Raw genomic sequence first — 143,154 nt, 5'->3', positions numbered from 1 at the left:
AATGAGATGCTCAGCTCACATGAGCAGTGCAACTGTCAGCCCCAGCTGGCAGCAGAAAGGGAAGAGAGGAATATATAGGACAATATAGGGATGAATGTGAGGAGAGCTGACGACAGGCAGCAGATGCACACAAAGAAGGAGCCTTAGGAACCGCACAAGGATCTTTGTCAGGCGGGGGCTTGATGGGGGGGTCAGACAGTATGTTACATTAGCAGAGACAGTCTCACTGTAATGCACCTAGATAGGGTGGGCACAATGGAAAGCTGTCAGCATGTTCTGCAACAGATGGTATAAAGCAGAGCTGGGAGCCAGCGCTATATTGGGAAATGAGAGTTTATATTATCAGCACACATTCCCTACATATTTATACTGCACTGCATACCGGTAACAGATACCCCTCTCACACACACATGTATATTATAGAGGGCTACAAACAGAGGCCCCTGCACATGGTATGGCCCTGAAGAACGTAGAATAAGGGAAACCCTATTCACCTCAAATTTGGCTCTTGTGTGAGAGAAGTGAGTGGGTCCCACACCCAAACTGCTGACCATGCAACCCCTTTATCTGCAACATGTCCTGCAGATAATAAACCATTGATACATCACACAAACCCGTAATATCCAGATTTCTATCCCACACCCAATCACTGAATTTTTGGGGGAGTACCCCACAGGTATCCGACGCTTCCCTGGGAATTCCCTGGGGTGGGAAGTGACAGCAGAGCATTCATTGGATGGGTTTACAAAGTCACATGTTCATGTCATGTGTTCATTAACAAGACTTTTGTTTTTGAGAACATAAGGACAATCTGACGAATGAGAGGTACCTGGTCAATTCATGCGAAGGCTTAATAGTCAGATATGGTGCATTTTGGCATTTCAGTAAGGTTTAAGGCCACAGCCATAGCTAACAGATATGGCAATGGAGTAAAATAAAGATATGATAGATTATTAACCCCTTCTCTGCCAGCCACATCCTTGTTTTATATGCTTCTCTCTGTACATGATGTTACTCCATGTTCCAGTATATAGCAACCACCATGAGCCCGGGTCAGTACAGAACATCCCGCAGCAATGCTGTTACTGAAGTGTAATCTCCCATATTATTATTATTATATAAATTCACTCTGCTATTTTATGCCAGGTTTCATATATTCAAGTGTTCTTGTTTGCGCTGCTGTAGGCAAGCTCTCTTGTTATTCCGTTGTTACTCAGCTGAGGAGTCACAGGTTCATTGTGGATGGATGAGATGTGGTATATCTGTATAAAGAATAAAAATCAAGTGCTGTACAAAATATATCTGTATAAAGAATAGAAATCAAGTGCTGTACAAAATATATCTGTATAAAGAATAGAAATCAAGTGTGTACAAAAGAACATTGTTCTCGGATTATTTATGATTTTCTCATGGCTGTCATAGGTTCTACCTGCAAAAGGTAGTAGGCGCCCTCTAGTGGAGATGAGCAGCCATTCACCCAATAAATAGTGAACCAGAAATTATTAAAAAGGGAGTACAATATTAACATATAAGGAAAGTGAGGTTTCATTTATACCGACATGATTTATTTCTATCTCCTTAAAAAGGTATTAGATTAATACTTCAAATATCAAGGCAAGTGCAACTACTGCACATTCAAGCTTCCAGGTGACAGAAGGCATGGGAGCCATTTCTGTATGGAGGGATATTTTTTATAGTCAGTGCACAATTAGTAGGATAGCAGGTATAGTAGGGAGAGATGGTGTCTATAGTAACAGTGGATAATAGTCTCTGGGAAGGGAGTGTGACTGTGGGATAGCAGGTATAGTAGGGAGAGATGGTGCCTATAGTAACAGTGGGATAATAGTCTCTGGGAAGGGAGTGTGACTGTGGGATAGCAGGTATAGTAGGGAGAGATGGTGCCTATAGTAACAGTGGGATAATAGTCTCTGGGAAGGGAGTGTGACTGTGGGATAGCAGGTATAGTAGGGAGAGATGGTGTCTATAGTAACAGTGGGGATAATAGTCTCTGGGAAGGGAGTGTGACTGTGGGATAGCAGGTATAGTAGGGAGAGATGGTGCCTATAGTAACAGTGGATAATAGTCTCTGGGAAGGGAGTGTGACTGTGGGATAGCAGGTATAGTAGGGAGAGATGGTGCCTATAGTAACAGTGGATAATAGTCTCTGGGAAGGGAGTGTGACTGTAGGATAACAGGTATAGTAGGGAGAGATGGTGCCTATAGTAACAGTGGATAATAGTCTCTGGGAAGGGAGTGTGACTGTGGGATAGCAGGTATAGTAGGGAGAGATGGTGCCTATAGTAACAGTGGATAATAGTCTCTGGGAAGGGAGTGTGACTGTGGATAGCAGGTATAGTAGGGAGAGATGGTGTCTATAGTAACAGTGGATAATAGTCTCTGGGAAGGGAGTGTGACTGTGGGATAGCAGGTATAGTAGGGAGAGATGGTGCCTATAGTAACAGTGGATAATAGTCTCTGGGAAGGGAGTGTGACTGTGGGATAGCAGGTATAGTAGGGAGAGATGGTGCCTATAGTAACAGTGGATAATAGTCTCTGGGAAGGGAGTGTGACTGTGGGATAGCAGGTATAGTAGGGAGCAGGGCCGGACTGGGAGTAAAAAGCAGCCCTGGCAAAAAAAATCAAAGCAGCCCACACATAAATGCGTGCTGGTCTTTTACTTACACACACGCACATTTCAAATGTATATATATATATATTATATATTATATAGTGGATAATGTATTCCCTACTGTAAGTTATAAAGATATGTCACCGAGAGTTATGTGACCATATAAAAGAATGAGGATAACTCCGAGGTGACCACTAATATCTTTATAAATTTAAGTAGGGGGTACATTATGAAATATAATCTACAGTTTTTATGTGTCTTAATATGTAAGGAATGGCTTCGCTTATACACTACTAAATGACACTTCAGTGGTGTAACTAGAGTTTGCACCCCCACTGCAAAGGAATTTTCAGGCCCCCCTGTGAACAACTTTGGTGCCTCCCTGCATTTATATTAGTCTATGGCAATACCAATATTAAATATACATTTTTTATTTTTGAAGTATGAATAACATATGTGGAGTATATGGAAAAGTAAATTAGATAAAGAAAAAACAAATTAAACAAGGGCTGAAGAATTTGATCATTCATATTAATCGAAGAAACATGACAATATACATGATCATTATGGAATTAGCCTATTGCCTGTTGGTACTCCATACTAATAGTAGGCTTGCTATGTAGATAGCTAGGACCCAACGTATTCTACCCATGTGCAGTTGACATAATTAAAGGGGATCCCTGCTGGAGGGAAAAGGGAGGGGGCAGAAGGGAAAGGAAAAAACAGAATGGCTAAAACAAAGAAAAGTTATGAGAATACAAAAAAAATGATTTTTAAAAAAAAAACTTTTATGGGGGGGGCCCAGGCGCCAATCTTTTTTTAACTTATAAGGGGGCCCTGACCATCAATAGCTTTTTATAACTTGTGGGGGGGGAGGTTACTTTTTTAGCGCTGATGTCTGTGTGGTCTTTTAACTGTGATGTGGAGTGGGCGGGGTCTGGGCGGGGCTTGAGCACCAGTGTGGGCGGGGCCCAGGGTAGGGTACCTGTTGGAAGGATATCACCTTTGTGGGGAACCAAGTCCTTAGAATGATATTGCGGTGGCCCCTCCACTGTCTCAGCCTCAGTCTGGTATCGGCACAGGAGGCTCTGGGCTCAGGGAAATATAAGAGAAAGGACTGAACTGCAGTATCTGCACCTGCCACTGGGGGACAGTATTTCTGTCAGTCACTGATCAACTCCCTCACAGAAGTCTAACTACTGACTGTGTGACTGGCTCCTCCCTCTGATGTCAGTCCCTCCCATATGGAGGGAGGAGTAACTCTGTCAGTCACTGAGCAACTCCCTCACTGTGTGACTGGCTCCTCCCTCTGATGTCAGAGGAGTAATTCTGTCAGTCACTGCATGTGTAAAATCGTCAGCATTTAGCTTCCCTTCTGGTAGGCTGTTGCCCAATACAAATATGGCCGTGTTGGCGATGACGTTTCTTCTAGAAGGCCAATCACATGATTATGTTTTTACAATCACGCCCTTTTCTCTCTCACCTATTGCGGCTCAACGTGACATCCCGCCTCCTCCCCAGCTTGTCAGGTTCTACCCAATCGCCGCAGGGGAGCTTCTCCGGAAGTGGCGGTGTCAGCTGGGTAGGAAGGCGGAAGTGAGTGTGAGCTGCCTGCGCATAACACAGGATGGAGCGGTGACCGGTGCCCATGGAAGGGGCGGGGCCTGGAGACACCGGGAACGGAAACGGGGAGCCGGAGCCGGTTTGCACCATGGAGAACAAGCCCATAGTCACGTGTAAGGTTCTGCGCCTGTCAGTGCGTTCTGTGCTGAGATTTGCGGCCCACTAAATGACAGAGTAGAGCGGCCCCTCGGGCATTTGCCCGATTGGACAGATTACCAGTCCGGGCCTGGTAGGGAGAGATGGTGCCTATAGTAACAGTGGATAATAGTCTCTGGGAAGGGAGTGTGACTGTGGGATAGCAGGTATAGTAGGGAGAGATGGTGCCTATAGTAACAGTGGATAATAGTCTCTGGGAAGGGAGTGTGACTGTGGGATAGCAGGTATAGTAGGGAGAGATGGTGCCTATAGTAACAGTGGGGATAATAGTCTCTGGGAAGGGAGTGTGACTGTGGGATAGCAGGTATAGTAGGGAGAGATGGTGTCTATAGTAATAGTGGGATAATAGTCTCTGGGAAGGGAGTGTGACTGTGGGATAGCAGGTATAGTAGGGAGAGATGGTGCCTATAGTAACAGTGGGTAATAGTCTCTGGGAAGGGAGTGTGACTGTGGGATAGCAGGTATAGTAGGGAGAGATGGTGTCTATAGTAACAGTGGATAATAGTCTCTGGGAAGGGAGTGTGACTGTGGGATAGCAGGTATAGTAGGGAGAGATGGTGCCTATAGTAACAGTGGATAATATTCTCTGGGAAGGGAGTGAACATGATGCTTGATGATTGTTATGAAGATTGAGAAAAGCTGGGAATTCCATACACTTATATTCAGGTTTCCTAGAGTAGTAGATGTACAACACATCAGCCTGGAGGACTCCCTGCACATGACCTGCAAGAAATTAAGGGATTGGAGTCAGGCAAAATAATCAGTTGGCTACATGTGGGGGTTACACTGTGGGTGAAACTGGGGGCAATGAGAAGCCGCCAGTATGCAGCATTTCTAATATACTGTAGTTGCCAGTAGTATTCTGCAAATTGTAGTACAACAACACCTGAATGTCTGTAGTGGGTATCAAACACATTTTTTGCACTGTATAATCTGTTTTTTGTGCCTTTGTCTACCCCAGTGGGACACAAGGGAGCAGCAGCCAATGGCCACCCCACCCTCTCCCCTTCCCCTGTATAATGACATTATTATCAGTTGCCAGTCTGGATATTCGGCTGCTCTCTGTATTGAGATTTCCTAGGCAGGTAACAGGCAGCGGTTCTGCATTTCACCCACAGGCTGCCATGAATAATGATCCGAAGAGAGAAAAGCTCCGATGGGCAGCAACCTCATTAATGCACAACAACTGATGCAAATACACAGGTAGCTGGTATCTCTCCCGATGGCACGCTGGGGACCTCATCTGGCTACCCCGGATTTAAAGTTTTAATAATCTACCTTGCCAGTGGTATTATTGATGGAAATATGAATAAAAGAAGGGAGAAGGCAGCGCACTGGAACTAAAGCTTTATCAGGAAACACATTATTCATTAGAATTACAGCCTGGCCTCATTTGCCTATTTATCTTGCCGTGGCATTTTATTTTATTAAAACAGGTGCTGGGAATACACAGCCACCAATCACTCGCACTCCGTCAATAGGGAATGGACTCATAATAGTTTAAATAGCCGAAATCTATTGCTCATTACAGATGTTCTGCATGTCTGGGCCTCTGTCTGGGGGTGGTGGCCACAAATATACACCCCAAATTATAGGAGTTCACCCTCGAGTTTATATTATTTGTGTTTTTTGAGTTATTTAGCTTTTTGTTCAGCAGCTCTTCAATTTGCAATTTCAGCAACGTGGTTACTAGGGTCCAAATCGCCCTAGCAACCATGCATTCAATTGACTGAATAGAGACTGGAATATGAATAGGAGAGGGACAGAATAGAAAGATAAATGATAAAAAAAATAATAGATAAAATAATTTAAAAAAAGCAGCAATAACAATTAATAAAATAACAATTTGCGCGATTCGCCGCCGGCAAATAAATTCGCGAAACGGACACGAAAATTCGCCAGCATCAAAAAAAATGGACGCCGGCGCATTTTCAGCAAAATAAATGGTCAAAAAACAGACACTTGTGTCAAAAAACGGACGCTGGCGTCAAAAATGGACGCCGAAGTCAAAAACGAGACGCCGGCGCCGTTTCGTGAATTCGCCCATCACTAATGCTAATTGCACTGGTTTCTATGCTGCCATGTAGTAATTATCTGTACTAATTACTTATCAACCTTATATTATGACATTTCTATTCTATGTGTAATGTATATTGTGAGTGGGTCCCTAAGCTCAGGAAGTGACAGCAGCACAGAGCATGTGCAGTGAATCAGCAGAAAAGAAGATGGGGAGCTACTGGGGCATCTTTGGAGACACAGATCTTTACTGCTAAAGGGCTGTGGTTGCACAAAACATAATATTGCGCTCTCTTACGTTCAGCCGCAGGGGAGCGCAGGAGAAGACGCACTCAATTATTGTGAAGGGGGCTGTACTCACACAGACGCTTGTAAGCGCCAAACGCAAGTTGGGACGCTGCATGTTGCATTTCACCTGCGTTTACATGCATCTGTGTGAGTACAGCCCCCTTCACAATAATTGAATGCGTCTTCTCCTGCGCTCCCCTGCGGCTGAACAGAGGAAAGTGCAACGCAGGGGAGCGCAGGAAAAACCGCCCGTGTGTAAGAGCCCTAATACACAAGTTCCATAAGCTTCTGCGTAAGTTGCATTTTTTTGCAGACGCTATAGTTTTATACATGAACTTTGGAATTGGTGTCATTTTTGAGAAGTGCTCTATGAGAAAAGAAGGGGTCCCTGCCCTGCAGAGCTTACAATCTAAGTGGGTTACCTCCTTTTAAGTCATAAATAAGAGTGTTTCTTGGGCTGCCTTTGCTGATTATATCACTGTGCTGGGCAGTTTGTTTTCAGTAAGAAGAGATTTTCCCATTCCGCAGCCAAGGATACTTTTCATTGTGTCAATCTGTAGTGCTGGGGCAATAGACTGTGTGCATTGCTGCTAACGTCTCCCCAGTGACACTCGCTCAGTGCTGTCATCAAATATTTGCTGCAGAAAACATTAACTTTATGGATCCATCTCTTTTCTGTAACGTGACCAGAGAGACTGAATTCAGCAAACAGACTGACTCTTATAATAATATATATATATATATATATATATATATATATATATATATATATATATATATATATATATATATATATATATATATATATATATATAAGCAAAAAGAAGACCAGCAACACCGAGATCTCTTGTGATATAATCAATTTATATTGTGAAATCACATGCAAGCCTCTGCACTCAACCCATTATCAATATATTTAAGACAGAGACATTTTGTGCTACTGCTACTAAAAAATGCCTTACCCTTTAAACAAAACAGGGATTGTTTGTCCATATATTGCAATATATTTAAGCTGGCCAACTACGTCAAAGTGTTGATAATGGGTTGAGTGCAGAGGAATCTTGTATTTGTCTATATGTATTTTGTGGTCACACCCTCATTGCACCCCCGCCTAATGGTTTTAAAAAATAGTGGTGAGCACAACTTTCCCTTGTTTGTTATATATATATATACACACACACACACATATATACAGTGGTGTGAAAAACTATTTGCCCCCTTCCTGATTTCTTATTCTTTTGCATGTTTGTCACACTTAAATGTTTCTGCTCATCAAAAACCGTTAAATATTAGTCAAAGATAACATAATTGAACACAAAATGCAGTTTTTAAATGAAGGTTTACGTTATTAAGGGAGAAAAAAAACTCCAAATCTACATGGGCCTGTGTTTTTCAGTGATTGCCCCCCTTGTTAAAAAATAACTTAACTGTGGTTATCACACCTGAGTTCAATTTCAAAGGTTATAAAGCCATTTCTAAAGCTTTGGGACTCCAGCGAACCACAGTGAGAGCCATTATCCACAAATGGCAAAAACATGGAACAGTGGTGAACCTTCCCAGGAGTGGCCGGCCGACCAAAATAACCCCAAGAGCGCAGAGACAACTCATCCGAGAGGCTACAAAAGACCCCAGGACAACATCTAAAGAACTGCAGGCCTCACTTGCCTCAATTAAGGTCAGTGTTCACGACTCCACCATAAGAAAGAGACTGGGCAAAAACGGCCTGCATGGCAGATTTCCAAGGCGCAAACCACTTTTAAGCAAAAAGAACATTAAGGCTCGTCTCAATTTTGCTAAAAAACATCTCAATGATTGCCAGGACTTTTGGGAAAATACCTTGTGGACCGACGAGACAAAAGTTGAACTTTTTGGAAGGTGCGCGTCCCGTTACATCTGGCGTAAAAGTTAGAGATGTCGCGAACTGTTCGCCGGCGAACTTGTTCGCGCGAACATCGGGTGTTCGCGCTCGCCGGAAGTTCGCGAACGTCGCGCGACGTTCGCCATTTTGGGTTCGCCATTGTTGGCGCTTTTTTTTGCCCTCTCACCCCCAGACCAGCAGGTACATGGCAGCCAATCAGGAAGCTCTCCCCTGGACCACTCCCCTTCCCTATAAAAACCGAAGCCCTGCAGCGTTTTTTCACTCTGCCTGTGTGTGCTGAAGAGATAGTGTAGGGAGAGAGCTGCTGCCTGTTAGTGATTTCAGGGACAGTTGAAAGTTTGCTGGCTAGTAATCGTTTTGATACTGCTCTGTTATTGGAGGGACAGAAGTCTGCAGGGGTTGAGGGACATTTAAGCTTAGGTAGCTTTGCTGGCTAGTAATCTACCTTCTACTGCAGTGCTCTGTAATGTAGCTGCAGTGGGCAGCTGTCCTGCTTCTGATCTCATCTGCTGACTGCTGCAATAACAGTAGTCCTTGTAAGGACTGCTTTTATTTATTTTTTTGTTGTTTTACTACTACTACTACTACTACTACTATAAGAGCCCAGTGCTATTAGTCTAGCAGTGTTGGGGAGTGGGACTGGTGTGCTAATCTGCTGCTCCTAGTAGTTCAGCAGCACCAACTTTAATTTTTTTTTTTTAATATTCATTTTTTTTTTATTTTACTTTTTTTTTATTTTACTACCGCTGTAGTAGTGTATAAGTTGACCTTTTAGGCATTATTTGCCCTGTAGGCATTATTTGCACACTGTTTTCTTCAACCCGCCATCGAGCTGTGTGACCTTGTTCACATTCTGTCTAAATATCCATAATATTACCGTCTCCAGAAAAAACACCGGAGTCACTTTTTTCAAGCAGCATTCATATATTTTACGTAATCCGTATCCACCGCTGTAGTAGTGTATACGTTGGCCTTGTAGGCATTATTTGCACACTGTTTTCTTCAACCCGCCATCGAGCTGTGTGACCTTGTTCCCATTCTGTCTAAATATCCATAATATTACCGTCTCCAGAAAAACACCGGAGTCACTTTTTTCAAGCAGCATTCATATATTTTACGTAATCCGTATCCACCGCTGTAGTAGTGTATACGTTGGCCTTGTAGGCATTATTTGCACACTGTTTTCTTCAACCCGCCATCGAGCTGTGTGACCTTGTTCCCATTCTGTCTAAATATCCATAATATTACCGTCTCCAGAAAAAACACCGGAGTCACTTTTTTCAAGCAGCATTCATATATTTTACGTAATCCGTATCCACCCGCTGTAGTAGTGTATACGTTGGCCTTGTAGGCATTATTTGCACACTGTTTTCTTCAACCCGCCATCCGAGCTGTGTGACCTTGTTCCCATTCTGTCTAAATATCCATAATATTACCGTCTCCAGAAAAAACACCGGAGTCACTTTTTTCAAGCAGCCATAATATATTTTACGTAATCCGTATCCACCGCTGTAGTAGTGTATACGTTGGCCTTGTAGGCATTATTTGCACACTGTTTTCTTCAACCCGCCATCGAGCTGTGTGACCTTGTTCCCATTCTGTCTAAATATCCATAATATTACCGTCTCCAGAAAAAACACCGGAGTCACTTTTTTCAAGCAGCATTCATATATTTTACGTAATCCGTATCCACCGCTGTAGTAGTGTATACGTTGGCCTTGTAGGCATTATTTGCACACTGTTTTCTTCAACCCGCCATCGAGCTGTGTGACCTTGTTCCCATTCTGTCTAAATATCCATAATATTACCGTCTCCAGAAAAAACACCGGAGTCACTTTTTTCAAGCAGCCATAATATATTTTACGTAATCCGTATCCACCGCTGTAAGTAGTGTATACGTTGGCCTTGTAGGCATTATTTGCACACTGTTTTCTTCAACCCGCCATCGAGCTGTGTGAGCTTGTTCACATTTTGTCTAAATATTGATAATATTATCGTCTCTAGAAAAACCACTTGAGTTACTTTTTTTCAAGCAGCATTCATATATTTTACGTAATCCGTATCCACCGCTGTAGTAGTGTATACGTTGACCTTGTAGGCATTATTTGCACACTGTTTTCTTCAACCCGCCATCGAGCTGTGTGAGCTTGTTCACATTTTGTCTAAATATTGATAATATTATCGTCTCTAGAAAACCACTTGAGTTACTTTTTTTTCAAGCAGCATTCATATATTTTACGTAATCCGTATCCACCGCTGTAGTAGTGTATACGTTGACCTTGTAGGCATTATTTGCACACTGTTTTCTTCAAACCCGCCATCGAGCTGTGTGACCTTGTTCACATTTTGTCTAAATATTGATAATATTATCGTCTCTAGAAAAACCACTTGAGTTACTTTTTTCAAGCAGCATTCATATATTTTACGTAATCCGTATCCACCGCTGTAGTAGTGTATACGTTGACTTTGTAGGCATTATTTGCACAGTGTTTTCTTCAACCCGCCATCTAGCTGTGTGTATTATCGTTTCCAGAAAAACCAACTGAGTTTTTGTTGTTGTTGTTGTTTTTTTAAAAATAATGCCAGGCAAGGCAGGCCGCCACGCAGAGGCCGTGCTAGGGGCCGTGCTGCTATGCAATCCTGTGGCCCTAGCAAATTTCCCAGTTTTAAAAAGCCAATGACCCTGAACTCCCAAAATGCTGAAGAGGTAGTTGACTGGCTTACACAGCACACCCCATCCTCTACCGTTTCTAACTTTACCACAACATCCTCCTCATCCTCCACTGCTATGGCCACCCCACGTAACACTTCCTCCACCACCGGTGCCCCTTCTTCACTGGGGTCAGAGGAGTTATTTTCCAATGAGTTTCTTGAACTGAGTAATGCGCAACCATTATTGCCAGAAGAAGATGAAGGAGATGAGGACCTTACACCAGATTTAATTCTGGCAGAGAACACGATAGAGATGGACATAATGAGTGATGAGGAGGAGGTCCCCGCTGCTGCTTCCTTCTGTGATGTGTCAGAAGAAATTGATGCATCTGAGGAGAATGATGATGAGGAGATTGATGTTTTGTGGGTGCCTAGTAGAAGAGAGCAAGAGGAGGGTAGTTCAGATGGAGAGACGGAGAGTCAGAGAGGCAGTAGGAGAATAAGACTTAGAAGAAGCAGGGAGGACAGCCCGCAGGGATCAGCAGGGCAACAACATGTATCGGCACCTGTGTTCAGCCGGCCAACGCACCCGCCATTGCCGCCAATACCGCCAACTCCGCCAACTTCTACTGTTACCGCCAGATCGCACACTTCCAAAAAGTCAGCAGTGTGGGATTTTTTAATGTGTGTGCCTCTGACAAAAGCATTGTAATTTGCAATGAGTGCAGTCAGAAACTGAGCCTTGGTAAGCCCAACAGCCACATAGGTACAACTTCTATGCGAAGGCACATGAGCGGCAAGCACAAAGCACTTTGGGAGCAACACCTCAAAGGCAACAGGCAAACTAAAAGCCACACTCCTTCTGGTCCAGCATCTTACTGCTCTACCTCTGCTCTCCTTGACCCGTCTGAACCACCCTCCACTCCGCCTTCCACCTTGACCACCTGTTCCCATTCCCAGTCATCTGCCACCAGCCAAGTTTCTGTGAAGGCCATGTTTGAGCGTAAGAAGCCAATGTCTGACTGTCACCCCCTTGCCCGGCGTCTGACAGCTGGCTTGTCTGCACTCTTAGCCCGCCAGCTTTTACCATACCAGCTGGTGGACTCTGAGGCCTTCCGCAAATTTGTAGCAATTGGGACACCGCAGTGGAAGGTACCCAGCCGCAATTTTTTTTCTAAAAAGGGAATACCACACCTGTACCAACATGTGCAGAGCCAAGTTACCGCATCTCTGTCACTTAGTGTTGGGCCAAAGGCAGGGTCGGACTGGGGGGTCCGGGGCCCACCGGGACTGGTGTCCAGGGCCCCCCTCTGGCCCCGCTACCTACTTGTTCGGCGAATCCCTGCTCGGCGCATCGCGCATGCGCAAACGGCGCGCATGCGCAAACGGAAACGGCGCTCGGCGCGCATGCGCAAACGGCGCTACTATGCGCCGAATTTTTTTTTATTATTTTTAAAAAACAGTTTGGGAGAGGGGGACTGGCCCGGCGGGGCCCACTAGGGTCGGGGCCCCACCGGGTATTTTCCCGGTATCCCGCCGGGCCAGTCCGACACTGGCCAAAGGTCCATATGACTACTGACGCATGGTCCTCCAAGCATGGTCAGGGCAGGTATGTCACCTACACTGCCCACTGGGTGAACTTGGTAATGGCTGGGAAGCAGGGAATGGGTAGCTCAACAACAACAGTGGAGTTGGTGTCACCGCCACGGATTGCACGCGGTTCTGCCACCACCTCTACTCCTCCATCGCTCTCTACCTCGTCTTCTTCTTCTTCTTACTCTGCTGCTGGGTCCTCCTTCTCCTCCTCCACACCTGTGCACCCCCAGCTCCCCCTAGGCTATTCGACGTGCCAGGTACGCCGTTGTCACGCTGTCTTGGGATGACGTGCCTGGAAAGCAAAAACCATACCGGATCTGTACTCCTGTCATCTCTGCAGTCACAGGCCGATCGGTGGCTGACCCCACACCAACTGCAGATCGGAAAAGTGGTGTGTGACAATGGAAGCAATCTGTTGGCAGCGTTGAGACTAGGCAATTTAACACATGTGCCCTGCATGGCACATGTGTTAAATTTAATAGTCCAACGTTTTGTCTCCAAGTACCCAGGATTCCAGGACGTTCTCACCCAGTCCAGAAAGGTGTCGGCCCATTTCAGACGTTCCTACACAGCCATGGCACGCCTTGCTGACATTCAGCAGCGCTACAACATGCCAGTCAGGCGTTTGATTTCTGACAGCCAGACTCGCTGGAATTCAACGCTCCTTATGTTGGAACGTCTGCTGCAACAACAAAGGGCCGTCAACGAGTACCTTTTTGAACTGGGTGGTAGGACTGGATCTGCACAGCTGGGGATTTTTTTCCCCCGTTACTGGGTGCTTATGCGCGATGCCTGCAGGCTCATGCGACCTTTTGAAGAGGTGACAAATATGGTCAGTCGCACCGAAGGCACCATCAGCGACCTAATACCCTTCGCTTTCTTCCTGGAGCGTGCCGTGCGACGAGTGACAGATGAGGCTGTAGACCAGCGTGACGAGGAGCTGGAAGCGCACGATTTCTGGTCGGAATCACCAGAACGAACCCAGGCACCTGCTGCAACGCAGGGAGAGGTGCCAGAAGTGGAGTCAGAGGAGGAAGGTGGCTTTGTGGAGGAGGAGGAGGAGGACCAACAGGAGCAGGCTTCCCAGGGGGCTAGTGGTGACCTTTTGGGGACCCCTGGTCTTGTACGTGGCTGGGGGGAGGAGACCGTGGATGATGCAGTCCTTGATAATGAGGAAGCGGAGATGGATAGCTCTGCATCCAACCTTGTGAGAATGGGGTCTTTCATGCTGTCATGCCTGTTGAAGGACCCCCGTATCAAGAGGCTTAAGGAGAAGGACCTGTACTGGGTCGCAACGCTACTAGACCCTCGGTACAAGCATAAAGTGTCAGAAATGTTACCAACATACCACAAGTCCGAAAAGATGCGGCATTTACAAACCAGCCTGCAAAACATGTTGTACAATGCTTTTAAGGGTGATGTCACTTCAGGAACTCATCAACATTCCAGGGGCAGAGGTGCCAGTAATCCTGCCACGAGCACACCTGCAAGGACAAAGCCCTTTGGCCAGTCTGTAACGTCAGACATGCAAATGTTTTTCTGTCCAAGGCAGCGCCACAACCCTTCTGGATCCACCCTCAAAGAACGCCTCGACCGGCAGGTAGCGGACTACCTGGCATTAACTGCAGATATCGACACTCTGAGGAGCGATGAACCCCTGGACTACTGGGTGCGCAGGCTTGATCTGTGGCCAGAGCTGTCACAATTTGCCATGAACCTCTTGTCTTGCCCAGCCTCAAGTGTGCTCTCAGAAAGGACCTTCAGTGCAGCAGGAGGGATTGTAACTGAGAAGAGAACTCGCCTAGGTCACAAAAGTGTCGATTACCTGACCTTTATTAAAATGAATGAGGGGTGGATCTCGGAGGGTTACTGCACGCCGGAAGACTTGTTCTGACTTCTATGCAGCTGTCCTTCTCTTCAAGCCTCATGACTCCACACACAGCTGTCCTTTAGCGTCCTCCTCCTCCCTCCGCCACCGTTACAAACTAGGGTGCAAACCCTACTGGTTTAATTTTTTCTGGCCTCTGTGCTTCAGTGGCTGCAACCAAAAAAACTGGGCAAACAATGTCTACAAGGTCAACGTATGGCAAAAAATGACTATTTTCAGCATTTATATGGCATATTTTTTCTGGCAACTGTGCTTCAGTGGCTGCGTCCAAAAAAAATGCATATTTTCTGCATTTATATGGCATAATTTTTCTGGCAACTGTGCTTCAGTGGCTGCGACCAAAAAAAATGCATATTTTCTGCATTTATATGGCATAATTTTTCTGGCCTCTGTGCTTCAGTGGCTGCAACCAAAAAAATTTATATTTTCAGCATTTATATGGCATAATTTTTCTGGCCTCTGTGCTTCAGTGGCTGCAACCAAAAAAATTTATATTTTCAGCATTTATATGGCATAATTTTTCTGGCAACTGTGCTTCAGTGGCTGCGACCAAAAAAATTACTATTTTCAGCATTTATATGGCATATTTTTTCTGGCCTCTGTGCTTCAGTGGCTGCGGCCAAAAAAACTGGGCAAACAATGCCTACAAGGTCAACGACGTTGACCTTGTAGGCATTGTTTGCCCAGTTTTTTTGGCCGCAGCCACTGAAGCACAGAGGCCAGAAAAAATATGCCATATAAATGCTGAAAATAGTAATTTTTTGCCATACGTTGACTCAACGTATATGGCAAAAAATGACTATTTTCAGCATTTATATGGCATATTTTTTCTGGCAACTGTGCTTCAGTGGCTGCGACCAAAAAAATGCATATTTTCTGCATTTATATGGCATAATTTTTCTGGCCTCTGTGCTTCAGTGGCTGCAACCAAAAAAATTTATATTTTCAGCATTTATATGGCATAATTTTTCTGGCAACTGTGCTTCAGTGGCTGCGACCAAAAAAATGCATATTTTCTGCATTTATATGGCATAATTTTTCTGGCCTCTGTGCTTCAGTGGCTGCAACCAAAAAAATTTATATTTTCAGCATTTATATGGCATAATTTTTCTGGCAACTGTGCTTCAGTGGCTGCGTCCAAAAAAACTGGGCAAACAATGTCTACAAGGTCAACGTATGGCGAAAAATTACTATTTTCAGCATTTATATGGCATATTTTTTCTGGCAACTGTGCTTCAGTGGCTGCGTCCAAAAAAACTGGGCAAACAATGCCTACAAGGTCAACGTATGGCAGTTGTTTAAAGAGAACAGTAGATTACTAGCCAGCAAAGCTACCTAAGCTAAAATGTCCCTCAAATCCCTGCAGACTTCTGTCCCTCCAATACAGAGCAGTATCAAGCAGATTACTAGCCAGCAAGCTTACTATCATCTGTCCCTGAAATCACTAACAGCTCTCCCCCTACACTATCTCTTCCAAGCACACACAGGCAGATTTTTCAGATACATTTTTGCCCTTGATCCCCCTCTGGCATGCCACTGTCCAGGTCGTTGCACCCTTTAAACAACTTTAAAATCATTTTTCTGGCCAGAAATGTCTTTTCTAGATGTTAAAGTTCGCCTTCCCATTGAAGTCTATGGGGTTCGCGAACCGTTCGCGAACCGCTCGCATTTTTGCGCAAGTTCGCGAATATGTTCGCGAACTTTTTTTCCGACGTTCGCTACATCCCTAGTAAAAGTAACACAGCATTTCAGAAAAAGAACATCATACCAACAGTAAAATATGGTGGTGGTAGTGTGATGGTCTGGGGTTGTTTTGCTGCTTCAGGACCTGGAAGACTTGCTGTGATAGATGGAACCAGGAATTCTACTGTCTACCAAAAAATCCTGAAGGAGAATGTCCGGCCATCTGTTCGTCAACTCAAGCTGAAGCGATCTTGGGTGCTGCAGCAGGACAATGACCCAAAACACACCAGCAAATCCACCTCTGAATGGCTGAAGAAAAACAAAATGAAGACTTTGGAGTGGCCTAGTCAAAGTCCTGACCTGAATCCTATTGAGATGTTGTGGCATGACCTTAAAAAGGCGGTTCATGCTAGAAAACCCTCAAATAAAGCTGAATTACAACAATTCTGCAAAGATGAGTGGGCCAAAATTCCTCCAGAGCGCTGTAAAAGACTCGTTGCAAGTTATCGCAAACGCTTGATTGCAGTTATTGCTGCTAAGGGTGGCCCAATCAGTTATTAGGTCCAGGGGGCAATTACTTTTTCACACAGGTTTGGATTTCTTTTCTCCCTAAATAATAAAAACCCTCATTTAAAAACTGCATTTTGTGTTTACTTGTGTTATCTTTGACTAATAGTTAAATGTGTTTGTTGATCAGAAACATTTTGTGTGACAAACATGCAAAAGAATAAGAAATCAGGAAGGGGGCAAATAGTTTTTTCACACCACTGTATATATATATATATATATATATATATATATATATATATATATATATATATATATATATATATATACATACATACATACATACACACAGGACCTGTTAACCAGAATGCTCAGGACCTGGTGGTTTCCAGATAACAGATCTTTCTGTAATTTGGATCATCATCCCTTAAGTCTGCTAGAAAATCATGTAAACATTAAGGGGCAGATTTATCAAAGGTTGAGGTGAATTTTCAAATGAAAAAAAAAAAATAAAATTTCAAGCTATTTTTTGTGTACTTCAACTAGGCAATAGTCTGATTAGAATTTGCGAAAAATTTAAAAATTTGAATATCAAAATTTATCATGTACTGTCTCTTTAAAAATTTGACTTCAACCATTCCCCATCAAAAAACGTGCCGAATTGCTGTTTTAGTCTATGGGGGACCTCCTAGAACCTATTTGGAGTCAATTGGTGGACTTTGAACTTAACTTTATGGATCGATCTCTTTTCTGTAAGATGTGACCGGAGAGACCAGAGGTCTGCAGGACCTGTTATCCAGAATGCTTGGGACCTGGGAGTTTCCAGATAACAGATCTTTCCAAAATTTGGATCTTCATACCATAAGTCTACTAGAAAATCATGTAAACATGAAATCAACCCAATAGGCTGGTTTTGCTTCCCATTAGGATTAATTATATCTTAGTTGGGATCAAGTACAAGCTACTGTTTTATTATTACAGGGAAAAAATAAATCATTTAAAAAAAATTGGATTATTTGGATAGAATTGAGTCTATGGGAGACTGTTTTTTTTATAATTTGGAGTTTTCTGGATACGCACAGACACACACACTCCCCCGCCCCACACACTGGGCTCAGGCAATATCCAATCAAAATAATAAATGGATGCAGACGCAATATGTAACAGCCAATGAGCTACAAAGCACTTAAATTTGCACCTTGTGCCATTGCCTTTACCCAAACTGAAAATAGAACTTATTAGTAAAACAAATAGTGGCCATTTATATGCCCAGGGACAGACCAGCTATGCCCCAAACACAACACATTTTCATCGCTTTAAACTAAGATTTGAGTGACACCTGCTGTCTGTGTGCGGAATAACACGGCTTTTATGGGAATGCTGCAGGGCCAAATATGTCACATTTTTTAGCCGGTAAATTACTATATGTCTATTTCAAATTTCTTTTAGCATTAAATCAGAAAGTGAGTGACAATGAAGAAATGTAGAGTTGGCTCAAGTCTCTCCTTTTATTTGAGTGATACTGAGTGCAGGTTCCCACAGGCTCCTAGTTATAATAAAACTACTTCCAGCTCCATTATTATCTCTCTCAATTTGCAGTGGGAAGGAGCAGAGAGATAAAAAGGTTTAACACAAGAAGTGGCAGTGGGTGGTGGGAAAAGACGGAGGCTCTGAGAGGAGGAGACGACCAGGAACATACAGTGAGACAAGAGAAGAAATGTAGTGAGGAGCAGAGGAATGAAGGGATTTGAATGTTAGCAGAGGGGTTTTATATGTTATCCTTTACTTAACAGGCAGCCAAGCTAAAGACTTTACATGAGGTCCAACAGGTTCCCTCTTAGCAGAGAGCAGTGGGGTTCTAGTAGCAGAGACTAAGACTGCAGGAGAGAGTGTTAGGAGTCAGGGAGACCAGTTAGTAGGAGATTGCAATAGTCTAAACAGGATAGGATAAGGGCATAGACTAGTGTTGTCTCTGTTATTTGTGAAAGAAAGGGGTGTTTCCTGGCTATATTGTGAGGGAAGAAATGGCAGATTTTGGCAGTACTATTACATACCTCCCAACATTTTAGAGATAAAAAGAGGGACAAAAAATTTGGCACGTGTAGCTCATTTTTTTTCCCACGCTCATTTTTGTGGCCACACCCCCTAATTACCATGTTCATTTTACAAAATTTGGCAGGTTATAAAAGTTTGAACATATTTCTGTGTTTTTTTTTTCCAGTTATTAAAGTTTTGCTAATAAAGAATTGCCCTTTAAGCTGTGAGTCTAACTTTTCCCAAGGGACCTGTTATCTGATATTGTTACAATTACTTATTTGCTTATCTAGAAATTGTTACAAAAGTATCTTATCTGCTGCTGTGGCTGTTCAGGGCTCTCTGCCAAAAGCCAATTAAGTTGAAAACATTGTTGCTTTTTCTGGCGGGCTTTTTCTGACGGGACTTTCCAGTACAAACGAGGGACTTGCGGGTTGAGCTGTCAAAAGAGGGACTGTCCCTCTAAAAACCCTAAACCACCCTGCTCCAGCCCGCGCCCGCCCGCAACCGGGCTTCCGGGGTCCTTTTATAGACCCAGGCCGACCCACCCCGATGACGTCACAATGACATCACAAAAGGGGAGGGGCGAGACTATAAAACCGGAACCCGGAAGTCAGAAGCCAGCATTTGAAGGTGGCGGACGGGGAGAGCAGAAGAAGAGCTCAACCCGCCACCCGCGAGGAGCAGTGCGAGGTCGACGTGGGTCCCGCAGGTATCTGGTTGGCCCGCACATCACTAGTATGTATTATATAGGGAATAATGTACCCCCTATTGTAAACGCTAAGGATATTAGAAAGGCATTCCAATATGGAACGCATTTTAGGACATCCTGCAGCGAAATACATCTCCTTCATGCGATGTCTTATGCCTTCGGAATGACGCATCGGTTGCTTTTACCGTCACTCATCGTTCAAATCTGTCACAACGTTCATTAAAATGTGTATCTCAGTAAATTTGCGTAGTGACGTCCCTTTGCCAGAGCAAAAATTCGCCTGGCGTTAGAGTGCGAAGTAGCGCTAGAGTCTATCTCCTTCACTAGTGAATTTACACCTGCGCCCGTTAGTAAACCGGCAAAGTCCCGAAATGACATCACACAAATTTTCGCTAACGTTAGTCACTTCGCCCTTTAGTAATATGTCTAGCCCCATGTCAGATTTCAAAATTGAATATAAAAAAATCTGTTTGCTCTTTTGAGAAATGGATTTCAGTGCAGAATTCTGCTGGAGCAGCACTATTAACTGTTTTCCCATGACAGTATCCCTTTAACTTTGCCTTTAAATTGAACAGTATAGTGATCGTTCTCTGTTTGTTTAAATGGGAGTACAGCCATGTACTGCCTGAAGAGTCCAAAGAAGGGGAAATCCTGAAGGTTCTGCGTGAGCCCAGGGACTGGGTGCATTAACTGTCTAGGTGCCGGGCTAAACTGTTGGTTCCTGGGTGCTGCAAGTTCACCTGACTGTCAGCCATGATGTGCCTTGTCTGCTTTAACCCTGTTGCTGCTGGATACAGTGCAGTGTTATAAATGCTGGCAGTTTTTCTGTCCCATCTTTGCCCTGCACTATATGGGGGCTATTTATTGAAGTCCAAATGCCCAAATCTCAAAAATGTAAAGTTTTTTTTTTTACTATAAAATCTGAATTTTTAGTGAAAAAAAACCAACTTTTTCCGGGATTTATTAAGCCTCGAGGATGGAAAAAATCTGAATCCGAAAATCCGGCATCTCTGACCTGCCGAGGTTGTAGATAAGTCAGTGGGAGAAGTCTCGAAGATATCCTGATCGGCGATGGGTTTCGTGCAAAAATCCAAAGATTTTGTGGTTTTCGGGCAAAAATTTGAAAAAGTTTTTGGGTGGAAAACCTGAAAATGTTGTACGATTCGAAATTGTCGTACAATTTTCATGATTTTTTTTTCGAGTTTTTCTTCCTGGAATTTTTTGGGGAAAATGTATTACTAAATAAGGGGAAATAACCCGTGCAGATTATGGTCGGAGTAGATTTCAGAAAAAAAAATTAGATACATTCGGATTTTGATAAATACCCCCCTAAGATTTCATTTTACAGGTACTTGTTATCCAGAATACTCGGGACCTGATTTCCAGATATGGGATCTTTATGTAATTTGGATCTTCATACCTTAAGTCTACTAGAAAATCATATAAACATTAAATAAACCCAATAGGCTGGTTTTGCTTCCAATAAGGATTCATTTAATCTTAGTTTTAAAAAATGTTTAAAATTATTTGGATAAAATGGAGTCTATGATGGCCTTAATGTCCTTTTGGAGCTTTCTGGATAACGGGTTGATTTTATGTAGTTGCTGTGCTGCAGCCCCGCATGTCATCTGTCTAAATATTCCCTCTCCAGGTTGCACTGCTGGTTCGTAAGAAATTGAATTATATTTCAGATTTTCATGGACCGGGAAAAAAATGTAAATTGGATTGAGTCCCACCTTTTGGGCTCTTACAGACAAGCTTTTTACCTGCGCTCCCTTGCGTTGCACTTTCCTCTGTTCAGCCGCAGGGGAGCGCAGGAGTAGATGCAGTCAATTATTGCGAAGGGGGCTGTACTCACACTATGAGGCTGTACTACAATAATTGAGTGCGTTTACTCCTATGCTCCCCTGCGGCTGAACAAAAAAAACCACAACGCAGGGGAGCGCAGGAAAAACCGCCCGTGTGTAAAGCCCTTATGGCTGAACTACACAGTGCACATTCTTCAGATCCAACATGATGAGACGATGCGCTGAAATCTAATGTAAGTAATACAAATGTCGCATTCATAAACTGCCACACGACTGTCGGATGCGAGAGCTGCACGTTGCGTCTTCATCCGACAGTTGTGTCGTGACGGATGCAATCAGTAGGGATGCACTGAATCCACTATTTTGGATTCAGCCGAACCCCCGAATCCTTCGCAAAAGATTTGGCCGATTTCTGATCCGAATACTAATTTGCATATGGAAATTAAGGGTGGGAAGGGGAAAACATTTTTACAATTACTTCCTTGTTTTGTGACAAAAAGTCATGCGATTTCCCTCACCGCCCCTAATTTGCATATGCAAATTAGGATTTAGATTCGATTCGGCTGGGCAGAAGGATTCGTCTGAATCCTGCTGAAAAAGCCGAATCCTGAGCCAAATCCTGGATTCGGTGCATCCCTAGCAATCAGTTTGTAGATATGACATTTGTATTACTTACATGAGATTCGGCGCATCAGATGTGCCGCCTGAGCTTCCTTTCATTGCGTCAGATCGGAAGGACGCGCACCGTGTAGTTCCAGCCTAATGGGCACTTGCCCCCAGCTACTTTATTGAATTTAAAGGGGTTGTTCACCTTTGAGATTCTGAGTGATATTCTGAGGCAGCTCTGCATTTTACAATTTCAGCAAACATGTTGCTAGGGTCTAAATTCCCCTAGCAACCATAAATTGATTTGAATAAGAGACTGGAACATGAATAGGAGAGGGTGTGAATTGAAAGATGAGGAAGAAAAAGTAGCAATAACAATACATTTGTAGCCTTGCAGAGCATTTGTTTTAGATGTTTTAGATGGGGTCAGTGACCCACATTTGAAAGCTGGAAAGAGTCTGAAGAAGAAGAAGGCACATAATTAGAAAAAAATAAAATAATGAAGACCAATTGGAAAATTGCTTAGAATTGGCTGTTCTATATTATACTAAAAGTTAACATAAAGATGAACCACCCCTTGAAACTGAATTATACACACAGACTCCTTTGGGGAGGTCTTTAGCTGGTCATTAAATGAGCTTAGGTCATTGTTACTCTGTATAATTCATTAAAACAGAAATGAAAGTGATAAGCCCCATATGATCTGCTATTGTTCTCCTTTGAGGGTCTATTAAAATGCCAAAAGTGACCTATACAATTGTATCATCAGGTGAGAAATCCCAAGTGAACGCATTTAATTCAGATCAGTTATATAGTAAGATAGGCTGGGCGGAGCCTCGCTGGAGACGGCCTTGTCCTTTAAAGAGACACTGACACCAGAAATTAAACCTTTATTTGCATCTATCATGACATTGTCTTTGTATGCTATCTATAATTCTGCCCTAAATGTATTTACAGATGCTTTTACATTACACATCTGATCCCCCATGTTCCTCTATGAGGGGGCTGCCATATTTTAGCTTCAGTAGTCTGTTAGCATTAGAAACTCTAACTGACAGGTTGAAAAGGGACAGTCAGGTTGGCAAAACAGTCAGGTTTAGGAACTTCAAGTAACAATTATTTACAAAAGCAGAACTATCTGGTAAAAATGATTAACATGAGCTATAGGCAACTTTTAATGTACATTAATATTTTGAAGAATATTTTTTTTGTGTCAGTATCACTTTAAGTTAACCCTGCGCGGGCCGGGTTTAGTGACAAGACCACAAAGCCCGGGGCCTAGGGCGGCAAATTCCTAGGGGCACCCGCCACTGAAATCCGGCCTTGACCCTGCGGCCACCATTACAGCAGCTGAAAGCCAGTCATTTGTAATATAAGGGTAGAACTACACAAACGTTTTCGACGCGATCCGGCGCGCTGCGACAAAACACACGCGTTAAATTACATGCAACGAAAATAAGGTAAGTGAATGCATTGTCGAATGGTGTCGCAGTGTTGATCCGACACGATGCATTTTGTCACAGCACGTCGGATCGCGCCGAAAACGCTTGTGTAGTTCTACCTTAAAATTCACAAAAACCCCCCAGAAAACAGCACTATGAACTAGAGAGGTACATTTCCTGAAGAAAATGTGAGTGGTGCTTGCCGTGGCAAAACTCAGGCCCAAATCTGATTGGCTGTTGTTGCCCCGCCCCTTTTTTTCCTAATTGTGAACCACAGTCACTCAGTGACTAACATACCAAAGTTTGGGAATGCTGTTCTATTTTTTTCTATTGAAAATCAATGAATGAAATTTGATTGGTTGTTGGTGGCTCCGCCCACTTTTTCTAAACTTGAAGTGGAAACCCCCAGCGACCACATTTGTGATATTCAAGGTCCCTGACATCAATACTGAGAGAATGGCAGCCTTCTTAATTTTTCCCATTAAAACCAATATAAGAAATCTGATTGGTTGGTTTTGGCTCCACCCACTTTTCTTAATTTTAATCCCAGTCCCCCAGTGACCAACTGTGCCAATTTTGAGGAGGCTGCCATTAACCGTCTAAGAGCGGCAGCAGTTTAACATTTTCCTATTTAATTGAATGGCTGAAATTTGATTGGCTGTTGTAGACTCCGCCCACTTTTTGTAAATTTTGGCCGCAGTCACCCAGTGACCCACGGTGCCAAGTTTGGGAGCTCTGGCTTTATTACTGTGAGAATTACAGCTGTTTACATTTTCTCATTGAAGTCAATAGGGAAAATCTGATTGGTTGTTTGCGGCTCCGCTCACTTTTTTGGGTCCCCAAAATAGGACAGAAAAGTCACAACACCCCATTCCCGAATAAGCTGAACGGTTTGACACCTCATTCATGGGTCTGCGACAAACTAATTATTCGATAAATTCCCCATTATAAGTCAATGGGGCAAATTTGGGGACCTCTCCTGCCCCGGGGGTAAAACTTATACCCTCGTGTGGGGTATCATCTGACACAGGTCGCAAACCTCTTCAAATGTGGTAAATTTAACGTTTCTACAAGATTCCCTCTCTGCGCTAGAATCCGTCAAAAGTTGGCCTCAATGTTAATCTATGGGACTTTTCGGGGTGGTTAATTGCCCCCGCAAGGGGCAATTAACCACCCACCCCTTAGAAAAGTCATACCACCCCATTCCCGATTAAGCCGCACGATTTGACACCTCATTCATGGGTCTAGGACAAACGGTGCGGGACTAGTTACGCGCCAAACTTTCATACGGAAGAAGAATAAAAATAAGTTTGCAAGATAACAGTAGTGATGCTTTGCTTCGCAAGCACCACTAACAAGTACAATTATAACGAGGGGGTGCATATATTAAATGACTTACTGCGCTACAGACCCACAAACATGTGTTGCCTATATTTCCCCCCACTCTGTGTTTCCCTTTGAGAATTCACATCTAAATCATATTTTTTTTCTAAGTCTCTTTAAATGAATATCTTTAACTGTGAAGCAGCCAATAAGAATATTTATACTTTTATATTTATTGCAGTCGATCACAGACGCTGAGTAAAAATACATTTGATGAAAGAGAAGTCTGTGTCCCTTCATCTTGTCTTTTCTGTATTCTGTAAGTTACTTTTCTTAGTGTATGCAGCAGCCCTGAACCATACCTCGAAACGGTCCTGTTTTTCCCGGGACAGTCCCTATTTTCACAGCTCAACCTGCAGTCCCGGATTTCTACTGAAATGCCCCAACTTTCTCTTTGATCTCCTGCACTGAACAGCCAGAAAAAGATACAAAGCTTCTAAAACTTAATTGGCTTTTAGCAGAGAGCCCAGAATATGTGGCAGGTGCACTTAGATACTTCGGCAGTTCCGGACTTTGGAAGTTGGCATGGATTTGACACTGTCAAGGGGGGCCTGGCTATTCCAAAAAGTGCAGCACAGCTGGGCCCCCCTTTAGGCCCGGTATAGTTGGGATCAAGTACATGCTACTGTTTTATTATTACAGAGAAAAAGTTTTTTTAAAAAAAAATTGGATTATTTGGATAAAATGGAGTCTAGGGGTTCCCGTAATTCAGAGCTTTCTGGATCACAGGGTTCCCCTACCTGTACACTGTATTTTTGCTATCCATGTTTCTAGCTTGCATTACACAAGTAGAACACTAGGTGGTGGCTTTTAGCAGAGAGCCCAGAATACGAGGCAGGTGCACTTAGATACTTCGGCAGTTCCAGACTTTGGAAGAGTTGGCATGGCTTTGGCACTGTCAAGGGGGGCCCAAATATTCCAAAAAGTTCAGCACAGCTGGGCCCCCCTTTAGGCCTGGTATAGTAGTACCCCCTGTACCCCCCTGATGGTGGCCCTGGCCACCAATAAGGATTAATTATATATTAGTTGGGATCAAGTACAAGCTACTGTTTTATTATTACAGAGAAAAAGGTTTTTTAAGAAAATGTGATTATTTGGAAAAAATGGAGTCTAGGGGTTCCTATAATTCAGAGCTTTCTGGATCACAGGGTTCCCCTACCTGTACATTGTATTTTTGTTATCCATGTTTCTAGCTTGCATTACACAAGTAGAACACTAGGTAGAGCCATATAACCTTAACGCCAAAGCTATAAAAACCCCGAGCTGGAATTAAATGCGCTCTACAAAACAAGACCAGATTTCATTGTGTATTGAAAGTTGTTTTTTTTCCCCCCTGGTGTGTGTGTGTGTTGGATTAAGGAGATTAAGTCGTTGTTTTCTATGCTGGAGTTTCCCTGAGAGAATATATATTTAGAGAGGTGGTAAGCCGTGCGCTGAAATTTTATACATTTAAGGAAGAGAACCCGGGGACAAGGATGAGCACCTGTCTTTTCTTATACAAGTGCTGAAGATTTATTTCCATTGGGTTTCACCTGAGGACATGAGTGGATTGTACTTCATTCTATTAGATTAGAACTCGGCTGCAGTATGTGCGGCTCACAGTTTGCCTGGATCTTGCACAGCCTGACCCAATAACCAGGACTTGGCATGACAGCTGTGGGGCAAAGTATTGTGCAAGATATGGCTGTCATTATTAAACTGCTGATGCTGACCAGTTTGTGGCCAGGAGCTGTGCTCAGTGGGTTCCATTCTCTAAGGCAAAAGCCTTATTCTCCCCAGCACCTTCATCATCCTCACCAAGTCGTCCGGCAGGAAGATGAAGAGCACAACCACCCGGCGCCCATGAGAGACAACCGAAAAAATGCCAGGTGAGGAAAATGAAATAAAATAAGACAAAAATAGCCCTAGAAAGTCATACTGATGGCACCGGAGCATTGGCACCAAACTGGACCTTCATTTGCATATGCAAATTGTATCATCATTGAACAGAAATTTGCTTCTCAAAGGTGTGCAGAGAACTAACTAGGGATGCACCAAATCAACTATTTTGTATTCGGCCGAACCCCTGAATCTTTCAAGAAATCCACAAATCCGAATCCTAATTTGCATATTCAAATTAGAGGTGGGAATGGGAAAAGATTTTTCACCTTGTTTTTTGACAAAAAGTCACGTGATTTCCCTCTCCACCCCTAATTTGCATATGCAAATTAGGATTTGGATTTGGTTCGGCCAGGCAGAAGGATTTGGCCGAATCTGAATCCTGCTGAAAAAGCCCGAATCCTGGCCGAACCGAATCGTGGATTCGGTGCATCCCTAGATCTAACGATGACATCAAGCATTTACTAAAGGTGTTGTTCATCATTAAATGAACCTTTTGTATGATGTAGAGAGGGAGATTCTGAGATTATTTGCAATTGGTTTTTATTATTTGTGGTTTTTGAGTTATTTAGCTTTTTTTTTTATCTTGCAGTTTCCACAATCTGGTTGCCAGAATCCAGAATCTGGTTGCCAGAATCCAGCAACCATGCATTCATTTCAATAAAAGACCAGAATATGAATAGGAGAGGCCCTGAATAGAAAGAGGAGTAATACAAAGTAGCAATGACAATCAATGTGTAGTCTAACAGAGCCTTTGTGTTTAAGATGGGGTCAGTGACCCCCTATTTGAAAGCTGGAACAAGAAGAAGGCTAATAATCCAAAAACTATAAAAAAAGGAAGAAATGGAGACCAATTGAAAAGTTGCTTAGAATTAGCCATTCTATAACATACTAAAAATAGACTTAAAGGTGAACCATCCATTTAAGAACATTGCGATTTCAACCAAATCTGAATCTTCCAAAAATTCTAGCTTTTATTATGAGACAGCCTTTTTTTTGGGGGGGGGTACACCTCTACCCTCAACAGAATTGGAAGCCAGTACCTTTAATGAATAGCGTCAATAAGCATAATTGCAAACTGAGCCCTACTGTGTGTCGTAGCTCTTTGACTCGTTATGTGTTGCAGCCCTAGTGCTGGTTGTTAGGACGAATTCCCCTAGAAACCAGGCAACAGCCTAGATGTGAGAATGAAAGTCGAGTAGAAAAGTGGCTGATTAGGAGACTGCTACGGATAGTATTTGCAGGGTGCAGCTTGAAGCGAGAGACCACTTAGTATCAGAATAATAACACAATTTTGTGTCATAACATGATAATGTGTTAGGGGCTCGGGGAGTTGCAGTCCCTCCACAGTGAAACAACAGTTGCAATGACACAACTAGAGCAGAAGGAAATGGATCTCTATGTTTTGTGCCAATATTCCTATTTCTGGTAGAGCTTTCCTTCCCTGCAGGCCTGGACTGGCAATCTGTGGGTTCTGGCAAATGCCAGAGGGGCTGCTATAAGGTCCCATAGAAAGTCAGTATTTAGTGGGTTGGTGGGGGCTGTTTGGGCCTCTGTTTATCTGAAATGCCAGGGCCTATTTTAATTCTCAGTCCAGGCCTGGCCAGGGGCAACTAAATCTCCCCCCGAATCTCTAGGTGTGACCTTACCTTGTGCCCAAGAAGCATATTATCAGAACATTTGGGAACTGTGGCGTCTCATATATCAGAGCTTTCTGGATGAATGGTTTCCAGATAGCAGATCCCATACCTCTTCTTATCTAATTTACTACCTATTTTAGTAAATGGATATTTGATAGTACAGGTATAGAACCTGTTATCCAGAACGCTCGGGACCTGGGGTTTTCCGGATAACGGATATTTGGGTCTTCATGCCTTAAGTCTACTAGAAATTCATAAACCCAATAGGCTGGTTTTGCCTCCAATAAGGATTAATTATATCTTAGCTGGGATCAAGTACAAGCGACTGTTTTATTATTACACAGAAAAAGGAAATCATTTTTTAACATTCGGATTATTTGGACAAAATGGGAAACGGCCTTTCCGTAATTCGGAGCTTTCTGGATAACAGGTTTCCAGATAACGGATCTTATACCTGTACGTTACACATCCCATTTTGCCCATCTCTGTAGCTGTGCCTGTATGGATTAAAGACAGATGGCACTAAGAAGAGAGGGGGGATGTTAAAAAAGATTCCTTTGTGAAAATGTTATTAACCTACAATTTCCCCTGGACCCAGAGAGGAACTCCCCCCCCCCTCTTCTCCAAACCCATTTGTCAGTGCTCACTGCTAAAGAAGATTTTGAAGCATTAAGCCGAAGTACATGAGAGAGATTATTTTCCTTGTTCCATTTATTCAATAAACAATGAACCATCACTACCCCCTGCCTCCCAGCGCATGGAAGATGGGACAGGCAATGATATATAGTGATGGGCGAATTTCTCCCATTTCCCTTCGTCGAAAAATTTGAAATTTTCTCGCATAATTTGCGAAACAGCTAAAAATTTGCGGAAAAATCGTGAAATCGGAATGTTTAACGAAAAAAATAGTGAAAATCTGACATTCTGAAATCTAACATTATGAAAATCATAAATTGACGCCCGCGTCCAAGCTGACGCTGGAGTTAAAGTTAATGGGCGTCCAAATAGTGTTGACGTGCGCCGATTTTGACATGAGCGACTTTTCAGACGCATGTCCAAAAAAATTTGCCGCTGGCGAATTTTCACAGGAGATTCGTGAATTTATTTGCTGGTGGCGAAACGCATACATTTGCCGCAAATTCATGCCAGGCGAATTTATTCGCCCATTACTAATGATATATCAATGTGATATCTTGGAGGAAGGGAAAATAATTTTCACGAAAAATCTTGAAAATCGTAAATTGACGCCCGTGTCCAAGCTAACGCTGGCATTAAACACAATGGGGTATATTTATCAAAGAGTGAAGTTAATAGTGAATTCCCGCCACTAGAGTGAAATTGATATATCAGTGTAATATCTGGGAGGAAGAGCTGCTGAATCAGTTGGCCTATAAATAAGGAATAATAAGTATTCAGTTGGGAACATAAACTCATTTAGGGTTCCTCCCCCTTCTTCAACTTACTGTATATTGTGCCCCCCAAACAGTCCTGTTAATATGTTCAGTGTGACTGGGACTCATTTTCACATAGGGATCATGCCTTATCTCCAGGTACAGGCTATCCGGAGACCCGTTATTCAGAAACCCGTTTTCCAGAAGGCTCTGAATTACAGGAAGGCCGTCTCCCATAGACTCCATTATAATCAAATAATCCACCTCTACCCTCAACAATTTGGGAAATTTGGAAGCTTTGTTGCTGTACAGTAAAATTGCACAGCACTGTACTGTATATAGTATACTAGTACAGGGGTCCCCAACTGCCGGCCCGCGGCCCAGAAACGGGCCGTGGACAGTCTTGAACTGGGCCACCGAGACAAGCGACCAATTAACGCCAGCAAGCTGAATTGGCCGCTGGCGCAACATAATTGAACACCGACCCCTTCCGACCCCATCCCGACTCCCCCGCCCCCGGTCCTTGCAGAAAAAAATTGGCCCACAGGAGGCTCAGTTTGGCAGAACAGGTATGGGACCTGTTATCCAGAATGCTCAGGACCTGGGGTTTTCCAGATAACGGATCTTTCCATAATTTGGGTCTTCATGCCTTAAGTCTACTAGAAATTCATTTAAACATTAAATAAACCCAATGGGCTGCGTTTGCTTCCAATAAGGATTAATTATATCTTAGTTGGGATCAAGTACAAGTTACTGTTTTATTATTACAGAGAAAAAGGAAATCATTTTAAAAAATTTGGATTATTTGGATAAAATGGAGTCTATGGAAGCCATTCCGTAATTTGGAGCTTTCTGGGTATCGGGTTTCCGGATAAGGGATCCTATACCTGTACTACAAGTTTTTACAACCAAAACTTGCCTCCAAGCCTGCCAGTGCTTCTAGGTCAGGGTATCCACCTGTCCGGGTTTTCAGTTGGACAGCCCAGTTTTTTGAAGGTCTGTCTGGGTGAAGACTGCCTGTATTGATTTCCAAATTAGGACAAATTCCGGACAGGACATTGAAGATAAAGGGATACTGTCATGGGAAAACATGTTTTTTTTTTTTTTTTCAAAACGCATCAGTTAATAGTGCTGCTCCAGCAGAATTCTGCGCTGAAATCCAATTCTCAAAAGAGCAAACAGATTTTTTTATATTCAATTTTGAAATCTGACATGGGGCTAGACATATTGTCAGATTCCCATCTGCCCCCAGTCATGTGACCTGTGCCTGCACTTTAGGATGGAACTACTTTCTGGCAGGCTGTTATTTCTCCTACTTAATGTAACTGAATCAGTCTCCGTGGGACTTGGCTTTTACTATTGAGTGTTGTTCTAAGACCTACCAGGCAGCTGTTATCTTGTGTTAGGGAGCTGCTATCTGGTTACTTTCCCATTGTTCTTTTGTTTGGCTGCTGGGGGGGGGGAGGGAAGGGGCCATATCACTCCAACTTGCAGTACAGCAGTAAAGAGTGACTGAAGTTTATTAGAGCACAAGTCACATGACTGGGGGGCAGCTGGGAAACGGGTAATATGTCTAGCCCCATGTCAGATTTGAAAATTGAAATCTGACAGATTTGAAAATTGAAAAAATCTGTTTGCTCTTGCTGGAGCCTCACTAGTAACTGATGTGTTTTGAAAAAAACATGTTTTCCCATGGCAGTACCCCTTTCATGATATGGGGATCAGCCAATTGCTGATCGCCACGTCATTAGTCCCACCCCAAAATCATCAGCCCTTCCCCTGAAATCACCAGCCCCTCCCCCAATGTCACCAGTCCATCCCCCACCCCACCCCAGTGCCCGGCAACCCAATTCTAGGTTCTTTTTAAATACTGTAGCCCTGTGCTTTGATAGATATTTTGATAACCAAGACACAAGGGTCCCATTTCATTACTACTGTTATTGGCTTTATGAAGACGATGGCACTCGAGATAGAATGTTATACCAGCCAGGGGTTTGGCATGTTTATGATTTAATAGCAGGAAAAATATCTACCCTATGCCTTGAAGCCATAATATACAACTTTCTTTTTGTCTCTATTGATGCATTTATAGGTTTCAATGTTTTTTTCCAGTGTATTAATGATAGTAGGGCTTGTTTAACCCTTTAAGTGCCAGCAGAATTTCACATTTTGGTTACGCGAAATGCCAGCCGTTTTTAAGCATTTTGTGCTCTCTCACTTTAGGGGCATTTTCTGAGGGGAAACCTATAGTTTACCTAGGAAAACTATACATTGTTTTTTTCGGTAGAAACTGAGCTTTCTAAATCTGCCTGAGTTTTCATGTATTTCCACCTGTGCAAAAAAATTTATAGTGCTAAATAACAAAAAAAAATGAAAAATTACCATTTTTCATTGTATATCAATTTATACCAGAAAAATATTTCATTTTACAGATGAAAATCCAACTGATTTGGAAAGCCTTATGTCTCTCGAACGTGCCAATACCAGATATGTATAGTTTTAGGGAGATTTAGGATTTCTGTACAGCAAAAACTCCCGGCAGTATATTACTGAATTTTGAAAGCACTAAGGCAGAAAACGGCATGCTTTAGATTCCAAGGCAAAAAATCCTGAAACCATAGGTTTACCCCAGAAAACCATACATTTTTGAAAAGTACACATTCTGCCGATTACAAAATGGGTAACTATGTCTCTCTACTCCCAACTACCAAACAGAAAAGCTTGTCTGAACATAGCGGTTTTTCAAAATAAAATTCAAAATTTTGAAAAATCATTTCAAAGGTTTTATTTTGCTGCTCCGCATATCCCAAACTATATTACGTACCAAGAAAAAGCACCTGAAATATGATTGCCAGGGGTCCACTGAACAGTTTGATATCCATTATGCATAGGTTTACCAAAGTATCTGGCATTTAGAGACACAAATATGAAGTTAGCGCATCCAAATTGTTCAGGACTTTACTTCAGCTACTGAGAAATCAACACATTGACTGCATTTTTTGTGGGGTAAAAACACAGAAATATATGTTTACCCCCCAAACCCATATATTTTTGGAAAGAACACATTCTACAGAATCTAAAATGGGTACCCATGCCTTTCTGCTCCAAACTACTGAGTCGCAAGGCTTTCCCAAAATTGTCGGTTTTGGTGAAATATCTGAAAATTGCCTCAAAACTTCAACTTCCCAGCACCATATCACCCATGTATCATTACGTACTAAGAAAAAGCACCCTAAATATGATTGCCAGGGTTCCTCTGAACATTTTGGTGGCCATTGTTCATAAGTTTACCAAAGTATCTGGCATTTAGAGGCCCCAAAATGAAGTTAGCGCATACAAACAGTCCCGTGAGTAACTTCATCTAATGAGAAATCAACACATTGACTGCATTTTTGTGGGGTAAAAACACAGAAATATATGTTTACCCCCCAAAACCCATATATTTTTGGAAAGTACACATTCTACAGAATCTAAAATGGGTACCCATGCCTTTCTGCTCCAAACTACTGAGTCGCAAGGCCTTCCCACAATTGTCGGTTTTGGTGAAATATCTGAAAATTGCCTCAAAGCTTCAACTTCTCAGCACCATATCACCCATGTATCATTACGTACTAAGAAAAAGCACCCTAAATATGATTGCCAGGGTTCCTCTGAACATTTTGGTGGCCATTGTTCATAAGTTTACCAAAGTATCTGGCATTTAGAGGCCCCAAAATGAAGTTAGCGCATACAAACAGTCCCGTGGGTAACTTCAGCTAATGAAAAATCAACACATTGACTGCATTTTTGTGGGGTAAAAACACAGAAATATATGTTTACCCCCCAAAACCCATATATTTTTGGAAAGTTCACATTCTACAGAATCTAAAATGGGTACCCATGCCTTTCTGTTCCAAACTACTGAGTCGCAAGGCTTTCCCACAATTGTCGGTTTTGGTGAAATATCTGAAAATTGCCTCAAAGCTTCAACTTCTCAGCACCATATCACCCATGTATCGTTACGCACCAAGAAAAAACACCCTAAATATGATTGCCAGGGTTCCTCCAAACAGTTTGGTGGCCATTGTTCATAGGTTTACCAAAGTATCTGGCAGTTAGAGGCCTCAAAATGAAGTTAGCGCATACAAATAGTCCTGTGGGTAACTTCATCTAATGAAAAATCAACACATTGACTGCATTTTTGTGGGGTAAAAACACAGAAATATATGTTTACCCCCCAAACCCATATATTTTTGGAAAGTACACATTCTACCGAATCTAAAATGGGTACCCATGCCTTTCTGCTCCAAACTACTGAGTCGCAAGGCTTTCCCACAATTGTCGGTTTTGGTGAAATATCTGAAAATTTCCTCAAAGCTTCAACTTCTCAGCACCATATCACCCATGTATCGTTACGCACCAAAAAAAAACACCCTAAATATGATTGCCAGGGGTCCTCCAAACAGTTTGGTGCCCACTGTGCATAGGTTTACCAAAGTATATGGCAGTTAGAGGCCCCAAAATGAAGTTAGCGCATACAAATAGTCCTGTGGGTAACTTCAGCTAATGAAAAATCAACACATTGACTGCATTTTTGTGGGGTAAAAACACAGAAATATATGTTTACCCCCCAAACCCATATATTTTTGGAAAGTACACATTCTACCGAATCTAAAATGGGTACCCATGCCTTTCTGCTCCAAACTACTGAGTCGCAAGGCTTTCCCACAATTGTCGGTTTTGGTGAAATATCTGAAAATTGCCTCAAAGCTTCAACTTCTCAGCACCATATCACCCATGTATCGTTACGCACCAAAAAAAAAACACCCTAAATATGATTGCCAGGGGTCCTCCAAACAGTTTGGTGCCCACTGTGCATAGGTTTACCAAAGTATATGGCAGTTAGAGGCCCCAAAATGAAGTTAGCGCATACAAATAGTCCTGTGGGTAACTTCAGCTAATGAAAAATCAACACATTGACTGCATTTTTGTGGGGTAAAAACACAGAAATATATGTTTACCCCCCAAACCCATATATTTTTGGAAAGTACACATTCTACCGAATCTAAAATGGGTACCCATGCCTTTCTGCTCCAAACTACTGAGTCGCAAGGCTTTCCCACAATTGTCGGTTTTGGTGAAATATCTGAAAATTGCCTCAAAGCTTCAACTTCTCAGCACCATATCACCCATGTATCGTTACGCACCAAAAAAAAACACCCTAAATATGATTGCCAGGGGTCCTCCAAACAGTTTGGTGCCCACTGTGCATAGGTTTACCAAAGTATATGGCAGTTAGAGGCCCCAAAATGAAGTTAGCGCATACAAATAGTCCTGTGGGTAACTTCAGCTAATGAAAAATCAACACATTGACTGCATTTTTGTGGGGTAAAAACACAGAAATATATGTTTACCCCCCAAACCCATATATTTTTGGAAAGTACACATTCTACCGAATCTAAAATGGGTACCCATGCCTTTCTGCTCCAAACTACTGAGTCGCAAGGCTTTCCCACAATTGTCGGTTTTGGTGAAATATCTGAAAATTGCCTCAAAGCTTCAACTTCTCAGCACCATATCACCCACGTATCGTTACGCACCAAAAAAAAACACCCTAAATATGATTGCCAGGGGTCTTCCAAACAGTTTGGTGCCCACTGTGCATAGGTTTACCAAAGTATATGGCAGTTAGAGGCCCCAAAATGAAGTTAGCGCATACAAATAGTCCTGTGGGTAACTTCAGCTAATGAAAAATCAACACATTGACTGCATTTTTGTGGGGTAAAAACACAGAAATATATGTTTACCCCCCAAACCCATATATTTTTGGAAAGTACACATTATACAGAATCTAAAATGGGTACCCATGCCTTTCTGCCCCAAACTACTGAGTCGCAAGGCTTTGCCAAATTTGGCGGTTTTGGTAAAATATTTTGAAAATTGCCTCAAAGCTTCAACTTTCCAGCATCGTATTGTCCATGTATCATTACCAGCATAAAGCATCCTAAATATAAACATAGGGGTCTACTAAACAGTTTGATGCCCAATGTGCATAGATATACCAAACTATGTGGGGCACAGAGACCCCCAAATGACAATATGTATAGACATTTTCACGGCTGACGCGCTGGCTGCTGCAATATAACCACCCGGTGTGTGTATTATGCGACATTAGACCACCTAACAGTACAGAGACCCCAGAAAACCATATATTTTCAGAAAGTACACATTCTGACGAATCCAATATGGGTAAATATGTGTTCCTACTGCAAACTGTCAAACTGCAAAGCAATGCTGAACGTAACGGTTTTTATCAAATTTCTGAAAATCGTCACAAAGCTTGAATTTTACCCCATTATATGCCCCACATTTCGTAACTTATCAGCATAAAACATCCTGAATATGAACGCCAGGGGTCTACTGAACACTTTGATGCCCAATATGCATAGATATACCAAACTATGTGGCGCACAGAGACCCCCAAATGACAATAGTGTATATACATTTTCACGGCTGACGCACGCTGGCTGCTGCAATATAAGCACCCGGTGTGTGTAATATGCGACATTAGACCCCCCTAACAGTACAGAGACCCCAGAAAACCATATATTTTCAGAAAGTACACATTCTGACGAATCCAAAATGGGTAAATATGTGTTCCTACTGCAAACTGTCAAACTGCAAAGCAATGCTGAACGTAACAGTTTTTATCAAATTTCTGAAAATCGTCACAAAGCTTGAAATTTATCCCATTATATGCCCCACATTTCGTAACTTATCAGCATAAAACATCCTAAATATGAGCGCCAGGGGTCTACTGAACACTTTGATGCCCAAAATGCATAGATATACCAAACTATGTGGCGCACAGAGACCCACAAATGACAATATGTATAGACATTTTCACGGCTGACACGCTGGCTGCAGCAATATAACCACCCGGTGTGTGTGTATTATGCGACATTAGACCACCTAACAGTACAGAGACCCCAGAAAACCATATATTTTCAGAAAGTACACATTCTGACGAATCCAATATGGGTAAATAAGTGTTTCTACTGCAAACTGCCAAACTGCAAAGCAATGCTGAACATAACGGTTTTTATCAAATTTCTGAAAATCGTCACAAAGCTTGAATTTTACCCCATTATATGCCCCACATTTCGTAACTTATCAGCATAAAACATCCTGAATATGAACACCAGGGGTCTACTGAACACTTTGATGCCCAATATGCATAGATATACCAAACTATGTGGCGCACAGAGACCCCCAAATGACAATAGTGTATACATTTTCACGGCTGACGCGCGCTGGCTGCTGCAATATAAGCACCCGGTGTGTCTAATATGCGACATTAGACCCCCCTAACAGTACAGAGACCCCAGAAAACCATATATTTTCGGAAAGTACACATTCTGACGAATCCAATATGGGTAAATATGTGTTCCTACTGCATACTGTCAAACTGCAAAGCAATGCTGAACGTAACGGTTTTTATCAAATTTCTGAAAATCGTCACAAAGCTTGAATTTTACCCCATTATATGCCCCACATTTCGTAACTTATCAGCATAAAACATCCTGAATATGAACGCCAGGGGTCTACTAAACACTTTGATGCCCAATATGCATAGATATACCAAACTATGTGGCGCACAGAGACCCCCAAATGACAATAGTGTATACATTTTCACGGCTGATGCGCGCTGGCTGCTGCAATACAAGCACCTGGTGTGTGTAATATGCGACATTAGACCCCCCTAACAGTACAGAGACCCCAGAAAACCATATATTTTCAGAAAGTACACATTTTGACGAATCCAATATGGGTAAATATGTGTTCCTACTGCAAACTGTCAAACTGCAAAGCAATGCTGAACGTAACGGTTTTTATCAAATTTCTGAACATCGTCACAAAGCTTGAATTTTACCCCATTATATGCCCCACATTTCGTAACTTATCAGCATAAAACATCCTAAATATGAGCGCATGGGGTCTACTGAACACTTTGATGCCCAATATGCATAGATATACCAAACTATGTGGCGCACAGAGACCCCCAAATGACAATATGTATAGACATTTTCACGGCTGACGCGCTGGCTGCTGCAATATAACCACCCAGTGTGTGTATTATGCGACATTAGACCACCTAACAGCACAGAGACCCCAGAAAACCATATATTTTCAGAAAGTACACATTTTGACGAATCCAATATGGGTAAATAAGTGTTTCTACTGCAAACTGCCAAACTGCAAAGCAATGCTGAACATAACGGTTTTTATCAAATTTCTGAAAATCGTCACAAAGCTTGAATTCTACCCCATTATATGCCCCACATTTCGTAGCTTATCAGCATAAAACATCCTAAATATGAGCGCCAGGGGTCTACTGAACACTTTGATGCCCAATATGCATAGATATACCAAACTATGTTGCGCACAGAGACCCCCAAATGACAATATGTATAGACATTTTCACAGCTGACGCGCTGGCTGCTGCAATATAAGCACCTGGTGTGTGTATTATGCGACATTAGACCCCCCTAACAGTACAGAGACCCCAGAAAACCATATATTTTCAGAAAGTACACATTCTGACGAATCCAAAATGGGTAAATAAGTGTTTCTACAGCAAACTGCCAAACTGCAAAGCAATGCTGAACATAACGGTTTTTATCAAATTTCTGAAAATCGTCACAAAGCTTGAATTTTACCCCATTATGTGCCCCACATTTCGTAACGTATCAGCATAAAACATCCTAAATATGAATGACAGGGGTCTACTGAACACTTTGATGCCCAATATGCATAGATATACCAAACTATGTGGCGCACAGAGACCCCCAAATGGATATATAGTAGATAAAATTTACATAGGCAAAACAAAATAACACAGAACAGTGTGAAATGCAAATAAATCACCAAAAACTAATAAAACCACAAAAATCAATGCTTTTTTTTTTCACACTAGTGTAATCGGCCACCAGAATTACCGTTTGAATATTTTAGCTGGGCCAAATCGATTATACGGGCAGAAACAAGTGAACAACACAAATGCAGAGCTGAAAATGCAATAAAATGGCTAAAAATTCAATAAAATGGCTAAAATGCACCAAAATACCCAAAATTGCAATATAACCACCAAAATAACATACAAAAGCTATTGCACAGTACGGTTAGCGAATACGCTATTCGGAACGGCAATAAAACATTTTTTTTAGCCCAAAAAGAGACGATGCGATAAGAAAAAAAAAAAAAAAAGCCACAAAGCCATATATGTACATATGCGTGTGCACAACGGGTAAATTGCATGTTATTTGCGCATGTGCGCGTGTGCAAGTGTACATGGGTGCTGTGAGTGTGTGTGACCCCCCCAATCCCCAAAAATCTATGTGTGAGTGTGTGTAAGTGTGAATGTAAGTGTATATTACTGTAATAAGTGTGTGTTGGTGTGTTTGTGTGTTTTTGTGTGTGTAAATGTTACACTTACCTGGGGTAGATGCTGCAGATCGATCAGAAAGGGTCCCACGCAGCAGATCTCCAGCTCCAACGATCATCAGCCATGTGGGGGCGGAGCTGGGCGGAAGTGCGGCGCAGGCAGCAGCAGGACGCATAGGAAACGCGTCCCTGCTGCTGCTTTGGGGCCCCTGGGCGATCGCGCCCCAGGGGCCACACGATCCCCTGCTCTGCTCGTTGTCTAGGGGCAGGGGATCGTGAAGGAGCGGAGCGAGCGGCTCTAACAGCCGCTCCTCCGCTCGCAAACCCGGAAGTGCTGCAGAACGTAGAATCTACGATCTGTGGCACTTTGGTCCTTTGATCCACAGAACGTAGATTCTACGTTCTGTGGCACTTAAAGGGTTAAAGGGCATGTAAAGTCTAAAATAGACTAAGGCTAGAAATGCTGTATTATGTATACTAAACATAAACATGAACTTACTGCACCACAAGCCTAATCAAACAAATGATTTATGCTTTCAAAGTTGGCCAGAGGGGGTCACCATCTTGTAACTTTGTTATACATCTTTGCAAGACCAAGACTGTGCACATGCTCAGTGTAGTCTGGGCTGCTTAGGGATCATCATAAATGATCAAAACAGCACAAGTCAAATAATATCTGCCAGAAGCTGATGCAACAACTGATTAATAATCAGAATATACAGACTGCACTGGGTCCTGTGTTGTCATGTAATCTAATGTGGATTTTATAGTTTTTGTATTGTTTAATACAAACTTTCTCAAACTCTGCAGAACCAGTGGCTGCAGCAAAATAAGCCTCCACATAGAATCCCAGTTTATCTGTTTAAATCTGGCTCCGTGATCTTTGTCCCTGCAGCTGGAGTTGGAAACAGTAAAGGGCATGTAAAGGCAAAAATAAAATCCTATACAAATCTCTACACATTCGCTGACTGCTCTACAGGGAAACAAACAAAGCTGCTTGAGTTCTGCACGGCTGGGAAGTAAGACTGGGGCTCCCCTTGCTGTTCATAATTATGATTGTTTCCCTGCAGAGCAGTTAGGGAATGTCTGACAATGCACAGCAGTAAATGAAGGGAGAATTTCACAGCATTCTTCAGGTTTAATTAAGTATATTGGAGATAGGTTTCTTTTTCTTTAAATAAAATAAAAATGGTATTTTATTTTATTTTTTTTTTACCTTTTTTTAATCTGAAACTGAGTTAAGTGAAAATTAGTTTGGTGAGAAAAGGAAAGTCATGTGATATTAGAAAATGAAGTTATTATGTGCAGAAGAGTCACAGGAATATACAACATCCACCATTTATGACCCATAGGGAAGGTCCTCAACTTGTTTTATTACAGAAGTGCTCCTGGGTGTTAACAATATTTCACAATTCCAATAAAAATGAACTTTGCACGTTTGTTTAGCAAAATGAGAAGAATAGACAGCACCAAAGTTCGTCAGGTGAAATCAGAGCAACTTCTACGCATCGATGACCATGATTTTGCGATGAGACCGGGATTTGGAGGTAAGGCCCAGCCCAACGTTCATTGTTACAACTGGATACACTTGAAATGGACAATGTCTCTTCTAAATGATAATAAGAAAAGAGGTCTGGGAAAAGTTCACATAACTCCCCACATACTGGAGGAGGACCAAGTGCTCCACCCTAAACCTTCAGCCAAGGGAGCGGATCCAACCCTGTAGATGTAGAGAAGGCACTCAATGAGCAATCTCCCAAACAGACTTAAAATCAAGTTGACATTTATTCTTGTACACATGGAGGTAGCCTTGCATGTTTCATCTATATACACTAAACCGCAATATTTTCAGGTGAAGGTTTTTGTCACCAAAAACGTTGTGGAAAAAAGAGCAACTTTTCCGAGATTTAATTTTTGACAAAATTGCAGCAATTCTGAATCCGAACCTGTTCCAGCCAAAACCTGTGGAAATCACGTACAATGTTCCTTTTAGAATCGGAAGATCTTTCTTTGATTCATGGTTTTTGAGGTTTTCGGGTGTCTTTGATGCTGGCTTTTGGGTGACAATGTGATAAAGTCGTAGATATCTCGAGTCGATTGCGCTTTTTCAGTTCGGATCTTTGGATAAATGATTGACATTTGTGGAAATGAGTTTATTCGTGGTTTCTAAAATCTCTAAAACCACTAAAATTTGACCTTTAATAAATAGGTCTCTGTTTGGGATATTGCTCATTAAAGAAGCACTAAAGCTTGACAAAGTAGTAGGCTAGACATGTTGTATATTATGTTTTGTGTTTCTCTACCAGCCCAAGGCAACCACAGCCGTTTAGCAGTAAAGATATGTGTCTCCAAAGATGCCCCAGTAGCTCTCCATCTTCTTTTCTGCTGATTCACTGCACATGCTCTGTGCTGCTGTCACTTACTGAGCTTAGGGACCCACTCACAATATACAGTACACATAGAATAGAAATGTCACAATATAAGGCTGATTAGTAATTAATACAGATAATTACTACATGGCATCACAGAAACCAGTGCAATTAGCATCAGAATTTAATAATCAGCCCTGTAGCATCAGCTTATATTACAGACCAACCTAATTTTCTGCTGGATAATTAGTGACGAGCCCTAAGCTTAGCTTCTCAACAGCTGCTCAGAGCCCATTCTTTTCTGCTTCTTCAGGTTCGGCCATTCCTGTGGGTATTGATGTGCAGATAGAAAGTATAGACAGCATTTCCGAGGTGGATATGGTAAGTCGAGGGAACACTGCCAAAATGTCTGTAACAATCAGCAATACATTATGGGGCAGATTTATTAAGGGTCGAAGTGAAAATTATAATTCAAAATTAGTTTTTTGGTCAAAACTCTCAAATTCCAATTGTGAGTTACCCAAACTCGATTCAAGTTTTATTTTGAATTTTGAGATTTATCATACTCTGGCCCTTTAAGAACTCAGATTTGACTATTCACCACCTTAAACCTGCTGAATTGCTGTATAAGTCAATGGGAGAGGTTCAGGGATCAATTTGGTGATGTTTGCAGCCTTCCTGACATTTGAGTTTTTTTCAGAGAAAAAAACTCGTATCGAGTTTTTTTTTAATTCGATTCAAGTTTTTCTAATTGGAATCAAATTCGATTCGACTTTTCAGGTCGGATCCGAGCTAAGAAAAATTTAGTTTCATCAATAAATTTCGATTGGTTGAATTTCGAGTTTATGGGAGTTTATGGGATTTTTGAAAAACATGAATTTGAAATTCGACCCTTGATAAATGTGCTTCCCCATCTTTATTCACAGTAAGAGGCAGATTTATCAAGGATCGAATTGAAAAATCTAATATTTAAATTTGAATTTAAAGCTAATTTGAGGGGTAGATTTATCAAGGGTCGAAATTCGAATTTGAAAACCTTCGAAATTCAAATTCAAAAAGACCAAGCAAAATGGAATCAAAGGTTTTTTTGGCCGAATAGGTCCTTTTTCGATCAAATAGGTCAGTTTTCATTCAAATTCGAATCCTACGAACCAAAGTAATAGCACATTCGATCGAATTTGATTCAAAGTTTTTTAAAAAAATGTTTTTGATTTTTCAAAGTCCACCAAACGACAAACAAATTGCTGTTTTAGCCTATGGGGGACCTCCTAGATAGGTTCTACGAGGTCCCCCATAGGCTAAAACAGCAATTCGGCAGGTTTTAGATGGCAAATAGTCTACATCAAATTTTTAAAGAGACAGTACATGATACATTTTGAAATTCGAATTTTGAAATTTTTTTCAAATACGAATCGAATTTGGACTATTCCCTAGTCGAAGTCACAATTTTTTTTTTCTAAATTTGAATTTTCACTTTGACCTTTGATAAATCTGCCCCTTAGTGTACTTCGACTAGGGAATCGTCTACTATCTCTTTAAAAATTCAACTTCGACTTTTCGCCATCTAAAACCTGCCGAATTGCTGTTTTAGTCTATGGGGGACCTCCTAGAGCAAACAACTATTCTCTTTGGGTTTTATAAAGACTCATCTTGAGCCTTTTTATTTGTGAGAATAATAGTTGATCTTTTATAATGGTGACTCTTATGTCCTACATGGTTTTTCATCAGAAGCTCTTGACCACTGAGCTCACTTGTTTATATGGTTATAAAGTTAGAGAATTTATCTGATCCCTTACCCCATAGCTGGCTTCTCCAATACAAGGTCTGTTGTTAGTATCTTCTAAACGAGTTAGAGTCTTGCGCAGGTCCATTTTTTGAAACCTGTACCCAACCCCGTACCCAGACCCGCAATTTGAAATGCATGTTACTGCTATCCGACCTTGGAAACCGGAAGTGATGTCACATTTGCCCGGAAGAGATATCACTCCGGTGCCGAATTTTCTCAAAAAATTTAAAAACTGGAAGAACCACAAGGGTGGGTGGGAGGTATGAAGCCCGCACCTTTGTTGGGTACCCAGCCGGGTTTCCTGTGGACTGCCTGCACAACCAATCTGGGACTTTTTGCCCGAAACCTGACCACTTTGCGGGTATTCCGCGGGTACCCGACCCAATGCAGAGCTCTAACATGACTATTTGATTCACCACATTGGACAAAACAAAGAGAACAGTGTTATTTGTATGGCATTGTTGAACTGGGCAGAAGATGGGGGACATCACTAACCTCTAACTAATTTTCCCTCACCTTCATCTCTTTTACCCAAGGATTTCACCATGACGTTGTACCTCAGGCATTACTGGAAAGACGAGCGCCTCTCCTTCCAAAGTACCAATAACAGAAGCATGACATTTGATGGGCGGCTGATTAAAAAGATTTGGGTTCCAGACGTGTTTTTTGTTCATTCCAAGCGTTCCTTTATCCATGATACAACTATGGAGAACATCATGTTGCGGGTTTATCCTGATGGCAACGTCTTGTTCAGTCTAAGGTAAGATGTGTTGTTTACTACGTTAGCTTACAGGGCTGCTCCATCTTTAAGTTAACTTTAAGGGGCAGATTTATCAAAGGTCGAGGTGAATTTTCTATTTTTTGTGCACTTTGACTAGGGAATAGTCCAAATTCGATTTGAATTTGGAAAAAAATTAGAAAAATTTTAATATTGAAATTTATATACTGTCTCTTTATAAATTCGACTTGACCATTGGCCATCTAAAACCTGCCGAATTGTTGTTTTAGCCTATGGGGGACCTCCTAGAACCTATTTGGAGTCAATTGGTGGACTTTGAAAAATCTAAAGTTTTTTTCAGGAAAAACGTTGAATTGAATTCGTTCGAATGCGCTATTCCTTTGATTCGTACAATTCGAATTCGGCTGAATACGGACCTATTTGATTCTAAAACGGACCTATTGGACAAAAAAAACTTCAACTTAATATCAGTTGGTCTTTTTGAATTAGAATTTCAACGTTTTTTCAATTCAAAAATCATTGTCAATTTTCGATCGAATAGGTCCGTATCGCTTGAATCAAATTAATAGCACATTTGATCGAATTCGATTCAAAGTATTTCCCAAAAAAACCCTTTGATTTTTCAAAGTCCACCAATTGACTCCATTTAGATGCTGGATGGTCGAATAGGAATCTGCCCTGTACTGTCTCTTTAAAAATTTGACTTTGGCTATTCGCCATCTTAAACCTGCTGAATTGCTGTTTTAGCCTATGGGGGACCTCCTAGAATCTATTTAGAGGATGCACGCAATTATGCTAAAATCCTGCATTGGAGATAAAAAAGGATAATGAATTTCATTCAAAAATTGCACTTTACACATAATGGAGCAAAGTTACTAAAGTGCGAAGTGACTAACGTGGGCAAAAATTTGTGTGATGTCATTTCGCTATTTTGACGATTTACTAGCGGTCGCTGGCGTAACTTCGCTAGCGAAGGAGATAGACTCTAGAGGTACTTTGCTCCCTAACACCTGGCGAATTTGCGCTCTGTCGAATGGACGTAACTACGCAAATTCACTAAGATGCGTATTTTACTGAACGTTACCTCTTGCGCCAGACTTGCCTTCCCCACCTCAGACCAGGCGAAGTGCAATAGAGTAGATAGGAGTTCCTCAAAAAATAGTTGAAAATTTTTCTAAGTCCCAAAAAACGCTGGTGACTTTTCCTTTTTTCAGGGTGATAGGCTGCAAAAGAGTGTACATTTTTTTTGGGGAAACCCGCTTTCCCCTACATTTCCTAAGGTACGGCAGATAAACTATACACTGGGCTCATGTGTAGAGCATTATAACTTTATTTTCTTTTATTAAGGTTTCCCGGGCTTGTGTAATGTAATGTATTTGCTGCAACATATACGTCCATTGAACTTTAACTTCCCGCCGTATGCAAATTAGCCAACGCTAGCGCAACTTCACCAGCGTTCGACGCCCTGGACGCAACTTCGGATTTTAGTGAATTAGTGTTGTCCTGGTGAATCTACGCCTGGCGAAGTGTTGCGCTGTGGGCGAAGCCGTCTCTGGCGAACTTTCGGAGGTTAGTGAATTTGCCCCAATGAATTCTTAAATAAGCCCTTATTTCCTGCTAATAACCAGCATTTAGCAATGAGAGTACAAACCTGGAAACAATTGCAGCACTACAGTCACATTTATAAACCGATTTAGGTCTCGGCAAGCCCTAAATCTGCCCTAGTGCACTGCTAATGACATCTAGAAGGCATATAAAATGACAAAGGCTTCTATTTATATTCATGCTTTCTCTGCATATTATCCTCAGTTTACCCACAGCGCCCATGAGCCCTGCCATTAAAATCCTAATCTTACGCCGGGTGGGCAGCCCCTGACAAAGGGGAAGTCAGCTTATTATTTTTAAATAGTATAGCCTTACAGAGTAATGGACCAGATGTCCAATCCCCTTTTCTTTTTCCTCTTCATTAGATAATCAAAAGCTTGACATCCCCTGACTAATAAATACTGACCTTTTTTACGGATAACTGTCCTCCCATACACTCCAGCACGGCATAAAGGACAATTATTTCACTGGTGTTCATACTAAGAGCATTATATAGAAATGACAATAGATTAATTGTTGCTGACTGTCGGGTTAATATGCTAATTCCACTAATTCTGTTCCTCTGTGAATGCCTGCAAATGTCTCACACCCATTGGTTTTGCTCCCATACACCTAATTCATCCTCCTCCAAACTGGTGCCTAGGGTTGCCACCTTTTCTGTAAAAAAAAATACCGGCCTTCCTATATATTTATCTTTTTTCCCTATTAATAACATTGGGATCAACCATCATTTTTACCGGCCAGGTGGCAACCCTACTTGTGCCGTAGCTCAACCTTGTGCCCATTCTGTGCCGTTTTTGGTGTCCTCAATTTTAGGTTGTGCCCATCCTGGTATTAGTGACTCACAAATGGACACAGTTGTTGTCACAGGCATCGGAACCAGAGGTGCTGGAGGGCTGTGGCCCCTCAGAGTTTTTCTACATGTGAAAGTCTACAGAAACCCCCAAAATGTTTTCCTAAAAAATTAATCTCAGTGATTTTATTTATTTGGAAATGTCACTGCAATTGTAAGCAGTGTTTTTGTCTAGATTTCTGCACTGCTGGTTCTCTCTCTAGTTGGATATCGACATCTAAATTTGTATCTAGACATTGGGGTAGATTTGTTGGCAGCGACCGCTTCGCCATACCTCACACAACTTCGCCAGACGCAAATGCGCTACAAATACGCTAATTCACTAAAAAGTTTTGCCCTGGGCGCTGAATGCTGGCGACTTTTCGTTATCGTTAATTTGGCTATGCGAGCATTTCATAGCGAAGATGTGCCTAGCGAAAATTCGCTAGTGATCTTGCGCTTAAGTCAATTTGCATATGGCAATCAATTTAAAGTCGTTTGGACGTCTTTATTATAAATGTTGGTGCAAATGCTTGAAGTCACCACGTTTTCAAATACATGTCCAGGTAACTGTAATAAAGACAAGAGAGTTAATATAATGCCCTGCACACAAGCCCACTGTAAAATGAATGTTTCATATGTTATAAAACGTTTGGAAATTATGGTTACCTAAAAAAAGTTTAAGTCAGCTAAAAAAAAAGTTCAAGTCAGGCAATTCCACTTCAAAAAAGGAAAAGTCGCCAGCGTTTTAGGAACTTTAAAGTGGACCTATAACCCAGATTCTAAAATCTGTTTAATAAAAGTCCTTTTCAAATTAAACAGAAATACAGTTTCTATTTTTCATTGAAATGTTCATAGCTGTTGTAAACTCATTTAAAAATTTCAGCTGTCAATCAAATATTGTCTGCCCCTCCTCTATGCCCTGGGCATAGAGGCGGGGCAGACAATTACTTTCACTTTCCATTCAGCACTTCCTAGATGTCACTGCTCTCCACACATTCCCCAGTTCTTTTCACCATTTAATTGTGTAGTCAGTACATGGGGATGGACATCGGGTCCCCCATTCTGCTGCACAAACAAGATTCTGAGATTATGCAAGGCTTGTCTTAATAACAGTATGCACAAAATGGCTCCTCCCTGCTCGCTATAATTTTGAGATCCCAGACTGAAGGAAGCAAGATTCAAATAATTTTTATAGCGTAATTTTTTTACTATTGACATATTTAAAAAATAATTTTGGATTTTTTTTACTGCTTGCTACAATATCCTTTTCTATAGCAATTATAAGGCAAGCTAAAATTGCTATAGAAAAGGATATTGCAGCAAGCAGTAAAAAAAATCCAAAATTATTTTTTAAATATGTCAATAGTAAAAAAATGAAGCAGGAAGGGGTGGGACCCTTACTATCAGAGGGGGGTCAGCTGGTTGATGAAAACAAAATAAAAGCGCAGATTCTGAACTCGTATTTTTCATCTGTGTACACAAATGAAGAACCAGTAAGTGAAGGTTTCCTTCTTAACACTCCCAATTCTAGTAATACAACTAATGATGCATGGTTCACACATGAAGAAATTCAAAAGAGACTTGAACATGTTAAGATTAACAAAGGTCCAGGGCCAGATGGTATTCATCCCAGGGTAATTAGCGAGCTTAGCTCTGTGATTGCCAAACCTCTTTACTTAATTTTTCAGGATTCATTGAGATCTGGCATTGTGCCGAGAGACTGGCGAATTGCTAATGTGGTGCCTCTATTCAAAAAAGGATCCCGTTCTCAGCCTCAAAACTATAGGCCAGTTAGTCTGACGTCAGTATTAGGAAAGCTTTTCGAAGGGTTAATAAAGGATAAGATACTGGACTTCATAGCAAATCATAATACTATGAGTTTGTGCCAGCATGGTTTTATGCGTAATAGATCTTGCCAGACTAACTTAATTTCTTTTTACGAGAATGTAAGTAGAGACCTCGATTCTGGGATGGCAGTGGATGTGATTTACTTAGACTTTGCTAAAGCATTTGATACAGTGCCACACAAAAGGTTACTGGTTAAATTAAGGAATGTTGGCCTGGAACATAGTATTTGTACCTGGATAGAGAACTGGCTAAAAGATAGACTACAAAGAGTGGTGGTAAATGGAACATTTTCTAATTGGACCAGTGTTGTTAGTGGAGTACCGCAGGGCTCTGTACTAGGTCCCTTGCTTTTCAACTTGTTTATTAATGACCTGGAGGTGGGCATTGAAAGTACTGTTTCTATTTTTGCAGATGATACTAAATTGTGCAGAACTATAGGTTCCATGCAGGATGCTGCCACTTTGCAAAGTGATCTGTCTAAACTGGAAAACTGGGCAGCAAACTGGAAAATGAGGTTCAACGTTGATAAATGCAAGGTTATGCACTTTGGCAAAAATAATATAAATGCAAGTTATACACTAAATGGCAGTGTGTTGGGAGTTTCCTTAAATGAAAAGGATCTAGGGGTCTTTGTAGATAACACGTTGTCTAATTCTGGGCAGTGTCATTCTGTGACTACTAAAGCAAATAAAGTTCTGTCTTGCATAAAAAAGGGCATTAACTCAAGGGATGAAAACATAATTATGCCTCTTTATAGGTCCTTGGTGAGGCCTCATCTGGAGTAGGGATGTAGCGAACGTCGGAAAAAAAGTTCGCGAACATATTCGCGAACTTGCGCAAAAATGCGAGCGGTTAGCGAACGGTTCGCGAACCCCATAGACTTCAATGGGAAGGCGAACTTTAACATCTAAAAAAAAAATTTCTGGCCAGAAAAATGATTTTAAAGTTGTTTAAAGGGTGCAACGACCTGGACAGTGGCATGCCAGAGGGGGATCAAGGGCAAAAATGTATCTGAAAAATCTGCCTGTGTGTGCTTGGAAGAGATAGTGTAGGGGGAGAGCTGTTAGTGATTTCAGGGACAGATGATAGTAAGTTTGCTGGCTAGTAATCTGCTTGATACTGCTCTGTATTGGAGGGACAGAAGTCTGCAGGGAATTGAGGGACATTTTAGCTTAGGTAGCTTTGCTGGCTAGTAATCTACTGTTCTCTTTAAACAACTGCCATACGTTGACCTTGTAGGCATTGTTTGCCCAGTTTTTTTGGACGCAGCCACTGAAGCACAGTTGCCAGAAAAAATATGCCATATAAATGCTGAAAATAGTAATTTTTCGCCATACGTTGACCTTGTAGACATTGTTTGCCCAGTTTTTTTGGTTGCAGCCACTGAAGCACAGTTGCCAGAAAAAATATGCCATATAAATGCTGAAAATAGTCATTTTTTGCCATACGTTGACCTTGTAGGCATTGTTTGCCCAGTTTTTTTGGTCGCAGCCACTGAAGCACAGTTGCCAGAAAAAATATGCCATATAAATGCTGAAAATAGTAATTTTTTGCCATATACGTTGAGTCAACGTATGGCAAAAAATGACTATTTTCAGCATTTATATGGCATATTTTTTCTGGCCTCTGTGCTTCAGTGGCTGCGGCCAAAAAAACTGGGCAAACAATGCCTACAAGGTCAACGTATACACTACTACAGCGGTGGATACGGATTACGTAAAATATATTATGGCTGCTTGAAAAAAGTCACTCCGGTGTTTTTTCTGGAGACGGTAATATTATGGATATTTAGACAGAATGTGAACAAGGTCACACAGCTAGATGGCGGGTTGAAGAAAACAGTGTGCAAATAATGCCTACAAGGTCAACGTATACACTACTACAGCGGTGGATACGGATTACGTAAAATATATGAATGCTGCTTGAAAAAAAGTAACTCAAGTGGTTTTTCTAGAGACGATAATATTATCAATATTTAGACAAAATGTGAACAAGCTCACACAGCTAGATGGCGGGTTGAAGAAAACACTGTGCAAATAATGCCTACAAGGTCAACGTATACACTACTACAGCGGTGGATACGGATTACGTAAAATATATTATGGCTGCTTGAAAAAAGTCACTCCGGTGTTTTTTCTGGAGACGGTAATATTATGGATATTTAGACAGAATGTGAACAAGGTCACACAGCTAGATGGCAGTTGGTTGAATAACACACTGGGCAAAAAATGCCTACAGGGCAAATAATGCCTAAAAGGTCAACTTATACACTACTACAGCGGTAGTAAAATAAAAAAAGTAAAATAAAAAAAAATGAATATTAAAAAAAAAAAATTAAAGTTGGTGCTGCTGAACTACTAGGAGCAGCAGATTAGCACACCAGTCCCACTCCCCAACACTGCTAGACTAATAGCACTGGGCTCTTATAGTAGTAGTAGTAGTAGTAGTAGTAAAACAACAAAAAAATAAATAAAAGCAGTCCTTACAAGGACTACTGTTATTGCAGCAGTCAGCAGATGAGATCAGAAGCAGGACAGCTGCCCACAGCAGCTACATACAGAGCACTGCAGTAGAAGGTAGATTACTAGCCAGCAAAGCTACCTAAGCTTAAATGTCCCTCAAACCCCTGCAGACTTCTGTCCCTCCAATAACAGAGCAGTATCAAAACGATTACTAGCCAGCAAACTTTCAACTGTCCCTGAAATCACTAACAGGCAGCAGCTCTCTCCCTACACTATCTCTTCAGCACACACAGGCAGAGTGAAAAAACGCTGCAGGGCTTCGGTTTTTATAGGGAAGGGGAGTGGTCCAGGGGAGAGCTTCCTGATTGGCTGCCATGTACCTGCTGGTCTGGGGTGAGAGGGCAAAAAAAAGCGCCAACAATGGCGAACCCAAAATGGCGAACGTCGCGCGACGTTCGCGAACTTCCGGCGAGCGCGAACACCCGATGTTCGCGCGAACAAGTTCGCCGGCGAACAGTTCGCGACATCTCTAATCTGGAGTATGCAGTTCAGTTTTGGACTCCAGTCCTTAAGAGGGATATAAATGAGCTGGAGAGAGTGCAGAGACGTGCAACTAAATTGGTTAGAGGGACGGAAGACTTAAATTATGAGGGTAGACTGTCAAGGTTGGGGTTGTTTTCTCTGGAAAAAAGGCACTTGCGAGGGGACATGATTACACTTTACAAGTACATTAGAGGACATTATAGACAAATGGCAGGGGACCTTTTTACCCATAAAGTGGATCACCGTACCAGAGGCCACCCCTTTAGACTAGAAGAAAAGAACTTTCATTTGAAGCAACGTAGAGGGTTCTTCACAGTCAGGACAGTGAGGTTGTGGAATGCACTGCCGGGTGATGTTGTGATGGCTGATTCAGTTAATGCCTTTAAGAATGGCTTGGATGATTTTTTGGACAGACATAATATCCAAGGCTATTGTGATACTAAACTCTATAGTTAGTATAGGTATGGGTATATAGAATTTTAATTAAAAGTAGGGAGGGGTGTGTGTATGGATGATGGGTTTTCATATGGAGGGGTTGAACTTGATGGACTTTGTCTTTTTTCAACCCAATTTAACTATGTAACTATGTAACTATGTAATTAAAGTTCATTTTGTTTGACATATAGGATTTTGAATAATTTTTTTGGGTGACGGGTCCCCTTTAATACATTTTGCAGGTAACCTGTTTGTTCTTTTGTCTGGGTCCTAGAAATACCAGAAATTAGTTGTAGGTCACAATGACTTTGGGTAGGCCGGCCATGTCATGCTTGGATGATGAGGTTTATACACATTTGTATGCAGTGTCGGACTGGGACACCAGGGGCCCACCAATTAATCATAGACCAGGGGCCCACTCTTAGTGCTGTTATACTTCATCTCCTCAATTAGTCTCTATTCTCCAAGTCTCTTTTCTTTACATACTATAATCCATTATTCCATCAATTTAGCCTTTGTTCTCATAGAAATAGGAATAGCCACTGACACCTGGGCCCACCGGGAGTTTTCCTGGTATCCCAGTGGGCCAGTCCAACACTGTTTGTATGGGTATTGTGTTACCGGCAATACAGTTGTATAGAACGTTTTTTTTTTTTTTCAATTCATGTTGCAGGATAACCGTGTCAGCCATGTGCTTTATGGATTTCAGCAGGTTTCCTCTGGACACGCAGAATTGTTCCCTTGAACTGGAAAGCTGTAAGTATCACTATGTGTAACCACCAAAGAGGCACTGGTAGAAGCAGGAACAAGTGGCTTTAAATAAAAGTGATACTCTGAGTAGTTAGGGATATTAGTATTTGTGAATGCTCAGGCCAGTGAGCTGTTGGCTTATTCAAGAGAGGCCAAGTTGGCACCAGAACATCACCATAACTGTTGGAAGTCTCATTTGGTCATTTTAAAGCCCCCATGTGTCTTTTTTTGACGGTGTCACTGACATTTCATGTTCTCTCTGTAATAGAAATAGTAAAAAAAAGTATACCCTGTAGGTGAAGTATACAATATATTTACATCAAGGCATTAAATTCACATACAGTAATGCTAATGTCTATGTGAGTACTGCTGCCGTGCTCTAACTCAGCCCGAAGGTGGTACACTTGGCCCTCTGGCTGGTGTTCCCGGCATGTGATCTATGTAGTATGTGGTAGTGATGTTTGGGTTGACGCAAAACCCACAGAGACCCGCAGGTTGACCATTGGTTGGGCCAACCATTGTGGGTTAGGGTTGGGTGCAGGTCAGACTGGGAAAGTATACTCCTACACTGCTCCCGAGGATTCCGTGTGTTGGAACCAGAGGTGCACACAGAAGTAGAGTAAGAGAGAGATGCCACGGGCTGGGGTAGGGTGCGGGTCCTACAATGGCAACATATTGTGGGTTAGGGTTGAGTGCGTGTTGAGTGCGTGTTGAGTTTTTCCTGACCAGAACATTAACAGTATGTGGATCCCTCTTTGTAGTTTTTATAAATGAAAGTCCTATTCATGTTCATAATATCGGCTGCAAGGATCTTGGATCTTCCCCTTTTTTTAAAGACGCTTACAATGAAGAGGATCTCATGCTGTACTGGAAGCGAGGGAACGAGTCGCTGAAAACCGATGAACACATCACACTCTCGCAGTTCTTCATTGAAGAGTTCAGTGCATCCAACGGACTGGCTTTTTACAGCAGCACAGGTAGAAAACCGGTGCCTAACTACCAGTCTATCTGTAGGGAGCCTATTTCAATTACAAAGTGGAGAAGCATCTTTTTACTTTTTGTGTGGTGCAGTAAAGAGAATTTTACAACAGGCACATGCAGCCCAGAATTTTCCAATTACAACAACCCAACTAATGTCCCATTACCCCCTACCTGTTTGGCAAGTGCAGAGTGGAGCAGCAGAGTTGGTGCTGCATGAGAATGGGCACTGGAAGCAGACCAGGTCCTGGCTTTTAGAGTGCATGCTCCTGGTCAGCAATCATTGCCATGTAGTCTATGGCTTCCTTATATAAGGAGTTGGGTTGATGGAGCTGGGGAGAGAAGATGTGGTTTAAAAGAAGGAGGAGGTTTAGTTCTCCATTAACAGATATGTTTATGATATTTAGTTCTTTGCTTTATATTATACAGCGACCAATTCACTGCAACCGATTTTGTCTCTGCAGGTTGGTACAACAGACTATTCATCAATTTCATCCTCAGACGACATATTTTCTTCTTTTTGCTTCAGTCTTACTTTCCCGCCATGCTCATGGTCATGCTGTCCTGGGTTTCTTTTTGGATTGACCGAAGAGCAGTACCAGCGAGGTTATCACTAGGTAAGACTCAACGCTCATGGTCAAATGTTCTTTATGTCTCTCCACACAATTGTGGAACCTAAAAGGGCTCTTGCTACCAAGAAATATATTACACAAAGTGTCTGAAAATAATTTTAAAATATTTCATCTTTTGATGTTAATTGGCCTTATACCCTATCATGCCTCGTCAGGTATTACCACTGTGCTGACCATGTCCACCATCATCACAGGAGTGAGTGCCTCAATGCCTCAGGTGTCTTACGTCAAAGCCGTGGACGTGTACTTGTGGATCAGTTTCCTTTTTGTTTTCCTCTCGGTCATCGAATACGCCGCTGTGAATTATCTAACCACCGTCGAAGAAAGGAAGCAGCTCAAACGCAGAGGGAAGGTAGAATGCCGCCATCGCTGTGGGTTTTGTTTAGCTGGGGAATCTAGAACTGTAGTGTCCATAGTTCTAGAACGAATGTTCTGTAGAACAAAATATAGTGAGCTAGGCCCCCAAAGTAGACTGATATTCCACCAATTCAGTTTAAAGCATTGTAACCTTCTGTGTTTCTTCTTAGTCTTCAGCAACACTGAACCTCGAAGCGGTACAAGCCATGGCGTTCGATGGCTGTTACCATGACATTGACGCAGATTTGAATTTCTCTGTGCACTCGGAAGAGAGTTCCTCACGGGGACGTGCCGCCAGCGTGGCCACCTTAGACGCCATGCGTATCAGGAGGAAGAAGTCCATCAGAGGAAACGTCAGCAGAATAATCCTGGAGAACAATCACGTCATTGACACCTATTCCAGGATCATATTCCCCACGGTGTATATAGTGTTTAACTTTTTCTACTGGGGCATGTACTTATAAAAATAATAGACTGTTGTATAGCAAAATGTATATATGATCTTATTTGTTTTCCTTCAGACTGTAACCAGAAATAAACATTCATGCAGAAGAGTAAATGGAACCACCAAGAAGAAGAGTCAATTTCTTTCACTTCTAACTGGCAATTTGGTAAAGAAGTTCTTTGACAGTTTATCATTTTACATTACATTTACATTATAGAATAGTATAGTGTTTGGTACTCCTTTGCATCATAGTTTAGAAATGTTAGTGACTTATCAACGTCTACGGTCTCCAAGCCCCAACTGGAACTACTGTAAAGTGCTCTAAACTGCTGTATAGTGAGGTTCTCTGGGGTCAAGGCCTAACAATGGGTTCCTGTGCTGTTTAGAGAAGGTCAAGTATATCTCCTGAGTAAAAGAAATGTTCTCCTAGAATAAGATTCACACCTGCTGGCAAATTTCCCAACAAAATTTCGGACCCTCAAGAAAATGATGAAGAAACCTTGATGCAGTAGATAGAAGTCACAGAAGATACAGGCTACTCTTTTGCTTTTTCTATACTGGAACTTCATTTCCATCAAAGGAGCAAGATAAAGGGGTTTTACTTCTTAAACGTTGAGTTTTTTAGCGAAAAAAAAAATACAATTTTTATAGGAAAAAAATTTAATTTTTAGAGCAGTATTATGTCCCAAAGCATCAAAAAAGATCCAAAATATGAAAATACTCCAGCTAAAACCTGTCACAGTAACGTAAAAGTCAATGGCAGAGCTCACTTTAAAGGATTTGTTCAGTGTAACTTTGCATATGTAAACGAGGGTTCAAATTAGGGATGCACCGAATCCAGGATTCGGTTCGGGACTCAGCCTTTTTCAGCCGGATTTAGATTCAGCTGAATCTTTCTGTCCAGCCAACCCAAATCCGTATCCTAATTTGCATATGCAAATTAGGGCAGGGAGGAAAATTGCATCACTTTTTGTCACAAAACTAGAAAGTAAAAAAAGGTTTCCCCTTCCCACCCCTAATTTGCATCCGAATTAGGATTCAGATCCGGTTCGGTATTCTGCTGAATCTTTCACCAAGGATTTGGGATTTGACCGAATCGAAAATAGTGGATTGGGTGCATCCCTAGTTCAAATTCATTTTGGTATTCGCCTAAATCTTTCACATAGGTTTCGGGATTCAGCCAAGTTCCCCAAATAGTGGATTTGGTAGATCCCTACTTTCCAATACAAAAAGTACAAGATCATTTGGTTCTGTTTATATACCCACTGGGTAAACAAACTCCCCCATGGTATTAAATTATTGAATATACAGGGTGCCTTGCTTTCCTAAAGGGTGTGGGACACCATCTCTAGTTTTTGTTTTTTTATTAGTACAATTTGCCCGATGGCATGTGCTTTCATTATCCCCAAAGTGGCAGCAAACGACAGAGAAATAGTTCTTCCTTAGGGCAAATAGCAGTGTGGTATGTGGCAGTGACCAGAAACCAGTTCCCCTAGTTCTGCTTGATCTGATTGTGTGCAGCAGGGCAGTACCAGAATTGACACTTCCATAACTAACCAGCAGGGGGAGCTGTTGCTTTACATATAGAAGAGCAGTATTTTAAATGTTTTGACTAAATATTGACATTTATAGGTACTTGTGTGTCTATATAATCTCTATATACATCCGGTTCTGCGTGGTCATAACGTTACCAGCCTGATTATTACCTCCCATGGCCGTTTTTAGCCTTTAAAATGTTTGATTTGATTTACATGGACATACCACAGTAAAATCATCATTTATTTATATAGCACCAAGTTACGCAGTGCTTCACCTTACTTATAACAAACGGGGAATAAATGGTGAATAACAAACAAGGGTTACAGAGTACAGTAGGATTAGAGGGCCCTACACGTGGGAGTTTACAAACTGAAGGTTAGGGTACAATTGAGACATAAGGATTTTAGAAACAATTTTGTGATTTATGATACAGCAATGATTGATTAATTAAGGTACATTGAATAAGCTTCTTTAAACAGGTGGGTCTTTAAGGAGCGCTTGAAAGTTTGGAAAGAAGATGAAAATCTGACAGCTCAAGGCAGAGAGTTCCAGAGAAAAGCAGAAGCCTGAGAGAAGTCTTGTAGACGAGAATGGGCAGAAGTGATGAGAGGAGAAGTGAGGTGAAGGTCAGAAGCAGAGAGAAGGTTGTGCGATGGAGAGTATTTGGAGATCAGAGAGGGGCTTCATTGTTAGGGCCTTGAATGTGAGTGTTAGTAATTTGAATTTGATTCTAGAGCAGATTGGGAGCCAGTGAAGGGACATACATATGGGAGCAGCTGATGTTGAGCGGCGAGATAGATGAATGAATCTAGCAGCAGCATTTAGAACAGATTGGAGTTGTGAAAGGTGACTTGTTGGAATACCCGCGAGGAGTAGGTTGCAGTAATCAAGGCGGGAGATGATAAGAGACTGAATAAGTGTTTTGCTTGATTCTGAACTGAGATATGGTCTTATTCGGGCAATGTTACACACCTGAATACAACAAGATTTTGCAAGCGTGAAAAAGACAGATACGAGTCTAGGTTATGCCACAACGCAGAGAAAATATTCGCAAAACAGTTTCGCAAGTTAAGAATTTAAGTAACTATCGATGCTATTTTCGAGCACAACAACCTCGCACTCTGGGTGCACTCATGCAAACACCAGTCTCATTTGCGAGCCATTTGCGAAAATGTATTCACAATTCGAATTGGCAAAAACTGGAAAGATAGGCACAGCAGTACAATATTTTAGCCTTCAGGAAAAAGCATGGGCGATAGAACCATTTGCAAATAAATACGCACTGCCCCCATGGCTACACAGCAGCTTGTTTATATTAACTATAGTAGTACATATCTGTTATCTACTGTGTATACTGTGCTTGAATGGCTGCCCCCATAGCTACACAGCAGCTTGTTTATATAAACTATAGTAGTACTTATCTGTTATCTACTGTGTATCCTGTGCTTGAATGGCTGCCCCCATGGCTACACAGCAGCTTGTTTATATAAACTATAGTAGTACTTATCTGTTATCTACTGTGTATCCTGTGCTTGAATGGCTGCCCCCATGGCTACACAGCAGCTTGTTTATATAAACTATAGTAGTACTTATCTGTTATCTACTGTGTATCCTGTGCTTGAATGGCTGCCCCCATGGCTACACAGCAGCTTGTTTATATCAACTATAGTAGTACTTATCTGTTATCTACTGTGTATCCTGTGCTTGAATGGCTGCCCCCATGGCTACACAGCAGCTTGTTTATATCAACTATAGTAGTACTTATCTGTTATCTACTGTGTATCCTGTGCTTGAATGGCTGCCCCCATGGCTACACAGCAGCTTGTTTATATCAACTATAGTAGAGTTTCTGAAGCAAAAACACCAGTTTTACCAGTGCAGCTCAACAGTACATTTGTTTAAGGCGCTTTAATTTTTTGGTGTTACTGTTCCTTTAAATCATACATTTATATCGTTTGTAGCATTGCTTGTGGTGCCCCGTTTCCTGGCATCACTCCAACCAGGGGAGCTTTTCTAAACAAGAAGTATTTTCAACCAGGAAGAAAAATATTATTGTTCCGTATTTCTATTGCAGAGCACCCTCTTGTATTTTCTAATTGCAGCTGTATGTGCTTCCTTCCTGCATAAACAAATATGGGTGCCTCGCTTCACCGCTCTTCCCACTTCCTCTATTGACTTTAGTCTTGTCTCTCTGGTGGGCCTGGCATGTGGTGGCATCAGATGGACGTGTGTCCAGTACAAGAGTGGGCTTGTTGGCGTGGCTTTTGCAGAGCCTTGGAGGCAGCAATACTTTATCAAAACTCCGTCTAGCTGAGGCTGCCTGGAAGCCAAGTACTTAACAAGCTCTGGGGGCAGAACAGGGAGTCGATCAATAGAACTTTCACTGAGAGTATTTGCATAACAGGAAGAAACTGATGTTGTTTCTGTGATTCAGCAACAAAGGCAAAGTAAAGGTCAGCGTGTGTATAAAGGGGAAGTGTGCGCTGTCCAAGAGCCTCCGCTGCTTCAAACAGGAAAGCTCTCAAGATCCACAAAGATTTTCTATGCTAAAAGAAGTTGATGTTTTAAAGTACCATGGTCAGCTTTGTTGTTTTATTCTGCTTGGGTTCCTTAAAGGAAAGAAATATTCAATTTGTGGCTCTATTTGCACTGCAATGCCCATTACCCCCAACAGCTGATGGCTATTTTTTAGTATCAAATAAAATGGACATCTCAGAAATTTCAAGACAAATAGAATTCTGTTGACTGTTTTGGTCATGGGGTCAAATCCCCAGCTTTATGGCCTCCTTATACCTGGGCATGGCCACACGTCATGGAGATCCACTGTGGCCCTTAGCTGATAGGACTTTTCTCCTGTCCTACTGAGATCTGTAGTTCCCTGAAAGAGATATTGATTGGATACAGGACTGTTCTATACACTATCTGTATGGCTTGTTTACACCTAGGCATATCTTTTTTAAAGGGATTTTCCCAACTTCATGGAGACCTTCTAACAAAAAGCCAAGCCTGTGCCTCAACATGGTACTTAGCTGATGGGTTTTTCATCCTGTCCTGTTAAAATCTCAACGACACTGAAACGTATATCGATTCAATACATGTACTCAGGCAGGTACAACTGAGAGCAGAACAATTGTTACCCTCCCACTGGTTGGTGTTGCACATCAAGGATCAGTCGCAATGGCTCATTCAGTATTTGCACCTACAAGGCATGTGGAAACAGGTCCTAGTACTCATAGCAGGCATTCATAGTAACGTTTAGATGAGTAGAGTTCTATCAAAATCTGATATTCTTGTTGGGACATTCTATTGTTAGACTTTCATGGTATGCTATGGAGCAGCTATATTACAAGTTGATGGCCTAAGGCTGTGATCCCAACCACTGACTCACAAGCTCACCAACCAGTTGGATGCTGCTCCCAGTGGCCGTAAAAAAAGGTGCTTATTTTTGAATTTCTGGTTTGAAGAAAAACTGGGACCTTATAACCACTGCCCATCCCTGACCAAGTCAAGCCTAGCTCTGTCCAGAAGGCATCTTGACCCGACTATGATCTCAGCCGGTTCCTATAAGGCCCCTTACTATCCAGATTGTATTGCTGTTGAGGATAAAACCAACAGTTGATACAGGCATGGAATATACTGTGTCGTTTAGGTTACTTGTAAACACAAGGTATGGAAATTCCAAAGAAGAACTACTAAGTGAATAAAAGGTATGGAGGGTCTTGGATATGAAGAAAGGCTGGTCAAGTTCTGTACACTAGATATAAGCCACTTAAGGATAAGGTCACTATATACAGTAAAACAAACTGATGAGGACCATATACTGTTAATATATCTCCCTTGCCTTATTCACCAGTAAATCCTTCCAGAGAAACATGACAGAAGAATGGATGTGTCTTCTTATGTTGAGAGCTGTGGAATTCCATCTCTGACGGGGTTGTACTGGCAGATACATTCGATTTTTTCAAGAAAGGGTTGGGTGGCTTTTTAGCATCTTCTTATATTTCTGATCCATAGTCCTCCGGGAATCAGGAAGAAATTTTCACCCCAACCAAACTGCCATTGGCTTCAGATTTCTTTCTGTTTTTCTGTACCTACTAGAAGTGACTGCCTTGATGGTCACGTTTAACTTGATGGACTAATTTTCTCATTTTATTTCAACCTCTTTACTCTTTGGCAACTGCAACTTTAACTTGACTAGGGTGTGGGGCCCTTTTATCCATTTCATATCTGTATTAGATTACAGAATATTCTCTGTGTGGGAATGAAATGACCAATAAAACGCAGGCTTTCAAGTATAAAGATCATTTTATTTTGTACCATATTTCTTAAAACAATGTCTGCAGATCTGTACATCCCAAAATCTGAAATACACCAACCATAACAGGGTTGGTACATTCTGTAATACAGAGGTAGGTTCTTTATGCATTTTATGAACTGAATCTGTATAAAAATAGAAAACAAAAACAGGAGATTATAAAGTAGCTTAAATATTTCTGGGAAGTCAATATCAGAAAATATATTGATTTGCTATACATACATTAATTCATACATTCAATTATTTTACAGTGCTGCGCAATATGTTGGCGCTCTAAAAATACATGTTTATAATAATAATGAACAAAGGATTGTAACTGTATAATACGACTACTGAGAACTTGTAGTAACTTTTTACTGTACAGTTATATTTACATCAAGAAAATGTCACTTATCTTCTCTACAGTGACACTAATTCTATCTCTACATATAAAAGCAGCCCAGCAACAGAGGGAAGTCATGGAAAACACATCCAACCATGCCAACGTTTGATTGGTCAGTATGGGTTAATGACATCAGCAGATGGTTCTATATTATGGTAGGGTACAAACTGGGCCAGGTGGATGCAGATAAGGCAGAATAGGGCTCATTTATGAAAGCCAACCTAAGTGGCAGCAATCTTGCAGCTGTCGTTTCCTGAGCCAAGATGGCGGCACTGACAATCTCTGCATTTTGGGCTAAGTAACTTTTTTTTACTCAGAAAAAATATAATACTTTTGGGGGGAGGCAAAATAATGGCACTTCATTAAAAAAAAAGAAACACATTGGGGGTAATTTATTAACACCGGGCACATTTGCCCATGGGCAATCTACCATGACAACCAATGCAATTGTTGCATTTATTGTTCTACCTGCAGCTGGCTTGAAAAAGCCATTCACTGATTGGTTGCTATGGGTAACTGCCCATGGGCAAATTTGCCCAGTGTTGATAAATGAGCTGCACAGTGTATACAGTTCGGGGGAGGCATGGTCCATATCAGCATTTCAGCTACCTACTGTCCTTGTGATTGGATTAATATATTAATGACAGTTTGTGTTTAAAGTTCTTTGCAGTGTCACTAGTGTTAATACCACAGTGTCTGAACGGCCGCATAGAACCCCATTAATATTTCATGTAACTTTATTTCAAGAGCCTGCTGGAAGGTAAATCTGTACAAATGTATGTTTATTTCATGGCAAGCCTCTGTGATCCTCAGAAGGCCCCTCGGCTACCCGGGCTCAGCAGTTGCAGCCAATTTTCCAGGCTGGAGAATGTGCTGACAGGGAGCCCAGAATCCATAAAGCTCGGTGCCAATCAGCTGTTTGTGCTCTACAAGAAATACACACGAGCCCAACGCGGCCCTTTCCATTACTCCTTATTCTCCTCTACAGAACACTGACTGACTCACTTCATGAAATGTTATTTTATTTGATAATTGCTGAGCTAACTTGTTGATGCCCCGGTGGCCCAGGCTAATATCCATTTCCATTTCACTGAGTGTGAATATGATGAGACGGATAGAGCTGCTGTGCCGCATTATGCCGGGTCTTGTATCGGAGCCATTTAAAGGGTCTATTTATGACAATTGCAATTATTGTAATAAGGTTTTCTGTGATTACTGTATTCTCTGGTGAGGGTCATCTGAGTCACAGCTTGTCTGCTCCTAACTGTAAATCCAGATACTTATTTTGTCAAACATTATGGGGAAGGTAATGCACTTGTTTGGCACAGAAACTGCTGCAGGGTACTTATTATGACCCTTGAAGCAAGCGCTAGGGACTTAAGGGGTGCAGAGGCATACCCCATAGACCTCGAACCAGGGTCAGACTGGTTAAGTGGGATACCTGACCCACACCAGCTCCCTGCGGATGCTGCCAAAACTCCCATCTGTTTAATGCAACCCATCTGCAGTAGGTAAGGAGCAAGGTAAGGAAGTATAAGGCACTTGACGATGCATGAGTGAGGACCCTGGGGGAAGATTGCAGCCCTGGTGGGCCGAGGAACTAGGCAACTTGTCCGGACACAATCATCAGTAGGATGAACAAGGGTCTGGATCAGGGGTAGGCAAAAGAAGAGGTATGTGCTTGGAGCCCTCAATTTGTTACAGCCTAGACACATGATTCTTCTGCCTACCCCTAATTCTGGCCTTGCCCCGGAAACCCCAGTCCGACATTGGTTTCAACACAGGTGTCTAGTGTGATAGTGCCCCAAGGAACTCATTAAAAAAGCACTTGTGCCCCAGGTCTGGCTGTTCACATCAAGAGCGTAGAACTGGTTTGGGACAAGACAGTCCTGTCCTCACTGCTAGCCATTGGAGGTAAGTACAGAGCTTTCCTGCTGCCTCCCCCTAACAATACTCCCTAAGTAAGCTATGGGATGGGTAGGGAATGGGTGGGATGATGCCATCGGCAGACAGCACTGTATTTTAAAGCACAGCAACCAGTGGCAATTAATATGGCATGGATGGCACCCTGGCATGCACTTGGTAAATGAATAAATATATAAGCCTATGATTAAGTGGCACGAAACACATAAAGGCTATGTATTAATTTACTAAATAAAGTTCTCGGTTCTTTTACAAGCCTGTTTGTGGGATCTGTGAGCACCTGCCGTTTTCTCATTTGGTTGGATATCTCCACCTTGAGCTGTAGATCTGGGGCATGAGCACCCAGACCCCAAGTATCACTGGTGAGATAATAAACTTTTTGGGTTTAACATGGGATTTTTTCTTTAAATACTTAGTAAATTAACCCTTTTGTCCAGGTATAATTTAATATCCACAAAAGCTAAAATAGAGACATTTTGATAAGGTCCTGCTCCACCTGATCACACCCAAATGATACCACGGCCAATCACACATTTTCCAGAAAGCTTCAAATTTGATAACAGAAACTCAATGCTCCTGGTCTTCTCCCCCCATTCCCAAGGAATATACAGTCTGACTGTCACATTGTTTCTAGACTCACCCTAGCAACCAGGAAGCCCAATTGAGCTCTATAATAATAAGAGATACATCAAAGTTGCTAAGAACATACCAAAAGCCTGTTTATAGGTAATAATTACTGTTCTTTGGTGAAAAAATTACTGACATTTTCAGTTACTCAAATAAACACCAAGAGCAGTGTTTGAACTCAAGACATTCTTGTGTTTAGCTGGAGGGAAATCTTTCTTCTGATCTGAGTGCTAGTATTTCTGGGAGGAATTTAGTGGGAATTGCCTGAGGTGCTGTGGCCCTGTCATTATCTCATACTCATTTTTTTTACTGACTTGCAAACACTTGTAAAACAGGCATGGTGTGTATATTGCACACTTTATGAGGAGCGAGGTAGCTGGTGATTGGCAAATAAAAACTATGGAACCTTGGGCCCTCCATGACCCCAATGCAGAATTGCTTAATTAATTTTCTTGAATGACTTTTGCTCTACAGTAAAAAGTTGGGTACCTGCCCCATTCTACTGGTTTACATTGAGGGCTGAGATATCAACCATACTCTTCCATGTTACCTGGAAAGAGCCAAGACTTTTTTGGCTTATAGGTCCCATATTGGGGCTTGTTGGTCTCCAAGAGTTGATGATTGAAGACCAAGTAGAATGCCCTTTATAGGTAAACAGTGTAGAAAAGGGTCAAGGAAATCTGGATCCTAATTTGATACTGGTCTGATGTGATTCCAATGCTCCTACATACACAGTGCCTCTGTGCATATATGTGCCTCTCTAATCATTTTTAATAGGATTATCACTGTTTAATAGGATTGTAAAGCCAATTCTGACCCAGCATGGACTATACCATTCATAGCTAATGAGGCAGTAGAATGTTCCCAATCCAACCAATCCCAGCCAGCAACTACAGTAGCAACAAAAACAAAATATGTACAGATATAGGATCTGTTATCCAGAAAGCTCCAAATTACGGAAAAGCCGTCTCCCATAGACTCCATTGTATCCAAATTTTCAAAAATGATTTCCTTTTTCTCTGTAATAATAAAACAGTAGCTTGTTCTTGATTTCAACAAAGATATAATTAGGGATGCACCGAATCCACTATTTTGGATTCGGCCGAACTCCCGAATCCTTCTTGAAAGATTCGACCGAATACCGAACCGAATCCGAACCCTAAATTGCATATGCAAATTAGGGGTGGGAAGGGGAAAACATTTTTTACTTTCTTGTTTTGTGACAAAAAGTCACACGATTTCCCTCTCCGCCCCTAAATTGCATATGCAAATTAGGACTAGGATTCAGATTCGGCTTGGCAGAAGGATTCGGCCGAATCCGAAAAAGTCCAAATCCTGGCCGAATCCTGGATTCGTTAAATCCCTAGATATAATGAATCCTTATTGGAAGCAAAACCAGCCTATTGGGTTTATTTAATGTTTACATGATTTTCTAGTAGACTTAAGGCATGAAGATCCAAATTATGTATTATCTGTTATCCAGAAAACCACAGGTCCCGAGCATTCTATAAGGACCCGTATAAGGACCACAAGGGAAAACTCATCCTTCCAACCTGTCCAAACGTCAAATGAACCAAATACTATGAGTGACATGAGCTCGCCAGACTGGATTTACATATCTACATGTAAAGTACAAGGCATTTATAAATAGATTTTTTTTATATATCCTGTACAAACAAATATATATATATATGATACAGGTAAAAATATACATTTCCTTTCTATGCTACGTATGTACAATATACCGTAGATATTTCTATTATAAATGAGTGTTTGTACAGTAAGCAGTTTAAGCAGTAATGAAAAAGACCCTTTTTTTGGCCGTATGGTATTTTCCTTTTATGAGCCGCCAGATTAGGAAAAACAGGAGTCATTACTAACAGGAAGAAGCCAGGAAACCAATGAGTGTGTTTTTCCCTATGAAGAGTTTCCATAGCAGTGAGCTGTAGAAGCACAAGGGATACAGCCAAGGTAGAAAGAAAAGACTTCTTCGGGGGATTTCTTTAACCAGTGATCGCTTAAAACAGCAAGTCCTCATCTCCATATATATCCACTTTCTTGGGGCCAGTGGTGATTTATTGTAAGGCATTCCAGTGGGATACGACTTCAGTAGTTTCCTTTTTGTGCTCGAAGTATTTGCAGAGGATGCCAAGGAGATCTTCAGTGGTCCCAGCTCGAGCGCGATTGCCCATCATAATATTTCAATGTCCCATTTCTGGGTGGAAAGACCCGGCTGGAGGTTATTTACGACTATATGATTTTGATCGTAGTAGTTTCCACCTGGGAAAAGAAACATAGAGAAGAACATGAACCTCTTGTGTCAAATGAGGCTTGCTCTTGGTTCTTGATGAAGTTATATACAGTATAAATATAACATATTAAACATAAGTCAAATAAGAACTCAGTAACCAAGCATGCCATGTCATATTTTAATTATGGGTTCACCAAATCCATTATATATGCATATGGCAAAAAAAAATCTGAATCTCAGCAAAAGATTTGGCCAAATCTGAACACAAATTTGTCATATTCATACTGTATATATACATATATAATAACAATTAAATATTGACAGACATTTTTAAAAAATTGTTCACATTTGCTGCATTTCTACATCACTGCCTAACCCTACCGGCCAGAATATTGCTGAAATGTATTCTCCAGATCAAATATATAAAACATATGATAAATATAATACAGGTATGAGACCTGTTATCCAGAATGGGGTTTTCTGGATATGGGATCTTTCTGTAACTTGGATCTTCATACCTTAAGTCCACTAGAAAATCATGTAAACATTAAATAAACCCAATGGGCTGGTTTTGCTTCCAATAAGGACTAATTGAATCTTAGTTGGGATCAAGTACAAGCTACTGTTTTATAATTACAGAGAAAAAGGAAATTCTTTTTTAAAGTTTGGATTATTTGGACAAAATGGGGTCTATGGGAGAGGGCCTTTCCGTTATTCTGAGCTTTCTGGATAACAGGTTTCCTGATAATGGATCCCATACCTGTATTAGAGTGAAAATGAACTTATTTTGGACAAAATGAGAAAAGAAACCATCACTATTCTATACTACCCATTTAACTCCTCGGCAGAAACATTTAATGCTTGATAAATAAATATTTTATACATCTAGGGATCCAGCAAAATGCCACAAAATAGCAAAAATTGAATGTTTTACAGATAAGGCTAAAGAAATGAGCCGCAATGTTTGGTACAACAATTATGGTGTGGAATTGGATCTTCACGGTCCGTTTCTAACAGTGAAATAAAAGCAGATTTATCAAGGGTCGAATTTCGAGTTCAATGGAGTTTATAAAAACTCCCATAACCTTCCATGAACTCGAAATTTGGGGGAAAAAACGACCAATCGAAATTAAAAAAAAAAAATTTTTTTTTTTTTTCAAATCGAACTGCAAACTCGAATCAAATTTGATGAGAGTTTTTTAACCATAAAAGCGCGATTTTCAGGATGTCTCCAAACAACTCCAAATTGATCCCAGGACATCCCCCATAGGCTAAAATAGCAATTCAATTAAATTCAATAGCAGGTTTAAGGTGGCGAATAGTCTAATTCGAATTCTAAAAGGGCCAGTACATGATAAATATCGAAATTCAAATTCAATTTTTTTTTTTAAAACTCAAATGAAATTTTAACTATTCCCTAGTCAAATTACACTTAAAAAAAATTGGAAATTCTAATTCGAAAATTCAAATTTTCACTTTGACCTTTGATAAATCTGCCCCTAAAAGTAAAATATGCAGTTTTTTAAACATGAGCTGATTCAGATTGGGGTTATGTAGAAAAGGTAAATAAACACATACCTAATTCCATTTCACAGATTGAAAGGAAACCATGACAGTCTATACCTGATCTATACAAACAAAATCCCTAACCCCCTTAGGCTCGCAGTGTAACTCCACCCTCATCTTGTTTCATTGTAAAGTAATGGATTATTGGAGTTGAAGTTCCTTGGAACTGGAATCTGTGAACCCCCCACTAAGGAGTCCATGATTTTACAATGGACTAAGGTGAGAAAAGGGTTGTGTGACACTGTGAGCCTAAGGAGTTGGTCCCAACAATGGTTTATGGACCTTTTCTACTAGGGATGCACTGAATTTCAGGATTCAGTTTGGGATTCATCTTTTTAGCAGGATTCTGGGGAATACAAGTGCCTAGCTGAATTGACATTGGCTTTAACTCCTCGGCAGAAACATTTAATGCTTCATAAATAAATACGTTATACATCTAGGGATCCAGCAAAATAAACAAAGATTGAATGTTTTACAGATAAGTAGGGATGTAGCGAACTGCCGATTTGGTGTTCGCGAACGCCGTTCGCGAACACCGGCAAAAAATGCGAACGTTCGCGAACAGTTCGCGAACTTCGAACACCCGCTAAAATCGTTCGATTCGAATGATCGAAGGATTTTAATCATTCGATCGAAGGATTTTCATTCGAATCGAACGATCGAAGCCATTCGATCGAATGCTTTTCATTCGATCGAATGCTTACAATCGTTCGAACGAATGGAAATCGTTCGATTTTTAGCGATCGAAGGAATTCGAATGGTCGAATGGTCGAACGACTTGTATTCGAATCGAACGCGAACTCAAAATGCGAACGTTCCCAAACGTTCGCGAACATTCGGCGGACGCGAACGGTCGAAGTTCGCGCAAACTAGTTCGCAGCAGAACAGTTCGCTACATCCCTACAGATAAGGCTAAAGAAATGAGCTGCACTGTTTGGTACAACAATTATTATTTTTTTTTTTACATTATTAAAATCTCTAACCCCCTTGTACCTGATCTGTACAAACAAAATCTCTAACCCCCCTTAGGCTCGCAGTGTAACTCCTCCCTCACCTTGTTTCATTGTAAAGTAATGGATTATTGGAGTTGAACACCCTCGGAACTGGGAATCTGTGAACCCCCCACTAAGGAGTCCATGATTTTACAATGGAATAAGGTGAGAAAAGGGTTGTGTGGCACTGTGAGCCTAAGGAGGTGGGGAACTGGGCCCAATAATGGTTTCTTGTTCAAAAAACGTTTATGGACCTTATCTACTAGGGATGCACTGAATCCAGGATTCGGTTCGGGGTTCATTTTTTTAGCAGGATTCGGGGGGGATACAAGTGCCTGGATGAACTGAATTTGCATCCTTTAAATCGTCACATGAACACGGAAATTGCATTTTTTAACCACATGCGTAGTGTGTGGTTTATTTAACCCTTCCATGCCATAATATGCATACAAATTAAGGTTTGTACTCGGTTCTTGATTGGGCCGAATCAAGAAACGGGACAATGTGAGGATTCGGTTTCCAGACAGCGCTACTGCCGGTACGTTATACACGGAGCAGCCTGTGTAGCAGATTTCATTAACTCAGCTAAAAACTCCAGTCTGTTTGGTATAATTCCGTGGCCCATAAACACCGGGCCGTTAACTTGCTGTGAAGTCATTTACAACTAACAATGCAATCACAGCCCGTAAAGAACTGAAATCAGAAAAGACAAAGGTAATAAAGACAGCTGAGCATTTTATCGTTTGAGGAAATTACGGCTTATCATTACATTTTTCCCCGTACTACAAAAAGAGATGAATGGAACAAGGATATAAATGTTACAGTTAAGCACTGAGAAAGCACAGGACAATGCAGATGTTCAGATACAGTATAGTAGCACAGCAGCTAGGAAGACTCTAAGGAGTAGATTCACTAGCACCACCGTCATCTTCGGACACCGCGCTTCACTTTGCCTGGCACAAATGCGCAACGACTATGCCAATTCACTAATATGCGATGTCTCGTCCTGGGTGCCGAACACCGGCAACTTTTCGCTAGTGTTACTGCAGCAGTGCCAGCATTTCATAGTGAAGATGCGCTAGCTTTCGTTTTCGCATAGTGAAAATTCGCTAGTGATCTTACGCTTAGGTCAATTTGCATAGGACAGGAAAATTAAAGTTGTATGGACGTCTTTATTATAAATGTTGGTGCAAATGCTTGAAGTTACCACTTTTTATAAAAAAATGTCCAGGGAACCTTAAAGGGATACTGTCATGGGGAAAAAATTTTTTTCCAAAATGAATCAGTTAATAGTGCTGCTCCAGCAGAATTCTGCACTGGAATCCATTTCTCAAAAGAGCAAACAGATTTTTTTATATTCAATTTTGAAATCTGACATGGGGCTAGACATTTTGTCAATTTCCCAGCTGCCCCGTGTCATGTGACTTGTGCCTGCACTTCAGGAGAGAAATGCTTTCTGGCAGGCTGCTATTTTTCCTTCTCAATGTAACTGAATGTGTCTCAGTGGGACATGGGTTTTTACTATTGACTGTTGTTCTTAGATCTACCAGGCAGCTGTTATCTTGTGTTAGGGAGCTGTTATCTGGTTACCTTCCCATTGTTCTTTTATTTGGCTGCTGGGGTGGAAAAGGGAGGGGGTGATATCACTCCAACTTGGAGTACAGCAGTAAAGAGTGATTGAAGTTTATCAGAGCACAAGTCACATGACATGGGGCAGCTGGGAAATTGACAAAATGTCTAGCCCCATGTCAGATTTCAAAATTGAATATAAAAAAAATCTGTTTGCTCTTTTGAGAAATGGATTTCAGTGCAGAATTCTGCTGGAGCAGCACTAATAACTGATTCATTTTGAAAAATTTTTTTTTTCCCCATGACAGTATCCCTTTAATAAAGACAAGAGAGTAAATATAATGCCCTACACATGAGCCCTCTGTAAAATGAATGTTCCGTATGTTATGAAATGTCTCGGGAAACCGGTTACCCATTATCAATATATTAAGGACATTTTGTGCCTTAAGCTACTAAAAATTCCCAAAATATGGTAAATAAGTAAGTTGCAGGTAAAACTAAGTCCCTGTGTAAAATGTATAATATAATTCCTAATGAATCAGATGAAAATTAAGCGTAGGACTGGCCAGATATGAGATGACTTTGATGTAGTTGGCCATCTTAAATATATTGCAATATATGGACAAACAATCCCTGTTTTGTTTAAAGGGTAAGGCATTTTTTAGTAGCGGTATGCACAAAATGTCTCAATGATAATGGGTTGAGTACAGAGGACCTCTAGTACTTGTCATTGTTACATGCATTGATCTGTTTAGCTGGAATCAAGCCATGGTCCCCACCTAAGGATCCCCCTTGATAAACTTAAGGTGGCTTTATATGGGCACATTTAAGCTGCAATTCGTGTCCTTTAGCCTCGGCACCTAACCTGTCTTTGTATGGGGCCCATTGACCGGACTACCTAACCGATATCTGGACAAATGTCGGCACTTTGGATCGATGACCACATTGGCTCATTGATGTAGTCCTTGGCTCGACAGCCCTTATTCCGGTTGTTGTAATCAACTGATCACAATGGATTAGCCCAATATTACCCACCTTTGGTTCCTCCCCTGCTCTAATGTATCATAAGAACTCACCTTTTAGATCCAGAACAAGTTCCTCACTTATATACGATGCAATTGTCCCATCTTTGTGGATCCTCCATTTCTGTCTGAGCTTTCCCAGCTCTGTCCACAGAGAGACTTTTGAACCCGGAATATTTTTGCCTCCTATGATATCTAGACATGTGTCACTGGCCTGCAAGGCATGTGCAAACATAAATTAAGGTACCTTAAATAAACAGAAGTTAAGTCTAATGGAAACTATTGGATGTATTAAATGCATAATTAAAGGGACAGTTAGTCTTGGCTGTTTTATGGTGATTCTCTGTATAAGCTATTACAAAACATACAGGATGTTCCTGCTAATGGCATGCCATAAAATTCTTAAACTGTCCCCAGCTAGTCACATACCTAGTTATGCTATTGCCCTGACCCCAGCTGGCTACTTGCAAGGGAATGTATAGCACAGTGAGAGGACTGTGATAAGGAAGCTTTTAGTCAACCTGTAACTGTGGCAGCTTAAGTAAGACTAAGGGGCAGATTTATCAAGGGTCGAATTGAAAATTTTAATTTTTACATTCGAACTTGGAGTTTATTTTAGTGTAATTCGACTAGGGAATAGTCCAAATTAGTTTCAAATTTAAAATTTTTTTGAATTTTTGAAATTTATTATGTACTGTCCCTTTAGGAATTCGAATTTAACTATTTGTCATCTAAAACCTGCCAAATTGGTGTTTAGCCTATGGGGGACCTCCTACAATCAATTTGGAGTCATTTGGTGGACTTAAAAAAATAAAAAAAACACATTTTTTTTAAAAAAAAATTTTGGCAAATTTGATTTGAATTTGATTTGAATTTTGCAGCTCACTCCTATTCACCTATTTTTAAAAAATTACATTTTTTAAATAAATTTCAAATGGTTGGTTTTTTTTTGAATTTCGAGTTGATTCGAGAAATTCTTCCCTTGAGAAATCTGCCCCAAGGGTGTTTTTTTTTCTCATATTTTACCAGAAGCAAACTCAACCTAACTCCCATCCAAGAATGTGGCTTATGTGGAATTTTTCAAGTTTATTTTTAAAAACTTGACAAAAACCGAGTTTCAATTAGAATCATACAACTTTATGGAATTTGCGCTTGATAAAAACGAGCTAAAACCAGCATTAAACTCCCAATATTAGTGAAAGTTAAAAACATCTTCAAGTTGTTAAAGGCAGTGTTGGATTGGGCGTTCACCAGGAAAAAAACTGGTGGTCCCCGCCGGCTCAGATCCATCCTTGAGCCGAAGGTACTGCCTCCCTCCCTGACCCCGGCGTAACTAAAAGAAAAAGAAGGTAGGCGCTGGGGGCCAGAGAGGGGCCGTGTTGCAGCTCTGGCAGTGGGGGCCGGGTTGTGGCTCGGGTAGGGCACCAAGTTGCTTTTCCAGGGGCGGGCCAGAGGGCCCCCTCATGTCTGGGGTGGGGGGCCCTAAGGCAGCAGCCCTGGTGAGCCCTGGGTCCCCAAGTCCAACGTTGGTTAAAGGGATCACTGCCATTGACTTTTACATTAACTCAACAGGTTTTAGATGGAGTATTTTCAGATTCTGACTTTTAGCAGCTTGGGGGCATTATAAATCTCTCGATTTCTCTAGAAATTTGATTTTTTTTTTTCACTATAAAATTTTGACTAGAAAAAAAAGACCCAACAAAACATCCAAAAATTTGTCCCTGATGGAATTATTCAAATGTTCCATTTTTGCCAATTTTGCCTATTTCTATTATTTACCTTGATTTGACCAATTAGGTAAATTTACACGTTTCGAATTCAGACCTAATTGCAAACTAAAATTATACTAAGGAGCAAATTTATCAAAGGTCCTGGTTGGAGATTCATGTTTTATAAGGTTAATTTGATCTAATCAACTCTCCTCTTAATTTATGATTGATCAAACTCTCAGCTCAAGAGACACCACTGAAATCAACAGCAATAAGATATAATAATTTTGGAATGGAAAACTTGACGAGAGCAAAAACAATATCTTTCTCTATTGATCAATAATTCAAATGCTATAAATACAATAACAGTAAAAGGATTTCAGGAACATTTCTCTGCTTTTCTATCATTACAATATTGACAACAATTTCACCTTATTTTTGACTGAACACATTATAATGTTATATAAATCATCCATTCCCTTTCCATAAAAGGTTTTGAGCAAAAAATCTCAATACAGATTATTTTCAAATTTGAGTTTTAGTTAGAAAAGAATCTAAAAAGTTTGAAAAAAAAAATTACAAGTCCAAGGGAGGTGCATTTACTACATTTATGTAATTTTATAATTAAAACTTTTTTTTTTTTAAAGTAGAATTTTAAAAAGTTTGAATTTAAGATTCAAGTTTTTTTAGTTACGTTTATGAATTTTTTTTCTGCAATCAAGTTCGGGAAAATGTAAAAGTTTAGTGTCGAAAGCAGTTGGTTGGCCTCCAATCGTCAACCAATAGTGATGGGCAAATTTTTCCCGATTTGCTGGAAAATTTGGAAGTTTCCTGTGAAAATCGTGAAAAGGCAAAACATTTGCAGAACCCATATTTTGACGCCGGCGCCAATTTGTTGCCAATTCCAACAATCTAACGTGCGCCTATTTTGAATTTGATTTGAGAAAATCTGAATAAAGATTTTTTCAAATTTGAGTTATCAGTCGATTAGAATCTCAAAAATTAGAAAAAAAATTACAAGTTCATGGGAGGTGCATTTTCTACATTTATGTAATTTTATAATTAAAACTTTTTTTGAAAAGGCAAAAAAACTGAAAAATGCGTATTTTGACGCCGGCGCCAATTTACGGGAATCAAAATTGACGCTGGCAACAATTCCGACAATCTGTCGCGTGCCTATTTTGTCCAATTGCATTAAAGTCAATGGCAGTTCATTAAATTGTCGCCAGCGTCAAAATTGTTGCCGGCGTCAGAATTGTCGCCGGTGACAAAAGAATTTGCAACAAATTTATTCGCCGGCAGCGAAACGCGAAAATTCGTCCATCGCTATCAACCAACCTTTCAGTCTACTTCAATGGTTGCATCATGTGGGGCCCATGGCCCCAGAGTTAGACAGTTCTGTTCTGGCTGATGAATATACCGCAGTGTTTACCTTAGATTTCAAAAGGCCTCTGCAGAAATACCATATCTGAGTGCTCGGCCCGTTCCTGGGAGATACACAAACAGACATGGCTCTGGTATCCGCTAGATTTCCAGTAACAGTCAAGTATTTGTTATTGTGCCGATTCTTAATCCTTAAATACACGGCTGGCTGTGGAAAGACAGTATTATTTATGGGGGATTCATTTCAATATAATGTAATCAGCTGGGAAGCAAATATTCATTGACAATGTAAGATACTTTTAGTAACATTCTAAAAAATGTATTAAATATAATAATACTAAATAAAGCAGCTTTACAATTACTTGATGGGTGCCTCTGACCCCAAAAACCTGACTGCATTATTATATATTAATAAGGGATGCACCAAATACACTATTTTGGATTCGGCCGAACCCCGGATTCCTTCGCGAAAGATTCTTTTTGTGACAAAAAGTCACAAAATTTTTTGCAAATTAGGATTCGGTTCGGCCAGACCGAATCTGAATCCTGCTGAAAAAGGCCGAATCCTGAACCAAATCCTGGATTTGGTGCATCCCTAATATTGATCTTTATTTATACAGTTACAAACTTAGGTCTCTATCAGCTCTAGGACAGTGACTTAAAATGAGCAGAGAAGGCCAGGAGATGCTTCCTGCAAACGTAACTTGAGCTCTCACAATTCTGTCCATCAACTGCCAGGACAGATCGGCAGAGGGAGCTAACTTTTACACCAGGGGTGCCCAAAAGGAAGATTGGGATCTACCAGTAGACCTTTAGCTGGTGATCAGCAGATCTCAAGACACGATCAACAAACAGCTTATCTAAATCAACCTCCTGTTTTATACTTTTCATTCAGATATTTATTATTATTAAGGAATAGTTGTTTGTTAAATATAACATACATTTTCTCAAAAATCAATATTTAAGTAATATTTTCCATGGAACAGAATACTAAAAATGCTTTTATGGATGTAGATCATGATGGGACAACATCACTAAAAGTAGACCTTGCATGAGTAAAGTACGGACACTCCTGTTTTACACAGTCATGATATTAGTAGTAATCAACTGCAAATATCAAGAAAAAATTTAAATGGCAATAGATGTCAGAAGAGCACTGTGAGGTACCTCATCCTTTTCTAGTCTGAGCAATTACTAATTTTCACTTGGAGAGCAACTTCGGAAACCCGAAACAATGTCTTGAGTATAGCCCAGCATCCTAGGCAGCCTTAAACCTCCAATATATCTAATAAAGTCTGAGGCCTTATACAAACAGAAAAATGATAACTGAATTCATTTCAAGCAACTGAAATATCACAGCAGGGATGGCCAGCTGTAGAGACTTCTGAATTCGCATTACCTGCTTTAAAGGTCGGAGGGAGCCGATGGCATTCCAACCACTGAATTCTGCCCAGTTGAGAATTTTCTTAGCTTCCAGTAGTATTTGTCTTCCTAAGAAATGGGCTTCTTCATAGGCAATCCACCTGGAAAGGCACAGACAACACAGCATTTATACCACCGATGAACTCAAGTGCAAACAAAAATGAATAACGTGGTCAGCGGTATCAAGGAGATACATTTATGGGCAAGATCAAATGAGGTCAGATTAGCCAACATAGTTTCATTATAAATTCACAATCATCAGAGGTTTCCTATAATATGAACCTTGGGTCAGAGGTCCAAGTCCAACACTCCAGCCCATTAGTTTTCATTTACCATATTTTTTACACATGTACAAGGTTATTGTAACAGTTTTGGGGTGATCAGGTCACACTACACCTGCAAAGTGACCTGGGGAAACTCTGTGTCCATGGAGCTCCACTACCTTCAGAATAGTAGCACTCCTCTTCGTGGGCTTCAAAGCCACGAGCCTGCTCGCCCCGCCCTTTTGTGACATCATCGGTGGGGCGGGTCTATAAAAGGAACGCAGGTAGCGCAGGCTGAGGGAGGGCAGGTTAGGGTCAGATGCGGGTCGGAAAAAACCCAACCCGCACATCACTACTTCAGAACATAAACCACCATGCAAACTGAGAACAAGCAATCAGACAATTTTGACAATTTATGACCTTTAAGGGGTATTTTATTGGGTTGAATAGCTTTTCACTCTACCGTTGATGAGTTAATATCCTTCAGTGGTTGAAGAACATTCAAACAACCAAGCACATCTGTATCCAACCAAACCATTAGCATCTTCACGATACATCCAGGAAAAGTGCTACATCCAAAAGGCTCCATCTAGAATATGACATACAGTTTTGGTCTCCAGTTCGTAAAGGTTTTTTCAACAGAGTTGTGAAGTTGTGGAATTCTCTCCCTGAATTAGATATACAGGTATGGGAGCCGTTATCCGGAACCCCATTATTCAGATAACTCTTAATTATGGAAAGTCTATCTCCCATAGACTCCATTTTATCCAAATAATACAATTTTTTTTAAATGATTTCCTAAAAAGAAAAAGTTCCGAATCAAGGTTTTTTTTTTTTTCCAAAAGGCCACCAAACGGCTCCAAATTTATTGTAGGAGGTCCCCCCATAGGCTAAAAAATCAATTTGCCAGGTTTTAGATGGCGAAAAGTCAAATTCGAATTCTTAATGGGACAGTACATGATACATTTCAAAATCGAATCTGGACTATTCCCTAGTCAAATTCCACTGAAATAAACTCGAAATTCGAATTTAAAAATTCGAAAGATCGATTCGACCTTTGAAAAATCTGCCCCATAATGTATGAAATGGATATGTGTCTTTTTTTTAAGCTAACTTACTATGTTACTATGTAATATGTGAAGCAGCCCTTTCTATGAATCAGGAGTTCTACCAGCCCCCCTGGATGTAAATACTTATATTTTGCATATGGTTTAGCTCTTACAAGCAACTGCATAGAGTCTAGGAATGCACCGAATCCAAGATCCTTGTGCCTGGCCGAACTGAATTTGCATATGTAAATTAGGGGTGGGTAGACAAATCAGGTGACTTTTCATCCCAAAAGAAGAATTTCCACTTTTTCATTTCCTGACCCTAATTTGCATATGCAAATTAGGTTCGGACAAATCTTTCAGCAAGGATTCGGGGATTCGGCCGAATCCCAAATAGTGAATTCGGTGCATCCCTAATAGAGTCACTCTCCTAACACAATTATAAAACACAGTTTTGGACCAGTGCCAGTCCATGTATTCCTCTAAAAGTGATTTTTTTTTTACCCCAATACCAATATAGCTTGACAGAAGCAATGGGTGCACTTTACAGCAACAGCCGTACACGCATTACCCTCGCATGATATTGGGAGATGAAATAATGACTTAGAAAAGCAAACAGAAATAACAAGTGCTGGATTTGTCCTGCTACAGTATCACGCGTACGAGAGGGCAATGCATTATTAGCACTAACCGGAGAGCCTCAAGTCTTTCCAAGGACATAACTGAACAACAAACTGATATTCTCTTTGGCATATTTTTTTGGATGTTACAAAAAACAAGTGTCGGATTAGAGGAAAGAACTATTTCCAAGTTTAAAATGATGGCAGATGTTGTTTATGTAGAGTTTGCCAGCATTGTGCACTGCTACGATTTCACATTCCATTTGCAGGCCCTGATGTAAGTAGTAAAATATATTATTATAATAGGCCAATGAAGTTAGTATTTGTAAAGAAAATGCCATTTTGCTTCTTAGATATTCCTTAAACTATTCCTAAATGGAGCAACTTGTTCATATATCTGTTACCATGTTATGAGCTGCAGGGGGTCCATATCCCCAGAATTGCATTTCATGGCACCAGTCGGATTCAGACCAGCAGCATACCAGCTAAATGTTCAAAGGAGTCAGGCCTTCCAGTTCACTGCACATTGTTTCTAAAAACATCTGACATGTTCCTTTAATTGAGGGTAATTGAAATCACTTATCCTGGGATTATCTTCTCCAGCAGAGGGGCCCAGCAGGGAGCTGATAAGCAGTGTAAGTGACTGATGTCAATTGACAGCATACAAACAAATGGTACAGCAGAATCACATGTACCAGTTTATTTTAAGGTGGCCATACAGGGGCAGATTAAAGCTGCCGATATCGGTCCTTTAGACCAATTCGGCATCTTATCTGCCCATGTGTGGGGGCTCCAGACGGGTCCTCCCGATTGATATCAGGCCAAAAATGGGCCAGATATCGATCAATTGATTTTTTTTTTTGAAGTATTGTTTTTCATTCGTAGTATTGTAATCCGATCGTTCTGCCCCACGGCCCAACGTTGGAATTCATCCGATATCGCCCAGTCGTTAGTGGGCATATTGGGTTAAGATCCACTTGTTTGGCGACCTTGCCAAATGTGCGGATCTTATAGTGTATGGCCACCTTAAGAGCGAAAAAAATCCCTGTCTATCTGTATAAGGGCAGAGACACACGGGCAGATTTGGGGAAATAATTTGCCCGGCGACAAAACTCTTCTTCAGGCCGACTAATCTCCCCGAACTGCCTTCCCTGCCTTTAGAGACTAGAATGAAAATCGCCGGCAGGATGGCTTGTTTTCCGAAAGTTGCACGAAGGAGGAAACTTCGGAAAATAAATCACTAATCAAAGCTAAAAAACATTTAAATCTATTCACACAATCTGAAATAATGTATAGTAGGGAAGGGCGAATTTGACCCGTTTCGTTTCGCCAAAAATTCACTGCCGGCGAAATGACGCTGACGCCCATTAAAGTCTATGGGTGTCAAAACAATTTTGTTGTGCGATGAATTTTGTTTTGATGCGCATCTTTTTTTTTTTTTTTGCCGCACAACTCCATACAAGTCTATGGGTGTCAAAGGCGAAAAAAATCCCAAATGTATAGTAAATAGCACACTTCTTAATTAGCGATTTGTAGCGGAGTAATGCCTAATTATCTTGTTTCCACTGATAATAATAGCACCACATATAGACTGAGCTCATGTGATGTTCCTCTGCAAGACTCTGCAGTGTTCTTGGAGGAACTCATGGAACTTTCCTTTGCAGGTCTTTATTAACCCAATGATTTTCCATGAGTCAGAATATGCCTGAATCAACCTATTTAACCCATTTCCCTCCATTATTGATCTTTGGCTGGACCTGGGACAAGACCACATTATTTTATCAAAGGCGGACTTTACTTATTGTAAAGCCTAATGTGCAAGCCTAATACAAAGAGTTACAGACACATCTCTCCTTACTACAATTAGCGCCCAGATAAATCTGGGGGGTCAAGTAGAGTTTCTTCACTTGCCCTCTCCAAAAACCACTGTTGGAGGCACTACAGAATGCTGTCACCAGGGAATAAAATCTCTAATTGGCTATGACCATAAAATACCCCTTAGGGGAAAATAAGTAGTGGTCTTTAATGGCTGTTGACTTTACCTTCAGAGTTGTATTTACTATAGGGCAATACAAAGCACAGATTTATGGTACAACATCTTTTATTACATTATGAGAAAACCTAGAGAGCTGTCCCACGATTGACCATGTCTAGGGATGGGCGTATTTTTTCACCTTGTTTTGCCGCGGAAATGACGCCCATAGACTTGTATGTAGAATTTTTTTGCCTCGCATCAACATTTTTTTGATGTCCTTAGACTTTAAAGGACGTCAGCAACATTTCGCCAGCAGCGAATTTTTGACAAAACAAAACGGGCCAAATTCGCCCAACCCTAATCATGTCCCCTTTTTGGCTTTCTGTAAAGGGATTAAAAAAGTCACTAAACTATTGATACTTGGATGGATACTTACAGTCCACTTCTTACCCACACTGACTGGGTATAAAAGTGAAGGTCCCGACTGAGTACAGAATTTACAGCCTCCTCAAAGTGCAGCTCTCTCCCCTCACACGAATCCAGGGAAAACAGACTGAGGGAGGGCTCAGCAAACACCTAACAGGAAGGGGAAACCATTAGGATGGGCGCATGAACTTCAGATGAGCACATGAAAGGGTCGGAAAGAGATAAAGCATGTACATATGCCCTTACATAATCTATTGGCTGGATAAACTTGATCACAGCTGCCGGGCAGCCACAGGATACCATGTCAGGAAAATGCCCCTCTTCAAGCACACACAGGTTGTCAGACGTGTCCCCTTGGTAACACAAGAGCCAGCTGTCAAAGAGATAAGATAAAATTATTTGCTACAGAAAGACTTCATTGGGCCTTAATATGTCAAAAAGTTTTAACAACCACACAAACATGGTTCTGCTAGACTTCAGTTAACTCTGTGATCATCTGTGTGGGCCACCAAAAGGTTTCACTTGGTCACTTGAAAACTGTAACTGTTTTTGACTCATTCATTGGTGTGGAACTCCAAGGCTACAACTTCTGTCTATAGCACTTCAGGGGATAGAGAGACGGACTTCACCGGACAACATGATAATCACGTGGAAACCAGCTTGATAAAATTGTATATACTTTATTGAAACTCCATCTAAAATCACACGCGGGCAGGGGATGTGTGCTTGACGCATTTCGTGACCTCTATGTCACTTCATCAGAAGCATAGGTGCCCTCTACTGGGCTCACACTAAAATAGCAGTTGCCATTAAAATCAAGCAGAAAAACCTGATTCAGAAGATCACAAAAACGTGCACTAGCACAGAGTAAAGGGATATTAAATATCAAATAGTATAAGCTTGTAATAAGGCTATTATAACTGTCAGCACAACTTGGCTGCCCATGTAGGAAACAAAACTCCATTAATATGTGACTGATCATCACAATACACAACTCAAGTAGATATTGTGGAACTGGACCCGTGTAGTAGCCAGCATTAGCTCCATATAATGAACAGCCTGACAATTAAATTGGCTATATGCATTTAAATAACACCCCCCTAATCTATAGTGCGTGAAGCAGAGTTACCATTAGAGTGGGTACAACTGAAGGTCCATGATAACCCCAAAGAGTTTCCATAGGAGACTCAAACTACAGTATCTCCTCCATTTATAAAGATATTGTTTACGGGTGTTCATGGCTCCTGTGTGTCATACTGTATGTTTATATAAAGAAATAAGAATGCGCTTACCATCCTCTTAACACCTTAAATGAGCTGGGTGTAAAGGACTTAAAATCGGACACTTCCTTTGTGAAATCCACGCACTCTCCCCGGAAATTCACGCCACTGTACGATTTTATCTATAAGGCATAAATTGCTATTAAAATATCATATACAGTAAAAGAACTGGCATAGAGTCGGTGAAGGCCCTAGATAGACTAGATACCATAGCCCCCATCAGACATAATAAGTGCCTTGAATACCATTGGTTATTTGTGATGTTGAACACATCCATGATTGAAATATATGCGTGCGGTTACGCGGTTGTACCTTCAATGTTTTCAGATTAGTTATTTGTTGGTAGGCTTTTAATTCTTCCTTTAATTCTTTAAGCTGAAAGATGGGTGCACCAGAGTGTGGTGCCTGTATGTAGGGATGTGTCTAATAAATCTAGATCCCTTGAGAGATACTGGGGGTCATTAATCATCACCTATGCCCATGAACAGTAAACAATGGCAAATTGTTGCATTTATTTTTGTACCTGCAGCTGGCTGGAAAAATCTACTCACTGATTGGTTGCTTTGGATTACTGCCCATTGGTAATTTTGACCAGTGTTGATGAATGAGCCCCAGTTAATTCTGCCCTCAGTACCATGGTAAAGTCAGGTCTGGATTATTATAGATAAGAAGTGCTTCTTAACCTCCTTCTCAGTGGACACAAGTTAAAGGGATATTGTCATGGGAAAAAATTTTTTTTTCAAAATGAATCAGTTAAGAGTGCTGCTCCAGCAGAATTCTGCACTGAAATCCATTTCTCAAAAGAGCAAACGGATTTTTTTATATTCAATTTTGAAATCTGACATGGGGCTAGACATATTGTCAATTTCCCAGCTGCCCCAAGTCATGTGACTTGTGCTATGATAAACTTCAATCACTCTTTACTGCTGTACTGCAAGTTGGAGTGATATCACCCCCCCCTCCCTTTTTCCTCCCAGCAGCCAAACAAAAGAACAATGGGAAGGTAACCAGATAGCAGCTCCCTAACACAAGATAACAGCTGCCTGGCAGATCTAAGAACAGCACTCAATAGTAAAAACCCATGTCCCACTGAGACACATCCAGTTACATTGAGAAGGAAAAACAGCAGCCTTCCAGAAAGCATTTCTCTCCTAAAGTGCAGCACAAGTCACATGACTGGGGGCAGCTGGGAAATTGACAAAATGTCTAGCCCCATGTCAGATTTCAAAACTGAATATAAAAAAATCTGTTTGCTCTTTTGAGAAATGGATTTCAGTGCAGAATTCTGCTGGGGTAGCACTATTAACTGATGTGATTTGAAAAAAACATGTTTTCTGTTGACAGTATCCCTTTAATTAGGAGACATCGGCTTTCTGGCTCCAACTTTCAGCAAGAACCCCATTTGAATCACTATTTTCTCTTGCAGCAATGCATTGCACATTCTATTCTAACCTAGTGCAGGGAGATGTGTGCTAATATTCTAATATTCTATACATTTCACTGCAATCAGAGGGTATTGTTACAGCCCACTGTAAATAGCACGGGGGCACATATCAGGGTCCTGACCCATATGTTAAGAATCTCTGCTTCGGATCAAGGAAGTTGTTTCAGTAATTAACACGCTCATTTATGTAGCAAGGTGTTGCAACCTTTCAAGAAGAGCCAACATTTTTCTAAGGCATTATACATAGTGTTTGATGTAGAGACCCATGCAGGGAGGCCAGGACAAGCTGCAAGCCACATGTTGGATTTCCAGGCCCACCCTGATCATCTTTACAAGATTGTGCCCTGCTGTGGGGCCACTACGGTGCTGTACTTAAGTTTACAAACAGATGGATCTGCTCCAGTACAAAAAGTACATTACAGAGTCACTTACCAAATGTTTAGGCTCATTGCTCCCATGAGGTTCCTGGAATAAAAGGCAACACAAGATTCAGTATGACACTGGGGATTCTTTGTAAAGTCACAAATGTTGTGGCCCAAGTGGACTAATCGTTTGGGGAAGACGTTAGAGGGACAGGCTGATAGCTACTATAGTAACCAACTTTTTACCCCATTTCACCAGTTTACCTTTTAACTAGCGATGGGTGAATTTGACCAGTTTCGCTGAAAAATTCTCGAATTTACTGTGAAATGGTGAAAAATTTGCGAAACGCTTTGAAGTCAATGGGCGTCAAAATAATTTTTGATGTGCATCAATTATGACGCCCGCGACAATTGTTATACGAGCGCCTATCTTGTCCAAATGCAGTAAAGTCAATGGACGTCCAAATAATTTTGACGAGCGAAACTATTCTTCCAAATTTTTTGGACCTGGCAGATTTTTCACCGGCAGAATTTTCGCCGTAGTTTCACAAATTTATTAGCTGGCGGCAAAATGTGGAAATTCGCATCAAATTCACTACTTTTAACTATCAATGATCGAAATTCAGGGATTTTTAAGGAATAAATGATGCAAAAACAAGGCAGTTTAAGTACAAGGAAACATTATAATCAACTATACAGAATTATGTCTGTGAGTGAAGATAAGGACAAAGACCTACTGTAAATGACTCTTCTGCTCCCCCCATACTAATAATGAGATGGAAACCATACTAAAGGTATATTGCACTTATTTATTCACATGGGGGTCATACTCAAACAATGGGGTAGTGGCAGGTTGTCCACATGCCCTACTGACACTGTGTGTAAGAACAAACCAAACTTACCAACAGAACTGGTCTTATTGACATAATTGTGTTATTATTTCCTCCCCAGTCTGCGCAGCTCTTGTATCTGCCTTTCTCCAGGATATACTGCTCCCCGCAGTAATGCTTCTGTTCATAGGCAACCCACCTTGACAACAAGAAATAAGGTGGCAGTGAGAACAGGCCTTGTACAATAAGACTAAAGTCTGAAATAGTGCGTGTGTGTGGGGTTAGTAGCAATAAGTTCAAAAGACTGCTGCATAGTTTCGAGTACAGCCGCCCTATCCAAGAAATAGCGATCCTCTAGCTAATCTTTCAGTTTTTGCATAAAGGTAGGGGCACTAGACATTTTTTTTGTGCTTAAACCCATCAACTTGAAATAGCAGGAACATCATCAGGAAGGTCAACCAGGATTCCATGGGTATTAGAAATACTAACCCATGCACTGAGTGGAACATACTCCACACACATACTCCACACACATACTCTATTTATGGGACTAATTTCTTCTGAGTAAACACATCTTAAAGGAGAAGCAAAGGTTAAAACAAAGTAAGCCTTATCAGAAAGGTCCACTTAAATATACCAGTAAACCCTCAAAGTAATGCTGCTCTGAGTCCTCTGTCAAAAGAAACACAGCATTTCTTTCCTTCTATTGTGTACTCATGGGCTTCTGTATCAGACTTCCTGCCATCAGCGTAAACCTCCTTGCCCTGGGCCTGAGCATGCTCAGTTTGCTCCTATTCCCCCCTCCCTTCTCTGAGCTATGAGTGAGCAGGGAGAGACTCAGGCATGAAGTGATGTCACACCAAGCTAATACTGCAGCTGCTATCCTAAACAAACAGAGCTTCTAAAGCTTTTTACTCAGGTATGGTAAAACATTCTACAGAATAAATATAGCATTCTATCTTGCACTATTGCAGCTAATCTATTGGCAATAAAATGCCTCCGTAGCTTTCCTTCTCGTTTAATTTACCAAATATCCTCCAGCAGTGACCTTCATCTCAGTGAAGCATTTTGCTAGGCAGGGCAGCCAACTTATTCGGTACAACGGACCTGCAGATTATTCCTGACCCCTAAAGGGGTTGTTTACCTTTGAATTAACTTTTTGTATGATGTAGAGCGTGAAATTCTGAGACAATTTGCATTTGGGTTTTCATTTTTTATCATTTCTGGTTTTTAAGTTATTTAGCTTTTTATTCAGCAGCTCTCCAGTTTGCAGTTTTAGCAATCTGGTTGCTAGGGTCCAATTTACCCTAGCAACCATACATGAATTTAAATAAAAGACTGGAATACGAATAGGAAAGGACATGAATAGAAGGTTGAGTATTGAAAAGTAGCAATAACAAAACATTTGTAGCTTTCTAGAGCATTGGTTTTTTATATGGGGTCGGTGACCCCCATTTGATGGAAAGAAGAAGAAGGCAAATATTGAAAACACTCTAAAAAAAAGAAATAATGTCGGCCAATTGAAAAGTTGTTTATAATTGGCCATTTTATAACTTACTAAAAGTTAACTTAAAGTTGAACCACCTCTTTAACATTATTGGGGAGGAGGGGCAGCAGTATTAGGCCAGCCCCCATTTCAGAAGAACGAGGAACATTCTGCCCATGTCTGACGCCAGCGGTGACAAATGGGCAGCACTTGGGACAATTGGCATCATCATTCCAGTCTGTCATTGTCGATTTCTGCTTCCAATAAGGCTTTACCCACTCCTGTGTATTTCAATTAGTTAATAGATGGGCTTCAACTCTGACCATTATTAAGGTAAAAACAGAACAATCATCTATTCTTTCTTTTTAAGGAAAACACAAATAAAGAAATAGTGCATTTTTAAAAAGGAAAAGAATAGGAATAGAAAACAATTTCAGAACAAGGCCTGTGCATTAGACTTCTGCTGAATACATGGCAGCCTATATACAGCATTAGCACAGAGACAAGTTACTGCACGTCAGAGAGAGAGAGACAGGGAAACAAATGGAGATTCGCTGCTGCTTGCTTTCACAGCCTGTTCATGTACCGCTGGGGTAGGCACCTAATAATTGAGACTGACACAGAACGGCAGACACTTACATTCCCTTTTTCACATGAATACTTTGGGTTTCTGGGCCGTAGCCAGCCTGTTCCACGTCAGGAATCCCCAGATTGAAAGCCTCGAGTTGTTTCAGATCTTCTCTGTCTGATTCATAAAGAGTAACAGATGTCTCCATGAAGTCCTGGAACACGAAGGCTCTGTTAGTGTTTTATGCACAGCATGGTTACACACGTGGAATTACACATGGCGCCCCTATTTACTGTATATTCACTGCACCAGAATCTAAACAAGGCCTATCTCTCCATTCAGAGCTATCTCTAAACACAGAGGGGGTCAGGGAACGGTAACAGGAGAATAAGGAGCTATTTTTATCCTTTTTGGCGCCTCTGTTTTGTCTGACTACGGTAACAGGAGAATGTTGGACAGCACTGCCATATTGGTATATAGTCTCCTCCTTGTCTGTTGAATCTATCCCAAAATCAAACATGGTGCACATTTGGCAGATGCATTAAAATAAAAAACAGCTACAACTGCCACCAACCCTACAGGGTAAACAGGGCCAGCCCATGGTTGTGCAGAGGATTGGCCACTGACTCAAAGAGAAATATTTGAAATACAAGCGATGAATGGGCTTGGTTTCAAAAAGCTATGACATGGAACTGGTTGGGTTGCAGTGGGAACCCAGCCATATCAATAGTGCAACATTCATGTACTTTCGATAGATTAGGCAAACAAAGCCACAAATGAGCTACAAATACAAAGAGCTGTGCCAGATGTTAATGCTACAGTAAACTATGGAAATTACAGGGCACATGTAGAAAAGTAGAGCAAGGTGCAAAATATCAGCACAAATTACAATGACTTTTTTACCCATAAAGATTTTTTTCCCCCCAGGATTCCATAAAATGGCATTGCAGCCTGCCAAGTACTCTAGCGTACTGAGATGCAACCAGCGAATCAGTGCAGAGCTCTATACTCTACACCAGTGATCCCCAACCAGTAGCTCGTGAGCAACAAGTTGCTCTCCAACACTTTGGATGTTGGTCCCAGTGGCCTCAAAGCAGGTGCTTAGTTTTTAATCCCAGGCTTGGAGGCAAGTTTTGGTTGTATAAAAATCAGGTGCACTGCCAAAGAGCCTCAATGTAAATTGACAATCCACATACGGGCTACCAAATGTCCAATCACAGCACTTATATGGCAGCCCAAGAAAATTTTTTAAGCTTGTGTTGCTCCCCAACTCCTTTTACTCCTGAATGTTGCTCACAGGTTCAAAAGGTTGGGGATCCCTGCTCTACACTATACTGAGTTTTAATTTTTACTGGCATAGTTCTGTGCTGATATTTGGAAGTGGGGATGGGCATTGCCAGTAAAGTCCTTCGTTGAGCCAATGATTATGGAAACCCCTAAACAACAATACAATGTATAAATGGCATACGGTTAAAGGAGAATTAATCCCTAAAAATTAATTTGGCTAAATTGCCATATTTTATATACTGAACTTATTGCACCAGCCTAAAGTTTCAGCTTGTCAATAGCAGCAATGATCCAGGACTTCAAACTTGTCACAGGGGGTCACCATCTTGGAAAGTGTCTGTGACACTCACATGCTCAGTGGGCTCTGAGCAGCTGTTGAGAAGCTAAGCTTAGGGCTCGTCACTAATTATCCAGCAGAAAATGAGGTTGGTCTGTAATATAAGCTGATGCTACAGGTTTGCTGATTATTAAATTCTGATGCTAATTGCACTGGTTTCTGTGCTGCCATGTAGTAATTATCTGTATTAATTACTAATCAGCCTTATATTGTGACATTTCTATTCTATGTGTACTGTATATTGTGAGTGGGTCCCTAAGCTCAGTAAGTGACAGCAGCACAGAGCATGTGCAGTGAATCAGCAGAACAGAAGATGGGGAGCTACTGGGGCATCTTTGGAGACACAGATCTTTACTGCTAAAGGGCTGTGGTTGCCTTGGGCTGGTACAGAAACCCAAAACATAATGTACAATATATCTAGCCTCTAGTTAGGCTTTAGTTCTCCTTTAAAAGAAACTAAATGAGACAAAAATGAAACCCATTCTTAAAGGCTATGTTTTGCATTTTGTGGGGTACAAATCCCAGCATGCTCAGCCAGCTTTACGGAGCTTGTGGAGAAACACAAGACTGGCTTATCCGGCTTAACATACTCAGCACGAGTGGGTTATTTACAGTCTTTTCAACAACAAAGCACTGATTCGACTGATTGGATATTATACATTTCTGTAAGTGTTATTCATATCAGCTTTTCACTTGTTTTATTTTGAAAACAGCAGGCGGGTACTTATATCATACAATTTTGCGGACTCATAACTGGCATTAAGCTCTCATTGAGCCGAGAAGCATGGAGACGAGCTTCAGTGCCAGCGTGTGCCCATTCTCTGTCTAGCGAGAGTAAGAACGTTCATCTGTAATGTTCTCATGTAATGTTCTATACCAACTCTCACTTATTCCTAAACAACAAATAGTAGAACTGGTTAAACAGGCTGCATTCTGGGACTGGATTGGAGGCTCCAGGAAGGCAATTGTATTGGCACGGGACATAATTATCCCCACGTGTGTGTGTGTACACATGGATAGAACAACGCCTAATTCCTATGGAAAACAATTTCTGTCCCTAAAGCTTTGGTGGATCTACACCAGACACAAATCTACATGCTGAAGAGTTGAATAGAAATTAATTTAAACTCAGCACAATCTGCAACAGTTTAATAAAGGGTCCAACTTTGCATAAGCCTGTGATGACCGTCCTGGTCCTTGGCAATCAATTTTGACAACTGCTGCAGGCTGTACCCCTTGGGAAAGACGTACCCCAAAGAGACTAAAAGGTGCAATTCAATTGGGTGCAAAAACAGAGAGAGGACAGGTTTTTGATCGATCATGCATCATTGGTGGACAAACTGGTTTGCCATAACTAGGGATGCACCAAATCCACTTTTTTGGATTCGGCCGAACCCCCGAATCCTTCATGAAATACATAACCTAATCCGAACCCTAATTTGCATATGCAAATTAGGGGTGGGAAGGGGAAAACATTTTTTACTTCCTTGTTTTCTGACAAAAAGTCATGCAATTTCCCTCCTCACCCTTAATTTGTATATGCAAATTAGGATTCGGATCGGCCGGGCAGAAGGATTCGGCCGAATCTGAATCCTGCTGAAAAAGGCCGAATCCTGGCCGAATCCCGAACCGAATCCTGGATTCGGTGCATCCCTACCCATAACTGGCAGTTAGATGGATCCAGGGTGTGACTATGCAGCATTTTTCATCATTGGGGACCATTCTACTTATGGCCAGGCCCCATCGCCCAACACTGATGACAACCATGTCAGCACAGTGACTCTACTTACAGCTTGGAGATATCGCATGGAGTGCAGACTGCTGCGACTTCCGCCCCACGACTGCCAGTCTGGATACTCTCCTTCTTCTAGGAGATACTGTCGCCCCTTAAACCTTTCCAGATCATAGCCAACCCATCTGTAAATCAATAAAATAATGCTTAAGATTTACAAAATGTAGTAAAAAAAAATTTCAGCAACTAGACATATTCTGATTGGTTGGGTTATCTTCCGTAATACGCGATATTGGTTCTATTCTAAGGAAACTACTAATTAAGGTTAACCGTCAAGCAAGGCATATGACTAAGCCTGGCCCATATCCGACTTTTATGTAGTCAGATATTATTTCTCGATACTGCGTGATTTCTCGAGGTCGGCACTTTATTTCAAATATTAAAAGAGCAGTGTCCATCACCTGCCGCTAGATAAACTTGGTCTGAGCCAATGTATGGTTTTATAACAAGAAGAATTCTTGGAGTGTTGTATTATGACTTATTGGTTGAATGGACATGTACAAACCCCTGTTACAGTAATTGTACCAACCACCTGTGGTGGAGAACCACATTCAGTGACTCAATTGAAGTCTCAATAAATGAACATCTACCAGGTTATAAATCTGCAGCAATTCATGTACACACAACAACCAAATCGACATTTTATTCAATTTCCCTATCGGCCCTAGGCCTACAAGTTGATTTTGGGTTACTGGGCCAAGACAAACAAGTCCATGGCTCAAACCAAATCAAATCATGTAGGAATGTTACTGCCTACAGGTAATGGAGGCAGTGTAATGTTGTTTGAATAATTGTAGGTTAACCACAAAAAAAAGATGTCCCCATATTTAGTCTAATAATATACTGTAAATATTGTGAATATGTAACTACAATAACACCTGTCATGCTATATAATGGTTTGAGCAAGTTTTGTGACTATATCTAATTTCACATTCACGGTGTAGCATTTTTGTAACCTAAACTGCTGTTATACAACATGATCATATTACCCGGAGGGAACAACTCCTACAAACACCAAGCCCATGTATATTACTAACCACAGGCTCAAACGCATACATGCATTATAGAACGTAAGGCACAACAAGCTGGTTTAGCTGAGGCTGAGCAAACAATACCACTGGTATAGTAGAATCCATAACTAGTGATGGGCGAATTTTTCCTGTTTCGATTCGCCGAAAAATTCATGAAATTCCAGAAATGTGGAAAAATTCGGGAAACGCAAGTTTTGTCGGCGACAATTTTACGCTCATTAAAGTCAATGGGCGTGCGTTTAATTAAAAAAACGTTGACGCCATCGAAAATTTGCAGAAAAATTTTCATTGCAATTTCGCTAATTTATTCGACAGGCCGCAAATGCTTGGCGAATAAATTCGCCCATCGCTATCCATAACTATATAAAATGGAAACATCGGATGCAACCATGAATAATCACAGATATATATGATATGGCCAAACGTAACTGGACATTCCTTCTAATTAATGGGATTGTCCATTTAAAGGAAAAGTAAAGAAGGGTGCCTGGTCTAGGTTTTGAAGAACATGATTTTCCCATCTTCTTTCTTTTAAATGACTGCAGAACATACTGAGGCTCATTTATCGACACTGGGCAAATTTGCAAATCAGTGTTTAGCTTTTTATAGCCAGCTGCAAGAAAAACAATGAATGCAGCAATTTGATTGGTTGCCATGGGTTACTGCCCATGGGCAAATTTGCCCAGGGTTGATAAATGAGCCCCATTGTATGCACAGAAGTCTCAGGGAAGGCTTTGTATTGCCCAAGTGTTTAACCAGACTGGCAGAGCATGCCTGATGGAGTGGAAAAAGATTGAGGCATGGTGCTCAGCGTGCACTACCCCTGGCAGGTGTATTTTTCAAAGCACCAGCCTGGAGCAAAAGGTAAGCAAGTACAATCTAGAATTTTTACTTAACTTGACCATTAAACCTCACCTATTTTTGTTAACACAGGAGCCACTACCCCATACAACTTCCCTTGCCAGTTTCAGTAGGATAATAATGCTGTGCACAAAGTAAGATCCATACGGAAATGGCTTTTCAGTGATGTAAGTGCAAGAATATAACTGGCCTGACCTCAACCCAACTGAGCAGTAAATTGGAATGCCAATGCAATCTAGGCCTGATCCCCAATGTCACTGCCCAGTATGAATGGAAGCAAATACCCCCTACAACATCTTGTGGAAAGGCTTCCCAGTGGAGCTGAGAATAAAGGCTTTTTTTGGAACAAATAGAGGACCAACTTCATATTGATACCCTAGGCCATTGATCCCCAACCAGTAGCTCATGAGCAACATGTTGCTCTCCAACCCCTTGGATGTTGCTCTCAGTGGCCTCAAAGAAGGGGCTTATTTTTGAATTCCAGGCTTGAGATCAAGTTTTTTGCATAAAAACTAATTATAGTCCCAAGTAGAACCTCTTGTAGGCTGCCAATCCACATAGGGGCTACCAAATAGCCAATCATAGCCCTTATTTGGCACTCCAATGGACTTCTTCATGCTTGTGTTGCTCCCCAACTCTTTTTACATTTGAATATGGCTCACGGGTAAAAAAGGTTGGGGACCCCTGCCCTAGGCTGTGGAATGAGATGTTGAACAGGCCATATTTTTACATACTTTTAGCCATATAGTGTACGTAAACCTAGTGAACATCAGTCTCTAGTTTGAAAGTATAACACATTAATTTGTAGAAATGTGGAAAACCACCCAAAACAGTTTCAAATGATCAATGACAGCCACCAGCTAATCCCATTTTACACCGGTAATCTCACATCAATGGCTGGATTATGCTTCTTTGATTCAGAGATACAGCCAAGTTAATGCCTCTTTAAAGGGATTAAGCACTACAGTAGTTGGGTTTACTTGTTACTTCATAAGGACATTCGTGCCCTTTTTAAAACTATTTTGACAGGTAGAAATGGAAAGCAGTCCCCTGTAATCCTGACTATAGCATCAGTAAGCAAAGCTTCATCCTATAATTAGCCTTTGTAAAGTAATCCCATGAAACTGTTCACACAAACGCAACTACTGCCTTTTCCATACATATAAGAGATATGGTTTTCATACAGTTGTATATAAAATCAATAAGTAATACATAATACTAATAATAATTTCTTCTCTGTTTCCTTATCTCTTTCAATCTCATTCTTATCATACACGCCATTCAAAGAGGTTGTTTGGGCATAATTTCACGTCAAAGAACCTGTCATTCAGTATTTGATCAGATGTAAGATAGAAACCTCCATCAACTTGGGTGGGAGTTCATCACCTTGCCCTGAAGCCACATCTACGGTAGAAATTGTAAATCAAGAAAGACTAGGGAAACAAGGCAGTTACGTACCAGAACACATATACCCTGAAAGCACAACAAATAATTTTTTATTTTTTATTTTTATTGGTTGTTTTAAAACAAAGTTATCGTAAACATTAATGCACATTACAAGGGATAAGGGTGATGATTTTGGATGGGGAGGCAACTATTGAAGACATGGTCTCTATTTGAAGACTAATCTTTTTAATTTTTAATTATTCTCTGCAAATACACAAATAAAACATTACAAAGTATGGTTTGTACTCTACATTTCTAGCTGCCTTGGTGTGTGCAAAGGCTGCGGCACATGGTTCTTCTCAACACTGTCTCATTGTAGTGATGTGCGGGCTGGCCCGATACCCGCGTGTCGGGCGGGTTCGGGCCGACCTCGCACTACTCTTCGTGGGTGGCGGGTAGGTGCGGGTTGAACTCTTCTCCTGCTCTCCCCGCCCACCATCTTCAAATGGCGGCTTTCGACTTACAGCTTTATAGCCTCGCGCCTGCTCGTCTCGCCCCTTTTGTGACATCTTCAGCGGGGCGGGTCTATAAAAGGAACCCGGAAGTCGGATGCAGGCGGGCGCGGGCTGAAGGAGGGCAGGTTAGAGTTAGGAAAAACCTGACCCACACATCACTATCTCATTTCTGTCTTAGGGAATCTGTCTTTGACTTGTTGACTTGTTGTAGTAACCAAGCCCACGATAGTCCAACAATGGACTTTGCCAAAAGAGTGGATATTTGTCTGATTTGGGCAACCACTGGCTGATTGTTTGGCTCCTACACAAAGGAACAGATCTTTCTAAAAACTTCAGCAGACCTTTTGTAAGAAGACCACATCAACCCGCCAATGTGGTCCCTGTCTGAATTTTCTAAACTTCCCAATAGATGTACGGCCAGATATTGGACAGAAAGGCCACCAGAAGTCTCATTTACACTGGCCAGTAAGCTGACAACAATCTGGACCCTCTGCTGAGTCAACAGCTTATATGGCCACCTTAAGTGTAAATTCCCTATGAGTAAAAGCAAATATGCAGAGAAGAAATATTCTGTGCATAAAAGTTCCTCTGTTTGAGGGGAAACCAATTTGTTTCTGAGGAAATATTGCTTCATGTCTATGGCAGCACCCAAATCCACTAGTCGCTGAGCAACAAATCGCCTCTTCTTCTGGCAACTAATCTCCCCTAAATGCCTTCCCGTCAGCTAGAATGTAAATCTCCGGCACGATGGCTTTGTTTTCTGAAGTTGCCTCACAAGGAAACTTCGGGTGACTTCGGAAAACAAAACGTTCCGAGTGCCATCCCGTCGGCGATTTACATTGAAGTCGTCGGGAAGGCATTTAGGGGAGATTAGTCGCCCGAAGAAGAGGCAATTTATCGCTGGGCGACATCTCCCCCAGTAGCCTCATCTGCCACCACCCTAAAAATACAACACCAGGCTGCAAAGTGGTATCCGCTATAAATATATTTATATAAAGGGGTTAAACACTGATATGTTTCAGCAGAAATGTAAAACAAACCCTTTATAACAACAGATTTCTAGGTCAACAGCTAAGCAAATGTAAATCTGCAATATCAATTGTGCTGGGCTTTGTTCTGTAATGTAATCTGGAATACTGGAAGTCAGACGATCTCTAGATGCAGCCCAAGGAAAGTTTAAGGGACGGCACGACTAGGACAAGCCCAAAGGAATTCAACACTATTGTCAAAGTGGATTAAAATCTCTAGGTCGCAAAGATGGAAGATACAGAGAAGTATAAGTGCACATATATTAAGGGGAAATGTATAGATGTCCAGCTTTATATTGAATGGTATGACTGTCCTGCATATATAAGTTGCTATACTATAATCTGTAGTACTCACATGCCCCCAAGGACTCGAATAGATCCAATTTCTTGCTCGTCGTCATCAGAAAAGAGAGATTTTATGCAGTAAATATGCTCAGCAAATTCTCTAAACTTCCCTTCAAAATACGGCTTCTCATAGAGGATTATCTGAGAATGGAATATTCCTGTTATAATCCCATAGTCACTCAATAGTTCAGGTTGGTTGAACCTACAGAAAGTTCTGCAGGCAAAGTCGCCTCTATGGTAATTAACTTGCTTACCTTCGGATCGCTGGGCATCTGCACTTTTAATCCTCCCTGGAATAGGAAATGAGAAAATGAAATAAGTTTCCTTTCGCACAGCCAGGCTTTGATTCCTAAAAACACAGACCTAGACGGGCAACAGTGAGAAGATTTCCCTTACATTGAACAAACATATCTAGACAGTGTGCAATAAATGTCCAATTAGGGCACTAACTTGATTTCTGGCTAGCATCTTTACTCCTCACTGCAACGTGGACATTTCTGGCCCTTATTTTCCATGCATAAAGCTGGCCATAGATGTAGAGATTTTTAAAAGATCTTTTCGTTATCGTTAGATCGTTTAAATGTACGATTTGTTCATCAACTAAAACGACCATGTCAAGCGTTGTCACCTAGTTGAAGCCAGGAAAACGGAGGGTTGCTGCCTGCTTGGCCCTGCAAATAATTGGACAATAGATCGATTTCACTATGGCCGGTGAAAATCTTCTAACCTGGCCGATCAATTTTCGGACTGATGTTGGACGAAAAATCGTTAGATGCGCAATCGTTCGATTCCCAATAACCTAACGACTAAAATCAGTCGTTCATCAAAGAAAAATCCTTGTGTCTCTGGGGACCTTTAGGCCTGGTCTGCTTTGCAATGGGTGTCCCACCACTGTAAGGTTAATTGAACTGGTTTATGGTGGAACAGCTTCCCTGAGCTCATTGCAGTACATGCACCCACCCAACAGGCTTTGAGCAACCAAGGTAATCATGGGGAGGGGGGTTTAAAGGTTTCAACATTGGGTCTGCTGCCCCGGTTGACCTCCTGCATAGGAAAATAACCCCAGAGCTGCCATCCTTTGCTTTTTTTCTCACCAATGGCTCATTAAACACCTCCAAAAACTGTTTTTTTGCAACATGTGATTCTGAGCAACTGTGAAAAATGTTATTCATTAATTAAACCTGAAATTATTTTAAAGTTATTTCAATATGCCTAAAAGCTTCAGTTTGCACATGCCATTCTCTAATTTGTACTTTACAGATTCCCTAAGTAAACCGGATGTTCTAGACGTCATCACAAAAGTCGTCTGATCTTTGTCCTCAATCATGGCCAGGTACATAAAAAAGTGAGTTTATAGAAGGTTCTTCTAGAACACAAACCATGCTTGTTCTATACAATTTACCCTCAATGACCTAACAAAATAAAAGAACTAAAAACTGTAAAATAAATGTGGTCTAGCCCAGATTAAATACGATGGTTAGGTGATGAAGTATTTGGTCTCATTGGGCTGGAAATGCTGTTTAAAGAACAAGGGAGCTCTCTCTGGGTTGTCCTAAGAAGCCTTTTCCATTTCCAGGGAATTTCTGAGGGATTCTTATGACACTTTCTTTAAATTCAACAGGTTCCATTTTTGACATTCTGACAGCTTTTGCTAACCTTTGAGTCTCCAGCATATATTGCGACCACTAAATGCAGTTGAACTGGCAATATCAGCTGGCCAACTTTTAAGCAGAACCTGCTCAGCAGATGGCACTTGGACCATCTGCTGGCACTTGGACGTCTTGGTAATTCCACTTGACCAGTGATCATATCAGCCCCTGTATCCAAATATCAGCCATGTGGGTGAATGGCTGATTCAGTCCTTGATATTCCCATGTGGACCCAACTCTGAGCCTGTGTCTAAGTAAAAATCTAAAGTCTGGTTTTTCAAGTTTCCAATGCTGAAGTGGCTCAGCTAGGTATTTGAAGTACAGTTAATTAATTTGATATTAAACACTGTCATTATATCATAACTTGGATATATTATTGAAGGGGTTAAAAGCAACAAATGATTGATATTGTTGTGGAATTTAAGGAACCAGAAACCAGTTGAGGTGAAAATTTGACTCATTTCACCAAAAATTTTACTGCAGACGAAAATTCATGGAAACGTATTAAAGTCTATGGGCGGAAAAATGTTTTGGAGCGCTTCACTTTTTTCTCCCATTGAAGACTATGGGCAACATATCCGCGGCGAAACTTATCGGAAAAATTCGCTCATCCCTGGACACGAGCTCTATGGATTCTGAACTCAAAAAGCGTCAGAACCCTGAACAAAGAATCAAAGAGTTTTTATAGACGTGTAAAAATGCCAGTGGGAAAGTATCGATATATCACTCCGCAGCATAGAGCAAAAAAACTGCTCTTGCAGCCAAGCAGGTGGCTCTGCCTTCAAGGCCAGGGTACTAGTGACCAAAGCTAGCTTGAGAATAGAATCCATTCATAGTCAGACGGGCTCCCGTGGGAATTCTATTATCTCTCAATTCTGTCCCATTACTCTTAAAAAACCTATGAGAAAATAACTGAAAGCTAGACAGCATTACAGGAATCCTAAAAAAAAGCAGGAACCACTAGGATGAAGTCAATTTATTCCACAAAGTGAAATATTACAGAGTGTTAAAGTACAGGTGTGGGACCTGTTATCCAGAATGCTTGGGACCTGTGGTTTTCTGGATAATGGATCTTTCCGTTATTTGGATCCTCATACCTTAAGTCTACTAGAAAATCATGTGAACATTAAAAAACAACCAATTGAAATTTATTAAAAAATGTTTTGTTTTTTTAAATTCGGGTGAATAGGATCGACCTGCAAACTCAAATCTAATTTGAATCAAAAAAAGCCCAGTAAACAACTCCAAATCGATTGTAGGAGGTCCCCCATAGGCTAAAACACCAATTTGGCAGGTTTTAGATGGCGAATAGTTGAATTCAAATTCTTAAAGGGACAGTACATGATAAATTTCGAAATTTGAATTTTCTTTAAACTCAAATTGAATTTGGACTATTCTCTAGTCAAATTACACTAAAATAAACTCGAAATTCTAACTTAAAAATTAGAATTTTCAATTCGACCTTTGATAAATCCGCCCCTAAATATTCTTGACTGCAAACTGTCCCCTAGAATTTTTAATGTGGCTAATTATCTAACTATACTCAATAAAACGAGCAAAGCATGGTTTTATATATAGAAACCAATAAGCATGCAGCATTTATCCGACATCTGTTTGCAAGAAAACCTCTGATTGGTTGCTATCAGCAGAACTAGTGCAAACTTTTTGCCTTTCATTACTTTACCAACTTAGATGAAGTTGTGTAATGATAGTGTATTATAATAATTAAATATCATGAAGTTAATAATCTTACCATTTTTAGAGGGCGGACAGATCTGATACCGTATTCCTGAATTTCAGGTATTTCAGAGCCTTCTTCTAGGACAGTCGCGGGACCGTTAAACTGAGGCTGGGAATATGCCAGCCAACTGGAGGAAACAAAATAGAAGAATTATTTCTTTGAGAAGCATAATCCTTCAAGCCCCACATACAGTATGTATTCTTCCCAACATTTTGCTCTAAAAAAAACTAGGCAGATAAAATACACTTGACATTAGGATGAGCAGAACTCCTGTCAGTTAGTATCTCTAGCTAAAGCCCAACATTGAGACTTATAAAAAAGAGCACACACCTTTGGAATAATTACAATGTATATTTCCCCTTAATGAGTTCTGATCACGTGTTCTGCTCCTATGCAGTTCAGACACACTGCTATAGTTCATGTAAACAAGCTGCTGTGTAGCCATGGGGGCAGCCATTCAAGAACAGGATACACAGTAGATAACAGATAAGTACTACTATAGTTTATATAAACAAGCTGTTGTGTAGCCATGGGGGCAGTCATTCAAGCACAGGATACACAGTAGATAACAGATAAGTAGTACTATAGTTTATATAAACAAGCTGCTGTGTAGCCATGGGGCAGCCATTCAAGCACAGGATACACAGTAGATAACAGATAAGTACTACTATAGTTTATATAAACAAGCTGCTGTGTAGCCATGGGGGCAGCCATTCAAGCACAGGATACACAGTAGATAACAGATACGTACTACTATAGTTTATATAAACAAGCTGCTGTGTAGCCATGGGGGCAGTCATTCAAGCACAGGATACACAGTAGATAACAGATAAGTAGTACTATAGTTTATATAAACAAGCTGCTGTGTAGCCATGGGGGCAGCCATTCAAGCACAGGATACACAGTAGATAACAGATACGTACTACTATAGTTTATATAAACAAGCTGCTGTGTAGCCATGGGGGCAGTCATTCAAGCACAGGATACACAGTAGATAACAGATAAGTACTACTATAGTTTATATAAACAAGCTGCTGTGTAGCCATGGGGGCAGCCATTCAAGCACAGGATACACAGTAGATAACAGATACGTACTACTATAGTTTATATAAACAAGCTGCTGTGTAGCCATGGGGGCAGCCATTCAAGTGAAGCATACACAGTAGATAACAGATAAGTACTACTATAGTTTATATAAACAAGCTGCTGTGTAGCCATGGGGGCAGCCATTCAAGTGAAGCATACACAGTAGATAACAGATAAGTACTACTATATTTATATAAACAAGCTGCTGTGTAGCCATGGGGGCAGCCATTCAAGCACAGGATAAACAGTAGATAACAGATAAGTACTACTATAGTTTATATAAACAAGCTGCTGTGCAGCCATGGGGGCAGCCATTCAAGTACAGGATACACAGTAGATAGATAGGTACTACAATGGTTTATATAAACAAGCTGCTGTGTAGCCATGGGGGCAGCCATTCAAGCACAGGATACACAGTAGATAACAGATAAGTACTACTATAGTTTATATAAACAAGCTGCTGTGTAGTCATGGGGGCAGCCATTCAAGCACAGGATACACAGTAGATAACAGATAAATTCTGAAGAATCCCATTGTATACTACAGAGCTTCAAACACAGAAACGATGCGGTTAATGGCGGAGCTCACCCGTGGTACGCCGGCTCCTGCTGAGTCGCAGCTCTCGCGATACATCTGGCTCCTTCTAGCCGGCTTAACACATACTCCAATAGTATCGCTACGGAGCGCCGTCCAAAGCAGTCACGGAGTCAGGCGTTTCAATATCAAGATGTTGGCTTTATTAAGCGCATTAAAAGTACAGTGGAGGGGGATTACAACTAACGCGTTTCGTGTCAGTAAACCTGACACTTCATCAGAGTAATTAGTGCATACATGTGTAGGTGCTTAAATAGTGACACCTATGCATATCATTAATAGATTAAAGGGAAAAAGAAGTGTTCTCACAAAATAATATACAAATATTCAGAATTATACATATACATAAAATAAAACATATGAATATCTGTATCAAAATGACAGTCAAAGAAGTATCCTAGTGAAAATTTGTGTTATATACATTATTACTTAATTCGATAGACTCATGTATATGAATAAAATATTAAATAAATAAATAATCAATGATCTGTGATTAATTTTATAAAAAAGGGGGGGATATCCTTTGGTGAGTAATTCATTAACCATAATAATTTGGTCTAAAAGTGTATTAGTGATAGAATGATGTGCTTTCATTAGTGAGCAAATGGGGGAGGGAATATATTTTCATTCATTTGTGTAAAATTAATCACAGATCATTGATTATTTATTTATTTAATATTTTATTCATATACATGAGTCTATCGAATTAAGTAATAATGTATATAACACAAATTTTCACTAGGATACTTCTTTGACTGTCATTTTGATACAGATATTCATATGTTTTATTTTATGTATATGTATAATTCTGAATATTTGTATATTATTTTGTGAGAACACTTCTTTTTCCCTTTAATCTATTAATGATATGCATAGGTGTCACTATTTAAGCACCTACACATGTATGCACTAATTACTCTGATGAAGTGTCAGGTTTACTGACACGAAACGCGTTAGTTGTAATCCCCCTCCACTGTACTTTTAATGCGCTTAATAAAGCCAACATCTTGATATTGAAACGCCTGACTCCGTGACTGCTTTGGACGGCGCTCCGTAGCGATACTATTGGAGTATGTATACTACAGAGCTTATCTGTTATCTGCTGTGTATCCTGTGCATTTTTGAATGGCTGCCCAGCAGTTTGTTTATATAAACTGTAGTAGAGTTTTTGAAGCAAGCACAACAGTTTTACCATTGGAGCACAACAGTACATTTTATTTTCATTAGCTTAAGGCACTTTTATCTTTTGGTTTTACTGTAGCCCAATAAATAGACACATATGGTCCACATACAATTCAGTGAGGAAAGAATATCTCACAGTTTATTACATGAAAAGTCGCGGATGAGATTCGAATCAAGGAGAAAATACTGTTCTCCTTATTCAGTTCCAGTTTTTTCCCATAGACTTCAAAAGTGTTTTCACATGTTAAACCGTGAGGTTAGTTTATCTGAACTGAATTGCATCTCAAATTGAATCTTGGCCGTGGCTTTTCAAGTGGTAAACGTTTTTTTTTTCACTGAATTGAATCTGGCCCATATCACCCTATAATATAACTAGTAATGTTTATAATGTATAGTAATGTAAATGGAGGATGATTTAAATCTGGGCCACTCACACTCCTGACTTCACCACCAAGGAATGATGTATGTGACAGCTCAGGCTTTCTATGGACGGGACTTCTGTTCGCAGATGAATCGACGAGCCAATAATGGGATACTGTGGAGAGAGTATTATCTCTGGTATATAGTCCTGCAAAATAATAGCAAACGTACTGTAGCACATTTAATATGGAACAAATGATAAATAGAGAACAGCATAAGATTTTAAAGCTAGACAAATAGCCAGCAATTAACTAAGGGGAGTACGTGGGAGCTATTATCCCCACTGCTACTATACCTGCTATCCCCCAGTCACACTCCCTTCCCAGAGACTATTATCCACTGTTACTATAGACACCATCTCTCCCTACTATACCTGCTATCCCACAGTCACACTCCCTTCCCAGAGACTATTATCCACTGTTACTATAGACACCATCTCTCCCTACTATACCTGCTATCCCACAGTCACACTCCCTTCCCAGAGACTATTATCCCACTGTTACTATAGACACCATCTCTCCCTACTATACCTGCTATCCCACAGTCACACTCCCTTCCCAGAGACTATTATCCACTGTTACTATAGGTACCATCTCTCCCTACTATACCTGCTATCCCACAGTCACACTCCCTTCCCAGAGACTATTATCCACTGTTACTATAGGCACCATCTCTCCCTACTATACCTGCTATCCCACAGTCACACTCCCTTCCCAGAGACTATTATCCACTGTTACTATAGGCACCATCTCTCCCTACTATACCTGCTATCCCACAGTCACACTCCCTTCCCAGAGACTTTTATCCCACTGTTACTATAGGCACCATCTCTCCCTACTATACCTGCTATCCCACAGTCACACTCCCTTCCCAGAGACTATTATCCACTGTTACTATAGACACCATCTCTCCCTACTATACCTGCTATCCCCCAGTCACACTCCCTTCCCAGAGACTATTATCCACTGTTACTATAGGCACCATCTCTCCCTACTATACCTGCTATCCCACAGTCACACTCCCTTCCCAGAGACTATTATCCACTGTTACTATAGACACCATCTCTCCCTACTATACCTGCTATCCCACAGTCACACTCCCTTCCCAGAGACTATTATCCTACTGTTACTATAGACACCATCTCTCCCTACTATACCTGCTATCCCACAGTCACACTCCCTTCCCAGACACTATTATCCACTGTTATTATAGGCACCATCTCTCCCTACTATACCTGCTATCCCCCAGTCACACTCCCTTCCCAGAGACTATTATCCACTGTTACTATAGACACCATCTCTCCCTACTATACCTGCTATCCCCAGTCACACTCCCTTCCCAGAGACTATTATCCACTGTTACTATAGGCACCATCTCTCCCTACTATACCTGCTATCCCACAGTCACACTCCCTTCCCAGAGACTATTATCCACTGTTACTATAGACACCATCTCTCCCTACTATACCTGCTATCCCACAGTCACACTCCCTTCCCAGAGACTATTATCCCACTGTTACTATAGGCACCAGCTCTCCCAACTATACCTGCTATCCCAGAGCCACAGTCCCTTCCCAGAGACTATTATCCCACTGTTACTATAAACACCATCTCTCCCTAATATACCTGCTATCCCCCAGTCACACTCACTTCCCAGAGACTATTATCCACTGTTACTATAGACACCATCTCTCCCTACTATACCTGCTATCCCACAGTCACAGTCCCTTCCCAGAGACTATTATCCACTGTTACTATAGACAACATCTCTCCCTACTATACCTGCTATCCCACAGTCACACTCCCTTCCCAGAGACTATTATCCCACTGTTACTATAGGCACCATCTCTCCCTACTATACCTGCTATCCCACAGTCACACTCCCTTCCCAGAGACTATAATCCACTGTTACTATAGGCACCATCTCTCCCTACTATACCTGCTATCCCACAGTCACACTCCCTTCCCAGAGACTATAATCCACTGTTACTATAGGCACCATCTCTCCCTACTATACCTGCTATCCCACAGCTACACTCCCTTCCCAGAGACTATTATCCACTGTTACTATAGGCACCATCTCTCCCTACTATACCTGCTATCCCACAGTCACACTTCCTTCCCAGAGACTATTATCCCACTGTTACTATAGGCACCATCTCTCCCTACTATACCTGCTATCCCACAGCTACACTCCCTTCCCAGAGACTATTATCCACTGTTACTATAGGCACCATCTCTCCCTACTATACCTGCTATCCCACAGTCACACTCCCTTCCCAGAGACTATTATCCGACTGTTACTGTAGACACCATCTCTCCGTACTATACCTGTTATCCCACAGTCACACTCCCTTACCAGAGACTATTATCCCACTGTTACTATAGGCACCATCTCTCCCTACTATACCTGCTATCCCACAGTCACACTCCCTTCCCAGAGACTATTATCCCACTGTTACTATAGGTACCATCTCTCCCTACTATACCTGCTATCCCACAGTCACACATTCCTTTCCCAGAGACTATTATCCCCACAGTTACTATACCATCTCTAGCTATTTATACTCATAACACCTGCCCGGAACATCCTCTGCAGAGGCTTACGTTGGAATATTGGAATATAATACACAAAAGCCATGAATATCCTGTAAATTATATCCTTACGGTGAGTTCTGATGTCATCAGTTATAAACGGTGAGTTCTGATGTCATTTCTGTCACATGACTCACTTAAATTTGTGTATTATAATAAATAAAGTACCCCCAGTTGCAAAATATAAGGATATTAGAAGTTACCTCGGAGTTCCATCACCTGTATAAAAACACTCGGCCTTCGGCCTCGTGTTTTTATATGGTCATGAAACTCCTCGGTAACTTATAATATCCTTATATTTTACAAGAGGGGGTACTTTATTCACTATATAAAGTACAATCTGACTGGTTGAGTGGTTATTGGTCTGAGTCAGATTTTGCCTGTTACTACACTATATACGTCGATGCAAGAAATTTTACAGAGAGGTTACTTTATTATTATTATTATTAGTCTACAGTCAACAGAGCCAAATAATCTCACTGTTGTATTTAGTTTGGGCAGCTATTTGCAAACAAGATTACCCAATCTGCTCTTAAAATCTGAAGGCTGCAGTCTGCAGGGAAATTAATAGATTATACTGTACATATAACTATTTCAAGGGATGAGTTAGCAATGCGGCTGACAGATGTGTTCTGCCCACAGAATAACTGAACTTCCCCTTGTTCCATTGTTTAACTAATGAGTAAGGAAACTGGGTAACAAGTGTTTGAAGCCCTCAGGGTCAGAAGTTTCTCTCCCAGATGTGAGAAGATGGAAAAGCAATCCCAAACTTAAATCTTGGATACACTTTTATTTGAAATTAGCTAATTCTTACCTTAGTTCATACACTAGTTGTCAGCTCAAATCTCTCATTATTCATATAGGTATGTATATCTAAATAAATGTTCTACAGAAAACCAATAGGGACATAAAAGGAATAAGCAGATCCACACAGTTACCTTAACAACTCTCTTGATGGAACCGATTATAATCCTATTTGGCTCAGACGTGGATTGTGGAGCTTCCCAAAGGTAGGACAACTCAGCTTCTCCTTCCTCCAGCACGTGAGAAAGGCCTTCAAAGCTTGGTTTTTCATACAGAATCCAGCTGTGAGGAAGACATACATTTTGAGTCAGTTACATATATTCAGAATTTCAGCCAAGCTTAGGCACTTCCCAAACATCTGGAACAATTATGACATACTCCTTGAGGAACAAAAGTATATATATGAAGAGGAGACTTTCAAGATCTTTTCAGATCTTTTAGGCTGTAAATAAGTAGGAACATTGGAGAACAAGGTGTACGCCAACAGGCGTCCACCTTCAGGAACATGTGGGATCAGGGTCGGACTGGGTTGGTGGGACTCCAGGAAAAAACCCGGTGGGCAGACCTGCTATTGCCGACCTCCCTCCCGGCCCTAGGTTGTGGCCAAGAAAAAAGGTACAGGCTGGATGGGGTTGCGGTTTGGGCGGGGTCCTGAAGCAGCAGCCATGGTGGGGCCTGGGCCCCCCAGTCCAACCCTGTGTGGGACTGGCTATTTACTAAGCAGAGGGGTATTTTGTTGAGTAAAACCACAACACGTTCACTATTAGTGATTCTGTATTTTCATCCAAGACGTTTGGTGATTTCTTATGGTAGGGGAAACCCGTTATCCAGAAAGCGATGAATTATGGAAAGGAAAACCCCAGGTCCAGAGCATTCTGGATATCAGGTCCCATACCCATATCAGTTTATTCAGAAGAGCAAGTAGGTGGGTTTATTAAACTGAAACACGCCCTAGACATATTGCAAGTTTTATATTTACCATCCTCTAATTACTCGGATGTTTACTCCATTTGGGAATATCCAAGAGGATGCACCAGTAACATCAGCATTCACTTCAATCTTGTTTTCAGGATGGAGGATATCAGAGAGAACCACCTGTATGAAATAAAGAGAACTGACAGTGATCTGGTCTGATTTATTTCCCCGTAGCCTCCTCCTGTTGTAAAATACGTTTCCCAGTACAGTAGCTGGGAGTGGATTAACATGACTTTACAAGTGTGACAATTAACACTCAGTGTTTTGCAAGGGAGAGAAAGTGGTTGGTCTTGTTATTGTTTATATGATCACCTTTTATTGTGTAACGAGATACTCCAGCACGAACTTAATAAAGAAAATAACAAGATGTTTTCCTACAGATAATTTTCACTACAAACCCCTTGTACCTTCTCATAAATAGGCTACAAGATGCCGAGCTCAGATCATGTTCCCTGTGTAAACATGACTCAACGTGGGTAGATCTATACAATATACAAGGGTATCTGTCCCCAAATGATGGGCAAAATCAGAGCAGAAATGCCAGTTTTTGGCTTATAAATGACTGCATTAGTTAAAAAGGTGGTTCACCTTTAGGGCAAAGACACACGCTCAGATTCGGGGAGATTTAGTCGGCCAGCGACTAATGGCCTCTTCTTTGGGGGCAACTAATCTCCTCGAACTGCCTCCCGCCAGCTAGAATGTAAATCGCCGACAGGATGGCTCTCAGAGATGCAAATCTGTAAATCTCATTGGATTCTTTACAGAGTTTATCCGTTATCTGATAATTATCCTTAGCCTTTTCTTTTTTTTTAACTTGAATGGCTGCCCCCATGGCTGCAGAGCAGCCAATTTACATAAACTACAGTAGTCTTTCTAAAGCAAACACATAACTTTTACCAATGCAGAGCAACAGTACATTATATTTTAATTACTTTAAAACACTTTTTATTTTTTGGTGTTACTGTTCTTTTAATAGAAAGTAGATAACAGTACAAAAGCCGTACTCGGTCTTATAAAAGCCCTAATAATAATACTGGAAATACTCGTTATAATACTGGAAATACTAGTTATAATACTGGAAATACTAGTTATAATACTGGAAATACTAGTAATAATACTGGAAATACTCGTAATAATACTGGAAATACTCCTAATAATACTGGAAATACTAGTAATAATACTGGAAATACTAGTAATAATACTGGAAATAATAAGTAATAATTGTGCCCTGCAGTTTGATTTGGCAGTAAAGGAATTAAAATGCAGTGGACAAGTTTGGTCTGAAAACTGATGCCTTATGTTTAGTTAAATACCTAGGTTTTGTTATAATGAACTATATATAACTTATGTGAACCTAAGATCCCATCATTTTTGTCCTCCAAACTGAAACATCTCTTTAATGGCAACTTACTTTTCCAGGCCTCGGGTTGTACCTTATGGTTTCTGGCTGTTCAGGGCTCTGGGGGAAAAAAACCAAAATACAAAATGTAACGCACTGATTTTGCACAAACCCATATAAGATAACAATATATATATGCTAATAACTGTTTATAAGCACATACAGAGTAATAAGGATCCACTGTCTAACTTTATATCTAATATTGTCCTTTAAATGCAACTCTTCTTAGCACAATGACCTATCTTTCAATATGACACCACTTTGGGAGGTGTCCTGTTCCTTGCCTACACTGACTAGTGGATTTTGCCTATATATTTATAAAAATATAAACACTCTATTTTGCATCAATGTAATATAGTAACATTTGAAATTCAAATGTAAGTAAGCCTCCTGCCTATGCAGCTATGGGGTGACATCACTATGGGTAAAGCTCAGGCTGTTTAAAGGACAAGGAAAGTAAAACTAGAGAAGTACTGTAAGTTAGAAATGTTGTACATTATGTTTTGTGTTTCTGTACCAGCCCAAGGCAACCACAGTCGCAGTAAAGATCTCCAAAGATGCCCCAGTAGCTCCCCATTCATTTTAAGGGTTTAGTTCTCCTTTAAGCCGGCCTGTAGTAGGTAATAAGAGATGGTCCCCCCAGGGATGGAGAGGGCTGCCTCAGCAGCTGTACGGTATCTGAACACTGCAGCCCCTTGGTGCCAATAGACTTGTACATAACTATGTTTAAACATCATTTAATGGCTAATAAAACATATTCTGTCCATTATAAAGCAAAAAAGCCATAACACTATTTTTTTTATAATACAATATAGAAAACACCTATAAACGAATTTAGATTTCTTACCATCAGGGGAGCTTGTGTTTTTAAGGAATGATCTTGTTCTAACTTCTGAAAATCATCTCTTTTAATTTCTGGAGGGCTTGGACATTTTTTCAGCATCGTGTGGTGTGACTTGGGTTCAACTTCAGGTACTTGGATGGGTAGAACTGATTCTGAAGCTGTTTGTGATGTAGAAGGAGATGGGCTTGAGACAACCTCTGTCTTAGACTTAGAGTTTAGAAGACTGGAATTCACTTCCTTCTGTAAAGAAGAACTGTCCTCAAGAGTTGGAGGTAAAGAGCCTTCAACACTACATTTTGGATTAATTAGAATTAGTGAATCATCTTGTTTAGAAGTGTCTATGTTTTCTTGACAATTAACGGTTTTAGGTTCTGGAGGCCTTGCATTATTTTGACTGTTCAGATTAGACTGATAGTGGACATTTCTTGATTCCAGGTGTGATTTTACTTCCACTTCAAATTTTTGATTAGGTTTACTTGATTCTTCTACCAGTACAGCTGATTGATTTACAAGGGGTGGAATTGCAGCAGACTCTGTGTTTAAATTGGAATCCTCTAATTTTTGTAAAGGCAAACCTTCCTCAACTGCTGTAGGTGACAAGGTTTCACCACTACGTTTTGAATTTAAGACGATTGATTTCTTGGTCAAGTGCATGAGTATGGACTGCCGTCCTGTACCTACCAGAGACTTAATTTCTGGCATAGTTTTAGTTATGAATAAACTGGATCGTGTAGGAATTTGTGAGTGTGAAAATACTGGTTGATCAACAACTTGTGTTTTAGACACATCTTCAGTTTTCTCAGCTCCATCCATATTTGAATGTCCATCTAAACTGTGTGCACTCATATCAGGCAATGAACTGCATTCCTCATGAGATACTTCTTCATTATCCAATATGTTGGTTTGTTTTAAGCGATCTGACACAGACTGAAGAAGCGTTAAGATTGAACTGCAGTTTGAATGATCTGCTTCAGAGTTCTTTGGTGATGCACTTGTGGATAAAATATCCTCAGAAGAACTATCATCTTCATATATTGGGGACAAAGAAAAAGGATAAATCCTTCTCCGCCTAGCATGGACAACAAAATATGAATCTTGATCAGAAGTTTCTTCACTGTCACACACATAATATTCATTATTATCTTGGTCATCATCATTTTCACTTATTTCAATTACATGAGCCTGATGTATAGAAAACTGTAAGGGACTGAGAAAGTCTGTGTCTGTAGCCACCATGTGGACAGCTTCTCCTACTATCTCACCTGAGTGTACATCTGTATTATTCATGCATTCATAAGAGTCAAAATCTTCATCTGTGCCTAGGGACCATCCTAAATGTGGACTATGTGTAGGTATTGACACTTTTGTGATTATATCAAAGCCATTTACAGTTCCTTCTAGTGTGGAATTGTCCTGGTTCTGCTCACCATCAGTGTTGGTCAACTCAGCAGTTATATTATAATCCTTCTCTAATTCATATAATGATATAATTGTCTTTGAATTTTCTGTGTTCTGAGTAGCTATACTACCGGCCCCAGTCAAGCTCACACTAGCACTGTTCATTTCAATTTCAGATTGAATTTTCCCATCTATGTTCTTGTTCAAACTGGCTTGTAGCATACCAGAAGTTACATTTTGTGTAGCAGAGGTGATAATATCACAAACTATTTCATTGGCCATGGAAACAAAAGGATCATTGCTTTTTGGATACATTTGATTGGTAACTTGGTATGATTCATCTGCAAATGCCTTTTCTTGGATGACTCCTCCTAAACCACTGTCTGCGGCATTTTGAAAATTATCACAAGATGTGTGCTTCACTCCTATAATGTCAGACACAACAAATGTGGCTCCTTGTTCACAATTCTGATTTTCATTTGTATTTTCCTTGGTTTGGTCTACTTTTAGAGCTTCGTCAAATTTTTGTGTCAATAGCTCATTACTTGACTTAGTTGAGTGCTCAATTTCATCAAAGTTAGTTCTATCCTTTTCTGATGCAGATAAAAGTTTACTTGTGTCTTCCTTGACTTGGTCAACTTTTAGGGCTTCACCAGATGTTTGTGTCAATAATTCATTAGTTGAGTGGTTAATTTCATCAACACTAGGTATATTATTTCGTAATATGGATAAAAGTTCATTCATGCCTTCCTTGGATTGGTCAACTTTTAGGGCTTCATCAGATGTTTGTATCAATAGTTCCTTAGCTGAGTGGTTAATTTCACCAAAATTAGTTCTATAATTTTCTGATGTGGATGAAAGTTCATTTGTGTCTACCTTGGCATGGTCAACTTTTAGGGCTTCATGAGATGTCAATAGTTCATCAACATTAGTTCCATAATTTTGTGTATGTGAAAGCAATATATCATCCAAATGTCCAAGCTCTTTAGGAATTTTTTCGGTGTCAAGGCCAAATTCATTTATACTGAATTGATAGTTTTCATGATCAAGCGTAGAATTGTTAGAAATGTATATTTTACCTGTTGTTTCAGCTTCATTGCTATGCTCTTTTTGCGTACCAAGTAAAGTTTCCTGCATAATTGGTATTACTGATTCTAAACTTGGATCTGAAGGAACTTCATTTGAAATAATTGCAGGACTACAATTAAAACTATCCAAAACAGCATTTTCCTCTACATTTGCTGAATTTAACTGTATAGCCTCTATGTCTGAGTTTTCATTACTCAGAGATATTATAGAACCGGTTGTAGAATTATTGGGGGCAATTTCCTCCACAGCTTTATTTAGAACAGTGCAAATAATTTCATTAGCTTTTTGCTTTAGTAAGGTATCATAAAATTCTGAATTTTCTGTTGCCACCTGGAAAGTATCCTTCTCAACGGTAATTGTAGAATGCATGGGTAAAGCTGGAGGTTTTCCATGTATTTCATGGGAGACATTTACTTTAGCTTGTAATGAAAAATATATATTAGTTTCCTTTGGCTCTTTCTGAGCATCTTGTAGATTTACATCTTTAGTTTCCATTTCAGAAACACAAATGGACAATATCTTATCTATTTCATTATCATGTGTCCCTACAAGGGATGACATATTTATAAAATTGTCATTACTTGCTCTCATGAGAGCAGTAATATTGTTATTTTTTATATTTTCTATGGTCACATCAGGTGATGTACTTGTTAGTACCCTTGCAACTTCAATGTCTGGTTGTACATTAGAAGCGGTATCATCTTTTGGATTAAAATGTTTGAAGGAACTTTTCTCTTGGTCCTGCTGAAAACCTTGGAGATCACTGTCAATAGGCGGAGGGGGTGGTATTGATAATTGTATATATTCTGACTCAAAAGTAGGAGTTGGAAGTTTGCTGGTTGTTATGATTTCTGACTGAAGATTATGAGGAGCAATTTTCCTCACCTCCTTAACATCTATAGATTTTACAGAAACTTTTGCAAAGTAGACATCTTTTGAGTTAGGTTCGGAAATCTGATTAGAGGAAAGCTTTCCGATTCTTTCTTTAAGTGAAGGAACAGTTTTTTCAGTGGTTGTATTATTTCCCAACTTTGGTGTGATATTGTTTACAATTACTACATTTGTACCCTGAATTGTATTTGATTCACTTAGGACTCTAACATTTTCTGTTGTAGGTATGTAGTCCACTTGATTTGTATTTTTAACCTCTACGGTTTTTAAATTAAATACATTATGCACTGTTTTATCTGACTCTACAATTTTATTGTTTCCTTGGTCATCAAGGGCAAGTGTTTCAGGCTTATAATTATTGTAAATAATAACTTCATCTGGTGTACAGGCTGATGATATAAGCCCTGAATCAACACTATCAGAAGAAGGCAAAGGTCCCTTACGCTGCTCATCGACACATGCACTGACAAACGAAGAAGAGCTAGAAGGAATGGCAAAAGTAGGAGAATGGCCCTCATCAAATGAATCAGCTTCTCTTATATTTCCTTCATTTAAAGATGAACTAGATAAAGAACAAATGTTGCTCAGTGAGTTTGCATAAACTTTTTGAAGATCAGAATCACTGAAAGATGCACTCAAGTTAAAACTGGTGGCCGCCTCAGGGGGCACGTTTATAAGCTGCTTGTTGCGATCATCTGAAATATTATTATCAGCAGTAATGAGAACTTCTTCAGCATGAGGTATCTCATTGATATCTGGTTTTCCAGAAGGGTTGACATTGTCTAAAGATTCTTGTACATAAACATGTGTCCAATGTTTATTGGACGGAGGGTTGGACGTTTTATAGCTTTTTTCAACTGATAGGCTATCCAGTGTCTGAGACTGTACAAAATGTGAAGTGATAGATTTGTTGTGCTGTAATTTCTCAAAGTCACCATCAGAACTTATGGAATTGTTGTCATTATCACTCTCTAAGGGACCAGGGAACTGAGGAGTGGAGAGCATTTCATGAGTTAACTTGGCATCTTCATGTAAAGAGAATTTCATTTCTTTGGTGGAATCATCAACATCATTAACCAAAATATTATTTCCTGTAGAACTGGATGAATAACTGGATAACTCTATAATATTTGAGTTATTGTCAGCAAGTGACAGTGAGACACCACTTTTCTTTGAGTATTTGACTTCATGGGGTTGCACAGTATCTGTCCTGTTTGATATGTCACCTGCATCATTTTGCAAAATTGTAATTGTCTTTGGCTTTTCATCTGCAGCTAGTTCTACCGGAGGATTTGTTTCCTTTTGAGGAGCTTCTACATAACCAGAATTATCCTCTATATCTCCTTGCAAGTTATTTATTGTGGATCTGTTTTGTTTTGATGATTCATCTTCAGATGTTCCATTCAATTTTAAAATTTGCTTATTACCATTTATGGGGGTGATATCTGGTTGTGAATCCACAATAAAGCTTTGTATTCTATTTGGGATTCCTTGATTTCTGTCTTCTTGTTCTTCGTGATCTTCTGTTTGTAGGCCAATTGAAATAATGGTTTCTTCCCTTACACTATGGTGTAAAAGTGTTACAGTTTCTGAGTTTCCTTGTAAGTCAACTGCATATCTTTTATTTGAATGTGAATATGATTCTGGCTGCAAAGGTTCTTCGGACTTTGTGTTCCTCTCTAGATAAGATGGCAGTGTGCTACTGTTTTTTAGATTTGCTGTTTGCTCATCAGGTCCTCCACACAGTTCTGCATCAGTATATGAGGTTATCTCACTATCAGTACTATAATCAAGCATGGAAGGGATTGTCTCTGTGTCAGTGACTTCTTCTTTCTCAGGGATTGGAGAATTGACATCAGCTCTTCTTCTGAGAAGCTTTCTTATTTTTTTGGACCCTCGGTAGGTGCCATATGTTATAGATGGTGCTTCCAGATTAGAAGTCCTTTGTCTGTGAAAACATATATTTAAACAGTATTTAAGAACTGACATGCAAAAATAAAAAACAATTTAAATGATTTTTTGATTCAGATGGAACTTTTCTTCATATAACATAAATGACAACTGTGATATTAATATTCCAAAACCACAAGAACAGAAGTGCATACAGGTCCAGAGGAGTTGTCACGTTATTGCCATTAATGTTAACAGCCAGGGTATATGGCATCGATGTTGATACTTTTCTGGCAACATCCAAAAGTCAAAAGGTGCACATTTATTGATATAATGAAGCCTGCTAGCTTGACTGCATAAACAAGCAATGATGGGATCTATCCAGAAAGCTCTAAATTACAACTACAGGTATAGGATCCCTTATCTGGAAACCCGATATCCAGAAAGCTCCGAATTTATAGACTCCATTTTATCCAAATAATCCAAATTTTTTAAAATAATTTCCTTTTTCTCTGTAATAATAAAACAGTAGTTTGTACTTGATCCTAACTAATATATAATTAATCCGTATCTGAAGCAAAACCAGCCTATTGGGTTTATTTAATGTTTAAATACATTTCTAGTAGATTTAAGGCATGAAGACCCAAATTACGGAAAGATCTGTTATCCGGAAAACCACAGGTCCCGAGCATTCTGGATAACAGGTCCCATACCTGTACAATTACAGACTCCATTTTATCCAAATAATCCAAATTTTTTAAAATGATTTCCTTTTTCTCTGTAATAATAAAACAGTACATTGTACTTGATCCCAACTAAGATATAATTAATCCTTATTGGAGGCAAAACCAGCCTATTGGGTTTATTTTATGTTTACATGATTTTCTAGTAGATCCAAATTACAGACAGATCTGTTACCTGGAAAGCCCCAGATCCCGAGGATTCTGGATTTCAGGTCCCATACCTGTTTTGACAGTATTATTCTTTTTTAAGTTGATTGTGAGCAGATATCCTTTGCATTCTGTCTATTTAACCTGAACAAGATCTCTGTTTGCATGGGCCAGTGAGGTCCACAACCGGAAAGCAGTTTCATTCTGAATCTAGATTATTTTTTCATTGGGATATGCTAGAACCTTACAGGAGAATCATTTAAAAATGATAAATAGCATTGAGTAAACTGATCAAAAAGTTCATAATCAAAGTAAAACATCACCTTTGAATGAAAATTTGTGCTGAAATTTACCCTGCAGATGCTGTGCCTGTCAGTGCATGCTTAAAACTTGGACGAAGGTGGTGGACCAGCATTTTTCTGCCAGCATATTGATACTGGTGGAGAAAACACCAAGGGGCAGATTTACTAAGGTTCGTGTGAATTTTCGAAGTACAAAAAGTTAAAATTTCAAAGTAATTTTTTGGATACTTCGAATAGGCTACTACGACTTCGACTTGACGTCGAAGTAAAAATCGTTCGACTATTCGACCATTCGATAATCGAAGTGCTGTCTCTTTAAAAAAAGTTCAACTTCAATACTTCGCCAAATTAAACCTGCCGAATTGCTATGCTAGCCTATGGGGACCTTCTACAAACTTTTTCTAAGTCTTTACTCATCGAATAAAAATCCTTCGATTGTACGCTAAAATTGTTCGGATCGTTCGATTTGAACAATTTAATCCTTCGATCGAACGATTTTTATTCGATCATATGATTGTCAAATTCGGTGGAAAAAACGTTGAATTCGATATTCGAATTAGAAGTTTTTCAATTCGATGGTCGAATTTCGAAGTTTTTTGTACTTCGAAATTCGACCCTTGATAAATCTGCCCCCAAGTGTGCAATCTTTACTATGTTTTTCTTAAGTTGAAGAATTGAGCTAGCCATTACAATGGCCTACAATGACAGCTAACACTAGACTGGCAACTTAAAGGGGAAGGAAACCTAGTTGGCGCAAAAACCCTCAATCTTCTTCCTGCTTTGAACGGCGTTTTGACACATGCGCAGTAGGATCATTTCGCCGATACGGATCTACTGCGCATGCGCCAAAAGTCAGAAAGTTTTCCGATTTCACTTTGTGACTTTTGGCGTATGCGCAGTAGATCGTACCGGCGAAATGCTCCTACTGCGCATGCACCGGTCAAAGCAGGAAGAAGATCGCGTGGAAGAAGATGTCGTCTGTGAACTCCCTGGACTGGACCTGCGCAGAAGGGTAAGTAACAAGTTAGGGGCATTTGCCCAGGGGGACGGGTAGGCCAGGGGGGAGGAGGGAGCGTGGGCAACACACAGGAGGGGGGAGGGTTTTTGCGCCGACTGGGTTTCCTTCCCCTTTAAACACCTAAAAGGAATGTCTGCATCTATCTAAACGGATCAACCAGGACCAGACTGGGATAGTTGATGAGGTATTCCCCCCAAACAGTGTACATATTCTGATCATAGTGACAGAAGAAATATAGGGGCAGATTTACTAAAGGGCGAAGTGCCCGTCGGTAGCAAAAATTTGCCAGAAATCCAATCCACAGGGACACTAACAGACGCAGATGACAATTCGCTAGCGAAAGAGATTGTCATTAGCGTTCGTTCGCATTCTATCGCCAGGCGACTTTTTGCTCAGGCGAATGGTCGTTGCTCCGCAAATTCACTAAAGTGCGGATTTTATTGAACTTTACCTCTTTCGTCAGAGTCGCCTTCACCACCTCACACCGGGCGAACCGCTAAAATGAAGTTAGATCTTCCTCAATCTTCTGTTACTTACATTATATCCTGTCTGCCGGGAATGCAATAAAGCTGGAAAAAAACTGGCGACTTATACTTTTTTTAAGCGGTATTGCCTGCAGAAGTCCTGACTTACTTTTTTGGGTTAACATTTTTCCCCAGACATTTAAGGGGCAAGGAAAATTCAGTTTACAGGGGGCTCATGTGTAGGGCATTATATGATCTCTTTTGTCTTTATTAGGGTCTGGCCACACGGGCAGATTCGGGGGTATTAGTCGTCAGGCAACAAATCTCCTCTTCTTCAAGGCGACTAATCTCCCCGATCTGCCTTCCGCCGGCTAAAATGAAAATCACCTGGGGGCAGGCACACGGAAACTTCGGGCGACTTCGGAAAACTAAGCACTTCGTGTGCCTGCCCTAGGGTTGTCACCTTTTCTGGAAAAATACCGGTCTTCCTCTATATTTATCTTTTTTCCCTATTAATAACATTGGGATCAACCATCATTTTTACCAGCCAGACCGATAAAATACCGGCCAGGTGGCAACCCTAGCCTGCCCCCAGGAGATTTTCATTTTAGCCGGCGGAAGGCAGGGGAAGGCAGATTGGGGAGATTAGTCGCCGCGAAGAAGAGGAGGTTTGTCGCCTGGCGACTAATCTCCACGAATCTGCCCGTGTCAGCCAGACCCTTAAGGTTCCCTGGACATTTGTGGCTACTTCAAGCATTTGCACCATCTCTAATAAAGACGTCCATACCCACCTTTAATCTACCTGTCCTATCCAAATTGACCTAAGCGTAAGATCACTAGCGACTTTTCGCAAGGCATAAACGAATGCTAGCTAATCTTCACTATGAAATGCTCGCACTGAAGAAGTATCACTAGCGAAAAGTTGCCCAAGACGCAACGTCGCATTTTAGTGAATTAGCGTAGTGGTAACGAATTTGCACCTGGCGAAGTGGTGCGCAAATGTGTGAATCGGTGGCTGGTGACAATTAAATCTGCCTTATAGTCTGTACAGCAGGCGGGTCTGTATGCGAATGCTTCCATACTGTATCAAAAGGATCAAGTCAAAGCATCATCTCATATAGGGGTAATTATTTAGAATGTTTCTCAAATAAAGATATTGTAGGTTAATGGGAGAGGGACAAAGCTAGGAACCTCACCAAGTGTGAGACAAGTACATACTGCTGCATTTTTTGATTCATCCCCGAGTTACAAAACACTCTGGCAGAAAAATGTTGCCAAATGTTTCCCTGTTTCCTATTAATCTAGATAAAGGCACAAAATCCCAAACTCTGTTGATAGGTGGGACCTAAAACAGTGGATGGAGGCTATGGTCACCAATTGGAATACACATCCTATAAGCTATAGAGAAATAGTACAAAACAATTAGATAAGATTGACACAATTTCCCTCTCAGATGGAGATACAACTTTCCTACATTGCCTGGGACCTCTCTCCTATAACTTCATCCCTGGAAAGGCTGAACGCCTGGTTTCCTAATGAAATCATATCCATGAATTGTGATTTCAGAAAATTACCAACATTAATAAAGGATGCATGGCAATAAACCCCAGAACAATACTCATTATGCACCTAAGCTAATATTTATTTGTCTTGTATTGCGGGAAGTCTAGGCTCTTACATGCTGCCAAGAACTCTAATATATTTTGCATTCTGTTCAGGAACAAATGAACTTCAGCTTACATCTTGTGCAATTGTAACTAGAAGATTTTTTAGGAGACGCAAACATATTTTACTTCTTTTTATTGATTTGGGGATTTTGGAGTCCCTCTAGAGTTAGCAGGGATCTGACGGTTAACATCGCGATACTGCACAAATTTTCTCTACCTTTGTGTCTTTGAGGATTGAGGAGACATGGTGGATGTGTGAAAGGAGACCGCTATTCTGAGACACAATGGGGCAAATTCACTAAAGCACGAAGCGCCTAACGTTAGCCAACGTCATGTCATTTCGTTAATTCGCCAATTTACTAATGGGCGCTGGCGTAAATTCGCTAGCAAAGTGGACCTACTCTAGCACTACTTCGCACCTTTACGCCAGACGAAGTTGCGCTTTGGCAAGGGTCAATGTAACTACGCTAATTCACTACTTGCGCATTTTACTGAACGTTACCTCTTGCACCAGATTTGCCTTCGCCACCTCAGACCAGGCGAAGTGCAATAGAGTAGATAGGGATTGCTTCAAAAATAGTTGAAATTTTTTCTAAGTCCCAAAAAACGCTGGCGTTTTTTCCTTATTTAAGGGTGATAGGCTGAAAAAGATCGTAAATTTTTTTGGGGTACCCTCCTTCCCCCCTACATTTCCTAACATATGGCACCAAACTATACAATGGGCACATGTATAGGGCAAAATAACAACTCTTTTTTATTTTATGAAGCTTTCCCAGGCTTGTGTAGTGTAATGTATTTGCGGCTACATATACGTCCATTGAAGTTTAACTTGGCGCCGTATACAAATTAGGCATCGCTAGCGTAACTTCGCTTTGCTTGACGAATTAACGATTGCGCAAATTCACTACCGTTCGCCTCCCTGAGCGCAATTTAGGATTTTAGTGAATTAGCGGCGCCCTGGCGAAATTTCGCCTGGCGAAGTGCGGCGAAGGTGTCGCTAGCGCATTTTCGCTGCTTAGTGAATTTGCTCCAATGTGTTCCAAAAGAGACTTGGGGAGCAGGAGAGATTCGGAAAGTTTTGGTGAAACTTTTTTAGGAGGACCAAATTAAACTTTACTACTAAAGGGGAGATATAGTATTGAGCTCCCCATACATGGGCTTCCCCAATTGAGATCTGGCCGAAAGTCGGCCAGACATTGATCAGCAGATTTAAAAATCCCATAGGATTGAGGGCCACATTGTTTTGTTCACGGGGTCCTCGATAGTCACGTATTCTCTTCATTGTGATCTGATCCTTGGGCCCTTCACCAGCTCTAGAGTAATTAAGAAGGTTGTAGCACTTCCACATTGAATTAACTGCACTTACCAGCCTCTCAAACGCCACAATTACAGCACCAGTTCCAGAGAACAAACTCAAAACAAAATCAACTTGTTGGCTCTTAGTACAAGAGGTGCGTCTCCAGCCCTCCTATGCCAAGTTCAGGCCAAAATCAATTCTTCGCCAATTTTCTACAGATCACATGTCATTTTAACACATTTTTAAGAAAAAGCTTTGCATTGTACCTTTAAATGCAGCAGCTGCACAAAAGGCCGAAGGAGTTTTCTCCCTGGGAGATTTGTCTTCTGCAATAAGATTTACGGCTTCTTGTAAGTGTAAGTGATATCTTTGTTCTCATGCTTGGTTTCCTACATTTGTATTGTTTGTTGAATGATCATTTTTCTAAGCCACTGAATATTTCTAGCGTTACCTGGGAATACTGTACGGCTCACAGAGTGATTAAAAGGAACAAAAAACACCCTGTCCATCCTGGCTCTGCTGTGGATCTGTGGGTGCAGCAGTCAATTAAACCTTGTTTAAAGATACATTGATGCTGAAATATACATTCCTTATGTATCGATGAACAGGTATAGATATATATGTAACCCATATTCAAACTGAACTCAGGGTCAGAACTAGGGCCAGGCAGAGTAGGCGCCCGCCTAGGGCGCAATCATGGGGGGGGAGCACACACTTTTAAGGGCAATTTATTTTCTTTTTTTAAACTCTGATTTGCTTGGCCTTTAATAGTTTTTCAATTTTATAATCTGCCTGCTGCAACCTCCTCTTGCCCGTTATTCATACTGCGGGCAGAAGCACCCCACCTCCATCTTGGCAGTTGCTGGCACAGGTACATATTTGGGGGCAATATCTTGGCTGCTGCTGGCACAGGTTAACAGATGATTAGGGGTAATAGGATGGATTTTTGGCTGCTGCTGGCACAGATACATATTTGGGGCAATATGATGTATTTTTGGCTCCTGCTGGCACAAGAACATATTTGGGGTCAATATGATGTAAATATGGCTGCTGCTGGCACATATACATATTTGGGGGCAATATGATGGATTTGTGGCTCCTCCTGGCACAAGTAGATATTTGGGGCAATATTGTGGATTTTTGGCTGCTGCTGGCACAGGTACATATTTGGAGGCAATATGAGGGATTGGCTGCAATATGAATGGTAAGGTGAGAAATGATAATGCAGGACCAGGTGGGGCACTGATTGAAGCCCTTGCCTAGGGTGCCAAAATACCTTGGCCCGGACCTGACTGAACTGAAGGTGAGTGGTGAAACATTTCCAAAATAACGCAAGTCCAGTTTCTTTACACTTATCACTACTAGATACTGAATATCATGACCTGGATAAATGAAAACCTTCAAAGACGACTCATACTAAAGTATACCATGTCCAAAGCAGTTAGACGTGCACAGCAGGCTCTACCAACAGAACTATGGTTTAATTACACTAGGGAGCATTTACTACCTGCCAGGAAGGGTAAAAAGTTCAGAAAATTGGAGCAATCCACAATGTTGCGCCCTGAAGAAGAACTGGCACAGGTCCCTATGGCAGTTGGTAAGGGCATGGCTGGCTAGCACCCATGGAGCAGAATGCACTCAGACGATAAGGTTCAACGAGCACTAGGAGGTACACTTTCTAGCTATCTTTCTACTGGCTTTCAGGTTAACCCCCCCACACACACACACACTGCTCCAAGCCCCCCAGCACAGCAGGGAGCCACTTTTTTAGAGCACAAAAGAACGAGAAGCCAATAGCTCCACTTCTAAACTAAGTGACAGCTTGTCCTTGAGTATAAGGTTTCCAGAGTAACACTAGATTTGTTTGGACTAAACTGTAGCTATACACATATACACTGTGCCATATCTGTTTCTATTTACTTTATGTTCAGGTTAAGCAAAATGTATGTTGCCTGTGGTTACAAAATTAAATAGTTGCCTCTCATCTATAACTCAACCAGTTAACAGTCCAGAACATTTTCTGGAATCGTAAAAGACAAATTCTGTTTAATGGCCACCCCTCTCCTTCCAAAAGGAAATGAGAACAATTGCAGTGCACACAGCAGGGATCCATATCTACACACCCACTGGAAGAAAGTCATCTGAACAAGTAACACAATGAATATTATATCCTCCAACCCTAAATCACAATGCAAACAATGAAATAATATTACACCCAAATGAATGCAATATCCTAACAAACCGACGAATGAGACTTTTCTAAAATAAGATGACCCATTTGTAACAATAGTCTAGGGCAGCAGAATTATAAAGCAATAGCCAGTGCAACTGTTTCCTTTCTACCTCTCACGTGGTGCCCCAATGGCAAACCACATTACCAACATGGCCGGTATTTGGGTTGGGCCTCTGATTCACATTTTCAACCAAGTTATTGGGTTAGCATTCCATATGTGGGAGCTCAGGAATGGAAATTGCATCTGATGACCTTCCTGGCAACAGATCTGAAGTCATTGAACCACAGGAAATGCAATGGGTGGACTTCCTCACTCTCAGGATGATGTCAGTGCATATTGGTCATGAATGTGTATAACAAAATTGCACATGATATGGTGGTTCAGCTTAATCAGTGGATTACAACAATCAATGGGAAAGATCCTATTGGGAGCAGACTGCATTAGCCCAACACAATGCATGACAGTCAGGGCCTATGGGTTATAGACATTCCTGTCCTCCACCTAAACCCAAGCAGTGGCAAAGTCTGCTTTTATTACAGCACATATATACACAAATGAAGGCACTCACCCCCACTTGTATTCATCTGCTAAATAAACTGGTCACAAGAGAAAAGTAGAAATAAATAAAACCTGCTCTCGGCATGCAATTTATCCACTCACAAACCCAAAAGCATTATAGTATATGTCATTAATGTACACCAAGAAATCAGTATTATACTACAGCCCTGCTTGAAAGCAAATGCTCTATATTTTATGAACAGGGGCTTCTCTCCCATTTCTGTTCAATTAACAAATTGTAAAAACGAACCACAGAGCATATTCACATTCCATTGTTGCCCCTGCATGTGTTCTAAAAGATGTATAAGGTAGAGGGAATACCATGGGATCGTAGGTCCTGCCCATTTTCCATCCCATAGTACTGCAGCTATACTTAGTGGTCTTGGGTGTACAAGATATATCCACTTGCCCTTTAGATAAAAATAGTATCTTTTAATGCTGACTTCTCCAAATCCATGATGAAGGCTATTTATCACAGTGAGAGTTCATCTGTACAAGTGCAAACTATGAAATACTAAAATTTCACCAAGACTTCCAGGTAAAAAAAAAAGCTTTACATATGACAGTTTGTACGGTGTGCATACTTATATGACCAAATCACATGTGCTGATATGTACAGTTGGATAATAGCATATTCTATTTTGCATGCAAATTGATTTATTGTTGAACTGAGATTAAGGAGAGGTGGGGGGTGGGGTGCTGAGCTGCTCAGCACCAAGTGGCCAAATGTGAACACGTCTGCTTAGCATTTTTATCAGCTACAACCTGGTCCATAATCTGGACCATTATTCCATTATTCAACTTCGAGAGTCCTAGTTTTTCATTGCCAATGTGACCTCGGTAACTTTATTTTACAAATGATAATATTGGAATAAACAAAAACTAGCAAAGGGCATTATCCCTTTTTGTGCTCCCACTTTGGCTTGACAGCCACCACCAAGAGTATCCGACACTGGGTTCCTGAAGTTCAAAATTTTAAACTTGGAAGTAACAATATTGAGGATTGTATAGAACTTACACTGGAGAAGCTGTCGGACTAGGCTTCAGTTCTTGGGATGAATTTTCTTCTTTCTGCTTCCTGTCACTGGTTCCAAGGTCTATTTCTCTATTAGCAGGTTTATCCTCTGTGGCCTGAGCAACCCCATCAGGTTCCTGGAACGACTGTTCCACTGTTACAAACTCTTCTTCCAGGTTATTTTTAAATGGTTCATCTTGGCTTTCCCTGCAATGATCTTGGTTACCTGGGGTCTGCTTGGGACTAGCCATTGGAGATTTTGAGCTAAAGCTGAAGAATTGTCCAAAGAACTCTAGGATCTTCTCCTTTGGTTGCTTTTCCTGAATGGGAGATTTGCCATCATGGTTCCAATCCATCCTGCTTTCCTCTTCCGTTTTTGAAATATTCTAAAAAGTAATCAGATATAATATATGAGTATTGGGTCTTCTAAACTGGACACTTCTTCAAACTATAAACTTGGATTTGACTCTGAAAATAATTCAGAATTTGTCTGTGTATCCATCAGAAATCCATCACACTAGCCTTGTGTTTTCTTAACCTTGGGCTCTGTGTCAACTAAGTTGTCCATTGTGGCCCTCTATAATGTATGTAACGCTAGTGAGTTACTGAACCTTAATTTTAACATTTGTAATTTTATAAATACATGAGATCTAAAAGGAAATATTCACTTATTATTTGGTATGCTGCAGGGGGAATTAATCTGAGCAATTTAGCAGTCAATCATTATAAAAAAAAAATTAAAGGAGTTATAAACCCAAATCGAATCACTATTAAAAGCAGCTTCTCTCTGTGTTTTGCCACTCCTTGCACTGATGGTCCTGACTTCATGCACCAATGAAACATTTTTGCAATATTCATCCCCCAACCCAGCCAAGACTCCCGTTCCTGCAGCACCTTGAATATTCTTTGATTAAGAGAACCACAAAAGCTTGTAAGTCGCTGTGGGAAATGGAGTCTGGACAGGAGGGAATATTCCTACAAGATATTAATGTACAGTGGATTTATGCATGGATTTATAATTCAGCAGGAACTATTTTTTTTAAAGGTCCTGTCTTGCCTAGGGGGAAATTCTCAGTCTGGACAATATGGTGCATGGGTGGTGATTCTCTGGAAGGAGAGCTGATTCACTTCAGGTTAAAGGGCACCATCTTCCTGGAACCATGCCAGGTCTGTGTTAACTCAGGTCAGACGTATTGTTTCCCCATGTGATGTAATTGAACGGATGTATCCCACACCTTGCCTTTACTGCGAAGGAATGACATTATTTACCATTTGTGGGAAGTGTTGGCATATACAACTTTGTATCACTGGATCAGAGTTCTACACCTTGGAGCTTTATCAAGGATCAAGAAACTTCTGCCCTTGGGACCCCCACCAAAAAGCTGCCCTTTTGGGTGGGGCTCCTTGAACTGCCTCAGTCCACATGCCCAGAGGGACTCTGGAGAGCCAACATTGAGAGAGAGAGAGAGAGAGAGAGAGAGAGAGAGAGAGAGAGAGAGAGAGAGAGAGAGAGAGAGAGAGAGAGAGAGAGAGAGAGAAAGAGAGAGAGAGAGAGAGAGAGAGAGAGAGAGAGAGAGCAATGGGCATAAACACCAACCAATAACATAAGGGGCAGATTTATCAAGTTTTTTGTATGGTCAAAACTGTCATATTCGACTAGGGAGTTATTCAAATTTGATGTGAGTTTTTTTAAAAATTCCAATTCGATTTTCGAGATTTATCATACTTAAAGTACTCAAATTTGACTATTTGCCACCTAAAATCTGACAAATTGCTGTTTAAGTCCATCGGAGAGGTCGAGGGATCATTTTTGAGTTGTTTGAAGCCTTCCTGACATTCAAGTTTTTTTCAGAGAAAAAACTCAAATTGAGTTTTAAAATTCAAATCAATTTCGATTCAAATTCGATTCTGGTTTTTGGGTAAATTCCATTCATCCGATTCGATTTTTTTTAATACATTTACATGGTCGAATTTATGGGAGTTTAGGGGAGTTTTTAAAACTCACATGAATTTGAAAATCGACCTTTCATAAATGTGCCTCCCAAATTATAGATAGTTAGACATATATACAGTACCTGATCTGCTTCTCTGACAGGCACATTTTCATTGTTATCCCTCACTGTGATGGGGTTCTTATCTTCTTGGCTGAAAAACACACACATTTTGTATAAATGGAACTGGAAAAAAGAAACTGACACATGCCATAAAGAAATATGGGTTTCAGCATTGATACGGTCAGGGATGCACTAAAAAGAGCTGAGAAGAGCTGGGTCACCATCAGAGTTAAAGGGATACTGTCATGGGAAAAAATTTTTTTTTTCAAAATGAATCAGTTAATAGTGCTGCTCCAGTAGAATTCTGCACTGAAATCCATTTCAACAGAATTCAATTTTGAAATCTGACATGGGACTAGACATATTGTCAATTTCCCAGCTGCCCCAAGTCATATGACTTGTGCTCTGATAAACATCAATCACTCTTTACTGCTGTACTGCAAGTTGGAATGATATCGCCCCCCTCCCTTTTCCCCCCCAGCAGCCAAGCAAAAGAACAATGGGAAGGTAACCAGATAGCAGCTCCCTAACACAAGATAACAGCTGCCTGGTAGATCTAAGAACAACACTCAATAGTAAAAACCCATGTCCCACTGAGACACATTCAGTTACATTGAGAAGGAAAAACAGCAGCCTGCCAGAAAGCATTTCTCTCCTAAAGTGCAGGCAAAGTCACATGACCAGGGGCAGCTGGGAAATTGACAAAATGTCTAGCCCCATGTCAGATTTCAAAATTGAATATAAAAAATCTGTTTGCTCTTTTGAGAAATGACAGTATCCCTTTAAGGTCCCCATAGACGCAAAGATTTTTCTTTGGTGAACAACCGATTTTAGTGAAATCCGACCAATCCATCAAATTATCGTGAACCGAACGATCGTTCATCTTACGATTTTTGGTCTGACATCTGTCAGAAAATTGATCGGCCGGGTTAAAAAATTTCCATCGGTCACAGTGAAATCTACCTATGTTTGCAGGGCCAAGCAGGCAGCTCCCCTCAGTTTTCCTGGCTTCAACTAGACAACATCGCTTGAAATGGTAATGGACAAATCGTTCATTTAAACGATCGTTTCAAGATAATCGTGGTCTCACAATAACGGAAAGATCTTTTAAAAATCTTTACATCTATGGCCAGCTTTACAGTGCCATTTGTCCCTGCAGATTTATTTGCAGCATTAGAATATATGCATGTCTGTTTTCACCAACAACCCCACCATAAACATAAAAGTGCTGGGAGAAAAAGTGCTGCAAATGTGTTCAGTAGGGAGGCTCTGAATCATTTATGCCTCAAATGGAGTGAGCAAAGTACAATTTTTTTGCAATTGCCATTTTTTTTAACCACAATGCAACGTGTTTTCCCATGATTTCCCTTCTTCAGATGCCAGTCTACGGTGAATGCTTGAGTACATCCCAACGGCACAGGGTTTAATCATTCTATTTAGGTACCATCCTATTTATCTTCCAGTCTGCCCTTGCATCCTGCTCATCTACCGAACACAATTAAGTAAAGTAAACTAATTACAAACTGGCACAGATTCAATTTTTTATGTGTGCAGCCAAGTTCTTTCTTCGTTCCCTGCTGTACTACAGGAGTACTAAAGGCTGAGACAGGCCCTGAGACTTCTGGTGGGGCTTGGGGGTACTCGTGCACATTTTGGGGCCACAATTTCCCAATGATGTTGAGTAATTCAATGTGCTATAGAATAAATCCAACTCTGATCCTGCCCCCACCAGGGAAACAATTTATAGGCATAAAGTAATACAGAATTGTAACCTTACAGAATAATATTTGGATTTCAAGCAATATATCTGCTTGTTGTGTGAATCATTTCCAGCTTTCTGCCCCCTGTAACCTTGTTCTGATCTATTTATTCTGAATCTCAGTGGAACCTCTGTGGGATGGATACACAATCCCTCTGCATACGGGACTAAAAGCTCTGCAAGAATATGATATTATTGATGTGTCCAGTCCAGTTCCTCAGCAGGAACTGATGTTCCAGTGGAACTTGCTGAAAACACATAATTCAATATATCATAAAGGGAAACAGTCATAAAATCCCATTATTGCTGCATTATGGAAGAACCATTTATCGGAGCTGATATGCCATCATTCTATGCTCTATCCTTCCAATATTTTTTACTGTAACCCTTTACAGAAGGAGTGAACGGCCATGATCCCAATGTACAGACATTGCATAATGTAAGAAATAGTCGTTTATGAATGTAGCTCTGCTGGGATCACAGAGTATAAATTTGCGGCAGAACTGGTATCTCACTACAATCAAAGATATATTTGTTTTGAAAAAGTGACCATTAAAAGCTTCCTGCTGATTGGCTGCTGTGGGTTACTAGATCTCCTCTGAATTTGTCCTGGGAAACCAATCACTTATAGGGATGTAGCAGCCTCTTAGAGCCAAGTGAAGTCTGGCTTAAAAACGATTGGTTGGTTAATGACAGCCAATCACCATCAGGCTACTTCTCCCCCTAACAAAGATCATCATATTTTTCTTAAAGGCCAAGGAAGCGGTTACAAAGTAAAGCTACACGCTTATTGCTATTGCCAATTTGTATTACTCATCTTTCTATTCAGGATCTCTCCTATAAATATTCCAGTCTCTCTTTCAAATCAATGCATGGTTGCTAAAGTAATTTGGACCCAAGCAACCAGACTGCTGACATTTCAAACTGGAGAACTGCTGTATAAAGTAGATCCTAAATAACTCAAAAAGCACATACAAAGAATGAAAACCAAAATATATCCAACATCACCTGACCAATATCCAACATCACCTGACGAATTTCGGAAGCAACTCCTAAGGGAGTTGCTCCCGAAATGCATCAGGTGATGTTGGTTTGTGACCTGTTTCAATAAAACATCTTCTTCTTTTTATCGGAGTGCTGCCTTTCCATCTTTTTGCATAATTCAATTTAAGGCCCCAAAATATTGGTAAGTTGACCTATTCTACCAAGATATATTAAAAATGCTCATTAATTAGGACCTTACTGTGCCCTCTACACTCATGGACCCCCCTGCAACCGCAGGGTCCGCTTTCTCCTTATCCCTGCCAGGGGTCCAACATCATCCGGGAAACCTACTGAGGGAGAGGAGGAGATAGGAAAGGCAGGGTTTAGGTATTGTAAAAAGATAAAGGTCCCAAACTTGAGAAAAGAACTACATCCCATTTAGTAAGTATATATATATATATATGTATAAAAAATACCCCCATTTTATAAAAGCTCTTTCAATTGGGATATGTAAAAAAAAGATGCACAAGCAGTGCCAAAAAGAAGCATACCAATATACATGGATTTAAATGAACTCTAACCATATACTAAACGCCTGATACACTTATTTTGTTGCGCACCCTAATCCCAGCAAACACTCCCCTAGGGCAATATGACTATTGCTAAGATTCGGGGAGATTTAGTTGCCCTGCGACAAATCGCCTCTTTTTCGGGCGACTAATTTCCCCGAAAAGCCTTCCCGCTGACTAGAAACTAAATCGCTGGCAGGATGGCACTCGCTTTGTGCTTTGTTTTCCAAAGTCGCCCAAAGATTCCTTGTGAGTCATTTTGCCATATTAGAGAATATTCCTCCCATTATTGTTGACGGTTCAGTGAATAGAGAAGATTCTGTTGAGATGATTTGTTTCCAATCTCAGCACATATACAGTGTACAAAGGGCAGGTGTGACTACGCAGGTTGGTCTTATGGTAAATAATAGCCTTGTCCATTTCTCCAGTTTGTGTTGACCTGCCAATGTGCGATATAGTAACTATTTCTTTAGTATTTCTACGCCTAAATACCCTTTATTCTCTTCATTTATATCTGTTCCCGTGGTTCCTTCTTAGATCTTCTCCCAGACAACAATGGGTTATCCTGTTTCTTTTAAACATTTTTTGTCCATATCCAACAGCCAAATTTGCAGATAGACATAAACAAAGGCTGAGTTACAATGTGTTCTTGCTTGGCACTTCATATGCTTTTGGCACATTAACATTTATATGCAAACAGGGTGATTTCCCCTTCTCTGAAGAAAAAGCTCTGCCAAACCCAAAACTTTGGAAGGACATTTTATGCTAGGAGAGATCTCTATATATAAATACAACCTGTAGGACATTACTGACCCATCTTATAATCCTCTCTAAAGCAAACTAGCAGTGAAGGCCACAGACGGTGCCCGGTCTGAACCTTTTATACGTCTACTCATCATAACTATCCAGGAAGGGCACCATTTGGCTAATGTAATAGATTATATTTTTATAATTCCATTGTATCCCATTAGTGTAAAGGATCCTTTAGACCCAGGCTGGCCTGCAAGTCTAGGTTGTAAATAGATCATATGTGTGAAGCCATGGAGATACTGTACATCAAATGAATTTTCAGCGGAGTCAACTACAGGTATAAGCGGGTCCGACTGGGCCGGCGGGATACCGGTAAAAAACCTGGTTGGCCCATGGTTCTTGTGGGCCCCGCCAATCCAGATCTTAATGCCGCAACCTCCCTTAGTTGGGATGTTGCGGCAAAAACATTGCGTGCGTACTTGGTGTTCATCGCATGCGAACAAAAGCAGCATCACATGCATGCGCACAAATGCAGCGTCGTGAGTAGGAGGGGGGCCCTGGAGTAGTAACCCCAGTGGGCCCCGGCCCCCAGTCTGACCCTGGATATAAGATCCGGAAACTTGTTATCCAGAAAAGCTCTGAATTACAGGAAGGCTGACTCTCATAGACTCCATTTTATCCAAATTTGTAAAACTGATTTTCTTTGTACTTGATCAAAACTAAAATATAATTAATGATTATGGGAAGCAAACCCAGCCTATTGGGTTTATTAAATGTTTAAATTACTTTCTGGTGGTACTTAAGGTATGAAGACCCACATTGCGGAAAGAACCATTATCCAGAAAACACCAGGTCCCGAGCATTCTGGATAACAGGTCCCATGCCTGTACTGTCCAGTCTGATCAATGGGGTCAAACTAGATTCCAGGCTTACAATGAGTTCTGGGAAATTAAAAATGAATTGTGTGGGGGTGTCCACTCTTGAAATATCTGTGAAATCTGAAATGAAAGCAACGATGAGCTACTCATGTGGAACTTGAATTTGAGAGAGCTTATCTAGTCACATGGGCAAAGTCTGCCCCGGTCTAGTAACCCATAGCAACCAAATATTTTTGCTAGGCTGTTTGGTTTGTATGAAGGTTATATTACTGCATCTACCATTTAAGTTCAGGGTAGCAAACAAATTCACTGTAACCCATGAACAGCAGAGCACCCAGACTGGCTCACCTAGGGTGCTGCTGATATTCTTAACGGAAGAGTAGCATCAAAAAATTAAAGTGTTTTCAAAGTAATACCTTGCACTGGTAAAACTGGTGTGTTTGCTTCAGAAACACTACTATAGTTTTTATAAACAAGCTGCTGTGTAGCCATGGGGGCAGCCATTCAAGCACAGGATACACAGTAGATAACAGATAAGTACTACTATAGTTTATATAAACAAGCTGCTGTGTAGCCATGGGGGCAGCCATTCAAGCACAGGACACACAGTAGATAACAGATAAGTACTACTATAGTTTATATAAACAAGCTGCTGTGTAGCCATGGGGGCAGCCATTCAAGCACAGGATACAAAGTAGATAACTGATAAATACTACTATAGTTTATATAAATAAGCTGCTGTGTAGCCATGGGGGCAGCCATTCAAGCACAAGACACACAGTAGATAACAGATAAGTACTACTATCGTTTATATAAACAAGCTGCTGTGTAGCCATGGGGGCAGCCATTCAAGCACAGGATACAAAGTAGATAACTGATAAATACTACTATAGTTTATATAAATAAGCTGCTGTGTAGCCATGGGGGCAGCCATTCAAGCACAAGACACACAGTAGATAACAGATAAGTACTACTATAGTTTATATAAACAAGCTGCTGTGTAGCCATGGGGGCAGCCATTCAAGCACAGGATACACAGTAGATAACAGATAAGTGCTACTATAGTTCATATAAACAAGCTGCTGTGTAGCCATGGGGGCAGTCATTCAAGCACAGAATACACAGTAGATAACAGATAAGTACTACTATAGTTCATATAAACAAGCTGCTGTGTAGCCATGGGGGCAGTCATTCAAGCACAGAATACACAGTAGATAACAGATAAGTACTACTATAGTTCATATAAACAAGCTGCTGTGTAGCCATGGGGGCAGCCACTCAAGCACAGGATACACAGTAGATAACAGATAAGTACTACTATAGTTTATATAAACAACCTGCTGTGTAGCCATAAGGGGCAGCCATTCAAAGGAGAAATGCTCAGGTTACACAGCAGATAAGCTCTGCAGAACATAATGTTATCTTATCTGTCATCTGCCATTTATCCTGTGCCATATAGCCTTTTTTCAATTTCCGCAATTGCTACACAGCAGCTTGTTTATATGAACTATAGTAGTGTTTCTGTAGCAAACATATCAGTTTTACCTGTGCAGGGCAACAGAACATTATGTTTTTTTATTACTTTAAAAAAACTTAAATTTTTTGGTGTTACTTTAAACTAGAGCACCATTATATCCAGCTATGAACCACAATACTCACAATCCTTTGCTATGTGCATCCTTTCTGTTTTTGCTATGCACTTTTTTTTGGCAAAATAAACTCTATCACCTCTCATAAAACTATACAAGTACCCTTCATCACTACAGACAAGTGTTATATAGCAGCCAATTCCCTTCCTACTAATCACGTCGTGTATCACTAAATGGACAACTCTCCTAAACGTTATTCTTGCTGGTTATCATTCCGACACCCAGCATAGGCTTGGCACATTTTATAACACTGTCATCAATCCAGAAACAATTAATTATATATAGAGCAGTGTATATCACAAACAGCAGAGTATCATAACAACTCATAGCCGGCCAGGGATAAGGTATTAACAGTACCATCCATTCCTCTCAGGTACGAGTGTAGTGAATCATCTGGAACAGCCGAGATACTCGCTGTGCATCACTCGCTGCTGCTCTTTCCTACAAGGTGAAGTATAAATGGCTCAGTAGGGTCAATGTAAAAATAGCAGCCCTCATGATGCGGGGAAGCAGCTCATTTTATCATGTACCGCAGGGGTAACAGAATGATAAAATCAGAGAATTCTAAATCCACCTAATGCCCTGGCTAGTGATACGTAGGCCGGCACGAAACCCGTGGGACAGGCAGGTTCGAGCCAACTCTATGTGCCTCACTGATATTCTAATGGAAGAATTGGGTGAGGTTATGGGTGCTTCATCCCATTCTATGAGCCTCACTAATATTCTAATGGAAGAATTGGGTGAGGGTATGGGTGCTTTATTCCTCTCTATGTGCCTCACTGATATTCTAATGGAAGAATTGGGTGAGGTTATGGGTGCTTCATCCCATTCTATGAGCCTCACTGATATTCTAATGGAAGAATTGGGTGAGGTTATGGGTGCTTTATCCCATTCTATGAGCCTCACTAATATTCTAATGGAAGAATTGGGTGAGGGTATGGGTGCTTTATTCCTCTCTATGTGCCTCACTGATATTCTAATGGAAGAATTGGGTGAGGTTATGGGTGCTTCATCCCATTCTATGAGCCTCACTGATATTCTAATGGAAGAATTGGGTGAGGGTATGGGTGCTTTATCCCATTCTATGAGCCTCACTGATATTCTAATGGAAGAATTGGGTGAGGGTATGGGTGCTTTATTCTTCTCTATGTGCCTCACTGATACTCAAAGGAAGAACCGGGTGCGGGTATGGGTGCTTTATCCCTCTCTATGTGCCACACTGATATTCTAATGGAAGAATTGGGTGAGGGTATGGGTATACTTTGCCCATCATTGGGGCTTCCAGGCGGGCATCCACTGGGTCTATACTAAAGTGAACTAGGTTACTAGACTGAACACAAAGGTAGATGTAGGTGTGAGGAGACTTTCTGCCGTACACCAGTCAAGCTAACCAGCCTTCAGTTTACAAGCAATTCAGGCAAGGCTGCCAAAATGACAATGGATCTAAAACACAGCAAAAACACCCCAAAAACTGCAAAATGACATTGCCTCCTAAGCAAACGATCCCCAGCAACATACTGTATGTCCTACTTAATAATCCTGAGATTATATTATAATGAAGTAAAGGACTAAGACCCTATATTCACGGAGTGTGAGTGATGCCGGGGGCAGGGGCAGGAACAAGCAATGCCTGCTACAGTTTTAATCATCGTTTTGTACAGAGCACAAGTGGAATATAATGATGAATGGAAAGTAAAGAAAGGATTTACACATTCCAGACCATAAAAAGGATCAGATCAAGGAATATAAAACCAACGTATATTGTTTATATAATAATATAAGTTAATCTACATCGAAAACAACTGAATGCAAGGGTAACATTTCCAGCAATTTTGTGCTGCACAAATGGTTTCTGTATTATTTTAAGGTTTAGCGGGGCAAATGCATTGTTCTGGGCCCTCTATTAAGGATTAATGATGGGCGAATAAATTCGCCTGGCGCTTTTCTCCGATGGCGAATAAATCTGCTAAACCCCAGCGAAAATTCATCTGTGTCAAAAAGATTTGTGTCTAAATCACCGCACGTCAACACTATTTGGACGCCCACTGACTTTGCCGCCAGCATCAAAATTGAAAAGAATCCTTTATTTCTGGTGAACTGTCTTAAAATAACTGAACGGAATAAAGTGCTGGAAGGTGAAAGTTTTCTTTGAGCCGCTGGTTTTTACATAACCTGAGCTCATTAAGCCCTTCTACTACAATATTACATCCTTACACTATACACAGTGCTGGGAGTACCGTATATACTCGAGTATAAGCCGACCCGAGTATAAGCCGAGGTACCTAATTTTACCTACGAAAACTGGGAAAACTTATTGACTCTAGTATAAGCCTAGACACAACTACAGCCCTGTCTCCCAGCAGCGCACATTCTGCCAAAGCGACCCCCCCAGCGATCAACCGGACTTCTTTGCAAAGTTGATGGTGACAGAGAATTGCCAAACGGATTACTGTGTGCATTGTCCCACTGTCATGTGCAGAGGGTGCTGTTTGATATTGCCATCACTGTTAATCTTTCATATTACCAACAGAGAGCACTGTGTGATATTGCAGTCACTGTTATTCTTCCATATAACCAACAGATGGCGCTGTGTGATATTGCAGTCACTGTTATTCTTTCATATAACCAACAGAGGGTGCTGTGTGATATTGCAGTCACTGTTATTCTTTAATATAACCAACAGAGGGTGCTGTTTGATATTGCCATCACTGTTAATCTTTCATATTACCAACAGAGAGCACTGTGTGATATTGCAGTCACTGTTATTCTTCCATATAACCAACAGATGGCGCTGTGTGATATTGCAGTCACTGTTATTCTTTCATATAACCAACAGAGGGTGCTGTGTGATATTGCAGTCACTGTTATTCTTTAATATAACCAACAGAGGGCGCTGTGTGATATTGCAGTCACTGTTAATCCTTCATATAACCAACAGAGGGCGCACTGTTATTCTTTCATACAACCAACAGATGGCGCTGTGTGATATTGCAGTCACTGTTATTCTTTCATACAACCAACAGATGGCGCTGTGTGATATTGCAGTTACTGTTATTCTTTCATATAACCAACAGAGGGCGCACTGTTATTCTTTCATATAACCAACAGAGGGCGCTGTGTGATATTGCAGTCACTGTTAATCCTTCATATAACCAACAGAGGGTGCACTGTTATTCTTTCATACAACCAACAGATGGCCCCGTTGTGATATTGCAGTTACTGTTATTCTTTCATACAACCAACAGATGGCGCTGTGTGATATTGCAGTTACTGTTATTCTTTCATATAACCAACAGAGGGCGCACTGTTATTCTTTCATATAACCAACAGAGGGGATTATGGGATATTGCAGTCTCTCCCCAAGTGTACTGCTGGTATAGGAATGATTAAAAGGGACTGCAATCTCAACTACTCGGGTCGGCTACCGCTGACCCGAGTATAAGCCGAGGTAGACTTTTTCAGCACATTTTGGATGCTGAAAAACTCGGCTTATACTCGGGTATATACGGTACGTAGACTGGATCATCATGCAAATTCCTATACACGGTTCTTCTCCATTACGTCTGTATGTATTCCCATGATAGCACTCAAACCAACAAGGAGGGGACCCAAGGCACAAAAACAAGGGTTCAGAAAGACTAAAGCTGGCCATAGACTCAAAGATCTGCTCGTTTGGCGACATCGCCAAACGAGCGGATCTTTCCCTGATATGCCATTAACGGCATGGCTATATCGGGGGAACGATCGAATTACGATATGCCAAGGGGCTCCGATGGGTCGGTCAAAAATCAAACCTTCCTGATCAATATAGTGGCCAGATATCGTTCGGGAAGGCCCGTCGGAAGCCCCCATACACGGGCAGATAAGCTGTCAAATTGGTCTAAACGACCGATATCGGCAGCTTTATATGCCCGTGTATGGCCACCATAAGGGCCACCAGCCACACACTGAGAAATACAGAGCACAATGGCTGCCCTGTAATGACCAACATACTCACTGCCTGATACAAAACAAGAAGCCGTTCTTATCATATAACCACAGACCAGTTCCTTTCCTTCTGGTATAGTTGCAGAGACTTCTTTCTGTCCTCTTCCTTCTAACCCAAACTGCATGGCTCTTCAAACTGACCACAAATTGTCTCTTTTTCAGCTACAGGATTACTCAGAGACAATTAAAAGCTCATGTTACCAGCTGATCACAGAGATTGAGAATGAACAAGCCCAGCTCTGTGTATTTTTCCAATCTTCAGTGGAACATAGTTTGGGCGTCTGTTGCATTGGAACTTTGTGGAATATGTGACTGTCCAGAGTCCAACACATCTGACTGCCATTGAATTCATTCAGCTGAGAGTAAGTGCAGCCCCAGTTGGATTAGAAAATGTAACTGGACATCTTTAACATTCCATTGGCCTAACATTCAGTAGTAATAATACAAAGTACTCCCACCAGCATAATACTCTCATAGAACCCACAATGCATTGCAGGCACCAACACATATATGACTGTATTATAACTGCTATGTGTTTTCTTTAGATCTGACTGGACATATGTATACAAAAGAAAGCCTGTAGTTTGGAAGCAAGTGCCCCCCAATATCCCTAAGTGCTCCAGCTCCAGGGCTAAAACTAGGGGTAAAGGTGGCCATAGACGCACAGATAATATCGAACAAAACAAAGATCTTTTCCAAGAAAGAACATAATTGTTACGTCTATGTCAACCTCAAGCAAAACATGTGACTAATCTGTAGGGGGCATAAGGTTGCCACCTGGCTGTTAAAAATGATGGTTGACCACAATAATATTAATAGGGAAAAAAGATAAATATATATTTTCCAGAAAAGGTGGCAACTCTCGGGGGCAGCAGGAAGAAGTGTCAGCCATATGAACTGGGCCTGTGGACGCCATGTTGGTTAGGGGTTAGTAGGACTTGGGTGCCAATATTACTTGTATTGTGCAATCTAAGTATCTTTTTTTAACTTTTCTTAAAGGACCAGATCACTACAAATATATACTGGGGGTGCAGATATGTTAGGTTCCCCCAGTGATCCAAAACAGTAACCTATTGGGGCCAGGGGTTCTGGTCTGGTGAGCACCATGCTTAGTTTGGGTTTGTGTGCTGTATAACATTAGGAGTCAGTGCCAGTGAATGGAACATGTGCCCAGTTGTGTAGCTACAATGTGGGCAGGGGGTACGAATGGGGACCATGGGGTCCACAGGGCATACTGCTGAACATTCATTAGATACAGAGTCTGGCAGGTAGAGTCCTGCGCAGAACCAATTTCTAAGACCCGGACCCGAACCGCAACCCACATATTTATCCACTTTGATACACTACCCCACCCGGACCCGCAACTGCCTTATCCACAACCCGACCCACCGACCACCATCAAACAGGAATGTTGCTGCAAACAGGAAGTGACATCGTGAAAAGTGGGTGGGACAGAAACAAGTGTTGTAAAACTTTAAGAGTAAAATATAGACATAGTACATAACATAAGAAATTTATGAGACCCGCAACCCGACCTGCGACCCATAGACCCGCATCTATACCTGCACCTGAAAATCCTCCCCTCATTCCGCAGGGTGCCGGCTTTTTTTGCAGGTACCCGACCTGCTGCAGGACCTGTACTGGCAGGTACCAGTGTGGGCATGGAGTCATCTTCTAGTCCAATTTTAGAAACATAAACCTGAGCTAGACCCACAACCCACATTTTACCTGCTACTCAACCTCAACCTGACCCACCAAGCCCAGATTTGTGGCACAAAGACCCAAGCCTAAAACGGCAATATTTTAGGGGCAGCTTGCCGCCCAACCGCATTCAAAGGAGTCCAGACCGGGGGTAGGGGGCATTTGCAAGGGCTGGTGCAAGGACCCTTTGGCTTAGGGGCGGCCAACTTAGAAATCCGGGCCTGTGACCCACTACCCACTGGTTACCATGTTTACAAATGATATTGCTGCAAACTGGAAGTGGCATCACCAGAGACCGGGGGGGGGGCAAAAAAACTGTTAAAAAAAGACTAAAGGAGTAAAATGTGCAGACAATAAACATGAAAACATTGCATGGCAGGAAGGAAGAAAAAAGAGAAGTGGAGTGAAGACAGAGGAGGAAGGTTGGATACACATTTTTCTGCGGCACTCTAGTGCATCAGCGGGGGGAGAATTCTGTTGGTGGTGGGGGTGGTAGTTGGGAGTGCAGGAGGTGGGGGTCTGTGGGGTAATTATAGTCTGTGGGGCTATAATTACCGCTTCGTGACCCCACCCCAAGCACCAGCAAATTATACCAGGCAACTGAAGAAAGATGGTGGGGTTTTACTCCCCAGGCACTGGCCTCATGCAGAAGGCTAGTGTGACCACTGGAAGGTCACACTGGAAGTTCAGCAGCCCTAGTTGTAATGAAGGAGCTGAGAGCCTTAAAACCAGAAAGCTTAGCAATGGTAAAGGAAGCAACACCACAATAGCTGAAAATATGTAACTGTATAAACACTGGGTATGTTTAAAAGCAGTAAACTTCACATTAGAACTAGTGATGGGCGAATTTCTCCCGTTTCGCGAAACGCCGAAAAATACACAAAAATAACTCGAAATTTGTTAAAGTCAATGGACGTCCGAATAGTGTTGACGAACTTCCAAAATTTTCTCGGGAGATTCGCAAATTTATTTGCCGGCAACAAAACGTGGAAATTGGATGCGAATTTGCGCCAGGTCGAATTTATTCGCCCATCACTAATCAGAACTTATTAGAAGTGCATAAAAAAAATAAAACTATTTAAAAAAAAAACAGAGACATTTCAGGAGGCGAAACAACCAATACAAGTCAGTTACTAGTGTGAACTTGCCCTTGGGAGAACTCTCAGTGAGAGCTGCACATTGATATAACAGCTCCCGGAATCTCCAGACAGAAACATTTCAAGCAAACAGCAATGGGAATGTAAATGTATGGAGCACTAGGAATCCCCTGTGTGAATCAACTCTCCATGTGTTTGTATCATGCCCATTGTGACGTCACTACAGAGACAGCAGAGCAGCAGCAGCAGACAGACTGCGCTACAGCTGTTGCACATCTACTCTTCTGAGCACAGCCCCTACTTCAGCTGGCACTCTGGGAAATTTACTTGTCCAACAACAGCGAGGGAATGTTTAGACCATTAACAAATCCAAGTTTCCCTGCTATAATTGCTTAATTTTTGTTCCATGGTCCTGCCAAACTGGAGGGGAGAAATAAACACTTTTAGGAATTCATGTTATTTCGCCGTATAAAAACTACAACTCCCATCATGCCCTGACGGCTTATCTATATTCCTACACAAGCATTTAGAACAAGCAGAAAACGTACTATCCATCTATTTTTTATAGACTTATATTAAAGCTTAAAGGGATACTGTCATGGGAAAAAAAAAATTTTTTTCAAAATGAATCAGTTAAAAGTGCTGCTCCAGCAGAATTCTGCACTGAAATCCATTTCTCAAAAAAGCAAACAGATTTTTTTATATTCAATTTTGAAATCTGACATGGGGCTAGACATATTGTCAATTTCCCAGCTGCCCCAAGTCATGTGACTGGTGCTCTGATAAACTTCAATCACTCTTTACTGCTGTACTGCAAGTTGGAGTGATATCAACCCCTCCCTTTTCCCCCCCAGCAGCCAAACAAAAGAACAATGGGAAGGTAACCAGATAACAGCTGCCTGGTAGATCTAAGAACAACACTAAATAGTAAAAACCCATGTCCAACTGAGACTCCTTCAGTTACATTGAGAAGATAAAACAGCAGCCTACCAGAAAGCATTTCTCTCCTAAAGTGCAGGCACAAGTCACATCATACCTCCCAACTGTCCCTTTTTTCGGAGGGACAGTCTCTCTTTTGACAGCTCAACCCGCAGTCCCTCATTTGTACTGAAATGTCCCTATTTTCTCTGCACTGAACAGCCAGAAAAAGAAAAAAAAAAATTCTCACTTAATTGGCTTTTAGCAGAGAGCCCAGAACAGCTAACAAGTGCAAATGAGATACTTTGTAACAATTTTGAGACACAAAAACACAGTTTAGATAAGGAGAAATATTTTCAAACTTTCATAACCTGCCAAATTTTGTAAAACAAACATGGTAATTAGTGGGTGTGGTCACAGAAAGGGGTGTGGTCAAAAAAATTGCTGCGCTACGTGCGGGAAAAATTTTTTTGTCCCTCTTTTTACTTCCAAAATGTTGGGAGGTATGATCACATAACCAGGGGCAGCTGGGAAATTGACATAATGTCTAGCCCCATGTCCGATTTCAAAATTGAATATAAAAAAATCTGTTGGCTCTTTTGAGAAATGGATTTCAGTGCAGAATTCTGATGGAGTAGCACTATTAACTGATGTGTTTTGAAAAAAACATGTTTTCCGATGACAGGATCCCTTTAAATACATTTAATGCAGAATAAGATTCATATCAGCTTTTTCTTATGAATCATGTTTTATTTGATTAAAGGGGTTGTTCGCCTTTGAGTTAACTTTTAGCATGATGTAGAGAGCGATCTTCTGAGACAATTTGCAATTGGTCTTCATTTTTGTATTATTTGTGTTTTTTTGAGTTATTTAGCTTTTTATTCAGTGGCTCTCCAGTTTGCAGTTCTGAATACTGGTTGCTAGGGTGCAAAATACCCTAGCAACCTTGCACTGATTTGAATAAGAGACTGGAATACGAATAGGAGAGGGACTGAATAGAAAAGACAAGTAATAAAAATTAGCAATAACAATACAAAAACTATAAAAATTAAGGCCAAATGAAAAGTTGCTTAGAATTAGCCATTCTATAACATACTAAAAGTTAACTTAAAGTTGATGTTCTATAAGTCCAGCCCACCGGTTAACTGCTTGTCCACATGAGACCTGGAGTAAACCAACAGAACAGTCAAAAACAGTTGTGGAGCAAATTAAAACCCAAATATTATATTGCAACATTTGACTTCCCACTACATTGTACCACTACTTTATATTAAAACCAAAGGCACTTGTTGCCCAGGAATCCCATGTGACCCAACACCAGGGTTCTATATTCCTTATTAAAATGCACAATTACCTGCTCAGGTTGATTTTGGTTGTTTTGCTCTTGGCTGTGTCACGTTCATCGTCCTGAGAGAACGTCACTGAGAGGTGCCTTGTGATGGAGCTGAAGGTGTCTCGCTCCTCAGTATTGGATACATTTTTGCTGTCCTGCGGTGTCCCTCTGTTGAACAGTTTTGACAAGTTCAGACCCTTTTCCTGCTCCTCTGGTGTCAATGATTTGTCCTTGGTCTCCTTGTCAGGGGTTGTGCGTCTGAAGAAGAACCTGGATGGGCTCTGGTGGTGTCCTTCTGTACTTTGCTCTAAGGACGATTTCTCACTGGCCAAATTTTTGTCCTTGTCTTGAGATGATGCTCTGGAGAAGAACCTAGATGGGCTCTGGCGTCCTGCACTTTCATCTAAGGACGATTTCTCAATGGCCAAATTTTTGTCCTTGTCTTGTGATAATGGTCTGGGGAAGAACCTGGATGGGCTCTGGTGTCCTTCTGTACTTTCATCTAAGGATGATTTCTCACTGTTTGACTTTTTGTCTTTGTCTTGAAATGATGCTCTGGAGAAGAATCTGGATGGGTTCTGGTGGTGTCCTTCTGTACTTTCCTCTAAGGACGATTTCTCACTGGCCAACTTTTTGTCCTTGTCTTGAGATGATACTCTGGAGAAGAACCAGGATGGGCTCTGGTGTCCTTCTCCACTTTCCTCTAGGGATGATTTCTCACTGTCCAACTTCTTGTCCTTGTCTTGAGATGATACTCTGGAGAGGAACCTGGATGCACTCTGGTGTCCTTCTGCACTTTCATCTAAGGACGATTTCTCATTGGCCAACTTTTTGTCCTTTTCTTGAGATGATATTCTGGAGAAGAACCAGGACGGGCTCTGGTGTCCTTCTGTACTTTCCTCTAGGAATGATTTCTCACTGTCCAACTTCTTGTCCTTGTCTTGAGATGATGCTCTGGAGAAGAACCTGGATGGGCTCTGGTGGTCTCCTTCTGTACTTTCCTCTAAGGAAGATTTCTCACTGGCCAACTTCTTGTCCTTGTCTGGAGGTGATGCTCTGGAGAAGAACCTGGATAATGTGGAATCTGGCTGCTCCTGCTCATTTCCAGAGGGATTATCAGCCTCTTTCTCTAGTTCCTGGGATGAAGATCTGGAGAAGAACCTTGAGAAGCCCCTCGCTACTTCCTCCTGCCAGGACGTGGATTTCTTGCGGGCGGTCATGGTTACTAGGGAGTCGGGAGCTGCCGGCAGAAACGCTTTCCCTGGTGGCGCGACCAAATGACAAGTCTGTCGCTACAATTGGGGGCCTTGTCCTTAAGCCCCCGCTGCCCCCAGGATCAAGCCGTGGCCTCGCCGACCCCCAGCCATAAGTTGCAGTGCGGCAGCGGATCAAGTGAAGGGAAAGGCGCTGGCAGAACAGAAGAAACACTCGCACACTGCTCGCTGGGCTGCCGCCTCCTCCTCCTCCCCTCTGCAGCCGCCGCTCCTTGGCCCCGCCCCTACACACAGGGGGAGGGGGAATTGCGCCTGCGGCTCTGCGCTTCTGTCGCTGCAGCTTCTGCTGCTACAATATTGCTCCCAAACTGTCACAGTAGCTGGAGGTGGGATTAAAATGAATGTATACCTGCATCAGACACGGACAAAACAAATAGAGCTTTCTGTACCTTCAAGGAGCTGTTCACCTTTAAATTAACTGAAATAGAGAGGGATATCCTGAGACAGTTTGCGATGTGTTTTATTTTTTTCAGTTATTTGTGGTTTTTAAGTTTTTTAGCTTTTTATTCTGCAGCTTTCCAGTTTGTAGTTTCAGCCATCTGGTTGCTAGGGACCGAGCTGCCTTAGCAACCATGTATTGCTTTTAATACAGACGGGAATAGGAGAGGCCTGAATAGAAAAATGAGTAATGAAAAGTAGCAATAACTATAAATTAGTCATGGGGGGGAGGGTCAGTGACCCCAGTGGTGGAACTACGGGGTGGTGCGACTCAGGGCCAGGCCAAGGTATTTTGCCACCCTAGGCAAGGGCTTTAATCAGTGTGCCATCTGGTCCTGCATTACCATTTCACACCTTACCATTCATATTGCCCCCATCTGTACCTGTGCCCAGGCCCGGACTGGCAATCTGTGGGTTCTGGCAAATGCCAGAGGGGCTGCAATAAGGTCCCATTGAAAGTCAGTATTTAGTGGGCTGGTGGGGCTGTTTGGGCCTCTATGTGGGCTGAGTGGGCCTCTGTGTACCTCAAATGCCAGGGCCTAATTTAATTCTCAGTCCGGACCTGCCTGTGCCAACGGGAGCCAAAAATCCAACCTATTACCCCTAATCATCTGTTTACCTGTGTCAGCAGCAGCCAATATATTGCCCACAAATATGTACCTGTGCCAGCAGCTGCCAATCCCTCAAATTGTTCCCAGATATGTACCTGTGCCAGCAGGAGCCAATCCCTCATATTGCTCCCAAATATGTAAATGTGCCAACAGGAGCCAAGAATCCATCCTATTTCCCCTAATCATCTGTTTACCTGTGCCAGCATCTGACAAGAGCAAGGTGGGGAGTGCAAAAGGGGTTGAAACAAGCAGTTTATAAAATTAAAATCCATTAAAGGCCAAGCAAACCAGGGTTAAAAAAAAGAGAAAAGAAAAAAAATACCCTTAAAATTTTTCCCCGCCCCATAATTGCTCCCTAGGTGGGTGCCTACTCTGCCTACCCCTAGTTCCAGCCCTGGTGCGACTGCACCACGACCAGCACCCCTTAGAGCCCGTCGGTGGTTTGCGTGCGAGCGAATCGCTTGTGGATGGGGTTGGTGGGCCTGCACCTGGGCCCCATGGGGGTAGTTACGTTACTGAGTGACCCCCATTTGAAAGCAGGAAAGAGT

The 143,154-nt window shown here is 41.0% G+C and overlaps 2 protein-coding genes across 3 annotated transcripts; one reads left to right on the top strand and one right to left on the bottom strand.

Moving 5' to 3' along the window:
* The first annotated feature begins 26,204 nt into the window (after positions 1-26,204).
* On the top strand, positions 26,205-55,132 carry gabrr3.S (gamma-aminobutyric acid (GABA) A receptor, rho 3 S homeolog). Its single transcript, XM_018248704.2, has 9 exons — positions 26,205-26,770; positions 40,681-40,781; positions 41,917-41,984; positions 43,926-44,149; positions 52,530-52,612; positions 53,443-53,583; positions 54,049-54,201; positions 54,372-54,568; positions 54,744-55,132. The coding sequence occupies exons 1-9, from the start codon at positions 26,550-26,552 to the stop codon at positions 55,035-55,037; spliced, it is 1,482 nt and encodes a 493-aa protein (XP_018104193.2). The 5' UTR covers positions 26,205-26,549; the 3' UTR covers positions 55,038-55,132.
* A 10,077-nt stretch (positions 55,133-65,209) lies between these two features.
* On the bottom strand, positions 65,210-141,797 carry crybg3.S (crystallin beta-gamma domain containing 3 S homeolog). Of its 2 annotated transcripts, none has more exons than XM_018248853.2 (22): positions 140,305-141,797; positions 124,680-124,749; positions 122,608-122,990; positions 107,895-113,217; positions 107,060-107,107; positions 105,653-105,768; positions 104,808-104,955; positions 101,290-101,423; positions 98,006-98,120; positions 94,858-94,893; positions 94,614-94,744; positions 89,436-89,562; positions 86,093-86,235; positions 84,040-84,166; positions 83,208-83,240; positions 81,344-81,453; positions 80,298-80,424; positions 80,062-80,201; positions 75,696-75,819; positions 74,346-74,504; positions 71,259-71,418; positions 65,210-66,084 (listed from the first exon to the last, which is right to left on the bottom strand). In XM_018248853.2, exons 1-22 carry the CDS (start codon positions 141,501-141,503, stop codon positions 65,996-65,998), a joined length of 9,042 nt encoding a protein of 3,013 aa, XP_018104342.1. In that variant the 5' UTR covers positions 141,504-141,797; the 3' UTR covers positions 65,210-65,995. The 2 variants fall into 2 exon arrangements, with proteins under 2 accessions (XP_018104342.1, XP_018104343.1); XM_018248854.2 differs by having other exon boundaries at positions 101,290-101,390.
* Positions 141,798-143,154: the final 1,357 nt, after the last annotated feature.

The sequence above is a fragment of the Xenopus laevis genome, chromosome 2S, assembly GCF_017654675.1.
Source record: "Xenopus laevis strain J_2021 chromosome 2S, Xenopus_laevis_v10.1, whole genome shotgun sequence".
In the NCBI taxonomy this organism is placed as follows: Eukaryota; Metazoa; Chordata; class Amphibia; order Anura; family Pipidae; genus Xenopus; species Xenopus laevis.
Note: the sequence above shows the minus strand (reverse complement) of the source record. Positions and strands in the feature narration are given on the sequence as shown.

Excerpts from the sequence above, each read along its gene's own strand:
- gabrr3.S (XM_018248704.2), top strand. The coding sequence starts at position 26,550 with ATGACAGCTGTGGGGCAAAGTATTGTGCAAGATATGGCTGTCATTATT. Across the intron at positions 40,782-41,916 it reads GATGAGACCGGGATTTGGAG|GTTCGGCCATTCCTGTGGGT; the intron begins GTAAGGCCCAGC and ends CTGCTTCTTCAG. Across the intron at positions 44,150-52,529 it reads AACGTCTTGTTCAGTCTAAG|GATAACCGTGTCAGCCATGT; the intron begins GTAAGATGTGTT and ends TTCATGTTGCAG.
- crybg3.S (XM_018248853.2), bottom strand. The coding sequence starts at position 141,503 with ATGACCGCCCGCAAGAAATCCACGTCCTGGCAGGAGGAAGTAGCGAGG. Across the intron at positions 122,991-124,679 it reads CTGTCAGAGAAGCAGATCAG|AATATTTCAAAAACGGAAGA; the intron begins GTACTGTATATA and ends ATTACTTTTTAG. Across the intron at positions 104,956-105,652 it reads ATCCGAGTAATTAGAGGATG|CTGGATTCTGTATGAAAAAC; the intron begins GTAAATATAAAA and ends TCTTCCTCACAG.